Raw genomic sequence first — 121,896 nt, 5'->3', positions numbered from 1 at the left:
GCTCAGATGTCAACTATTAACAGGATATGAGAGAAAGCTTTTAAAACCCAGGCTCATTTGAAACGATCACAACGCTGGATGACTGTCTGCTTGCAGGACCAGTTTTCTATGGCAGTGAGAGAAGTTCGGTTTGTTCTGAGGTATATTCTGCTTGTAGGTGTAGTGGCAGCTTTCCTACCACCTCCTACCCAACGTAGCCAAGTTCCCAGCATGCAATTCATCTGTTTATTATAAAGTGCTTTATTTCAAATGAAGGTTAAAAAAAACAGCATTTTGGGCAATAATAGTCCGGCCGATAACTACTGTTTGTTGTATTCTAAAAAGCTAACGAAACGCTAGCCACTAAAAACATGAATAAAATAAAAAAGAATCCAAGCACCTGTTGTGCTCTTTTAAGTTTGTGTAACTTGGATTGACATGACTGTGTTTCTTCAGAGGGCTTGTTCAGAGTCCAAACCTCTAGAGGACCTATGCTACCACGCACCTTGCAACAGAGTCCACCCCCCTCTTCCACAAGCTTGAATCCATCCTAGAAACCGCTACACCTCATCTGATACATTAGAATCAACACTGACTGGCAGTCCACTTAACAATCTGTCTCTTATCCCTTCTCCTCACCGCTCATCTCTTCATGAAGAAAATCACTTGCAAAAACACTTCATGCCACTTCCAATCAGCTGTCCCCCTGGCTACTGTGCGCCACCCAACTCGACCTCCTACCCCGGACTCGGAGTGCGTTGATCTGGATGAGATCAAACCACGTTGCGCTGGTCTACATGCTGGTGTGATGGAAGAGTCCCACAACCCCCTGGCTCAACTGACCAACGGAACCTCACAAAGCAATAGAGGTGTGTGGGGGGACAGCTAACAACTGCCAAATTCGACATTCTGTGTTCCACCTCTGCCACCCCGATGCAGTGTGTAAACTTTCATTGTGAGGGAGGAGGGTGGTGGAGGGGGGGGGGAGGTCCGTGTGCAGTTCAGGGGAGCAGCCTCAGATCTCTGCATTTACATGGGGTGGGGGAGGGGGGGGTGGGCGAGAGAGGGGGGGTGGGGGCGAGAGGGGGGGGGCGAGAGGGGGGAGAGAGGGGGGGGGGGTGAGAGAGGGGGGGGGTGGGGGCGAGAGGGGGGGGGGGCGAGAGAGGGGGGGGGTGGGGGCGAGAGAGGGGGGGTGGGTGGGGCGAGTAGTTAGTATGAGAAGGCGCGTGCGTCTACGTCTGTTGGTAGTTATGTCAGTTTTGGTGGTCATGGCATGTTCGTGTGTCGCTGTTTTGTGTGTTTTGTTTGTTCAGCTCATGCAGCTCATGTAACATCTGCATGTAACATCCTGCCTGTGTTACGTGTATAGGAGGTTTGCTGTGTGCTTGTGTGTGTCTGTGTAACAGGAATGTCCGTTGCAGTGTGCGTGTGTGTGTGTGTGTTATATCTCTGTGTTATACATCTGTGTGGTGCGTGTGCGCGGGCGGGCGTGCGAGCATGGCCAATCCCCGCTCACTCAGTCAATAGTTTGATCTCGTTGGCGAGGATGGTGTTGAAATTGTAGGCGGGGTCGGGGAGGTCGGGGAGGGCAGAGCCGGCGGCCTGGCGCGGGGAGGACTCGGCCAGCTCGGGGTCGCTCTCGGAGGAGGTGGAGCCCACGCTCATGTTGCACGCCGCCTCGGGCAGGACGCCCGCGCCGCTGGGCGCCGGGCACACGGCACACACCTCCGGCTCGCTGCTGGTCTCGCTGGTGCTGGACACCACCGACAGCAGGGACATCTTGCGCGTGAGGCGGCTGGGCAGCAGCGAGAGGGCGTAGTCGGCCACGATGCCGGCCACGTCCATGCCGCAGGCCTGGTCGAAGGCGATGAAGCCCACGTTGGCGTTGGCCTCGCACACCACGAAGGAGCCGTCGTTCAGCTGCAGCAGGTCGATGCCGCACACGTCCATGCCCAGGATGTTGGAGACCTGAACGGCCAGCTGTTTGCCCTGCTCGCTCAGAGGGCACATCATGCCAACGCCGCCTGGGGGGGCAGAGGGAGGCCGTCAACACACACACACACACACACACACACACACACGCTCAAACAGCCATTCCTCTTCATGCTTAAATGTTCTATAAAATGAAATCCTGATGTCACTGTTAGATGAGTGATACATCATTAATATATACCCTTTTATGATAATAAAACCGTTCAAATCGACCTCTGCACATGTGCCAAAGCCATTTCCTTCCAGTTGATTTTCTCCCAATTTAAAATCGCTCGAGTAACGTGATACAACTGTGGTGGTGGTAAGGCAGCCTCAGAGAGGCTAACGAGGATCTGCGCTCCTGCCAGCCCTCCACAGCATCATGCCAAACACCATGTGACACTTGTCACATCATGGCGGAACAAATCAAAAGCCAGTGTCCCCAAAATGTCACAGTGCATGATCGTGCCGGCGTGCCCTGACACGGCAGACGCTACGACAGTGGTCAGACAGCGGGAAAGCAGCGTCTGGAAATGTCCTGAAATGACACTGAGGTGGATGGAGGGACAGGCCGTTGCCAGACAGTGCCCCAACTCCTGACGCCCCAACTCCCACTGCCCCAGCGCCCCAACTCCCACTGCCCCAGCGCCCCAACTCCCACTGCCCCAGCGCCCCAACTCCCACTGCCCCAGCGCCCCAACTCCCACTGCCCCAGCGCCCCAACTCCTGACGCCCCAACTCCCACTGCCCCAACTCCTGACGCCCCAACTCCTGACGCCCCAACTCCCACTGCCCCAGTGCCCCAACTCCTGACGCCCCAACTCCCACTGCCCAAGCTCCCACTGCCCCAGCGCCTGTCTTACCCAGGGAGCAGTTGCTCTGCATGCGTCCGTCGGTGGAGCAGCGCAGCATGGAGCCAATGACCCGGCCCCCCACCAGCACCACCCGCACGTCACGGCCGTGGGACTCCTTGACGTACTCCTGGAACAGGTAGGGGGCGTCGTGGCGGATCAGGTGGCTCAGGTCCGACAGGTGGTGCTTGTCCCTGGCCAGGAACACCGCCTTACCTGGGGGGAGAAGGACGTCAGGACGGAATGAAAGAGGTAAGGAAAGAAGGAAGGAATAAAGGTATATCAAGAGGTGTAGGTGAAGAGGTATATCAAGGAAGCAACAAACAAATGGTCGGGTAAACAGGAAGAGGAGAAAAAAAAACAGGAGAGAACGAGTGACTCATTGGTTTCCACACCCCAGGATTGTGAAACGCAGCCAGGCGGTGAGACTGAATGAAACCTGGGCAGTTTGAGACTCCACATCTGCAGCACCAGCTGACTCACCCTTTCATCTCACCCCTTCATAGCCACCACAGAGATTCAGCACAGTCATCTCTCCTGCTCCTCCCCCTCCTCTTCCTGCTCCTCCCCCTCCTCCTCCTCCAGCTCCAACCCCCCCCTCTGCTGCCCCCTTCCTCCTCCCCCCCCCCCCCTCCTCCTCCTCCTGCCTAACAACGCTCTGGACACCGACTGCTTCTCGCACGGCTCGGAAAGAAATGCCTGTTTTAATTAGCACTGCGTCCTTGTGCTAAGAGGCACGTCCTGTGACCCTTCCACAGAACCAAGGAGGACCACGAGCACCTCACTGGTGTGTGTGTGTGTGTGTGTGTGTGTGGGGACTGGCTGCCTACTTCAGTATGTGGCGGAGGTTGTGCGTGCAACGGGACAGTAAATAATGACACAGCACTGCCAGTCTCACAGGACTACCGTGTATGTAACATCTCCACTGATTATCCCAGCTCTACCTGTCTCACAGCCCTCCCTCCCTGTGTCACAGGACTACAGCCTGTCTCACAACTCCACTGTGTGTCACAGCTCCCTGTCTCACAACCCTCCATGTCACCAGGCTACACAACACCTCAGGAAGCTCGATGTCACACAAATATAATATAAAATCGTTCAGACGCCAACTATCAAGGGTTCTGACTGAAAGTTTTTTTAGCTTTCGCACGACAAACGTTATGTGCCGGGAATGTATTAACATTTTCCGTAGAAAATAGTCATGTTTCTGCCATGTTAACGGTTGCTTGGTACCGGAAGAAAAAAATAGCTTGTCTACAGCCTTGATCAACGGCTGTTGATCCTCCAGCAAGTCTTTGTATTGCTGGTCTACCCTGCCCTCTGGCCTGCCTCCATTGTTTCCCACAGACACAATGAGATGGCCGGAGACGGCCAATCAGAAGGGTAGGACGAGCGGTCAGCTGACCTCAAGGAAGCACCAGAGCCTCGAAACACTTCTGTGACACAAGCGAATCAGAGCCCAGAGGAGCGAGAGCAGGTCTTGAACGGGCCTGGATGAGTCAGTAGCAGGGGACGGTGGAAGACGGGCCTGAACAGGGGACAGATGTGACGCAGCGCTGCAGGATGCGGGTCTGCTGTCTTCTGACCACACGACACTTCTAATCACTTGACACCACGCTGGGGAATGTGTGACCAGGGTGGGCCTGGCTGGCACTGGGGAAGCAGATTGCTGGGACGAGGGGGTGAGGGGGGGTTCTGAGGAGGAGAGGCATGTATTTGGGGATGAACTGCTAGGGGACGAGGGGTTGGGAGGCAGGGTGGGTTGGAGGCAGGGTGGGTTGGGAGGCAGGGTGGGTTGGGAGGCAGGGTGGGTTGGGGGGCAGGGTGGGTTGGGGGGCAGGGTGGGTTGGGGAATGACTGACCTCGGTGGCCGCGTGCGTTCTTCACCACCACGGGGTAGCCCAGCGGCTCCGCCTCATCGATCATCTTGCGGAAGTTCTCGTGGCCTCCTGTGAAGAGCAAACACAGACACACAGTGAGACGGAGGTGTGAGGCATGGGTGTGAGGCAGGGGTGTGAGGCATGGATGTGAGGCAGGGGTGTGAGGCAGCAGGGTGAGACAGCTATGAGACGTTCTTCACATAACGAAGACGCCGGCTCCCGCTACAGTTTGCTGTCGACTCAAAAATGACTTTACCAACCGCCGAACCCACTGTCTCCAGGAGGGGAGAGCCACTGTCTCCAGGAGGGGAGACCCACTGTCTCCAGGAGGGGAGAGCCACTGTCTCCAGGAGGGGAGAGCCCTCTGCACTCCTCCTGGGTCCAGCTTATTCTAACTCAGTCTTTTCTGCTTTGTGTTCCCCTCCTCATCTTCCCAGAGCCTTTAGGTTGGTTATCGGTGCCGATCGATCTATCCATCCATCCATCCATATCCATATCCATATCTATATCTATATCTATATCTATATCTATATATATATATATATATATATATATATATATATATATATATATATATATATATATATATATATATATATATATATATATATATATATATATATATATATATATATATATATATATAAATACATTTCTCGTATGAAAAAGGCCAAGCAAGTTGTATTGGAAGTGTGAAATGTGTGGGGGGAAATCCCATGAAGCCTTCTGACCCTTCATGACACAGTTGTTGATTAAAAACTGCTGTTTCTGATTTTTTTTTTTAAGCCTTATCCATATAACATCTAGCACACGTGATCCACATGACCACTGTGAACTTCCATACGTGGGAACAGGCTTCATGTTCCCCTCTGAGGGTGACAGCTTCAGAACGTGTGGCTAATGCTGACCTCTCCTCGCTCTGATCTTCCTCTCTTTGGCTTTCTCTCTTTCTCTTCTCCTTGTCTGTTCCGTGCATATCGACAAGACCAGATGTGAGCTGGCAAACCAGATGACTTTTCCAAAAAGCACACGGCCGCACCAGTGTGTGTGTGTGTGAGGGGCGAGGAGAGGAGCACAGCACATGTCAGCCAGTCACGTCACTGCTTTCTGCAAGGGGAGGAGAGGGAGGAGGAGGAGGAGAGGGAGGAGGAGGAGGAGGAGGGAGGAGAGCAATGGGGGACTCTTTTATTCCTAAAGTCATGGAGGGAGGGAGAGAGAGAGGGGGGAGAGAGAGAGAGGGGGGGGGGGAGAGAGAAAGAGAATGAGGAAGGGAGGGAGAGCGGGGGTGGGGGGTTATGCTGGTTACGTAAGCGCTTTAGCCTGTCTGTGCACCGCATGGTCCTCTGAGCTGGGAGGAGAGTGGAATTTGGGACAAACCTTCCCCCCTCTCTCCCCCTCTCTCTCTCTGTCTCTCTCTCTCTCTCTCTCTCTCTCTGTCTGGCTGTCTCTCTCCCTCTCCACTCCTTTCCGAAACAACACTGGATTTCGCTGTGGCGCACAAAAACAAAAATACGCCATGGTAGCTGTCGACTCTGGTCTCGTCTTAACGAAAAAACAAAAACAGTGTGTGGTGGGCTGGCTCCAGGCTCCGAAGGCCCTGCGACCAGCCCAGCCTGCTGGGGCCCCGGGACCAGCACAGCCTGCAGCCTGGTCGACCCCGAGACCTCCCCGACCCCCTCCCAAGACCTGACCCTCCACGGAACACACGACCAGCGGAAAATACACAAAAAAAAATGATTAGGATTAGTTCGAGAGAGGATATCAGAAAAGCTGCTACTGGGATCAGAAGAACACACGCTCGTGTTGATGCATGTACAGGATAAACTATTGAATAACCGCTGTCTGACCGGCATCAAACTGTTGTCAACAACGGTAAAAACACTGCGACGTTAAGACAACGCAAGGCCGGCAAACGAACCAACCAACTTGGTCCCTGACTACTTATGGCCTCTGTGATACATACATACATACGTTATAAAAAGCTGGGAATGGCAGTTTGTCATTAAAAGGGAAACTTATGGCAACTTAAAGGGCATTAAATGTCAACACATCCACACAGGCCCTTCATAAAGTATTCAAAAGCAAGCACCAATAAAAACTGTGGGTAGCTTGTGGCTGTTGATACAGGAGTTAATTAATTCCTATGTGGGTCTTTCAGGGACAGCTTATGACTGACTGCATTATTATCTAGGGCCCCTGATAAGTCCTGAATAAAAGCCCTTTCGCCACTTCAATACTGCCACAGTAAGACCGCAGAGAGAGAAAGCTTCCCTATGGACGACACGCAGAAAGCCCTTCCTCATCGAGCTGTTGTCACGAGAACCACAGTGAGAACCACGGTCTGTACAGCAACTGTCACCTTGAAGAGCACAGCAGCCATAGCAGCCAGCAACAAACCCCAAACCAGAACAGAATCACCCCCCAACGTTTTTACATTTAGTGATTTAGCAGACGTTCTTATCCAGAGTGACTTACAGTAAGTACAAGTAAGGCAAGGCAAGTAGGGTGACGTGCTTTTTCAAGGCCGGGAATCGAACTGGCAACCTTCTGATTAATGGCCCGATTCCCTAGCCACTCAGCCATATGACTCGCTTTTTAGGGGGGGGGGGCCTGGTCTCAGGGGGGGCCTCACCGTAGGAGAAGGTGTCAGGAAGAGGGACCCCGTGCCCGGCCAGCTCCTGGAAGGTCCAGAACTTGTTGACGCAGTTGAGGATGGCCTGGGGCCGGTTGACCAGACGGCAGCCCATCTTCTCCAGGTGCCTCAGGACGGTGATGTCGCTGTCCGACTGCACCCACGGCGTGGGCACGCGCACCACCGCCACCTGGGGGTAGGAGGTCACCACCTCCTGCTCCACCCGCAGACCTGCAGGAAGGGATGGAGAGAGATATTTGATACAGAGCATGTGGACAATGCAAATGACCAAAGCATTCACCGAGTGTCCTGTGGCGGAAATGTGTCTATAATAAAAGGCTCACGAGTTCAGGAGTTGTATTTCTTTAGTTTTATTAAGCTTGCTTGCTAACACACAGACTTTAGCGAAAAGGCATCCACTGGGTTTTTTCCTCAGACAGGCCGAGGCTCTTTCCCGCCAAAATCTGAACATGTGACGGTCAGCATATCAAAGCCTCTGGCCTTGGACTCTACGCTCCGGGTGGGAAGGTGTGCTTAAGAACAAACTGCACTGTAATAATTTTGATTTATTTTGTTGATGTTGACCCTCGACTGGGGTTTCATACGTCGTCCATTTACAGGACAGCTTCACAAGGCCTTTATGAAACACTGTCAACGGATGCTTGTTTCAAGAAATATCTGAATAAAATTGGAAATACCACACGCCAATTCCCCAAATGCCACATGATTGAGCAGGAAGGCCGACGAGGCGGATCACCTCTTCTGATAAGTATCAACCTATTCATTATATTTTACCTAGAACTAATTAATAGCTAGCATGTTTCCTTAGCATTCCTTTTCATTACACTACCCGTAGACGTATGTGATGCTATGGGTTATGTGTAGGGATGGGACTTAACAGGAGTTTCCATGTTCGATTATTAGTTACGTTATTGAACAATTAATCGATTATTTGCTAAGGCATGACGTCACTCTCGACGCTGGCGGAAGCCTAATTATTTGACAATTTAGTTTTAACCTTTAACTACGCTACTTAATGTAAAACTATGAGCGTAGTTGACTGGTCATCAGACTGAACACAAATACACAAGAATAATAACAAAACATGTCTTAATGCCATATTAAATCGTTGTTTTAAACTGACAGTCGTGGCAACTTATTAGCAAGATGTAGGCCACAGCTACCTTACAGGCTAGCCTACTTTCGTTAGCTCGCTTGTCATCACACGTCCTCCTAGCTAGTGTAGCCTAAATGGTTTGCTGCTGTAGACCTCCGCTGGCATTTATATTTGTTAATTATATATTAGCGAGACGTTGAACTATGGTAAGTAAATTCAGCGTCACAGTAACTGCAGTAGACTTTATTTTTCCTTGAGAAATGGTCCCACACTGCACTTCTCCTAGCCCGCTTCATCTTTGCTTGTCTGCTGTGGAAGTCGCGCTCGCGCAAAATACTGGAAGATGTTGTTTTCATAATGGGCGGCAATACGATAACGATTATTCATTAGGCTTGGATTTTTATTCTAATGAATTCTTAACTCTCCTTCAACATCCACCTCCAAGGAACGCAGGCTGTCGACTTTTTGTCTCTCCTGACTTCCTTCTACCTGACACTGCTGAGAACACCGGCAATCATCCCCTCCTACCACTGCTACGCTGACGACACGCAGCTGTACCTGTCGTTCCCCCCGACCAATCCGGGGATCTCAGCTAGGATTGAGGCCTGCCTTACAGACATCTCCGCCTGGATGACCGAGCACCACCTCCAGCTCAACCTTGCCAAAACAGAACTTCTCATTATCCCAGCTAAACCCTCCATCTCCCACGACCTCTCAATCACCCTGGGATCTGCGACGATGACCCCTTCATCCTCAGCCAGGAACCTTGGGGTTACCATGGATGATGAGCTCTGCCTCACGGCCCACATTGCTGCGGTCTCCCGGTCGTGTATATTCACCCTCTACAACATCCAGAAGATCAGGAGATACTTGTCTGAGCACTCCACCCAGCTGCTAGTCCAAGCACTTTCCTCTCCAAGTTGGACTACTGCAACTCGCTGCTCACCAGTCTCCCAGCATGCGCAACCCGCCCTCTTCAGAGGATTCAGAACGCAGCGGCATGCCTGGTCTACAATCTAACCAGACGCTCCCACGTTACCCCGCTCCTCATCTCCCTCCACTGGCTACCCATCACGGCCCGCATCAGATTCAAGACCCTGGTACTGACCTTCTGAGCAGTGAACGGGACTGCACCCGACTACATCAAGTCTCTCCTGCAGCCTTACACTCCCGACCGCCACCTACAATCTTCTTCAGACAACCGCTTGGTGGTCCCACCGCTCAAGACCGCCTGGTCCCAACACAAGCTCTTCTCCTACCTGGCCCCCCAGTGGTGGAATCAACTCCCCACCTCCATCTGAGACACAGACTGTCTCTCCACCTTCAAGAGAAGCCTCAAGACGCACTTGTTCCGGGAGTACAACGGTACTTAGGAATGGTTTGCTTATCCCAATGCTAGTTTATTCAAGGATCACAATGACTCTTGCTTAGATACTTGATGCTCTTGTTGGTTAGTGGTAACTGATTTAAACTTTTGTATTCGCTGCGAAATATTCTATTTTAGTTCATCTTGTCTTAATTTTTACTGTTTGTTTTTCTACAGGTACACTTGCACTTAGAGATTCATGTTGTTTAATTGTAACTTGCTTAACTACATGCTCTTATGGTTCTTCCCTTTGGCACTTATTTTTTGGTTGTTCATAATGTGTGCTTCTTGTTTTGGCTACCCGCAATGCTTTGGGGCTATCTTGTTGTTATTATCAGTGACCTATGAACTCTGTAAAGCTCTCTCTTGGAAGTCGCTTTGGATAAAAGCGTCTGCTAAATAAATAAATGTAAATTGCCTAAATACTCCTCCACCCCCACCACACCCCACCCTGGGGGGGGGGGGGCAGAGAGCAGGCATGGGGCCTTCCACAGTTACCCTGCTGACATCACTCCGTCATTTGGACCTGCTCCTGCCAGGCACGCTCCCTCACACCAGCACACACGCGGCCCTGCCGAGGGCTCCGCCCCCTTGTTAGAGGAGGGGGTCAAGGCCCCCGGGCAGGCTACTGCTAGGCAGACTGCTCACTAATAACAGGCTCACAGATCGCTAAGCAGGATGGTTTGAGAAATGTATGACACAGAACCTGCTCATTTTGAACCCAAAGGAGATGGGGGTTTAAATACATCTCCGGTATTCCTAAGAGGCCAGCACACGCACACGCACACACACACGCGCACACACACACACAAACACAAAAAAGCAAGAGGACGGCCACCAGAATCTAGCCAGACAGCTTATTTTCGTACATGACTTCTGAGGTTTCCCCTGGTTTTCGCTCCAGACTGTACCTTCCAAGTGTAGGCGGCAGATAACCTTAAAATATTCAGCACATTCTCGACATTTGCTATGCTGATGTAACTCTACAGCTAGCTGGCCCCTTAGCAATTTGGACCAGCTCCTACCAGCCTGTTGACCAGCCATTTTACGGCAGGGGAACACCCAAGTGTTAGCAGAGAGGCACATAATGGTGGCACCGAGAGACAACGCGCTAAAGAAAGAGAGGAGGGGTGCACACGACGAAGAAGGGATGGAGGGGAAGAAAGAGGAGGTGTGCTCAGTTAGGATCTGAGCCAGGGGGCTGTGGCCCAGCCGCTCTGCATGGAGAGACAGATGGGGTGATGATGGGATGAGGAGAGGGGGAGGAGGAGAGAGGGAGGGAGGGGGGGGGGGAGGAGGGAGGGAGGTAAGGGAGGGAGGGGAGGAGGGAGGGAGAGCTGTCACTGACGCAGCACTCTTTGCTCTGCCACTCCGTGACCCGTTGTTCAGCCATCTTAAGATCTGCTCGTGGAGACGACGGCTCCCGTGTCCGAGGCAGAGCGGGCCGGAGTGCGCTCAGCACACGCTCAGCACACGCAACGAGAGCAAGGTGCCGTTTCAGACTCGAGTGATGCTGTGGGAGGACAGACACGGAAAGGAAAGACAATAGGAGAGAGAGGAGGGGGGGAGGGAGGGGGTGCTGCTTGTTTTGAGTCACAGCGCCTGGAGACGCACGGCCTGCTGACAGCCACACAACCTCGCCCCCCCCCCTCTGTCTCCAAAAGAAACCAAACGCAGCCGGTGTCGTGGCCATGAATCCCCCCCCCCTCATCCCGTTCATGCCAGTGAGCGACCCTACTGTACGGCCTGACCTGCTTCTCTACAGACGCTCAACCCTTCAGGCCGCAGCAGAGGTCACCGGCACAAAACAGGAGGTCATGAACAGCCTGACGCGTTCTAGTTTCAGTTTGAGCCGGGAGCTATTTGAGATCCTGCTAAGATGCAGGTGCAGGTCCTGCTTAAACAGGAGGAAGGCTTGTGTGCTCATGGGCGGCTGAACTGTACACAAACGTGTGTGTGTGTGTGCGCGTGCGTGCGTGCTTGTGTGTGTGTTATTTTTGTTCTGGCTAACAGGGTCAGCAGGCCCCATAACTGCTGAGTGGGGGGACTCCCTCATTCTGTACATTCCTTTGTGACGTCACAATGCGGCTGGGCGGTGCCATGCGCCGGCCTGGCAGGGCCTGGGCCAGCGACACATCCTCTGGGCACAGAGGTGGGCGGGAAACACGACACAAAGGCTCCGGGGTTGTCCCGTCTGCGACGGGCGTGTAACGCACACAGTCACATGACTGAAAACGCACGTGACCTCGGCTGTGTAACGGTGCCTATCCAGGGATGGAGAGGGAGAGTGGGAAGGGGCTTTGGGAGGGGTGTGTGTGTGTGTGTGTTAACCTCCATGCACACAGTCACACACCATGTAAAAAGCACACAGGCAGACAGACAGACACCAGCTGCCATGTGCAGACGTGACGCGTCACACGGAGCAGAGCCACGCCCCTCGACCCCGGGCCAAGACATGGCAAGTCAAATCCAGAGCTCTCCTCCGGAGAGGACACGCAAGCGTCTCGGACGAGTGGGAGAAATGTCGGGAATTCATGCGTTCACTGAAATGCCTGGAATTCTCCTTCACCTCGGAGTGATCTAAGGAACCTTCTTTTCTCTGTGTGTGTGTGTGTGTGTGTATATATTCATCTCTGAAGTTACTGCGAACCCTCCTCGTCATCAGCTTTGTGGAGTAGTGCACATGTCAGCAAGCAGGAGTCTGGGCTGGAGAGGGCCAGCAGAGCCAGCTGAACCAGAGGAAGCCAGTCTTTGGCTGATGCAAGAACTAAAGAAATGTCCTTTTTTTTTTTTTAGGGGAGGAGGAGGAGAAAAAAAACAGGGATGGAGAAGGTGCATGATGTGAGGAGATGAGGGGGGGAAGAGAGAGGGCGAGAGAGAGAGAGTGCGAGGGCGAGAGAGAGAGGGAGAAAGAGAGAGAGAGAAAGAGAGGGGGTAGCTTGCGCATGCGAGACCAAACTAAACCAGATCTGTGCTTCAACACCTTGGGCTTTTCGAAACCTATGAAGTTCTAGTTTCGTCTAGTTCTGTCTGCAGGCATGTCAGGCCTTGTTGTTGCATCATCGTAACCTGTGAGGTCATGCGGTGTGTCACCTGGGAGCATTTAACAACACCTACAAATACAGAGCATCTTTTCCTCTGCTGGAGCCGACAACATAGAGGTCATAAAAAAAGATGACGCGCTTGCTACCCTTTTTCATAATCACCTTGGATGGCATTTTCAGTTGCGCTTCGGTGAAACCATGCAAATACTTTTTCCTCTCACTTGAGGACATACAAATGAGTTGTCATGACATGGCTGGCCTCTGTAAAGCACGAGGCTTTCACAAACAGCTGGCCCGCTGCTTCACACACACTCACAGGACTGGAGGAAGTCTGGAGTTGAAAGCATACCTCTAGGTGATTTCACCCATCAGCAGATTCACGGGGCATTGGTAGCTATGAAACAACAATCAGGTGACAATCCACTCGCTAGAACCTAGAATTGCTTGCGTTATTTAAGGATGTCTAATATGGCTAATATGGTTCCCCCCCCCCTTTATTTACTCAATAAAATGTCTACAATTCACTATTAAGTAACAGTGAAGCTTACACTCAGATATATTAAAAAAGGTTTTTTGCACGCTTATTCCAGTAATCTGTTTTGGGTCTTGCCAGTGATGAACAGAGATAAACAATAACCTGCTCAACGGGTCGGTGCTCAGATTAGGATTACGGGAATCTAGCCAAAACCAGATCACGCCTTCAGCTAATGTACCCCAATTGTTCCACGGTCACATGACCAAAACGTCACTCAGAGCTCCGCTTGGTGTTCCTGTGCTGGGTCTGGGTCACGCAGAATAACAGGCAGGTGTTGCATTCCACATCAGTGGATGAAGCGTGGGCCTGTAGCAGCAGACGACACGAGGAGAGCCAACAGAATTCGACATTGTGGCACTTCCTGTGATCTGAGTTTAGGCCTCGGCAACATGAAAAATCCCCCCCAGGCCGATCACTGGGCTGGGCCTCTGACATCTCAGTTCTCCCTCCCCCCCCCCCCCCCCAAAAGAAGAGTGCATCGCGTCCTGTCCTCGTACCGCCTATCTTCATACTGCCCTGCGTCTGAGCGTGCATTTTCAACGACGCTTCGTTTGAACTGGATCCGAACCTCCGCGGGCTCCAAGGGATGTGGCACAAACTAAAACGGACACTTGATGTGATTTTGTGGTCGTTTTGGGGACCGCGTCGACTGTGCCCCTTCGCAGTAGAAAGTAATATGTTCCCAGCATGTGTGTGTGTGTGTGCGCGTGTGTGTGTGTGTATCCGTGTCCATATTAGCTCCACTAAATCAGGAGAGTCTTAAGTCTGTGGTCAAGCTGTCCTGTAGCTGTTAATCCGTGATGGCTCTCTAGTCTGCATTGACGTCTAGATCCAGAGTCAGTCAAGCCTACAGCCAGCCCTGTTTTAGTTGAGGGCAACTCCTCTACAGGTCCAGACAAATGTCTACCTCGCTAGCTATCTAGGCCATACCCTCTCCTCCTCTTCCTCCACTGGGTACGTCTCAACTCTTTCTGGAGTACGGCGGCGCCTGTGGCCAGTTACTGTGTGGCTATTCGACTTGATACTTTAAAGTATAGGTCAAAGGAGACAGGTGCCAGCTCCTAAGATGTGCAATGAGTCATAGAGCAAAGAGCTCGAAAAAAAAGTCCACTGTGATGTGTAACAATTTACATTCTTAATTAGTCTGAAATATAAATAAATGTATATATATATATATTTTTTTTTTTTACGTAAATATCCTTTCAGAGTCTATCATTTGAACCAATGGGAGTACAATATGAGGGTTATGGTGCTGTAAGTGCTGCCAATTTCACTTCCAAGTGTTCATGAGACATCTTATTAATATCCTACAGACTGCGCTAATTGAGACCGTCCCTGTTACCTAGAACCCCCCACCTTCTACCACTCCCACAGCCTCGCTGAGTGAAACGGCCCCTGCTCGCATCTCACGATGAAATTCCATGATCCCTGCCCTCTGTGACTCTAGTCTTGTCACTGGGTTATATTTATACATGTCTAACCTGTTTGAATAAAAGTTGAAGGAAAAAACATCACACCAAAAGCCAACATGGTACTAGTGGCTTAATAATAATCATCATGATAACAGAACAGAAGGCAGTGGTCCACACGTACTCAAACTGATAATGACGCGATGAGGAAATAAATAAATAATTAACAGCTAAAACAAGAGGACCAATTCGTCGATGTAATAGCGGGCGTTGGATATGTAGCTAAGATATGTAGACTACGATGTTCGATATCTTTTCGTCACGATAAGTCGTGTCACTTAGCTAACTTCCTTCAACATGAAGCCACAACAATTCCATGGCGCTGTCTCTCATCATGTAATCTAGCCTGTTTAGGCTAACTTGCTAGCCATCCATGCCTCATTTAGGCTCAAGTAGACATGAACATTAGCTAGATAACGTTTTGAGATAACCTAACCTCATTTAAATTACATTTCCATATCGAACATTTCACAACAAAGCCAGCGCAATAACTCACAATTTGCAAGTGTTGGTTTTAGCCAGTAACTGACTTAGACCGGAGACAACCTGGAAACTGGGTTAGGCGGTCACCGTTAGAGCTAAGCTATTAGCTAGCTACCTAGCCAAATACGCTAAGCTACCTCCTGCAATGGTGCCAAACAATACCCGCGTTCGTAGGCAACCGTGACTACCCGTGTTCGTGGTGAATTACACTGTATGAATTTCAAATGAAGTCAACTATTTTAGTCCAATTCCCCACAGTACAATGTCTTGTTAATTACAGAAAACAACTTTAAATGCCGGTATGTAGTTATACTTGCCTAATTGTCCATCGCTGATGGTGAGCACAATTTGGTCCATGAGAAGAGAGCGGAATTCAACATCATCTTCGGCGCAGCGCTGTTTCAGTGCACGAAGGATTTGGACTTGAGGATACTCCTGGTGGATGCGCCGGTCGGTCACAAACCAAACCCGAGAACACATTTTATCGAATTTGGTGGTGTTGATTTAGAATTGGAGTGAATACACAGGCTGTGGGTGAGGGGGCGGCGGGCGTGCGAGAGCGCGGGATCGGGCGACGGGAATAACCGAATGGCACAAAGATGCACACACAATGGAGTGCAGCTACACGAACAACTATAATGTGGCTGAGGGTAGCAAGACCACGTAGATCGGTTGTTCGCAGCTATAGTGAAACCGAATCGATTAATTCGTCGTCCCTCTTGTTTCCCCTCATTGGCAGGCAGTTAGTACCGGTCTCATCCGATTCAAGATCCCACTGAATGACTACTGTCTAAATTGATCTGAAATGGCTTCACTGCCAATAACTTGGGAGCAGAGAGGCTAAGATTTGCTAGCTAGCTCCTTACTTTTGCCCGTTTGGGGCAAACAAAGCTCCTGCGATTGCGTCTCAAATCCTCCACTCGATGAATCCCTGTTTCAATTAAGTTATCCGAGGAACACGGCAGTCAGTACGACTGTATAAAACCACAAAAATGTGGTATCTAGTTATAGCCGAGGTAAATAGCTGGTCAACGTCTGTCCGGTCTATTCTGTTGGCTGCTATCCACAGTGTCGGTGCTGAAAGGTGCACGCTTATTCCCAGTTCTGCGTCTTTCTCCTAGCACGCGCTCCGTTTACAACTCTTCTTCTCCGCGTTCTCAGACAATAGATGGCCAATCGTATTCAAGGTTTTGCTACCTTATCGACCAATGGCAGTTTGTAACCCAACGAACACAGACACGTCTACCGTACCTTATTGACCAATCAGGATGACGAAGGTGTGGAGGCTCGCAGGGCGCTGTGAGCCAATCAGGATGCTTAAATAGGCGTAGGGTTGTGTCCAACGAGAGCGCGCGGATGCTGTGATTCAGTGCATGACAAAGATGCAGCAGAGAAAGGGGTGCGCGAGTCCGCGCATCACACGAACCGGTTCAGACCGGGTACAGGGAGGTTTGTTGAATACCAACGCCTGTCTCCATGATGAAATGGCAGTCAGGATCTAACATTGCCTCTACAATCGGATGTTATGGTCATATGCCAGCCATTGTGATCTCGCTTTTCATTTTCTGTATATCACTCCCGGATGTCGTTGCCAAAACAACTAGTTTGTTTTGCGATCTCAATAAGAGGGCCCTGTGTCTTGCCATGCCGGTTTATGCTAGGCTACCCCCCCCCCCCCCCCCCCCACCCTTCCACCCCACACTCGCGCTACAATTTTTTTCTCTCTTTTAATAAACGGAAATAAATGTACAATATACGGTTATTTATTAATCTGACAGGAAGCCTTATTCTGTATCAGGCTGTTGAACGGCTGTGCATCACATATGTGATCGTCATGGGCGAAATTATGCCATCTCAATGACCCACTTCTGAGGAGGGGGGGAGACGGTTGGTCTGTTAGTAGAATATTTACTATGGATACAAGCATAACTGCTCCGTAGGTCTGTATTTAATTTACAGGATCAACACAAATAGCCCAAGGACTCTTTATGTGCTCTACGTCCAACATACCGTGTTATGCTGATTCACTTTTTAACTGATATATTTTTCTCATCACTTGTTACTATAACCTTGAAAATAAATAACGTTTGACTTTGGGGTTTACATGAGCGAGAAGGCTATGTGGTTGAAAATGTGTATGTTGTGTGTTTCTAGGACCTCGCATTTATACAACCCCCGTGATCCCCTCCCTGCCACTACCCTACCCATGTTCATGCACAACCACATCAATCATGGACAAAACAGCCGCGCGCCAGCCACTGGCCAATCGTAGGGGCCGTAGAAGGAGGGCCTCGGGAGCATAGTGGTCAATTATGTGTACCCAGTAGGACCCTGCTGAATGGAATGCGCTCTATACAGAACTCTCAGAAACGCCTTTCTTCCAATTCAGAAGAATTAAAAGCCGCTCCTCATTGTAATGTTCTTAAGGCTTTCAGTGTATGCTGTCTCGTTATTTCAACAGTAGGGCATTAGACAGAAGAAAATAAAGGCTCTTTATGTTTTCACGTTAAGTGTCATAAAAATGAAACTTACATTTGGGTACAGTAGCCTACAAACAGAATTTTTTTTAAATACTGAGTTAGCAAATCATTAAAACATTCCCATAATATTTTCAGGTTTGCATTGCATTATCAAAAGTAAGACCAGGTCAGTAACTTTGAGGTAAAGAACATAGCACAATGTTTTATTTAATCAAAAGTATGCAAAAATATATGCACAGCAAAAATCTAGAAATCTAGAAAAAAGTAAAACGTGATCAAATGCATATGTAAATAAATGCAATTATATGTATACAAATAATGAAATGTCATCCTTAAGATTATTAATCACAAACTTGACACATCCTGTCCTCAAAAGGTATTTATGAGGCGTTGTCCAACACATTATTTAGTCTATAACGCCCTCTAGTGGTGTTTTGACAGACTACAGAACTGACAATCTCTTCTTATTTATTTGTGTAACCTACTGCAGATATATTTGTGAATAAGAATGTCTAGTTTTCGACCAATAATTCCTATTTTTCTTGTTGGCTATTTATTTTTTCTCTTATTTTATTCTCTCGCATCAGTTTTTCATTGTATTTTCAGTTGTATTAGGTCATTTTAGTTCTTGAGTATTGACATCTCTAAAGCCCTCTGACTATACAAAAGACGATACAAACTTCGTTTGGTTTGAATATGCTTTTGCATTCCAATGCATTGGCACACACGATCCAGGTGGATGCAGCATTGAGTAATATTCACAATTATCCCTATACCAATGGTCTCAATCAGCTCCAAAACACAAACACCAATATAAATGTATTGTTTTCTTAACAAAAGGATCCAATGGCATATTCAATGATGGTGAATTGGATTTTGTTAATTACTGTATAAACCAAATCACCGATCATCATAATGTTGTTATCGGTCTTGTTGTTAGTGCCAGATAGTATTGTTCCCCATGTTGAGTAAATGTAGGCCAGATCATGTTTAAAGTGACGAAATAGTCGATCAGCAACATAAAGCATACATTCATTCCACTTAACACAAAATGAAAAAATATTTGTGTAATACAAGAGTCATTTAAAGACAATTCTGTATGCAATACTTAAACAGCAAACGTAAGACATGTACTATGATAGATGGTAAAGTCGTCTGATGTTGATAATAATCGGGATGTTATTAGTGATAGGCATCACTACGTTAACTCTTTTATTATAAAATATAACGCCTATTTTTGGATCAATATATCAATAGACCGCCTTCTTGCAATTACTGATATTTATTAACAGCAATTTGCACTATATCTATGACATGCTTTCGATTATAATAATAATCTTATCTGTAAAAATGATCATCATGCAATTTGCAGTAATAACAATGTGAAGCTGTAAAAGTTAATTAAGGACAGGAACTAGTTTAAATGTGATTTCATTTGTCCTGATTGTGTGGTGCATGAATTCATCTTCAACGTGCTCCGGCTGGCATTGGAAGTAGTTCCGGTGGTTTGGCTCGAGAGGAGAGAGCGGAGTAGGGAGACCCGAGATCCTGTTGTTGAACGAGCAAATCAGAATAGCGGGTCAAGTCTCACAACCCAACGGACTCAACTGACCACAGCATTGATCTACCTGACGGTAGAACGAGTCATGCAACGAAAGTGACAGCTCTAGATTCAAGTTTAAAAGCCTCTTCCAAGAAGGAATTTTTCAAGTGCAGTTGTGGAACCGCTGAACCTCCGTACATTTTGAACCGGTTTGCAGCCATCCACGGGGTAAGTAGTCTCAGCAAAAGAATTTGGGAATGTCAGTAAGCAAGCCTCGGAGAAAAAAAATCATACTGACAGGCAAATACATGTTCATGAGTTCTGGGATTGTGTTGCAAACAGGTCTTGACAGGTTTCCTGTTAGTCATTGCCGTCTGTGCCCAGACGGCTTATGAACATAATGGTTGAACTTCTATAAGTTGGCATCAGACTATGGATGTTATTTTTTTTGTAAATCGGTAACCCAATGTAGTACATGCATAGTAGCCTACTGTATACAAAATTAGAAATGCGGCTATTGGTCTGTTCGTGTTCTCTAACGAATAACGCGCATTTGTCGGTACATCGAATATAATGGACCAGATTAAGACAGCATGGGCGGGATACAGCCTAACTTTTGAAGTGTGGTCACTGAAGCTCATTGCTGTCATTAGCGACCCAACACATTCCTTCATTTGTCTGTGCCCCAATCAAATCTCAACAGTAAGTTGTCAAAAGTAGCATTTTAATTTCTTCGACGACATTGATTTAGAGCGATTTAGGGTAACTAGATAGTCTGTTACAAAGTTTTCAAGAATAAACCCATCTCCAACTGGAGGTGGTCTTTTATGGTTGGTGACATCCGCTGGGTCAGTGTAAAAAAAACAAACAAAAGATGACATTAACTGACAACGTTTAATTACTATACCCGGTTTGGATAACCAAGTATGGTACAGAGTCCACAATGAAGTGTTGAAGTTTCTCGTTATTAGGCAAAAACCTATCGCAAGTGTATGCCCATGCCAGCATATTCTCATCTAAAACTGCAAGGGTAAGCTTGAGCTCGTAAAAGACTGGGGCTGGTAGAATGAATGCAAACTCCTCCACCCATGAATTGGACAAGAGTCAAGACTGTCCCAGGGTAAGGTTCATCACCTGTTTCCTTTCCTGTCAGAGTTTTTCCCTAACATCCTACATCAATTTGAGGTTTTGTTTACAACTCAATTGACAGCATTTTGGGAATAAACAGGGACTTGGTGAACAAACCCCCTCATTAGTAGGGATTATATTCTGTCACAAAGCTTCTTCTGGTCAAAATGACCCCATCACTGGTCTGCCTATGCAAAGATCTCAAGATATTGAACAGCTGTATTGACGACACCCAGTACTTGTAACAGCACCTCAAAGGCTGTCAGGCAACTTCCAAATACCAATATTCCTTTCTGAAGAGAGTCCTAGTTCCCAATTTGATACGAATATCTTCTTCCCATCAAGATGAGATCAGCCTGAGCAGCCTTTTCTCATCATTATTTGTGCTGAGATTTACGTGCGCTCTTAAATGGTGTTGATTGAGGGTAATTTGGCTTTTTAATTGCAGAACAGCTGCCACACTCTCTACTGATTGCCATTGTAGACATTCTCAATAGATCACTCATAGACCCCTTAATGCCTCATTAAAATATGTTATGCAGAATCACATTAAAATGTGCAGAGAAGGAACCCTCATAATGTTTTCTGATTTGTATTTTAATATCAGAAAGGTCGTTGTAATTACTGTCAATGTCAGCAAATGCACCACTGCTATAAAATTAGTGATTGAGCATGAGGGAACTTCAAGTGAGTGGAATTAGAACTGATTCCTGGTCTTTGCAGATATACAGTATGAATTCAAATGTTTTTTTTTGTACATAAGCACTATGTAGTCACAATATGAATCAATCATGTTTGCGTGGTCTTTGTTACGTCTTATATTGGAACTAATGGTTTGCTCCTTTGACAAAACAAGATGTCACTCACTGCCTTCAGTCCAATAAGAGCTTCTATTTCAGTCAGCTGTACACCAGACAGAAACGGTCACTTGTATTCTCCAGGGAATTACAGTTATCTCTCACCTAGCATGTTCATGAATATTACAGACCTAGCATGATACCAATTTCATCGTTTATAATTTCAGCTCTTTTTCTGCCTGAAAGCATGACTAAACAAGACCCTTGTTAAAGTGATTATTTAAATGACCCACCATTAGATGGGGTAACCAGACCCCTGCAGGTGGATGGACAGCAGACCGAGTGTGAGTGCTTTTAACTTCTTTATTCAGCTTGGCCTACTCCCAACATGGCTCTAACCAACAGCGGAAGTTCTTGGAGTTGAATTCTTTAAAAAAATAAAATATATATTCTTGATTCAGTTTGAATATCATTTATGGGGTTTTGATGTTATAACAAAATGTGATTCAACCAATTTTTGCACAAACTACTACTACTACAGTAGAGTAGTTTCAGATTTATAATTGTGGCAAGCTTGCTCATTAATCCAAATCATTCATTCAATCAATCTGACAGTTGGAGTGCAAGCTGCAGTGCAAATTCCGCAAGTGATAGAGAATTTGTGAGAGATGAGGGATCTAGGATAAACATTTCTGTAGAACGATTCAGACATATTATGCTGCTGCCATTCATAGTTTAAGCTCTCTTGTGTGATTTTCATGTAAAGCCTTAGTCTTAATGACTTAGTGCTTTATTACACTCAAGTATTTATGTTATAATGAGTAGCAATTGTTAGACAATTTGTATGTAAAACAATGTAATTATAAACAACCACCAAAAAGCTGGAATAAGTGAATAAAAAAATGTAAATTACTTCCTATTATAAAGTGCAACACAACCTAAGCCGTTCCTTCAAGCCTTATGTCTCTAGGTTTTGGGGGCTTGTTACATTATTAATGCTTTTCACAAGCCAAACTTTTTCAGTTGGCGCAGTTGGGCGCTTTAATCTATTTTTGCTGTAAATTAATGAATTTTTAAAGAGGAATACTCCTTGCAGAATACAGCTGGATCTGGGAATGCGGTTTCAGTCTTGGTGACGCAGAGCTATAGCTTCTGTACTGTGCTAAGTTCACAAACAGCATCCTTCCCTCCCCAGAGACACTTCGCAGGGGGAGTGTCGGAATGCTGCACTACCATATTTTATTTATGACAAAATACGCCTTTTTAACTTTGCCGTTCGCGAGATCTCAGTTTTGAGGATTGCTGTTCCTGGTTGTTAGTTGTAGCCTACACGTCTGTGAGTGGTTGGCCTGGGCCTCTTTGTCTTGTTTCAAGGTGTCACGTTCAGAGTCGACCACGCACGGTGTTTCCCTCAGGTTGTCTTGGGATAGGCTAAAAGCTTTCCATTATGACCTCAGTCAGTTCCTATTGCGGTTCTGAGAACGGGTGCAGCTTCATCTCAGCTCAGTCGTTCCCCAGTGGGTCTGTTGGGTCCTAGCTGCTGTTGGGCATGGAAGGGCCTCGCACCGTGTATACCCTGCTGCCCTGAGAGCGCAGCAGTGCGTTCACATCAATGCGCGATCCAGGTGAAAATGTGGGTCACGACGTGGTTGCGTGCGTCTTGGATCCAGCCCTCAGAGAGTAAACAGGATAACATCAAAGACACACTATGGTAATGTCTATTTAAGAGGGCTTGACTCAACTTCATTGAGAGATGAGCAGAAGAAGCAGCCGCCCAAATATGAGCAGCTGCATTTGCTTCAATATGGTAGAAACTAGGCTTTTTGCAGCCATAAGTTGTGTCGCATTGAAGTGGAAAGTAATTACAACTCTTGCTTTGGCTTTTTGGACCCTTTTCTCTCTTTTTAATGCCCGGTTCTCCTAGACATGACAGCTTTCGGTATGCCGCCAGGCTTCTTTTGACACATTAGCCTTCCCACATGACACAGGCCCTACCCAGAATCCTCCTCAGCCCCCAAGCTCGACACCCTCTGGGAGGCGTGTATTTTGTCATTATTTTGTCTTCCTCTGAAAATATTTTGATACCATCCTTTCTTGCTCTCTTCCACACACACACTCTTTCTTGCCCTCTCTCGCTCGCTCTCTCTCTCTCTCGCTCTTTCTTTCGCTCTCCCTCTTGCTCCCTTTCCACTCCATTCAGAGTTCTCTATTAAAATGCAGAACTGCAAAGCCCCTCTCAGTCTAAAAGCCTGCGAGCAGCGGGGGGCTGTGAGCTGTTAGTGATGCATTCAGCTGAGTGAGTGCATCACAGCTACAAAGTCTAATGGGTGAATACATTCAATCACACACAGGCCTCACAGAAACTCTTTTAAAGGGACAATATGCCCAGATATGAAAGCCTCATGCCCTGTGTAGAGAGTGCTGTGCCTGTAGACTGACGAGGCTTTGAATAATGCGTTCATACTGTATGTTTTCAGCCGGTTCAAGTCCAAGTCGCCACTCTCTGTGTTAGGCTAATGCGTATAATCTTTTCCTTGAAGTGTGAACTAATCAGTGCTCGTATAGAACTTCTGAAAGTTTTATCGCTGTTTAAGTCCGGCGGCGCTTGACCCACAGTGACAGTGGCAAGAGGTGAAACAGGATTCTAGAGATCCTCAAACCTCGCATCAAAGATATTCTGTTTTCTGAGCAAATGCGTTTAATTATGACGAGAGCGGGCCTTTATTCACTAAACAAATTGTATTTGTGTAGCCCTTTTTACAAGCAATGTCACTACAAATATTTAGTCTATCTGTCCAGGAAATACTGACCTAAGGATCCCCACTTTCCTCCCATCCCGCCTCAGGACCGGGGCCTACTGCTCTCCTCTCAGTGAATCAGAATCAGAACAGGAGTTAATGACTCTGCAGTGTGACTTACATTCACATTTAGTCATTGAGCAGACACTCTTATCCAGAGCGACTTACAGTAGCGAGGCAAGTAGGGTGAAGTGCCTTGCCCAAGGACACAACGGCATTCGGCACGGCTGGGAATCGAACCGGCAACCTTCTGATTAAGAGCCCGATTCCCTAACCGCTCAGCCATCTGACTTGCGATTGTAGCTAGTTGGAAAACACCCTAACAATGCATTCAAATGGTGTCTCGTAGTCCTTCTCGTAGGAGACAGATTCACCGAGCAGTAGTGTGGCGTACTGGGCTCAACGTCATGTGACGAGGAACCAGGAAGGGGTAGTCAGAAGGACGCATGGTCAAGGTGGCACCTGTAATACTCATGACTGGAAGAAACTTTAATAAATAAGTTATAAGTTGTTTTATCTTTGTCATCGAGAGTTTCCTGAGCAACAAGAAACACCACAAGTAGCATTTTAACAACAAAAATATTTGGAATCTTAAAAAAACTAAACATCAATCTATCTGAAGCTCTCAGTTTTCTCTTGGGCTGTATCTTGAAGGCTCACAGCACATAAGCTCTGTGTTTCTTTCATCAATTCATTTGGAAGCTTTTTTGAATTACTGTAGTTGATTAGCATTTGTTAATGAATGCATTGGTGGTCCTTGCGTGAAGTCATCTCTTTGAGTCCCTGTCCATAGGCAGAGATCCCGGGGGGGACACAACCCCCCCCCCCCCATCCTGGGAAAAATAGGATTTCTCCCCCCCAGTAAATCACTATAAACATTTAAATAATATTAACAATATACATTTAACTTATTACAATGTAGGCGATGTGTTATAGCAGTAATTTTGGTGTCCCCCTCAGGAATTGATCTTGAGAAAATGCCATATAATTGTCCCCCCCAAAATTTATAGCAGAGTTTCGCCACTGTCCTCGACTCCTTGTGTCTCACCTAGTCACGTTTCCAATCGGACCTTTGGTTGTCACACTGACACAGACTGTGGTTGTGGCCAAGCTTTGTTTTTTGTTTCATATCTGTGGTTAACAAATGTCTGCGTTTAGGCATTAACACACATCCACAAGTCAGAGGCTTCAAAATGGTGGAAGGCCACAACACAAAGCTTCTCATTAACTGTAATATTTAAGTCCTCCAGAAGACACAGGCTTGGGTTTTTCTTCTGCGGACGCGAACATGGCAAAGAAGAGCAGCAACTATACAAACACTTAACAGCAACAATAGGCGCAGAGCTCGCAGGTATGCTGGGATTGTAGCAGTCACTGAGGGACCAGTTGACTGGGTAAGCTCCGTCTGCCGGTACCACGTCCTTCCCCAGAAGCAGAGTCGTGCCCTGTCTTACTGCTTGCTTCTATTAGTCATGCCAGCCCTGCATTAGGCTAACGCCGGCGCTACTGCTACCTACCGCAACTGTGCGGCCCACGCTGCAGAGCTCCCGAGAACAACAACAATAACAACCATAGAAGAAGCAGGACTGCAGGTCGGGGCTTGTGGCAGGCTGATTTGCAGCTCAAGCCTCCCCTTAATGAGGGGAAAATAAGAACTTGTTGTGTGTTGTTTTTTTTTCTTCTTCTTTTTCTTCTCTCCCTCCCCCTCTCCCTCCACCACCTTCCCCTCAGCTAAAAGGTGGACTAATTAAGATGGCTGCCTGGGATGGGGGGGGGGGGGGGGGGGGGCTGGCTCCGGCTTCTCCCAGAGTGCCAGGGCCTTGAGGAAGAGAAGGGGGTGGCGGCACGAAAGCTATACCAGGCATTTTGCCCCCTCCTTCCTCTCCTCTCCGCCCCCCCGTCCTTCTCCAGCTTGTTTGGCTTTATGAGTGTGTGCTAAACATTTGTTTTTTCAACTTGTAATTAAGCCGGTTTGCTGGTTTGCAGAAGTATTTCCCAGTTTTATTTTTTGCATTTTCTTTCTCTCAAGGGAGATTGGTAGAGAGCAGACAGAGTTTGTATTCCTGGTGGACAGTCTCATTGAAGTTGCGCTAGACGCTACGGTGCATGTGAATGTGTGGGATGGTGAATTCTTCTCAGTTAAAGGATGCTTGAAGGTTATCTTGTGGGATTGTAGATGCAGGTAATACTTTTGTGGTGTTTGTAGACTCATTGTCGGTTGAAAAAATAAGGATGTCTGGTCCAGATTATATGCCTTTGACTCTGACAAAGCGAAGCCTTTGAATTAAATTTCCCTCAGGATCAATAAAGTGAATTGAATTAAGTGCCGTAAATATTCCATATGTTCGTATACGATGTATACATTGCTTGGGTTTCCTCATAAAACCACAGTTGCGTCAGTGTACATGTACAAGGGTTCAACACCTCTCCAGATTGGAACGACAGCCGAGAATCCCTATCTCCTGACTCATGTCACCATGCCCCCCCGTCCCAAGGCATCCCAAACAGCATGCCACATTTGTGACTTGACAGCATATTTCAGGTCTCGTTGCAGGTATTCGCCCGAAGCCCTACCAAAACCCTCTCAGCTCACACAAGTTTGGAGCGGGACCCCTCTAAAAATAGCCTGCAAATTAGGAGGGGGCTGCAAGGCTGCCTCTCAAGCGCTGTCATTGTATGTGTCCGAGGCTGTGTGTTCAGATCATGGCCTGAAAGGCAGGGCTTGGACTTGACAGCAGAGCGAGGCACATTGTTCAAAGGGGGAGGTGGGAGGTGGGGGTGGGGGTGGTGGTGGGGGAGTTGGTACTGGGGGGCTTTTTGGGTTCCTCTGGAGAGTTGGAATTCCTCCAGAGCAGTTCCCCCCATTTGGCAGGCACTTGTGAAAACAATTCCCCAGCTTTTAGTCACTCTGCAGGCCCAGTTGCCTTTTCGCCTCCGGAGCAGGAAGAAATGACAGAGCGTCAAGACACGGTTAGAAAAATTGTGTTTTTGTTGCTTGGCGTGTATGGTGGGATATCTACACAGAACCATATCTACAGGCTTTAGATATCTGAATGTGAGTTCACTCTGTACAGGCCGTAGATATGCTGCCGTTTACTGTGCTTCTCCTGGTTGAGTGTGGTGTGGCTTTGACTGGTGGTGTCTTTGTGATGTTGACAGTTCTGGGTGTTGTTGCAGGCTAGGCCCAAGCAGCAGCTACATGAGGACAACGTGAACATGGGCCAGAGAACGCCTCCTTCAGACGCCGCAGGTTCCACGCATGCTCAGAGCCGTGGAGGGATGGAACGACATGGAGACAGTAAGAACCGCGCGTGCCCGAGTCTATATCCGTATCCACCATTCACCAAAATGTTATTCGGTTATAAAAAATTATGGATTTGACTCAAGCCGAGTGGCTCAGAAATAGCAAATGGATCACCTCTGTTCCAGCGAAGGCAACAGTGTGTGGGCTGTCATAAAATTAGAAAGTTAATACTTGGCTACTGCTGAACCCAATTACCCAATCCGTTCCACAATCCCCAGTTTCAGATATAGCTCTAACAGTCCTGAAACAAACCTTCTGTTTTCCTCTCCCTCAGACTTCAGCATTGGTCGCCGTGCAAACGCCATCCAGTGAACTACCTGAGAGTCTCCTGCCCCCCCGCCCCTGAACCCCCCCCACCCCCCACCCCCTCCCCCATCGCCGACCTCTGACCCTCCAACCTCTCCCACCATGACCTCTGAACTGGAGAGCAGCCTAACCTCCATGGACTGGCTCCCCCAGCTCAGCATGCTGGCAGCCATCCAGAAGTCAGACGGCGGGCATCATCGCGGCGGGAACCACGGCCACCACCACCACCACCACCACCACCTCCCCCACGGCCACGGCCCTGGGCCGGGGAAGAAGGCCGGGCAGCTGGACCCGGGCACCACCCTGGACCAGGAGGAGGCGTCCCAGCACCGGGACGGCAAGCCGCCCTACAGCTACGCCAGCCTCATCACCTTCGCCATCAACGGCTCCCCACGCAAGAGGATGACCCTGAGCGAGATCTACCAGTGGATCTGCGACAACTTCCCCTACTACAGAGAAGCTGGCAGCGGCTGGAAGGTAGGACCCCGGAGAGTGTGTGTGTGTGTGTGTGTGTGTGTGAAAGGGAGACGCTTTAAAGGATCATTATCACCTTTTGGTACCTTACTTAAAAAAAATATATATTCCTCTTATAATTTGCCATAGAAATCCCTTTAAATATAACCTTTTCCTCAAGTAACGGTCGAAGCCACGGTCCAGCCACAAGTTCCGGGCTTTGCAGCAAGCCGAAGGGTTAGAGGTCACAGCTGTGAGTGACGGAATTAGCTTCCATTCAAGTGCCGTTATTAAAGTCTGCACTGAATGTCAATTCTGCTATGTAAATCCAAGGCAATATGAGGAGGAGAGGTGACGGTTTTGTGGGAGACAGATTAGTAGGCCCGCTGCCTGAGTCTGGGGAATCCTTCTCCTTATTAACCGAGAGATGGATAGATGCAGCCCTTTCTCTCCCGCATTCAGGACTCTGCCAACGTTCCTCAAGTACCCTCATCTAATCTCTCCGAGATTTCCTCAGCGAGTCTTTCTCCCCCCTCCACTCTCCTTTTGACAAACCTGTGTTTATTTTCAGGTTTTAATCTCCCACACACTGTTCCTGAGCTAAATTGCGTGCCAGCCAGACGTTGACAAACAGTCAGCTTGTGTAGCTATAGGGCTCTGTATAGAACTGTGGGAACCCGGTCAACTCACAATCCATAGATCCAAGAGCACACCTTTCCGTCATTACGAGCAATCACCCTCCAGAAAGAAAGTAGCCAAGTGCGTTCTCGCCGACGCCGCACTCAGATTTCACTCCCTCCGAAAGTCTCTGGACCCTCTCACGCCATCGCCCCACTCAGCGCCATCACTCCTGAATCCCATTTCGAAACGCTCGTAAACACGGAGGCCGTCCTGTGCGCGCAAACGCCAGCCCGTCCCTGTGGGGTGAGGATGGGGGACCTGCTAACGTTTATCCCCGGATGCTGTCTGGCCCTGTGGCGGGGAGGCTGGGGTTGCACACCAGCGATCAGCATCAAAGGGCAACGCAGGCGTGCTCATTACAACCCAGGTGATGAGGATCAGCTGCGCACAGCAGGGGGCCGGCAGCGCGTCTGTCTGGCTGCCTCGGAGATGAGAACACACCGGGAACACACAGGAGCAGACACTTGTACACACGCGTGTGTGTGTGCGTGCGTGCGTGTGCATGGGAAACGTGTACGCACAGAAATACAGACGTGAATATAAGCACTAATCCGTACAGACACACAGATATACACGCACACAAAGGCACACACCTGCACGCACACACACGCACACACACACACATCAAGTAGACGACACATGCTCTAGTTCTCTCCACACTTAGGTAGGCCTCTGTATGTGTGTACAGGTGTGTGTATGTGTGTACAGGTGTGTGTGTGTGTACAGGTATGTGTGTGTGTGTGTACAGGTATGTGTGTGTGTGTGCCATCTGTAGTCGGCCTTTGTGCGTGTCTCCATACGTGTGCCGTGTACAGATGACGCCAGTGCAGCTCGGCAGGAGAGAGGAGGAGGAGACGGGGGGGGGGGCGGGGGGTAGCGGAGCGAGAGTTTGCTACCCAACACACGCACTCCGTCTGCTCACTATGATAATGTGGATGTGCTGGAGAGGCAGAGTTGAAACCAGGACAACACACTCTCTCTCTCTCCCACACACACACACACACACACACACTCTCCCACACACACACGCACACACACACACTCTCCTACACACACACACAGTTGATGCTTTGAACACACTGGCACATTAGCCACAGGATACATCCAGTTATTATAATCAGATAACTCGTCAAGGTCGCAAGATGTCTGCATCCTCTCAGAGAGAGTGGAAAGTGTGGAGGGTTCTTAACTTGTTGAGCCAAGGTGACTGGGGTGTTATGCCACGGTTGCTCTAGAATGTTCCATATCCTGTGAAAGTTGCCGCTAAAGTCTGTTAATAGATTGTTGTTCCATAAAACTGGGCTGATGAGGGTCGGTGTCCAAGTGAACTGTTGTTGTTGTGGGCCTATTGTCTTGGTAAAACTCTCATGGATCGCGTGATGTCATTTCCTTGTGGTTCTTTTTTTTAAATGTTGCTCCTTGATGTTATGCATGTTGTGCTTTAATAAGGGTGGGTCCTTTTCTTTTGTTTCACTGCTGTGCTCTTTGAATCCTTGTTTTATCTTCCAGATCTTGTCCTATTGCCCCTCAAGTGACTTTTACTACATGCCAGGCTGCCATTTTAATTGAACATTTCTTAAGTTTTGCCTGGTTAAAATAAAGGTTAAACTAAAATCCATAAAGAGTGGTTGCAGTGTTGTCTCTTGCATCACAGCCTCCTCTGATCAGCTGCGCCTCCACGCGTCTCCACCAGGGCGGCGCTGTCCCCGGAGAAGGCTCTGTCTACATCCCCAAACCTCTCTTTCAGAGCGCTCTGCTGCTCCGCTCTACTTTCTCACGCCCTCTGCTCTGGCCCCAGCAGCCCTTTTACACCCACGTATCCCTGCACCCTGGCCAACTAGGTCCCACTGGTTAGTGTGCAGCTTCAGAGACGGACCATCTTTTCACTCTGATTGGTCGATGGATTAAAGAGTTTCCCCGCCTGTCTGAAAGCTCTTGCCAACCATTGGCCCTCCCGGACAACTTGGACCCACATGGAGCCAGCCTGGCTGTTAGACTGTTTACTTGACCCTTTTCATCTTTGCGTTGTTTAACCTTTCCTCAAATCAGATTAGCCTAATCTATCGAATCGTTTTTACACTTAAATCTTTTTTCCACCGCTTTAAAATGCACTGCGTGCTCGGTCGCTTGCACTAACCATTAGCCTTGCGCTATGCTGCTTGACCTGACCCCATATCCAGAGGCTATCTCTCCCAGCCAGCTAATTGCCGATGAATTAGCGGCCTTAATGTGACGGTGGAAAAGGCGCTCAAGCTTAGGTGACCTTTGACCTTTTGACGGCAGCCGAGTGTCACAACAGTGACCTCAAACGAGCAGTGGGGCCTGACATTGCGGTGGCTTCCTCCCATCTTTCTAGCTGTTGGTCTGGCTGGGCCTTCAGCAGACTCCCACTGCAGCGAAGGCCAAGGCTTGTGTGAGGAGGGTGTGGTAACACCGTGTGTCTTCAGGGGAATGTTTTTGTGTGTGTGGGCGTGATTGGTGTGTGCGTGTGTGTGTGTGTGTGTGTTCAAAACAAGTTGAACTGTTGAGTAAAGTGCATCAGTTTGTCGGTGACAAACACCTTTTTTGTTGAGCTGCGCTCACCACTCTGTGTTTACTCTCTGCTGCCTGGCAACCCAGACATTGCTGTTACATGCATCCCAGCATTCCCTGTTAACATGTCACGCCTGTCCTGTCTGCCGGCCAGATGTGTGTGTGTGTGTGTGTGTGTGTGTGTGTGTGTGTGTGTGTCCAGATGCAAACTCCTCAGGCACCTGGGTCAATAATCCTAATACTGCCCTTTCCTTTTTAGCAGATTGAAATGATGACCATGGCTCGCATTTTCATGCAATTATTTTTATGATTCCGGGATTTGTAATCATACTCGAAGCTGTGAGGCTGGTGTTAGTTACAGTAGCACTGCTACCAGTCAGCAAACCGAACAGCTAAGCAGCACTAATGAAAAGAGATTTTCAATATATACGACTAATTAACTACCAGCTTCAGGATTCCATTCTTCATTAACACTAAGGGATTCCCCTTGAGTATACCCCCCCCCCCCCCCCCATCCACTGTGCCAACTGGCCTGGGGAGAGGGTGGGGGGGTGCGGGGGGAGGGGTGGGGTGTCTGGTGGAATATTGTATTATCTTGTCAAATGTCTAATGATGGGTGTGGAGACTGTGTTGGAGAAGACGTCTCTGCAGCAGCAGCAGCATGTCTCTGCAGTATCTGCCTGCAGGCACAGTTGGCACCTTCTCCCACATTCCTCCCGTTCCTACATAAGCATGCTGCCAGGGGCGGGGCCTTCACCCAGGGGCGTGGCCAGCATCGAGGGGCGGGGCCTTCACCCAGGGGCGTGGCCAGCATCAAGGGGCGGGGCCTTCACCCAGGGGCGTGGCCAGCATCAAGGGGCGGGTCCTTCACCCAGGGGCGCGGCCAGGATCGAGGGGCGGGGCCTTCACCCAGGGGCGTGGCCAGGTTCAAGGGGCGGGGCCTTCACCCAGGGGCGTGGCCAGGATCGAGGGGCGGGGCCTTCACCCAGGGGCGTGGCCAGGATCAAGGGGCGGGGCCTTCACCGAGGGGCAGGCCAGGTTCAAGGGGCTGGGAGTTCAAGAATCAGAGGCGTGGCCAGGATCACGGGGGAGTGATCATGGCGTGGCAAGAGGGGCATCCCAAAACCATCCTTCCTTTGAACCCGTTTAAGATTCCCCTGCTTCTTCTCTGCTCAGACAGCATATCACTGATCGAGAGAGCCTCGCTCGGTCCAGACACAGCCCTCTCAGACTTCCACGTGCACTCTCGTTGTGCACACTCCAGAGAGCAGGTTCGGGGAAGTGGGAGGCGGCAAAAGACCCGGGGGAACAGGGAAGGGAGGGGGGGGGCGCAGGAAAGGAAGCTATTTCTCTCTTAACTCTTGGGACGGTGCCCGTGGTGTGTATTTGAAGTCCCTTCCCCTCCCCCGTCTCCTCGGAGACAGCTCTCCCTGACAGGGCTGTCACTTCAGCGCCCAGCTGTGACGCCAGCACTGACCTGGCTTTGCCCCCTGACTCCGCAATGTCCACCATCTTGAAAACGCCACGCTCCAAGCTGGGCGCCAGCCCATCACGGTCGGAAGGCGGGCGATGCAGACAGAAAAAGCAGTTGATTATAGGAACAGGACTTTGTCATAGCTGGGGGGGTAATGTGCGTTGGCACATGCTTAGCTGTGTTAGTGTTAGTGATGTGCAGAGTGCTTAGCTACAGTGGGTCTCTGGAGGGAAGCAGCTCCAGTTTCTATCTTGTCACACACACATACACACACATACCGACACACAAACACACACACAGCTCTCGTGGATGGCATCTATGAAGTGACTGTGCAGTGCAGGGGGATGGGGGCATCAAATGAAATGAATATGTATTTGACTGTGTTGGATGCAGCCAGACACCCTCAACATGCAACGTGTGTGTGTGTGTGTCAAGGCCTGCTACTGGAGGATACCTCTCTTATTATGGGCTGTATGGAGCCCAGACGCCTCTAAACTCTTAACCAAGCCTTCGATCAAACGTCTTCTTTCTCCTGCTCCAACTTTAATCATCCACATACTGCCGCCCCCTCACTCTTGCCCCCCTCTCTCTTTTGCCCCCCCCTCTCTCTCTCTCTCTCTCTCTCTCTTTCTCTCTCTCTCCCCTCCGTCCCCTCTCTGTAACAGTCTGGCAGTGTGCCCTGGTCCTCCAGAACTCTGACACTACTCCAGCAGAAAGGGACCGGAGGAGACACCCACACACAGACACAGACACACACACACACACACACAGACACACACACACACACACACAGACACACACACACACACACACAGACACACACACACCCACACACAGACACCCACAGACACAGACACACACACACAGACACACACAGACACACACAGACACACACACACAGACACACACACACACACACACAGACACACACACACACAGACACACACACACACACAGACACACACACACACACACACAGACACACACACAGACACAGACACACACACACACACACACAGACACACACACACAGACAAGTCCTGAATCCTGCTGACTCGGGCTGACTGCCTGTCTGTGGAAGCCCTGCGCACAGCACACCCCCTCTCCTTCAGTAGTGTTAACCTCACTGCTACCTCCCCGCTCGTCTCGCACTGCCTGGCTTCATCCTCCTCCTCCTCATCTCACTAGGAATGTTCTCTCAAAGTGAGATAACTAGCTGTGGTATTCAAAAAGTATGGAATCTACATGCACTGTTGTCTCTGTCTGTCATAGCCGTTTTTCCCCCATTTTTCCATCCAACACGATTGACACATATTTTGACCTACATCCTGTGATTAGAAAACTATCCATTTGTCCATTCTCCCCCTCCCCCCTCCCCCCTCCCCCCTCCCCCCTCCCCCCTCCCCCCTCCCCCCTCCCCCCACCTGACCCATTTCTGAGTTTGGGAGCGTTTGTGGTCCTCCCAGCCCTCCTCACCTCGGCCTGACCTATATGTGGCCACGCTGAGCTGATGCTGCCCCTGGCCTTGCCCGCCCAGCACCCCCGTTCCATCTGCATATATATATATATATATATATATAGACACACACACACATGTGACCTCTCTCTCTGTTTCACTCCCTCTCTCTTTCACTCTCTCTGTTTCACTCCCTCTCTCTCTCTTGCTCTCCCCACCCCTCCCCTTCATCTCTCTCTGCCAATCTCTCCCTTCCTTTCCCTTCCCATCTCTCCCTCCACATCCACCCCCCCCTCCCTCCATCTCTCCCCTCCGTATCTGCCACTGCTAGTGCAGTCCCAAAAACCTACATTTTAAAAGTCACTCATGCTTATGAAGTGCATCTTATGCAACAGACTGCGTCACATTCCGAATCATCATCATCATCAGAAGGTCTTACCAACGCAGCCTCCACTAATAATTACCACGATGCTATCGAAATACCTTCATCCGTATAGCAAGCTGCTAATCTCCAAATCCATAATCCTCAAATATATCCAGAAAATAGGAAGTAATATGTTTACCCCTCCCTCCCTCACACACACACATTCGCACACACTCTCCTGCCACACACACCACACACACACACCCTCCTGCCACACACACCACACACACACACCCTCCTGCCACACACACCACACACACACACCCTCCTGCCACACACACCACACACACACACCCTCCTGCCACACGCACCACACACACACACCCTCCTGCCACACACACCACACACACACACCCTCCTGCCACACACACTCACATATACACCTCCAGCTCCCCTGCAGGATGCTTTTCTCTGAGATCCATTTAGCGCTGGGCAGCCGAACCCCAGCTGGGCCCAATAAGCTCATTAATCACTGAATGCCATCAAATGAGTGGGCGGACTCGGCTGCGGAGCGACGAATTGCATTATCTCAGTTTGTGTCGCAACCACTCAGTGTATTACTGCCATCTCCTAGCGTCATGACAACATGGGTGCTTTCAGGGAGGGGAAAAGGGGGTCTGGGGAACAGGTCTCCATTGACGGCCGTAAACCCCACAGCTGGGCTTTACTGTACGTGGTGAAGAGGCCTCATTGTGAAGAGATGAGGTCCATCTGCAGACAGACAGCTGTCCTCTGGAGGCCTATGATGTCATCCCCTCTGCAGACAAAGAGGCGTGTGTGTGGTTGAGTAGGAGAGATTGCTGGTGTGTGGCTGTGTGTTTGTGTGGAAGAGGTTGGTGCTGTGGTGATGTGTGTGTGACAGGGTAGGAGAAGGTGTAGGTGTGTTTGTATACATTTTCTCTAGAACTATTCAGGATATACAGCTACACGTGTTTATTGTATTCCTCCTCCCAGGTAATACATTTGCTTCCACTTAATTTTCTGAATTATTGTAGTGGAGTCTGAGGTGACAAGCTAGGTTCTCTCTGCTCTGCACTGTTCCATGCCCCCCCCCCCACCACCACCACCCCCGCTCTCTCAACCTCCTCAGCCCTCTCGTGGAGAAAGGAACAACAGCTACTCAGCGAGGAAAGAAAAACAAGACGAAAGAAGAAGAAAAATTTGGGGGGAAAGAAGAAACTGAGGGAATTGGGGAGAGAGAGGGAGAGAAGGAGGGATAATGAGTGAGGAATGGAGAGGAAAAAAAGAGGAATGGACAGAGGGAGGGATGGACATATGGTAGGGGGAGGAACTGTATGGAAGGGTGATGAAGTAAACATGGAGGAAAGGGTTGTGGAGGGATTGAAAGGTATAGCAGGAGATGAAGAAGCCGTGGAGAATATAGGTTCCCTCCCCTCCCCTGTAGTATTAATTAGCAGCTCCAGATGAGTGCATGGAGCCTGGAGGGGAACAGGTTCATGTCAGGCCAGCCTTCACTGGGCCTCTCTCTCTGTAACACACACACACATACACACACTCATGCACGCGTACACACGCATGTGAATGGACGCACGCTTTCACACACCCATACATGAATGCACACACACACACACACACTTTGACAGAGAACGCATGAACCCTTGGGGTTTCTCACAGTACTGCAGCACAGGCCGAGAGAGCTGACGACTAGATTGAATATTCACATCGGAGAAAGGAGCTATGTGGGACTCTGGTGGCTGAGCGGTTTGGGAATCGGGCTAGTAATCTGAAGGTCGCCAGTTCGATTCCCGGCCGTGCCAAATTACGTTGTGTCCTTGGGCAAGGCACTTCACCCTTCTTACCTCAGGGGAATGTCCCCGTACTTATGCTCGGACGTACGTCCCTGTACTGACGTGACGTAAGTCGCTCTGGATAAGAGCGTCTGCTAAATGTAAATGTATTAGGGTCTGGACTTGGTAGCCACTACAAATCGTATCCATGCTGAGGAGATGCCTAGTTGTCACTTCATCTATTAAAAAAGAAAGTTCTAATTAAACATATCTAAAACTCAAATCCTCATGTTTAACTGCTCTCCAAATAAAGAACTTAAAGAATTGAAATTAAATTGGAAAGCCAAATCAATTCAATATTTAGGCATAAGTATAACCAAAAACTTGTCAAAACTTTTCCGAAACAACTATGATCATATTGATGGCAACATACGGAAAGATATTGAAAGGTGGTCAACTTATCCAATGAGCCTCACTGACAGGATAAATGCAGTGAAAATGAATATTTTGCCACGTTTACTATACTTGTTTCTATCCTTGCCTGTTTGTATACCACAGATCCAGTTTCAGAGTTGGGATAGACTAATATCTAGATTTATCTGGGGGGGAAAGAAACCGAGAATTCGATATACCACTCTCCAGTTGCCAAAAGACAAGGGGGGACTGGCACTTCCTAACTTCAGGGAATACTTTAATGCAGCACAATTGCGTCCACTTATATACTGGTGCAATGTTGATTATATAGCTCGTTGGAAAGACATTGAAATACCTACATCTGGGCCCCTGATACAACCACTCATAGGGCAAAGAGAAATTCCTGCCCATACTAAAGAGGAGGAAGAATTAGACCCAATAACAACTTTTACCTTAAATACATGGTATTCCATTATTAAACAACTAAAAGTGGGAAGGGAACTTGGTCTGTTAAAATGGATAGCCTTTGATAAAGAATTCACACCGGGAATTTCTGATGCCAGATTTAAACAGTGGACCGAGATGGGTATAACAGCGATATGCAAAGTTATACAAAAGGGTGAAATGAGAAACTTTCAAGATTTAAAAAATACATATGGCTTAGAGAACCAGGACTTATTCAGATTCTTACAAATGAGGGATTTCTATATAAAAAGAATTAAGAAAAATACTGATGAGATACATCCTATAGTAAAAATGCTCGTGCAATCTTACAATGATGTCATACCCAAAGCTGTGTCAATTCTGTATTCTTGTTTGATGGAAGCTAAGAATGACTCAACATTATATGTCAAAGCTAAATGGGAAAAAGAACTGAGTGAAGACATCCCGGACGACATGTGGTTTCATATGTGGAAAATACACCAGACAACTACACAGTCTCATGGATGGAGAGAATTCACTTGGAAAAACCAAATCCGATTCTTTATAACGCCCAAGATTTCTAGCAGACAAATGAACACTCAACAACCCTGCTGGAGACTGTGCAACAGTGTGGATCCAAACCATACACATGTGTTTTGGAGCTGCAGTAAAATTCAACCTTACTGGGATCATATCCATGCTGTGCTATGTGAGGTACTGGGATACAAAATCCCCCGAACTTGTCTTGTCCTATACCTTGGACATATAGAAGGATCGGTGCACAAAGGAGACCAATATTTGACTAAGATTCTTCTTGCTGCAGCAAAAAAGGCAATCACAAAGAACTGGCTCCAGCCTGTTGCACCCGTTTACATACAATGGCTCAGCATTATCTGTGATATTCAAACAATGGAGAGACTAACATATAGATTAAAAACTAAGGAAGACTCATTTTCTAAAGGCTGGGATAAATGGTTGCTTTACATATCAAAAAATGAAGAAATGTAAAATATTGTTTGTATGTAATGTGAATTGCCCCCCAACAGGCACTGTTCCTCTTTAATTTCCCCACTTTATATCTTTCTCTCTAACTTTCTCTCTCTTTGACCATACTCTACATAAAACCAATAAAAGAAAGTTAAAAAAAAAAAAAAAAAAAGAAAGTTCTGCTTAAGTTTGCATTGATTCATGGTTTGCTTTCCCCCCCCCCCTCTTTCTCCCCCTCCCCCCCCCCCCCCCCCCCTCCATCTATCTCTCTCCTCTCGTATTTTCTACTCACAGAACTCAATACGGCATAATCTGTCCTTGAACAAGTGTTTCCTTAAAGTGCCTCGCTCTAAAGACGACCCTGGAAAAGTAAGTATTTATTTTACACATTAACGCCCATGACTTTACATCTCACATCAAATTACTGCATATTTTATTCAAAGAAACAAAAACCAAACCAGAATGTTATTTGTAAAATCTTAGTAGTAAGGTTTAACCACACACAGACTCACGGACACACACATGCTGACTCTCGATCTCTCTCACACACACGCAGACACACACACACACACACGCAGACACACACACACGCTGACACACACACACACACACGCTGACACACACACACACACACACGCGCTGACACACACACACACGCAGACACACACACACACACGCAGACACACACACATGCTGACACACACACACACACGCTGACACACACACACACGCTGACACACACACACGCTGACACACACACACACACGCAGACACACACACACGCTGACACACACATGCACTTAAAAGCAATTTCTAGATACAGAGACTGCTGTGCTGAATACCAAATGCTGGTTTCACTGCTGTTTGATGCTCCCCAGATATTGACTGTGCACAGTAATAATGTGATACTGGAGTAATGAATAATATGGAGGAACATGTCTATAGACGCCAGGCTCATTCAACCATCGCTTTTGCACTTCTGCACCACTCCCCCCATCCCCCTCCCCCCCCTATCACCCCCGGTCCCCCACGTCCTCCTGACCTTTGAACCCCAAGGAAGCATTCTGAAAAGCCAGAGGAAGCAGGGGGCACTAGGATGAGTTGCATCAGTTCTAGCTTCCAGAGATTCGCTGCGATATGAAATATTAAACCCGACGATGTAAATGGGAGAGCGTGGTGCTTGCCAGGTCAGGTTGGAGTGGCACACTCTGGTCCTCACTGGCACTGCACAAGCCAGACTACGTCGCATAACGTCTTGAGTAAAGCCCCCATTTCCAAAGTTACAAACTAATCTTACGCATTTACAAGTTAACTAAACTCACAGTTACTAAACGAAGTATAGCTGTTGAGTGTTTGGTCCGGTTATAAAGGTTCCCGTATTGAGTTTATGTAAAAGTGATGTCGTTTGCTCTTTAGGCTGAACGTCAGTCTCTCTAAGTTTCCAACAAGAGCCAAGTTCTGCTCACCAATTTGGGGGGAAAGTTTCTGCAGGCTGTAGGGATCCGGGGAACCATTGCAAAATGAATTAAGAGGAAAGAAAGACTAAATAATTCAGGCGGAGTCCTCGGCTGAGGCCTGTAGTTGAACAAAAAAGAGGGAGAGATGCTATCCTGATTAGCCTTTCTTGAACCAGGCCAGAACCTTACCCAACATCAATGTTCGTACCAATCAATAGGATCGGGAGGGGGGGGTCTGGGAGGGTCGGGTTTGGGGTTGTGGGGAGCAGCCACAGTGCAGGAGGAGGGTAGACTTCTTCTGTGTTGTGGGTTGAGAGGGGTACCGTAGGGATGAACGCAGATAAATCATGTATGTACTCGTATTACGAGCTTGCTGTGTGTGCCAAGTGTTGTTGGGTCTGAGAAAGAGAGAGGGGAAGAGTACAGGAGCCAGTGAGAGAGAGAACAGAAAGAGAGAGAGGTGGTATATGGGTTTCTATCAGAGATTGATTTACTGGATGGCTTGTAGAACCCTGTTTCTGTTGGAAGATTCTATGTTGTTTCAGCCTTGTCAAGTAGCTGCAGCTCAGCAGAGGATTCTATGCAACGGGAGACAAAGTAAAAATAAAAGTTGTGAATACCTTGGAAATAACTCTAAATTATAAACAAAAATACTTCTGTGTTTTGTCTGTTTAAAAAAATCACCTATTTCTGTGAACAGCGGGGGTGGTCAGGTTTAATTGGAGGAACCTTGGGGATGGCAATTTCTTCCACAACATTTACATTATCGTTAGATACAAACGGTCTAGGAATTAATTCAGTATAAACACCAAGACTTCTACATCAACCATACCGTACGGTATGGCCTGGGTTTAGTGTTATGTCATGAGGTGTCTAATGTTGTCGTGTTCTGCTGTGATGTTGATGAAGCCCAACCATGGGCGATCTCAAAATATGTCTGGAAAAAAATCTGCCACGATAATGAAATTTTGAAACTGTATTGTTATTTTCAAATCCGCTTCTCTTTACCTACCAAAATAAAAAAAACAGCTAATTTCTCATGTGGTTGACGCATGTTTCCGGTGTTGTACCGAAATCAGTAACCTATTAAAAACTGGGGCCAGGGGTCGCTGTTCAGCCAACGTTAGGGTTAAGGTTGAAATTGTCAGGCTTGTTGTATTAGATAGGCCGTCTACGTTACTTATCAAATGCTACTTTTGTTTTACACAAATGTGCTACTGCTCTTTGTAACCGCCATCCACACTTAATGTTACAGTAATTCATCCACTGCCAATTCTGCCTATACACTTGCAAGGCAATTTCATTTTCTGACCTTGCCATTTCTCTATGGAAGCGCCATCTCGCGATCATTACGTAACAACGTCCTTGTCTGAAGACTCGTCATCGAGGACGTGTGACCGTCTATTCGCGCTATAAGTAGCCTAGGTAAAACCGCCTCGTGCTTCTAGTGTCATCCACTCCAATCGTTCGGATTTTGAATGGCATCGATTGTTCTACTACAGGACTTGCGATAATCATTTGATACCCCTCTCGTGGTTTCTTGCTTTAATAATCTATCAGTCCCACCTCAATATTAGCTCAACAGCGCAAATACAGGAGAAAAAAAAGCTAACGAAGTATTGGCTAACTGGTTGGTAGCTAGCTAGCTGGCTACCAGTACATCCAGTGCTTTGAAAAACTGGAGCTTACATTACATTATTATCCTGGCCTGTCCCTGTGACGTTTCTGCAGCGGTCTTCGAGCCGTTTTAGCTAGCTAGCTATCTTCCTAAAGCTAACAAGATACTGAACTGATGTTTTACTGTAGGTAGATAATCGCACGTAGGTTTGTGAAGATGTGACACTAGTGCCATTAATAGTGGCGTTGTCTGTGGCTAGCTAGTTAGCTACTGTTAGCTGTCAAAGCTGGAGATGAAATAATTATAGACATGCAGCCCATTCACCAGGAATCCATTTTTGACAACGACAATTTCGAACATCTCCCTTCGAATCATCCAAAAGTTTTCGAAAGGTTAAAAAAATAATTTCGATTAGATACATAAAATAAAAAATAAGAGGGAATATGACCGGTCCGGGTGATATGGCCCCAAAGTCAATGCTGTCGTGTTTGTTTTGTTGTGGTGTTGATGTGTGTTCTGCTGTGTTATCCAGGGCTCCTACTGGGCCATAGACACCAACCCTAAAGAGGACACACTACCCACCAGGCCAAAGAAAAGGCCTCGCTCTGGAGAGAGGGTGAGTGCCCCACACACACACACACAAACCCCCCACACATTAGTGCCCCCACACACACACATACATACACCCTCACGCACAAGCAAACTGACGTTGAGCAGATGAGCGCGGTAAGAACATAAAGTACTAGCTGGTAGATCGCTACACTAGACTCTGCTTGCTCCTAGCCTGTTGAGTCGGTGCCGTGCGCTGCAGCAACATCGACGGTGATGTTGTGAGATAAACTGCTCGGCGCTGACCCCTGAAGAACGAGCTCCGTACTGCCTCTGTTCACTGACCTGACCACCTGACTGAACACTGATGCAGCTGGATGAACACTGTACAGTACGCCCCCTATTCACCCATCCTTCCTCTGCATTTACTTCTTCTTCTTTCTCTCTCTCACTTTTTCCCTCTCTCTTACCCCCTCTTTCAGTCCACCCCCTCTGACTCCACCCCCCCCCCCTCTCTCTTTCTCTCTCTGTGTCTGCCATAGCCATCACCAGGGAAACCAACCAGAGCGGCAAAGTGCACAATCACTGCTGTTCAATGGGGAGAGGGGGAATTAAGAGAGGTAGAGGCAGGGAGGCAGGGAGGGAGGAAGAAACAGGAAGAGAGGTTGGATGAGAGGGAGGGGAGAGAAGGAGGGCTGAGATTGGAGGGTAAGAATAAGACAAACAGGGAAGTAGAGGATAAAAAGCGGACGGAGATTCAGTGAGTAGAAAAGGAAGGAATGAGGGATAAAGGAAACAGCCATGAGAGAGTGGGAGGAAAGGAGGGAGGGAAGAGAAAGGGAAAAAAGGAGGGAGGGAGAGAGTATTCTAGGCTTCTGTTCCAGTTAATTACCACTCAAGGCCCCAGGCTGCCATTAGACATATTTTCTTCTGCAATGATTTTTTATTACAAACATTAATTAATTCAGAGCCTTGTCATTTCTTCTTACATGGAAGCCCTTCGACCCGCTTATTACGCTTCGCTTACATAGCTGGCAGTCTTGCCAGAGTTGTCATATTCACTCACCGACCAAACTGTGTTTAAAGCGCATCTAAAACACAACAGTCTGTCTCACAAGAGGTAGTCCATTCTGTATTAGTGGTAAGAAGCCTTTTTCCATTCAAGCCTGCATTCCATGTCCGTAGGTATGTACCTAGGTACTTTATGCTTAGTGTCGAGGTGTAGGTGTTTAGTTAGGTGCTATATGTTTGCATGGTGTAGACCAGGGGTGTCAAACTCCGGTCCTCGAGGGCCACTGTCCTGCATGTTTTAGATGTTTCCCTTATCCAGCTCACCTGATTCTAATGAATGGTCGTTATAACAACCCATTTAATTGAATCAGGTGTGTTCGAGCAGGGAAACATCTAAAACATGCAGGACAGTGGCCCTCGAGGACCGGAGTTTGACACATGTGGTGTAGACGGTACTGCTAACGACACAATGTGCATGACGCTCTACAGTCATTCTTATTACCTCCTCGGGTATGAATCACATAAAGAAAGTTGCTGTGTCACCATCTATTTTCAGTGTGTAGTAGCTAAGAGACTCATTCTGCCTGTCTGTTTCTTTCTTCTCCTTTCTTTCTTTTTTCATCCTCCTTCCTTTTTGCTCTCGCTCTCTCTGCCCTCCCTCTGTTCCTCTCTCTCTTGCTCTCCCTGTCTCTCTCTCTCTGCCCTCCCTATGTTCCTCTCTCTCTTGCTCTCCCCGTCTCTCTCTCTCTGCCCTCCCTATGTTCCTCTCCCTCTTGCTCTCCCCGTCTCTCTCTCTCTGCCCTCCCTATGTTCCTCTCCCTCTCTCTCTGCATTCCCTCTGTTCCTCTCTTTCCCTCTCTCTCTGCCCTCTCTCTCCCTGCCCTCTCTCTCTTTCTGCCCTCTCTCTCCCCGCCCTCTCTCTCTCTCTGCCCTCTTTCTCTCTCTGCCCTCTCTCTCCCTCTCTGTCCTCTCTCTCTGCCCTCCCTCTGTTCCTCTCCCTCTCTCTGCCCTCCCTCTCTGCCCTCTCTCTCCCTCTCTCTCTGCCCTCCCTCTGTTCCTCTCTCTCCCTCTCTACCCCCCTCTCTCCCCCCCTCTCTCTCTCCCTCCCTCTTCCTCTCTGCCCTCCCTCTCTCTCTGCCCCCTCTCTCTCTCCCCATCTCTCTCTCTCCCTCTCTACCCCCCTCTCTTCCTCTCTGCCCTCCCTCTCTCTCTGCCCCCTCTCTCTCTCCCCCTCTCTCTCTTTCCCTCTCTACCCCCCCCCCTCTCTCTCTCTCCCCTCTCTCTCCCCCTCTCTCTCTCTCTCCCTCTCTACACCCCCTCTCTCTCTCTCTCCCCTCTCTCCCCCTCTCTCTCTCTCTCCCTCTCTACCCCCCCCCTCTCTCTCTCTCTCCCCTCTCTCTCTCTCTCTCTCTCTGCCCTCCCTCTGTTCCTCTCTCTCCATTTCCTGCCCTACACTCACGCAGCTCTCTTCAATCAAGCCGTTCCTCCTTCTTCCTATAAGTGCCACAGTCGTGAAACCTGCAATTCTCCTTCCTTCCCTGGAGTTTATCATAAATTAAATATTGCATTGCATTGTTGTCAACCAATCCTCTTACAGTAAGCAGTTTGAGAAAGCAGGGTAGCCATAAACACTGAAAGCCAGGAAAGAAAGTCTGTGTCTTATTCTCTGTGTGTCACACAGCCTCAACCTTCGAATCATTTTGCACAGACCCCCCTCTGAAAAATACATTTGCCTCTGTGAACACAGGAAAAAATGTTGTGCGTTAGAAACGTCTGGCTCAGGTTTCCTGAGGTTGTACTTGCTGTAGATGGGATGCCATCCTGTGTGTCCATGTGTATTTGACAACGGGTAAACTTCAGTGGTTACGGCAATTGCCTACAGCTCGAGAGGTCACAGGTTCAAATCCCCCCTGTGAGTCGCTTTGAAATAAAAGTATCTACTGAATAAATACATTCTTCTTAATAATAATTTATATGATTATCGCTCTCGCATTCATATAATAATGTGTGAAAGGGGATTCTCCAGTGTATATGACTGTGTCTGACCACTTTCTGCCTCACTCTGACTCCTCTGTGACTCCTTTCCGACTCCTCTCTGACTCCTTTCTGACTCCTCTGTGACTCGTCTCTGACTCCTCTCTGACTCCTTTCTGACTCCTCTGTGACTCGTCTCTGACTTCTCTCTGACTCCTCTGTGTGACTCCTCAGGCATCCACACCCTACAGTCTGGAGTCTGAGTCTTTGAGGATGGACTGCATCATGTCAGGGGGGGCGTCGCCCACCCTGGCCATCAACACTGTGACCAACAAGGTAGGACTCCCTACGGGCATGGGTAGGGTTAGTTTAACTGCACTACAGACCAGGTTTAGGGTTGGTTAACAACACTACAGACAGGGTTCAGAGGATTTATAGGGTGTGGCTTGGGATTACAATGGGATTACAAAGAATTTGTCCAAAGAATTTGCTAGTCCAGGTGATCTGAAAACGCCCTTGATCTGAAAATCAAGCTCTAGAAAATCCAGTCTGACGTAGCGATGTAGACCCCAGGATTCAACTCTCCTCTCCTTCATATTGATTTGCACTTTTACAACAGATGTACTTCTGTTCCCTTAACAACCAGAAGTAGCAGACTGCTCCACTTAAGGTTTAGTTTGTGAGTGAGTACTTGTATGTGTGTGTGTTTGTGAATGAGAGTTGGTGAATGAGTGTATGTGAATGAGGGAGTAAATGCCTGTGTTATGGAACAACTGTGAATGAATGTGTGAGTGAGCGTGTGTATGTGTGTGGCACTGCACTGTCCAACAGCAGCAGCCCTGATAGTTTGGACAGCAGCCACCCGGGCCGGGCCTTGTCTGTTTGTGTGAGGGTCAGGGATCAAGTAGCCTTAAGGACCTGGGCTGTCTGTCTGATCCCTCTCCGCCTCGCCCCGCCCGTGACCCCGCACGCTGACGGTCACCATGGAGACCGCTTGTCTCCGACCGTCTCCGTTTAGACGTCACCTAGGTGACGGCTACCAGACCTAATTCACGGCCATGGAATCGCTATAGGAAGAAGATTGTTTTTGTTTTGACTAGGCAGGGATCGTTCTGCTCCCAGCTTTGCAGGCATGCTAGACCAGGGATGCCAAACTCACTGTTAGGATGTTGACTCTATTCAAGTTCCAGAGCTCTTTCAGTCTGTATCAGAGACTGGAGTTGTGTAAACTGGTTGGACCAGGGGGCGCCCTGGTAGCTCACAGGATAAGTGCGCTTACCGTTTAAGCTAAGGCCATACTGCAGTGGCATTGTTTTTGTTTTCTGCATGTCTACACCTATATCTCTCTCTCTCTCTCTCTCTCTCTCTCTCTCTCTCCCCCTGTCTTTCCTGTCACACTTTGTCTAAAAACTGTCCAATAAAGCAACGAAAATGCCCCCAACCCCAAAAAAAAAAAAATGTTGGACTTTCACTTTGCGATTCCACTGTTTGTTCACGGCCGCGGTCGGCCATCTTTGTTTCAGGTGGCGTTGTACAACACGGAACAGGAGGGCAGCGACAGCCCCCGGAGCAGCCTGAACAACAGCCTGTCAGACCAGAGTCTGGCCTCTGTCAACCTCAACAGCGTGGGCAGCAGCAGCGTGCACAGCTACGCACCGGTGAGACGTCACCACAAACACACACACACACACTCCTTCACTCTCTCTCCTCTCTTAGAGCCCTGCTTCACCACAGCCTCAGAGTTCATGTGTCCCAGTGGCTGTTGGGTTGGTACAGCATCTCGGGGTGCTGTATGAACAGACCTTGTGTCCTCTGAGCTTGATGAGGACAGGTTTGGTTCTCTCCAGTGACTGGTGGAGAGGGTGCAGGGTTGGGTACAACACTCTGGTCTGACTCAGTGACAGTGGAGAGGGTGCAGGGTTGGGTACAACACTCTGGTCTGACTCAGTGACAGTGGAGAGGGTGCAGGGTTGGGTACAACACTCTGGTCTGACTCAGTGACAGTGGAGAGGGTGCAGGGTTGGGTACAACACTCTGGTCTGACTCAGTGACAGTGGAGAGGGTGCAGGGTTGGGTACAACACTCTGGTCTGACTCAGTGACAGTGGAGAGGGTGCAGGGTTGGGTACAACACTCTGGTCTGACTCAGTGACAGTGGAGAGGGTGCAGGGTTGGGTACAACACTCTGGTCTGACTCAGTGACAGTGGAGAGGGTGCAGGGTTGGGTACAACACTCTGGTCTGACTCAGTGACAGTGGAGAGGGTGCAGGGTTGGGTACAACACTCTGGTCTGACTCAGTGACAGTGGAGAGGGTGCAGGGTTGGGTACAACACTCTGGTCTGACTCAGTGACAGTGGAGAGGGTGCAGGGTTGGGTACAACACTCTGGTCTGACTCAGTGACAGTGGAGAGGGTGCAGGGTTGGGTACAACACTCTGGTCTGACTCAGTGACAGTGGAGAGGGTGCAGGGTTGGGTACAACACTCTGGTCTGACTCAGTGACAGTGGAGAGGGTGCAGGGTTGGGTACAACACTCTGGTCTGACTCAGTGACAGTGGAGAGGGTGCAGGGTTGGGTACAACACTCTGGTCTGACTCAGTGACAGTGGAGAGGGTGCAGGGTTGGGTACAACACTCTGGTCTGACTCAGTGACAGTGGAGAGGGTGCAGGGTTGGGTACAACACTCTGGTCTGACTCAGTGACAGTGGAGAGGGTGCAGGGTTGGGTACAACACTCTGGTCTGACTCAGTGACAGTGGAGAGGGTGCAGGGTTGGGTACAACACTCTGGTCTGACTCAGTGACAGTGGAGAGGGTGCAGGGTTGGGTACAACACTCTGGTCTGACTCAGTGACAGTGGAGAGGGTGCAGGGTTGGGTACAACACTCTGGTCTGACTCAGTGACAGTGGAGAGGGTGCAGGGTTGGGTACAACACTCTGGTCTGACTCAGTGACAGTGGAGAGGGTGCAGGGTTGGGTACAACACTCTGGTCTGACTCAGTGACAGTGGAGAGGGTGCAGGGTTGGGTACAACACTCTGGTCTGACTCAGTGACAGTGGAGAGGGTGCAGGGTTGGGTACAACACTCTGGTCTGACTCAGTGACAGTGGAGAGGGTGCAGGGTTGGGTACAACACTCTGGTCTGACTCAGTGACAGTGGAGAGGGTGCAGGGTTGGGTACAACACTCTGGTCTGACTCAGTGACAGTGGAGAGGGTGCAGGGTTGGGTACAACACTCTGGTCTGTCGTGGGTAGTGCCCCTCGCTGAAGTGTCTTTCTCCAGGGGGCTCAGGATTACATCAAACTATTTGAATAATCTTATCTCTTGAGTACAAAATAAAATACAAATTATAGTTTACTTTATTTACTTCATGAAATCTGCTTGGAGTACTTGAATAGTTTGATGCAATCAGATTCCACAAAACGGTAGGTTATTTTCTGAGCTTCGGGGTTTTGCAGTGTGTGAGAGTGGCCATCTCAGCCAGCATCCAGACCAGAGTCCTAGCTGGATGTGGTCCTTGCTGGATGTGGTCCTAGCTGGATGTGGTCCTTGCTGGATGTGGTCCTAGCTGGATGTGGTCCTAGCTGGATGTGGTCCTAGCTGGATGTGGTCCTAGCTGGATGTGGTCCTAGCTGGATGTGGTCCTTGCTGGATGTGGTCCTTGCTGGATGTGGTCCTGCTGGGTGTGGTCCTTGCTGGATGTGGTCCTTGCTGGATGTGGTCCTGCTGGGTGTGGTCCTAGCTGGATGTGGTCCTTGCTGGATGTGGTCCTTGCTGGATGTGGTCCTAGCTGGATGTGGTCCTAGCTGGATGTGGTCCTAGCTGGGTGTGGTCCTTGTGGGGATGCTGTTTGTGTGAGCTGCTGTTATTGTTTGTGTCTGAAGCCTGGGTAGTCGACATGACCCTGACACACACACACAGCAGACACACACACGCTGACGTCAGATACACACACGCTGATGTCAGATACACACATGTTGACGTCAGATACACACATGCACGCAACCACACTTATATAAGACACACATCAGGCACACTCACTCAGGCACACACACACATCCACATAATACACACACACATCCACGCCACAGTTTATTCAAGCCAAGGCCCACCTGTGGTGTTTTTGTGTCTACTGTCTGAAGCACAGACCACCTCAGTTTCAGTGTACACCAAGGTTCGGTTTTGGCTTGATGACATTAGCTGTTGAAAGGATCTGTTATTCTTAAAAGTCCTTGGCCCATTTGAATCAATTTGCTTTTAAAGCAGCGAGTAGCTTTTAAAAATATCTCTCCGTGGATTGAGCCAGTTTAAAATTCATTCCTTTATATTATAAGACAGAAAATCCCAGAGTCTACTTTGACAGGGGTTGATCCATGGTTATCAATCATTTCTACCCTGCTCCCCCCACCCACATTAACCGAGGTCAACCCAATTTCATCAACATTAACCACTGGTTTCTAGAAGCCACCTTTTGTGTTTTCCTTTCTCCATCTCTCCCTTCCCTCCCTCCCTCCTCCCTGCCTCCTGTTTCCCAGACCTCATTTGCTGAGCAGTCATGTGGGATCAGGGTCAGTTCCGCTTTGTTAGCAAACGCAGGTGACACTCTCCTGTTTGAGGGAGATTACTGATGGCGTCCTGTCTCTCCCCCCCTCCCCCCCCCCCCCCTTGACATGGGAGAGGGTCCACTCTGACCCAGCCTCACTGAGGGGCCATGGGGAGGGGGGTGGTGGGGGAGGGGGTCATCTTGAAAGATGGATGGATCATGGCACAGTGGCCATCGTTGCGTTTCCCTTGTAGTTTGGTCCAGGTGTATTCAGGCCTACAGTGAGTACTAAGAGAGACGTTGTGAATGTCGTTTGAAGACGTTTGACACCCCAGGGCCCTCCATGGTTTGGTCTTTGGCTTACCGTTTGTCGTATTTAATATGATCTGTCTCTTTTTCTGTATCTCTCATTCTCTCTCGACCTGCCTCTCTCCTGATGTCTCTCTCTCCCTGTCTCTTTGTGGCTGTAGGTCAGCAGTCACTCTGAGCCCTCGTCCCAGCCCCTGGTCCTCCAGGCTCCTCCCCCTCCTCCTCCCTCCCAGTACGCGCTCCCCGACAGGGACAAGCAGCTCTGCTTCTCAGACTTCGAAGACCTCAGCGCCTCCTTTCGCAGTCTCTACAAATCCGTCTTCGAGCAGGCCTTCAGTCAGACAGGTGAGCAGTGAGCCAAGTGAGCAGTGAGACAGGTGAGCAGTGAGACTGGTGAGCAGTGAGACTGGTGAGCAGTGAGACTGGTAAGCAGTGAGACTGGTGAGCAGTGAGACAGGTGAGCAGTGAGACAGGTGAGCAGTGAGCCTGGTGAGCAGTGAGCCTGGTGAGCAGTGAGACAGGTGAGCAGTGAGACAGGTGAGCAGTGAGACAGGTGAGCAGTGAGACTGGTGAGCAGTGAGACAGGTGAGCAGTGAGCCAGGTGAGCAGTGAGCCAGGTGAGCCAGGTGAGCAGTGAGCCAGGTGAGCAGTGAGCCAGGTGAGCAGTGAGACAGGTGAGCAGTGAGACAGGTGAGCAGTGAGACAGGTGAGCAGTGAGACAGGTGAGCAGTGAGACAGGTGAGCAGTGAGACAGGTGAGCAGTGAGACAGGTGAGCAGTGAGACAGGTGAGCAGTGAGACTGGTGAGCAGTGAGACTGGTGAGCAGTGAGACAGGTGAGCTGTGAGACAGGTGAGCTGTGAGACAGGTGAGCTGTGAGACAGGTGAGACTGGTGAGCAGTGAGACTGGTGAGCAGTGAGACTGGTGAGCAGTGAGACAGGTCAGCAGTGAGACTGGTGAGCTGTTCTTCAGTCGTACCTGTCCACTCAAATCCACTTATTATTGAATAGGTAAAACAGGAACAGCTATGTGTGTGTCTGTTTCTGTGTATGTTTGTCTTGTGATGTGCCAGCACTTTGTTTCAAAAGAAAGAAAAAGCTCAAATCTATGTCACAACACTTGGACTTGTCACCACTTTGTTGATGGCAATAAAAAGGAAACTTCGCCCTATATTGCATGTGCACAAACAAGTATTCCATTGTTCCACAAATCAACAATTGACAGCTTGCTCAGTCAAATGAGTAAAGTTAATTAAGAAGGGTTCAGTAGGGGGGAAGAAAACACACAATTTTAAATAAATAAATAAATAAAAATGCATCCACAGTTGAGTGGAGCAAAGTGGAGCCAGTCTGAATCTTTGATACTAGCTAATGAGATTGGCTCTCACGTTCTGAAGCTTTTCTCTAATTGCTTCCTGAAGCCTCCTCAAGGCAGGTCAGATGGCCTCTTCCTTTCTGTATCTTCACCTTCTCCTCTCTTCCTCTCCCCGTCTTCATCGTCCTTCACTCTCTCTCTTCCTCTCCTTACCTTCCCCCTCTGTTCCTCTCCTTACCTTCCCCCTCTCTTCCTCTCCTTACCTTTGCCCTCTCTTCCTCTCCTTACCTTCCCCCTCTCCCTCTCCTTACCTACCCCTGCTGGCTGAGGGCTGCACCGACGACCAGAGAAATGACTAAACGAAATGCATTCTGGGAAAAGGTTCTGTTTGGAAAAGAAGACAATGTCCCAGATATATCTGTCATGGGCCTAGTGCCTAGGCAGTATTACTCTCCTTTTCACTCTCAATTTGTATGTTGTGTGTATACCACGAAGAAGGGACTATATAATGCCTATATTGTGATGTATATATTGTAAGTAAGGCATGTATGAAAGTCCGTCATGTAGTAGTGAGTAAGCGTTCTGACTCTCCAGGACTGATGGGCCATCCCAGGGAGTCCAGCCAGCCTCCTCGGACCTCCTGCTCCTACCAGACCTCCTCTGGCAACGGCATCTCCCTCCCCCACCAGCACAACCACGCCCACAACCACCACGCCCACCACCTGTCCCCCCACTCGCACGGCCACGGGCAGCACGCCGCCCATCATCCCCAGCATGCCCAGCAGCACCACTCCAGCCATGGGCAGCAGCGGCAGGGTCTGGCCCTGCAGAGTCACGCCGGACAGCCTCAGCAGATGCCTTGCTCCAGTGCGGGTAAGAAGCTCTGCCCCTTGCTGACCCCTCCTGGGCCTGGCTCTCCTGATGTTTTCTGGGTATAGCTCAGGGGGGGTGGTGGGGATGGGTGGGGGGGGGTAGTGGGGATGGGTGTGGGGGGGTAGTGGGGATGGGTGTGGGGGGGTAGGGGGTGGTGGGGATGGGTGTGGGGATGAGGGTAGTGGGGATGGGTGTGGTGGGGATGGGGTTAGTGGGGATGGGTGTAGGGGGGTAGGGTGTGGTGGGGATGGGGGTAGGGGGGTGGTGGGGATGGGGGTAGGGGGGTGGTGGGGATGGGTGTAGGGGGGTAGGGGGTGGTGGGGATGGGTGTAGGGGGGTAGTGGGGATGGGTGTGGGGGGGTAGTGGGGATGGGTGTGGGGGGGTAGGGGGTGGTGGGGATGGGGGTAGGGGGGTGGTGGGGATGGGGGTAGGGGGGTGGTGGGGATGGGTGTAGGGGGGTGGTGGGGATGGGGGTAGGGGGGTGGTGGGGATGGGTGTAGGGGGGTGGTGGGGATGGGGGTAGGGGGGTGGTGGGGATGGGTGTAGGGGGGTAGGGGGTGGTGGGGATGGGTGTAGGGGGGTAGTGGGGATGGGTGTGGGGGGGTAGTGGGGATGGGTGTGGGGGGGTAGGGGGTGGTGGGGATGGGGGTAGGGGGGTGGTGGGGATGGGTGTAGGGGGGTAGGGGGTGGTGGGGATGGGGGTAGGGGGGTGGTGGGGATGGGGGTAGGGGGGTGGTGGGGATGGGTGTGGGGGGGTAGGGGGTGGTGGGGATGGGTGTAGGGGGGTGGTGGGGATGGGTGTAGGGGGGTGGTGGGGATGGGGGTAGGGGGGTGGTGGGGATGGGTGTGGGGGGGTAGGGGGTGGTGGGGATGGGTGTAGGGGGGTAGTGGGGATGGGTGTGGGGGGGTAGTGGGGATGGGTGTGGGGGGGTAGGGGGGTGGTGGGGATGGGTGTAGGGGGGTGGTGGGGATGGGGGTAGGGGGGTGGTGGGGATGGGTGTAGGGGGGTAGGGGGTGGTGGGGATGGGTGTGGGGGGGTAGGGGGGTGGTGGGGATGGGTGTAGGGGGGTGGTGGGGATGGGGGTAGGGGGGTGGTGGGGATGGGGGTAGGGGGGTGGTGGGGATGGGGGTAGGGGGGTGGTGGGGATGGGTGTGGGGGGGTAGGGGGTGGTGGGGATGGGTGTAGGGGGGTAGTGGGGATGGGTGTGGGGGGGTAGTGGGGATGGGTGTGGGGGGGTAGGGGGGTGGTGGGGATGGGTGTAGGGGGGTGGTGGGGATGGGGGTAGGGGGGTGGTGGGGATGGGTGTAGGGGGGTAGGGGGTGGTGGGGATGGGTGTAGGGGGGTGGTGGGGATGGGGGTAGGGGGGTGGTGGGGATGGGTGTAGGGGGGTAGGGGGTGGTGGGGATGGGTGTAGGGGGGTGGTGGGGATGGGGGTAGGGGGGTGGTGGGGATGGGTGTAGGGGGGTAGGGGGTGGTGGGGATGGGTGTAGGGGGGTAGTGGGGATGGGTGTGGGGGGGTAGTGGGGATGGGTGTGGGGGGGTAGGGGGTGGTGGGGATGGGGGTAGGGGGGTGGTGGGGATGGGGGTAGGGGGGTGGTGGGGATGGGGGTAGGGGGGTGGTGGGGATGGGTGTGGGGGGGTAGGAGGTGGTGGGGATGGGTGTAGGGGGGTGGTGGGGATGGGGGTAGGGGGGTGGTGGGGATGGGTGTAGGGGGGTGGTGGGGATGGGGGTAGGGGGGTGGTGGGGATGGGTGTGGGGGGGTAGGGGGTGGTGGGGATGGGTGTAGGGGGGTAGTGGGGATGGGTGTGGGGGGGTAGTGGGGATGGGTGTGGGGGGGTAGGGGGTGGTGGGGATGGGTGTAGGGGGGTGGTGGGGATGGGTGTAGGGGGGTGGTGGGGATGGGGGTAGGGGGGTGGTGGGGATGGGTGTAGGGGGGTAGGGGGTGGTGGGGATGGGTGTAGGGGGGTAGTGGGGATGGGTGTGGGGGGGTAGTGGGGATGGGTGTGGGGGGGTAGGGGGTGGTGGGGATGGGTGTAGGGGGGTGGTGGGGATGGGGGTAGGGGGGTGGTGGGGATGGGTGTAGGGGGGTGGTGGGGATGGGTGTAGGGGGGTGGTGGGGATGGGGGTAGGGGGGTGGTGGGGATGGGTGTAGGGGGGTAGGGGGTGGTGGGGATGGGTGTAGGGGGGTAGTGGGGATGGGTGTGGGGGGGTAGTGGGGATGGGTGTGGGGGGGTAGGGGGTGGTGGGGATGGGTGTAGGGGGGTGGTGGGGATGGGGGTAGGGGGGTGGTGGGGATGGGTGTAGGGGGGTAGGGGGTGGTGGGGATGGGTGTAGGGGGGTGGTGGGGATGGGGGTAGGGGGGTGGTGGGGATGGGTGTAGGGGGGTAGTGGGGATGGGTGTGGGGGGGTAGGGGGTGGTGGGGATGGGGGTAGGGGGGTGGTGGGGATGGGTGTAGGGGGGTAGGGTGTGGTGGGGATGGGTGTAGGGGGGTAGTGGGGATGGGTGTGGGGGGGTAGGGGGTGGTGGGGATGGGTGTAGGGGGGTGGTGGGGATGGGGGTAGGGGGGTGGTGGGGATGGGTGTAGGGGGGTAGGGGGTGGTGGGGATGGGTGTAGGGGGGTAGTGGGGATGGGTGTGGGGGGGTAGTGGGGATGGGTGTGGGGGGGTAGGGGGTGGTGGGGATGGGGGTAGGGGGGTGGTGGGGATGGGTGTAGGGGGGTAGGGGGTGGTGGGGATGGGGGTAGGGGGGTGGTGGGGATGGGGGTAGGGGGGTGGTGGGGATGGGGGTAGGGGGGTGGTGGGGATGGGTGTAGGGGGGTAGTGGGGATGGGTGTAGGGGGGTAGTGGGGATGGGTGTAGGGGGGTAGGGGGTGGTGGGGATGGGGGTAGGGTGTGGTGGGGATGGGGGTAGGGGGGTGGTGGGGATGGGGGTAGGGGGGTGGTGGGGATGGGGGTAGGGGGGTGGTGGGGATGGGGGTAGGGGGGTGGTGGGGATGGGTGTAGGGGGGATGGGTGTAGCTCAGTGGTAGAGCATTCGACTGCAGGTTCAAATCCCCATTGTTTGTCTACTAAATGAAAACATTATTGCTATTATTGCTAATCTTGAACACAAGCTAGACCTGAGGAAAACGTCCCAGGAGATCAATAATCCACAGTGCTTCACAATTCCTTAAGAACAACTACAATCACACCAGAATCTTGACCCTTAGGCTACTTATCAACATGACTAGCAATGCTACAGTAAGTTACACAATGAGATGTGAGAGCCATCAAGTTGAGACTCCATCCAGTAACTCCATATTTTACCATATGAGAGGTGGGGGCAGGTTGATAGCCTTACAAGATCAGCCTTTATTCTTCTGCCCTAAGTACACCATCTCATTCAGGTGATGCATGGTCACCTGTTCCAGTAAATATTTTTCCAGTAAATATTTTTCGAGATTAGCCTTTATTCTTCTACCTTAAGTAGGCCTACACCATCTCTTGGTCAGTTTGTTTTTATATGTAATATAACATTGGACATGCTATTTTATTAAGTCCACCATTTTTTGTCCTGTAATATTAACGGACAGTGGGGTTAAATGTTCAATGTACGGACTGGCTATTGCATTCAAATAGTAAATGCATTGACTCGGCAGCAATTGTCTCCCATGCCAATTGTAGCTATAGGCTACGCTGCTACAGCCGTGTTGCTCTTTTCCACAATATGTGCTCAGTTTGACCATGAACACGAGATAAAATTTATATCTAAAGTGTGGTGAAGTATGACAACGTTTTTTTGTCGTCGGTTGCCATGGTGAATCCTAGTATCAGAGCTCCATAGATGTTGACTTTTGGTAGTATTCATGCACGCGCTAAACTCAGAGTTGACGTACTCCGAGTTGAGTTAACAAATTCACATCAGCTTTTCTGGAACCGAATTTTCGGAGTTTCCCATGTTAGAGTAACTCAACTCAGAGTTCAGGGTAAATCTCAGAGTTGGTTAAACCCGCTACCTGGACTACCCCCCCCAAAGCTGCAGGCTGGAGCAGAGCCGTGTGTCTGGGCTCATGTGCAGGTTCCTCTCATTAGAGCAGGCTTTGTTTCCTGTGTGTGTCTAGGCAGGGGTGCTCAGCACAGAGAACCTCTCCTGAAGCAAACAGCCGTGTTTATTATCAGAGCTCCACACTGCCTGGGATGAATGAAAGCAATCCCCTCGTCTTTGATTCACGACTTCAAATGCAGAGTGATTTGGTTTGTGGTGGAGGCAGCAAATGCTTTTCACTTGCTAACAAACAGGACTGGGATTTATTTATTTTATTTATTTATTTAGGGGTGTTTTTCTTTTTTCATTTTTTATTTGTTTTCACTGTGCGCCCAAGCGCCACCATGTGGCTAAAGGCTGCAACCACGTGTAGATCTCTGCACAAGTTGTGCTGCTGTTGTTGATGTGAAAGCATCAAAGAGGCATCCTGAGGTGTGCTCTTCACAGCTCTCCTGTCTCCTCTATGCAGCTCTGCTGCCCCCACCCCACTGTGGGTCTGTACCGCTCTGAGGATCCTGAGAGGAGTAATAAAGATGTGTGTGTGTGTGTGTGTATCTACAGACTGGTATCCCAACCTGGACTGGCTAAAGGAGAGTTGTCGGATTGCTAGCAGCTACAACTGGGCTGATGTAGACCTATCCCCGTTCCAAGGTAACACACACGCTTACACCTTCACACAAATACACACCCTCAGTCACTCACATAAACACATGTGCTCACAAATATACACACACTCGCTCACACAAATACACATGCACACAAAGACGCACGCATGCATCCAGAAATACATACCGATACATAGACACAGCTAACCGCACACACAAGTACTGTACACACACACACACACACACACACGTACATTTATACAAACACTTCAAACCGTGTTTGAACACAGACATGGCTGTGTCAAAGGAAAAATGGAGGGAAGAAACCCGGAAAATGACTGTCACCGTGTAAACAACGTCCACGCGCATCTCCAACATCATCCTGCTCTCTCGACACTTCAAGCAGCAAACACGTAGCAGCATTCCTAACAAAAATATATTATTATTGTTATGCAGAGTCTCCTATTCTCTCGATGGTGATGAGTCATCGCCGCCGCCCCCCCCCCCCCCCCCCCCATGTGTGAATAATCCAATTAGGCTTGGCACTGTAGCAGCTCTTATCAAGGTCAGCACACAAAGGGCCACATCGAGCCGTGATGGTTGACGGCGTCGGGGTGTGTTTGGACCCCCCTCCCCCCCCCCCCTCACGGTACTTGACCACAGTCACATGGGTCCCACACTGGTGTGAGGACGCCACTCCCCACCATCCTGTCAGCGATCGCTGCTTCTGTCAGCTGCCTCAGGGACGCCCAGAAGGGCTGGAGACTGGAGCTCAGTGCAGCCAGGCCTCTCTCTCTTTAGCCCTGATCTGGAGACTGGAGCTCAGTGCAGCCAGGCCTCTCTCTCTTTAGCCCTGATCTGGAGACTGGAGCTCAGTGCAGCCAGGCCTCTCTCTCTTCAGCCCTGATCTGGAGACTGGAGCTCAGTGCAGCCAGGCCTCTCTCTCTTCAGCCCTGATCTGGAGACTGGAGCTCAGTGCAGCCAGGCCTCTCTCTCTCTTCAGCCCTGATCTGGAGACTGGAGCTCAGTGCAGCCAGGCCTCTCTCTCTTCAGCCCTGATCTGGAGACTGGAGCTCAGTGCAGCCAGGCCTCTCTCTCTTCAGCCCTGATCTGGAGACTGGAGTTCAGTGCAGCCAGGCCTCTCTCTCTCACTTCAGCCCTGATCTGGAGCTCAGTGCAGCCAGGCCTCTCTCTCTTCAGCCCTGATCTGGAGACTGGAGCTCAGTGCAGCCAGGCCTCTCTCTCTCTTCAGCCCTGATCTGGAGACTGGAGCTCAGTGCAGCCAGGCCTCTCTCTCTCTTCAGCCCTGATCTGGAGACTGGAGCTCAGTGCAGCCAGGCCTCTCTCTCTCTTCAGCCCTGATCTGGAGCTCAGTGCAGCCAGGCCTCTCTCTCTCTTCAGCCCTGATCTGGAGCTCAGTGCAGCCAGGCCTCTCTCTCTCTTCAGCCCTGATCTGAACCATTTCCCCATCAGCTGCATTTAGTCAGGTTGGGGTTTTTTTTTTTCGTATTATTTTTCCAATCCCGTTGGCCTGAGGACCAGGAACCTATGGGCTGGCAGCTTGGTTGCAGGGGAACAAGGCTGTGGTAGCCGTGGTTCCTGGCAGGGCCTCGGTGCGTGTTCTCTAACTCCCAGACACCCCGAGGAGAACACATCGCTCCAGCACCATCCAGCTCCATGACCCCAGGCTGATCTAAAGAGCAGCTTTTGGAGGTTGGTGAAGAAGCGGACCTGGATGCACGGCTCCCACTGTCATGGAAGACCTGGTGGGAGATCCACAAGTGAACGATTTTGTATTTATTTTGTCTTCAGGCCTGGACGTTGATTAAATCAAAAGTCTTGGAAAAGTCCAAATATCGAACACGCTACTGACAAAAACTAAGGTGAACTGTTCACTGACTCAAGACAAGGGTAGTTGTTTGTCGCTTTGGATAACAGGCTGGAAAAATCTAATGTGTGTGTGTGTGTGTGTGACAGGTCTGAAGGAGAACATGAGACAGGCAGAGCTGAATAACTGGTCCCTGGACCCGGGCCAGATGGCTGACCTGTGTTCCTCCATCAACCACTTCTTCAGCGCTACAGGGGTCATCCCTCCACAAGGGGCAACACAGCCCCCTCACCAGGCCCCTCACCAGGCCCCTCACCAGGCCCCTCCCGCCCCACACCCCCGCCAGCACATCTCCACAGGTCAGTCCAGACCTGTCTGCTCTCCTGCTTGTGCTTGTTACAGAGAATCCCTGTAGGGGTTTACAAAGACACAGTATGTAGTAATGCAGCCTGTGATTGGACCAGTATACAGGACTCTCTCCCCAATGCAGCCTGTGATTGGACCAGTATACAGGACTCTCTCCCCAATGCAGCCTGTGATTGGACCAGTATACAGGACTCTCTCCCCAATGCAGCCTGTGATTGGACCAGTATACAGGACTCTCTCCCCAATGCAGCCTGTGATTGGACCAGTATACAGGACTCTCTCTCCAATGCAGCCTGTGATTGAACCAGTATACAGGACTCTCTCCCCAATGCAGCCTGTGATTGGACCAGTATACAGGACTCTCTCCCCAATGCAGCCTGTGATTGGACCAGTATACAGGACTCTCTCCCCAATGCAGCCTGTGATTGGACCAGTATACAGGACTCTCTCCCCAATGCAGCCTGTGATTGAACCAGTGTAATGTTGTGTGTGTGTGTTCCTCATAGGGAATCTGTACATAGACTCCAGACCCAACATGACTTCTCTGATGGGACCCCCAGGGTACCCCCACATACCCCCCCTGAGCGCCACAGGCCCCCCCATGACAGGTACGACTAGATGGATGTGTGTGTGTGTGTATTCATGTATGCATGTGTACACTAACCCATACACACAGTCAGATGGCTGAGCAGTGATGGAGTCGGGCTAGTAATCTGAAGGTTGCTAGTTTGATTCCCAGCCGTGCCAAATGACATTGTGTCCTTGGGCGAGGCACTTCATCCTACTTGCTTAGGGGGGAATGTCCCTGTACTTACTGTAAGTCGCTCTGGATAAGAGCGTCTGCTAAATGACAAAATGTAAATGTGTGTGTACCAATATGTGTGTTCTGACCCCGCCCCCCCCCCCTCTCTCTCTAGGCCACGCCCACATGCAGATGCGCCAGCAGCACCTGATGTCACGGGGCCACTTCCAGATGCGTCTACCTACCGACGACATCCAGGACGACTTTGACTGGGACTCCATCGTCTAGCTCCGCCCCCTCCGCCTGGGAGGGAGGGAGGGAGGCAGAGAGAGGGAGAGAGAGAGAGGGAGGGAGGGAAGAGGTGTGGAAAACCAGTCCAGTCTCCTTTTTTGGCACAGGGGGAAACCAGCTGACAATCCAGCAGAGAAAGAGAAGCGAGAGAGAGAGGACCTTCTTCTGATGGGGCCCTCACCCTGCTGTTCTACAGTAGCCCGCCGTCCAGCTGAGGACAATCACTACAGACTAGTCCGTACTTACCTTGACTCGCCATGAGATGGCGCTGTCCGTATGGTCAACCACACCAGAGGACGAGAGAAACTTTTGGAACCATGTCGTCTCATTGTCCGAGAGCCAACGGGTTTACAAGTTGCCAAATGTCGTCTAAACAATGTTGTTGCTGTTTTAAATTTGTATCGTTTCCCTTTTTTTACCCCCTGCGCTGTCCCTTGTTTACCCACTGGCGAATCAAGTCTGAAGCTACCAGATTGAGCGCAGTGGCAGTCGCTCCAGAGGAAGGGCAGTATGAAGTTACAGGACAGAAATAATCTTTGAGAAAAATGACTTTTCCCCCTCTTCACGCAAAACTGAGTGTACACATGCGAGTGTTATTCCAGTGTTCTGACAGGACCCATTGAGCACCTGTATTTCTAGAATTTACATTTACCTGCGTCCGGGGAATGTTGTTGGCTGGAGTTGAACACAGAAGAATGGTTAAATGGCGAAAATGTTTACAACAGGAAAGCGATGCTACAATACTACTATCAGCTGTTAACCAGTGCACCCTGTGACCCCTGCAGAATGACACCAGCATGGGATGGGGACCATCTTGTGGCGCTTTGAACGTTAACAAAGATATTCCCCTTCAACAAAGTACCATTCTGTCGAGATTGTTTTCAGAATTCATGGATGTCAAAAATAACAAAAAATGTGAATGTGGGTCTGTATTCCTCACAGCTGAACCTAACACTTTCATAAGCAAGTGGTACTCCGGATAGGTTTGCTACATTCAGAGTTGATTTCTTTTTCCGGAGAAATGACCGTCACAGGGAATAGGCCTTTTGTATGTACGATCAAACTCCCTTTACCGATACGACCATGTTGTTTTGTTGTCGCTAGCTCTACCTTTTGTGTGTGTACTCAGGCGTGTGTGTGTGTGTTTCTGGATTCTATAACAAAAGTGTTATGTCACAACTGTTTGTAACTCTATGGTGCCCTCAGGGTTTTAGTCCCTCCCTCTAGGAATGCGACTCATGCTTCTGTCGGTCCCCAATGAAACTTAGGGAGGGGGAGAGGCGAGGCGGGCGGGCGGGCAGGAGGAGGAGGGGGGGGGCGGGTGGTTGCAGGTGGGACAGAGGGCACGCCAAAATGTACCACTTTATAAGCTACTCAAACATAAAATACTGTGGATTTCAGTATCAACAAGAAAAAAAACGCCTTCCTGCCTGGTGTCTATTCACTCAATGCTAATAGGGCCCTGTGAGGCTGAGGAATAGGTTACTGTTGAATACAACTGTTTAGCTGTGGAGATGCTCGCTACTCGGGGCTCATACAAAACATCCAGCTTTCAGGCTGTACAATAGGACACGTGTCATAGGTATAGAGGCTGACTTCTAAGAAGCCTCAGTTGCAGAGAGAAGAGGGCATTGTTTTGCACAGAGCAGGGGCCGGTAGCAAGCCGAGAGGAGGGTGGAGGGGACTTCTCAAGACAAGTTCAGTGGGGCGAGGAAACGAGAGGGAGCTGGTGCGGAGCTGGTCTGACTTTTAACTGTGATCTCTCTGTTTTCTGTGTGCGTACAGGCTCTTGTCTCTTTTTACCAAACGGTTCCGTCACTCACAATTTGTCCTCTCAGGACAAGTACATTGTTAATCAATATCTAAAGTATATATTATGACGATATATAATGAATTGAATATGAAAGCGGTACCCTAAAGTGCTCTTTTTCTTTTAAGAACAAAAAAAAAAGATGTTGTTAAGACAGATTTTCATTTTGAGAAAAAATAAAAGATTAATGCTTTCTATCATTGCCATAAAGGGCTGGTTATGAATGACCAGCGGTTACAGTGTATTGTATGTCTGTGTCGTGCTCATTGTAAATACCTCTTCATGTCTCCCTTTGCCCTTCAAAAACAGGACTATAAATTGAAAAAAGAACAGAGGGCGGGAAAGAATTTTGTTATTGGTCCCTCAAGAGAGACACAATGTAAATATTCTCAGTTTATTGTAAATAAGTGATGAATATGCATCTGCTTTTTGTGTGTCACTATCTTCTGTGTACTGCAGTTCCACAGTCCAAAATGTTTCAATGTTTATTAAAATGTTATTGACCATTTTTAATTCACCTCATATCTATACGTTATTTGTAGTTATTCAACTTCAATTCAACATTATTAACCCAGAAGGATCTCCAAGCGGAATTCAAGACATATTTGGAGCACAACTTTCCTCCCTGTACCTCATTCCGTTCCAACTTTTTTGCTGTTTCGAGGAACCAGCAACCCCCTTCAGCTTGTCCTCCTCTCACTTAGCTCTCCGGTGACCAGTGATTTGATAAATCCACTGAACACTTGAGACAAGTGTTTTAAGAATCCCCCTTTTGACACCAGAGCACTGACAGTTTTTCCTCCCTCTAACATGTTTTAACCACCAGGTGGCGCTGTTGCGTAAAGCAGCTGCTTGCTGGCTCTTCCTTGAGTGTGTGTGTGAAACCTATAGACCACCATGCTTGCTTGTGTGAAAGTCACACAATGTTCTAGCTCCTTTTACCAGTCTTTTTCATTGTCCAAACGGCTTCAAATCTGATGGTGACTACAGTCTGACGACAACACAGGCACTTAATCCCCTGTTGTGTGGGGAAACCATGAGGTTCTGTGGTAAAACAGCTCGTGAATCCTGGAGTCTTCTGAGCATGAATCAATGAACACTCCTTTTAGTAGGATGGCAGTATGAAACTGTAGAGGAAAACACTATCTGTTGGCTCTAACGTCTAAGGAATGATGGAGTGTATTGAGCCATTCTCATCTAGGATTCATCTGAATTCAACTTGGTCGATGTCATCCATTAAGAAATAACTAAAAGAATCCATAGCTTATGTTCATAAGGTAGATCATACATTTGCTATTCATTTAACGGCCTTTATTCTACCGACGCGCGAGAGTGTTTGCTTGTAACTTCCTGTTGCTGTTGTGCCCATGTTTCCTCCTGTGGATAAATATACCAGCCCGTTTATTGATGTTTTCTAACACTGCGTGTGCTGATATCGCAGTGTAGCAACAGGCTGAGGCAGGAGGGAGGAGGGCTGGCCCTGCATTGAGAGTGTGTGTCTGGCTCAGGACTGGCCCGCTAGGCAACGGAGGCAGGACCTAGGGGCTGAGACCACCTTACCACTGCCCAGCCCCCCCCTCCTCGCCCTCGCCCCCCCCCCCCCCCCCCAGTATCAGCACCCCTCCTCCACCCCTGACACTCTCTTTCTCTCTCCCTCGCTCTGTGTGTGCATGTCCCTCTCTCTCGTTCCCCCTCTCACTCCATTCTCCAAGAGACAGACCTCCTCTCTCTGCGCTCTCTCTCTCTCTCCACATCCTCGCCGCGCTCCTCGCTCTTTCTCCTCTCAGCCTCCATCTTCCAGGCCGGCTCTCCCCTCTCGTCTGCCAACTCTGTCCCAGAAGGAGGAAACTTCTCTTGACTTAAACTTCTCTGAAGAAAGTTTTTTTTTTTAAATTCTTTTCACGCTTCAGATTTTTCGGTCACCCCTGGAGTGGCCAGTGAGGGCGGCTAGTGGGAGAGTTTGACCGGGGGTCTACAGTGTTGCTCTCTGCTCAGTGGGGTTCCTCTACGTCGTGACCTAAGGAAAAAAAAAAAGAAACCTACTGTCACCATGATCAAAGTCCAGCTGCTGCTTCTCCTGGCCCTTGTCGGCCCCTTCTGTGCCGTCGCACGCGCAAGTAAGTCAACTCTTAGCTACCCCAGCTAACTTAGCACACCATGTCCTATGTGTGTGTGTGTGTGTGTGTGTGTGCTGCTCTCACACTTTCACATACACACCACACCTCGCTCCTCTCACTCACTCTTTGTCTGGCTGGCCTGGGTAGAAAAGTCCTACGCGTTGGTTATTGTAAACTTCAGGGAAAGAAGAAGGAAAAATAACAATTCATTGAGCAAAAAAAAATATATACAAAAAACCTCTCATTTTCAAGTCTATTTTCATTCATTTTTGATTTGTTCAGCTCTGGCATCTGTTCCGTGCACTTTGCCTTGTGGCCCCAACAGCCTGCTCAGCGCTAAATTGCTTTGGCTCATCTTGGAAGGAAGGGACAAGCTTTGGCAGAGGGTGTTAATTTAATAAAGAGGGGGTCCGACTAGGGTGGATAGTCTGTGTCGATTTTAACAGTTAGCCTCTCTCCCTCCCACCCACCCTCCCTCCCTCCCTCCCTCCCTGTGCCCTAGGGAGGAGGAAAAGTTTGATTTGGAGACGAGGGGGAATGTGATGTAATGGTGCTAGGTTTTGTTCCTCGTGCACATGAGCTCTTGGCTCTGGCCGAAGGGAAGGAAGGAATATCCTCTGGAAGGCTCCCAAAACAACTTTCATGGAGAAGTGTGTTTGTGGGGGGGGCGAGGGGGAGTGAATACGCGGGGGTGCCTACGCTGAAGATGGTGGTGGGGAAGGGGGGATGTAGTGGGGGTTCATAAGTATCCCATTCTTATCCTCCATATCTTACTATGTTTTCTACCCAACTCCACGTTAGTCTGTCTTGCATCCCGTTACATCTGCCCCTCCTCCTCCCATTCTTTATCTCTCCTGTTTTCCCTCCTTCTTCTTGGGAAGGAGACTAACCGAGAGCCGGGTGGACAGGACCGGAGGGCGGGGTGGAGAGGGCGGTGAGGAGCGGGGTAGCTGAGCTCAGAGCAGGGTTGGGCAGTGCTGCTTCGCTCAGGGGTATTAATAGAGGGCAGCTTTATATTTTAAGAGGGTCAGTGGGATGGGAGGGAGAAGGGAGGGGGGAGGGAGAGAGAGTGGGGGGGGGGGGAGGAGGGAGAGAGAGGGGGGAGAGAGAGGAGGGGGAGAGGGGGGGGAGAGAGAGGGGGGGGAGAGAGAGAGAGAACACCCGGTACGTGAGGGTTTTACTGAGCGTGCCCCACCCCTACCCACATGTTGTTACGTCTACCCCAACTCAGGCTCCACCACCTCTCCACATGTACCCATCTTTGGCTTTACTACCCCCCAGCCCTTCGACACCCTGGTCCCCCACCCCCCATTACACACAGCCCAGGGGGACAGTGCTGGGATGGAGGGGGGTGGGGTGGTCAACACAGGGGGGGCTGAGTTTATTTTTAAATCCCTTACCGAGTTTCGAAACAGGCCCCCCTCTCCGAGACTCCTTAACTCTCAACTCCAACGCCTCGGTGAAATGAGAAAGAAAAGTTAAATAGAACTCCCACGCATATGTGCTCAGAACAGAGCTTGTTTGATTCACGCCTCTCTCTCTCTCTGTCTTACTCTTACTATACTTCCCTCTCTCTCTCTCTCTCTCTCTCTCTCTCTCTCTCTCTCTCTCTCTCTCTCTCTCTCTCTCCCCCTCACACACATAATGAGCTTTGTCTGAGTTGCCACTCTTGTTAAAGGCTCCTCCACATCTGGCTGTGTCCAGGGGTCATTGCCCTCTGTCTGTGTCTACTTGTAAAATGACTCAAATATTGGCCTCATAGTCCAAATATGAGCCACATGGCGGAAAGAAGAAAAAAACTCTATTCTGTTCTCTTTCTATTTTTTCTTTATTTGGAATGCCCAAAAAGCAAAGTCATACCTTTAGAGAACCGTAGTATTTATCTTGTGAGGTGAAAGTCGACATCTGCTTGCTGGAGAATGGGGAGGGGCCATTTTAAATGTAGCGTGGGCAAGCCAGAGCACTGAGCTGACTGAGTATGGATAGTGTGGCCCTCGTTGACAAGAGGTTCATACAAACTCGCCATTTGCTGGAGTGGCAACTCCCACAACATGGCGGCCAGCCCATATGTGTGTGGGTGGGAGTGTGTGTGTGTGTGTGTGTGTGTGTGTGTGTGGGAGTGTGTGTGTGTGTGTGTGTGTGTGGGAGTGTGTGTGTGTGTGTGTGTGTGTGGGTGTGTGTGTGTGTGTGTGTGTGTGTGGGTGTGTGTGTGTGTGTGTGTGTGTGTGTGTGTGTGTGTGTGTGTGTGTGTGTGGGAGTGTCTCTACTGTCAGTTGCGACATGAATGTCTCACGTCTTCAGCACCTACGTACGTTGCAGAAGGAGACCTGGAGCGAGGGTAGGAAACACACAGGCAGGGTTTCAAGGTCCGCTTGACACCTCTGAGGACAATCTACTTGTCTCCATTTCATTTAATGAACCCCTCAATCAATCTCATCACCCAACAGTTTAACAGGTACAAAAAAAAACTGCAATTGCACTGTTCTGACAGCACAGACCTGATCTTCACTTTGTTTATAGTCTGGTTACTTCTTCACAGTATGTTGAGTCGCTATGGTAATGGCCAGTTGAAAGCACAGCATTAGGGTTAGCTGGTATGGTACAGCTTCTGCTTCTACGATACCTGACATGTTACATGAATACATTCAAGGATGTAGGTCTATCTGGCTGCCACGGTGACGTAGCCCAGTTGAGGAATGTTGGACGTCGTTTATCTGGATGCCAGCGGAAAGTCACAGCCTTCATGTGGACATGAGTTGTGTTCTGTCCGCGATAAGGCCGTGAGGGAATATTCCACTCGTGTTATCTCACCTCTCCCACTCGGCTGCAGGGTGTTGTGGTACGTAGAGGCGAGGTCCTGGGTCAGGCCTACGGGAGGAGAGGGTGGGGGAGGAGGAGGAGGAGGAGGTGGGGGAGGAGAGGGTGGGGGAGGAGGAGGAGGAGGAGGTGGGGGAGGAGGAGGAGGTGGGGGGGAGTAGGAGGAGGTGGGGGAGGAGGAGGAGGTGGGGGGGAGTAGGAGGAGGTGGGGGAGGAGAGGGGGGGGAGGAAGAGGAGGAGGAGATGGGGGAGGAGGAGGTGGGGGGGGAGGAGGAGGTGGTGGTGGAGGAGGAGCAGGAGGTGTTGGGAGGGAGGTGTTCTGTGCAACACCATGCCGTAACAGGACGAGATGGAATGGGCAGATAACTCCCTCCCTGAGTGCGGAGAAAAACATTCTTGGACTACACACTCCCTGACACATCAACATCTTCTGCTTCCTGTCCAGCTTAGCGCGAGCTTTTTACGCACTCACACACACACACACACACAGACGCAGGGAATCCCCAGTGGCAGCTGATTGTGATGGTGATGGATGTGTCCTGCTCCCTGCTTTTCTCTCTCAGGCTGTATATCTTTCCCTCCCCCTCTCTCTCTCTCCCCTCTCTCTCTCCCCCTCTGTCTCTCTGTCTCTCTCTCTCCCCTCTCTCTTTCTCTCTGTCTCTCTCTGTGTCTCTCTCTCACCATGCCTTACTGTCCTCTAGACGTCGACCCCATACGGGCCCCATACGGGCCCCATACTCTCTCCTGGCTGATTCTCTCACTCTCACTCTCTCTCTCTTACTCCTTTGCCTGCTGGCATGCCTTTTATGGCCCTCCTCCTCCTTCTCCCCAGGGTGCTTGTTTGAGGGGAATTTTGAGCAAGGGTCATCGAGGAAGTCTTTCAGATCTTACAGTGGTTTAGAAATATGACATGGCACACGCACAAACACACTGTACATGCAGAAACACTCACCCTCCACATGTGTGCTGTGGTCTGGATATCATGGGACATTAAATCAGAGACAGGCTGGGGGACAGGAAAGAGGAAGGCTTCTCCCTTTAAGTTGAAAAAACCAGAACATTCTCTATCCCCCCCCCCCCCCCCCGGCCTCTCTGTTCTGCAGGGAAAAGGCATTCTATGAACCTTTATCAGCTACCTCCAATAGCAGCAGGGAGTGGTGAGAGAGGAGGGAAGGAGGGAAAGAGAGGAAAGGGTCCTGTTCCCTTACTCTTGCAGCCAAGAGCCAGCACAGTGGGAAGGAAGTCATACTTAGAGCTAATTGTGGGAGCTGCAGACATAATGAAGCAATTGTTATCAGATCCGTGAAGATAGGCAGGGGGACTTGAATGCTCATAGTGCCTGGTCGTTCAACCGTGAGTCTCCTTCACAGACATTCCAAACAAACAGCAAAAGTCAGAGCTGCAGTTAAAAGTACTTTGGTCCATCGTCTAAGAGCAAAAGTTTGGTTCTACTTACACTGGTTGTTGCCCAATGACTGGATAAAAACATAAGACAATAGAGAATTGCAGGGAGTTTATCAAAAGCTTAGCTGAGGCCATTCACAGTTATTTATATCCTTGTAAAGCATTCTCCATTTGAACAATTTAGAACAATAAAGGAAAAAACTGAAGAAATTACGTCAGATGCTATGCTTAGGCCAATTGCCCGGCTCATGTTGATATTGGAAACCAAGGAGTGTTTGAGAGGGACTTGGATTTGGGAGCAAGAACATTTTGAGGGAAAGGGGACATCGCAGCAGCAAAAGAGACTGTTGCCAGCGGCGAGTTTAACCATCCACCATAATTTCAGTCCTCTCAAGACGTACCACCTCATCTGAATCTGGAGGGAAAGCTTTTAGTTGTGGTTTGGAGGGGCACCATTTTGTCCATGAGGAGATAGAGGCTTTGGGATGTTACTTGAGTTTAGGAGCAGCAACACAGCTCTACCCTTGACTATAGAAGCTAGCCTAAATAAAGTGGGTTTTCACAATTACTGGATAGAAAATGGCTACCTAGATATATTTTTTCCTTCATTTTTATTTGAGTGTATTTTAGCTTCTACCAGAGCCAAAAAATACAACCCTACAAGTTTCCAGACTCCCCCAGTGATGTCTTGTGGATGTACGACGTGTGAAATCTTGATCAACCGCGTCGTTTGAACGCTATTCTCCAAAGGATTCTCGAAACAACCACCACAGTAACGTCTTAACTCTCAGCCATGTTGTTTTTCTACACAGAATCAGTCAGAGTTGTTTTTCCTCCATCTGTGCCGTTCGTCTTAATGGACGTGGCATCATTTTCTGACTTCCTGCCTTCCCAGCCTCTCCAGTCCAGCCCCTGTTATGGCAGCAGCTCGCTGTGCAGGAAATGAGGCAGAGGATGTGGCATGCAAGTGTGCAAACACGTCCCTTAAGACAGGATGGAGGGAGGGTGAATGGGTATAGACGGAGGAAGGGAGAGAGGGAGGGACAACGTTTGTTCAGTCACGGGGTGTGGCGGACATGTTCTCTCTGCCGGGATGGAAGGATGAGAGGTTGGGAGGGAATCGGTTGAGTCAGAATTGGGAGTGACGGACAGAAAGAAAGAAAGAGAGATTTAGGGAAAAGGTCTGGGAACATGATGTCTGGGAAGAATGTTAATATTTACGCTGTCGTTTTAGAGTCTTTTCTCACTTGGGGGACTTTCCAGCTCTCTGTTTAGCTGCTCTGAGTAAAAACCAAACGGCCCTCATGACTCAACTCCTCGTCAGACAGATCCATCTGGATGTCACCTTGTCACAGTTTTTGTGCGTCAGAAGTTGGTTGTACATCAGCCTCAAAGTTTACAGTCTAGAGTGTACACAGCCTGATATTCTACAACGCCAGTGTCTGACCCCCTCTCTTCCCTTCCCTCCTCCCCCTCCCCCCTCTCCTCTCTCCTCCTCCCTCTCCTCCCTCCAGGAAACATCAGATCGGTGACCGACGCCCCAGAAGGCCCTGCGGCCACAGAAGACTCCGTGGCAGAGCCGGTCCCCATCACCGATGCCCCCCCCGCTGAACCCGAGGCCGCCGCTGAAGAAGCCGTGGTAACGGACGCCCCAGTTGTAGAAGCCCCAGCAGCCACGGAAGCAGCCGCCGCAGAGCCCGCCCCAGAGGTCACCGAGGGCCCTGAGGTAGTCGCCGCGCCGGAGGAACCGGAAGAGGTGGTATCTGCCGCTCCGGAGGTTGTTGCCACGGAGGCGGCAGCGGCGGAGGCTGAACCGGAGGTTCCGGCAGAGGTTCCGGAAGAAGTTCCGGCGGAGCCCGAAGTTCCGGCGGAGCCCGAGGTTCCGGCGGAGCCCGAGGTTCCGGCGGAGCCCGAAGTTCCAGAGGTGGCCGAGGCAGAGGTGGCTGGTGATGTGCTTGTGGAGGATCCTGAGGGTGAGTACCTAAACGGAGCTGCACTAACCAGCAAGTTTATATAAAAGATTGGTGGTACATTTTGATCAGTTGAAATCCCCCTCCCCCCCAAAAAAAAAATATATATAATTGTTATAGTTTTTCTGTGTTCTCTCTACACCTCTCTTTCTCCCCATTTTTCTCTTGTTTGCTCGACCTGTCTGTTTCATTTTCTCACTCTCTTTTTCTCGTGAACAGCTGAGGGCATGGCCTCTGGCCAGGTGGCAGGCATCGTGATTGGTGCTTTGGTGGCGATCATCATTGTCATCGCTATCATCGTTGCCGTGGTGAAGAGGATGGGAAAATACTCGTAAGTGTCTCCCTGGGTTACACAGCCAAACTCTTGCACATTTTCTGCGTGTCTACCATGAACCACATTTGAACGAACACACATTTTCTTAACTGCACTTTACTGTGATGGAGTATTTGGACTAACATTGCCTGGAGTGTTAAGAATGTGGTTTGCAAGATAAGGTGTACCCTCATAGCCATCAAACACACACACACACACACACACCTCACTGTGTTTTCAACTGTAGTTGTTCTTCTGAAGTGAACCCCATACGTATTTCAGCTTCCTCCTGAGGGAGCCCTATAGGGCTGCTGTATTGTAGACAGCTGTACAGTACCACGCCTACTCTTCAGAGGATACTGTGCTGGAGTTGTTCCTGCTTTCTAACGTGGGAAACATTTTCTATGTCGCAGGTCTGCAAAGAAAAAGCCTGCGAAAAAAGAGAGCATCTTGGTTTCTGTAATTTTCACTTTTGATCTCCTCCCCCCTCCCCCCACCTCGAAGTTAATCATTTTAACACCCTCTTGACTCCGCCCTCGCGGCCCTCAGTCACAGACATAACTCCCGTCTGTCTCAGATAGACAAGCGGTTGGTTGCTACTTCTCTTACACTTCAGCCCGCAGGCCCTGAGGCCAATCCATTGTTTATTCATTGAGACAAGTGGCTCTATTTAGCCTTGGAATTAGCTTTAATTTGGCCAAAAGCCTTGTGTATTGACTCAGTTTGACCCTATGACTAATGTTTACAAGCCAGAAACTTGGCCTTACATCATCCATAGAAATTGATCAGAAACCAATCGTGTCGCTGATCTCAATGACTGGGGAATTCCCATTGTTCCGTGGTGAAGTAGCAATCCAACACCGTGTCCTGGTGGGTTTCATCCCAGATAACTAATTCTTAAAGATTTATGTTATTGTTGTTGTCGGTCTGTTTTGAAAAGGTTTATCACTCATCATACCAACTTCACTTGTGAGCTGACTTAGGCTACGCTTAAACTGGGTAAAAATGGTCTCCTTCTGTCAATTCCCGATCAACCTGATTTTCAACCCCCGCCCCCCTTTTTAAGATTAAATTATTTACTTTTTGTTTGCAATTCTTATCCAAGCCTAATGGCCCTGCGTCCAAAACTAAGATAACTTTGTTGTATATTACCTAAATGTGTGACTTTTAATAATCAAATATGTATTTAATGATTCTTTAATGATGCTAAAGTTTTTTTATTGTCTGGTCAATGTGACTAAAAAGAGTTAATAGATAGAAAGTTGAAAAGACTAAAAGTCATGTATCCAATGGATTGTGTTATCTTAGTAAGTAAGAAACCCCTCATTACGATTAAAGTTGTTTTTTTTTCTTTGGTCCACTGACATTTTATCGATCACGACCAGATAGAGATAAGGCTACTGAAAGTATGTGTTTGTGTATAAATATGTCTCCTAAAATATATTTCTCTCTATACTTCTCTCTTCACCCTCCAGCCCCTGAGGAGAAAGGCTGCAAAACAGGAAGAGCGCCCCAAGTTCTGGAAATTCTGAACTACTGAACTATGTCACATCCTGTCAGTAAACAAGCATGCTACCAGCACTCTAACCTAACCAGGATTTTGGACTGTCGCCAAAAGGACGAGGGAGAAAAGTGGGGAACCATCCCCCCTCTGTCCTCCCCCAACCCCCCCCCCTCCCCTCTCTGGAGTCAGTGACATCAATGCCTCTCTCCCACCCCTCATCAACCCCCCACACCATCAACTCACCGACAGAGAAAATAAAAGGTAGCCACAGGATGTCACAATGAATTTCAGAGTATTTCACATGCGTAAAAACTAAAAGGAAGTAAGGATTATCTGACTTGGCGTGGTAGAAAAGCTCTCTCTTAAGTAGTGATGTGTACATTAACTCAGATTTACATTTGAGTTGGTGAAGAGGATCTAAACACAAAAACAAAACAAACAAAAAAGGACGAATCGAAAGGTAAAGACACAAATAAAACACAAAAAAAAATGAGGATGAGGAATGAAGAGGTTTGTTGTTGTGAATTCCATAGGGTGTATATACCATGTAAAGGGACTACATACAGTAAATGACTGTCTCATAACTTTACCGTTGCTTTCAAAAGCACTTACAGTAGAATAAGACATGAGCATACACATTGTCGCTGTCTATTGTAGCCAATGGACCCTCTGAAAAACTCCCTGTACATTTATAGTATTCTCTCACCTTAACACCTAGCCAACGAGTCCCTCACCAGCAGAGAAAAAAAAATGTTCAACAACTATATGAAGCACGAGGTGCAGATGTTGTTTAAACATTCTGCTCATGTTGGGAAGGTTAGTGAGGGCCTTATGAACAAGGTGCCCTGATTTGCAAGAGTAACGTGACATTCTGCCCGTTTTAACACTGACATATAAAAACCTAATACATATCTGTGAAATTTAGCAGAAGGGTTTGTGCCACTGTCTCTGGTATTCCCTGGATAGTGTGGAGTATTTTGACCTTAGAGGTGCATTCATGTGAATTGACTGTATTTTGACTGGCACCCATTCCAACAGGACAGCTCTGATGACCTGATAGGTTGTCGATCAAAAAGCGTGTTCCACAGACAGGTAGTGATAATCCTACAGCCAGCATTGTCCACGGCAATGCCTCCCTTCCCCGCTCTCTCTCTCTCTCGTTAGGGCAGAATGCCTCTACACTCACCATAAAGGTTCCCCTCCAGAATGCATGCACAGGATGACCTGTCACTGATGCACTCTGTGTCAGTGCACAGAATTAGGTAGAGGTACCCGCGTTTCTATTGTCTGCGTGTTTGCAAGTGTCCATTAACGGGTGAACAAATAATTCAGTCCCAGCTTAGACTCGCTTGCTTTAAAAACTCAGTTTAATAAGTGCACTGAATGAGTGATGTTAATGTTTAATGAATCCGCTTTAGACACCGCAAACATTTGCGACGACGTTGGCTCCTCCCCCTTCGCCCCTTCTCCCCTCCCACTCCCTGCTTTGCTCCACATTATCAACTCTAGGTCTTTAATTTTTGCTGTCTAAATTTGTTTGAGTCATTTTATTTAATTGCAGTGTTTTTGTTCATACTGTTTCAAATAAAAAAAATGAAAACACTCCACAAATATTTAACGTCTCTCGTTGTTCATTGTTTGTGTGTGTTTTTGGGAGGTTTTCCTGTGTGGGGATTTTTCAGCAATAAGTCATCATTTTAGTCACAGTTTACACTTTCTTGGACAACACCTATTTGAATCATGGACTCTCACGGCTCAACAACTGGTGACAGCTGGTAAAAACTCATGACATTTACTTTCAGACTTGGTGTGAAAGTAGCCAGGTTACCCAGGCATCACAGTGGCAGAAGTCAACAGGACAAGCTGATTGGCTCATTCAGTTAATGCAGGAAAATAAAGAAAAAAAACATATTAAGACCAAATGTGGTGGAACATATGGCAGAGACGGTTAAAGCCGTTAGCTCTGTAACAGTTATGTGATTATATATTTTTTTTTAATGTTGTGTTGTTGAGTTTTTCATAAGACGCTGTTAACCCCGGGGCAGGGCTGCAGCAGCAGACTGTGAGGCGTACAGAGCTGCTCTGTCTAACTCTCCCCTCTCTGTGGTTTTAGGCAGAGGCCCAACACCCACTGCCCATCGCCCCAGCCCTCGCCTCAACCCCAGCCCTATTCCCAGACCCCATCAGCCTTAGTCCTATTCCTAGTCCTATTCTTGGACCCAGCCTCAACCTAAATCCTAGTCCTAGTCCTAGCCCCAACCGTCACCTCAACCTCAGCCCTATTCCCAGCGCCCATCAGTCCTAGTCCCAGTCCTAGACCAGCCCTAGCTCCAGCCTGACCCTTAGTCCTAGACCTAGCCCCAATCAGAACCTCAGCCTCAGACCTCAACATCCACCCTAGTCCTAGCCCCAGCCTGAACCCCAACCCTAGGCCTACTCTGAGCCCTAGCCCCAGACATGGCCTAACGGTTTCACAGCGCACCTTCGCTGTGCTCTCTCTCTCTCTTTTCCCTCTTCTCTCACTTTTCTTCCACCCTGGGAACAATGGAGTCTTTTAAGGGGACAAGATGGAGCGTCTGTGGGCTTGACGGGCTGCTCTCGCTCCCCCAGGGCTGCTGCTGTACCCTGGGCTTCCCCCTCCGTGCCGCACACAAGGTGCCACGGTGAATTGGACACATTTCCATGGGTGGAGTCACTTCCTGAACAGGCCTCCATGTACCTCATCCTCAAGCAGCACAGACGCACACACGGACACTTGTGATCGCTCTCAAACAGGCTCACAAACGCTTCACGGACGCACAAGCGCAAACACAGACATGCACACACATGCTTGCACACAATAAGTGCTTTAGACGAGATCATACGTTACAAATAAGTAACAGTTAAATAAATGAGCGAGAAGCCTGACCCCTTCCTGCAGGTGAAACAGACTGGGACGTAAACACTACCCAACAACATGCACAGTGAAATACAGGAAACCTTGTCACACTCCCAGATGTAATCAGTGTAAGGTAGGATAAGATGTCTCCCAATACACATACACAAACACACGCACGCACGCACGCACGCACGCACACCCTCCCTCCCTCCCTCCCTCCCTCCCTCCCTCCCTCCCTCCCTCCCTCCCTCCCTCCCTCCCTCCCTCCCTCCCTCCCTCCCTCCCTCCCTCCCTCCCTCCCTCCCTCCCTCCCTCCCTCCCTCCCTCCCTGCGTCCCTCCCTGTGTCCCTCCCTCCCTCCCTCCGTCCCTCCCTGTGTCCCTCCCTCCTTCCCTCCCTGCCTCACGTGGACAATATTTCTCTCACAAGCCCCCACTTGTGCAGTGTGCAGGCGTACACAGGAGCTCTGAGTGTGTGTGTCTGTGTTCATGCACGTATGCCTGTGTATGTGTGTGTGTATGTGTTAATACTTATATTTTGTGCCTGTCTCTGTGTGTGTGTGTGTGTGTGTGTAAACGTGTAGGCTGTGTGTGTGCGTGGGGGCATTCACATGTTTGTGTGAAATAAATCTCAATTTCAGAGTTGTCTTAACTCTTGCGTGTTTTTTTTTGGAGTATCTCGCTATTCCCCCCCCCCCACTCCTCCAGCCCTCCAGCCCACCACCTCCCCTCCCCCAGCCTCCTTTCACCCAGCCCCCAACCACAACTTCCCGACAGCCCTCCTATACCTCCTATAGAGGTGACAGAGTGTTTAGGAGGAAGACAGAGCTAGGGGAAACAAGCAGCGCTAACATACGGAAACAGGCCCAGATAAATTCTCCATGGACAACACAAAGAGCCTGCAGGAGAACAATACCCTTTCAGCCCATAGAGCCACATTCACACACAGAGGGATTTCATTGGCGTCAGAAACAATGTTCTCCTCATGTCTTCGTCTTGTTTTGCGGTGATATATCATGTTTTATAAAATATAATATAGATCTAGTATTCGCTGCTTCTTTGTTCGTAATGGTTGTGAGCTGTGCAGATGTTAATTTCTTTGTTGAAAGTGTTCAACAGGTAGCTGGTAGAGCGTGAACATGTTTTTCATGAAACATATAAGATACGTGTCCTGTGATGCTTCAGCAGTAGTATTAATTAATTAGTATTAGTAATTAGTTCATAAACACACACACAAAGGATTTCGCATAGTGACTGATTTATGTCCACTCTGCATACAGGGCACAGTGGGATACACATTTCCTGATGTCAGCAGGGCATTCACCATAAGAATGTGCTTTTTTTTTCTTCTTCATGTATGTAGTAAATGTGTATGTGTGCCCAGTGGCATTCTCTACAATGAGTTTCCCCCGGCCCCTGCCTCGGCCCCTGCCCCAGCCCCTGCTCCAGCCCCTGCCCCGGCCCCTGCCTCGACCCCTGCCCCGGCCCCTGCCTCGACCCCTGCCCCGGCCCCTGCCTCGGCCCCTGCCCCTGCCCCGGCCCCTGCCTCGGCCCCTGCCCCAGCCCCTGCTCCTGCCTCGGCCCCTGCCCCAGCCCCTGCTCCTGCCTCGGCCCCGGCCCCGGCCCCGTCTCTCCTTGCTGGTCGTGGGCTGTACAGGCTAACGTGTGCACATGAGAGGGTGTGACACATGCCTGCCTGTGAAAGTGCATGAGATCCTGATGTCATGGAGAGAATGTCAACCCATGGTGACTCTTGAGTGTAGCAGACAGCTGGGCCTGGGGGAGGGGGTAAGAGGGAGCTGGAGTGGGCTGGGGTGGGGAGGGGGGGTGGGGGGGTCGGGGGGTGGGGGGGTGGGGAGGGGGTGGGGGGGTCGGGGGGACAAGTGTGGGTGACAGGGATAGCACCATGCAGACTGGACTCATGTACAGTACATGTGTGGATTGTTTTTTGTCTGTTCTGTGAAGTGTTTTTCTTCTTCTTCTTTTGTGCATGTGTGTGTGTGTGTGCGTGTGTGTGTGTGTGTGTGCGTGTGCTGCACGGTCTGTGTGTGCCTATGTTTGTCGGAGAGTGTCGCGAAAAAAAGGGCCCCGAGCATTCAAGTGTGTGAGAGGAAGAAGTGAGTGAAGAGTTATTCTGTACAGTGTGTGCCCATAGGGTGTGTTACTTTAAGGAGGTCAGAGGTCGTCCCTAAGCATGCGTGTGTATGGGGACTTGGTGGGGGGTGCCGTTTAGGGTGCGTTCATGAGCATGTGTGTTTACGAGACATTAAGGCTTAGGGTTCCAAGAATGGTATGTGCGTGTGTGTCTGTGCATGTGTGTGTGTGTGTGCGGGGGGGGGGGGCAGGGGGGTTGGTAAGCATGTATGCATATGAGCAGGGGGTGTGTGCGTTGGTGCACATACACATCTACATGTACTGTGTGTGTGTGTGTGTGTGCACGAAGGCTGCACATCTGGCGTCCTGGGGCATATCTGCGTTTTTTTTTTGTGGTCCCACTGACATGACTGTTGGCTTATCAGAGGCCCGGCATTGTGCCCGGCAGCTGAGAACATGCATCGCGGTCGTGTGACACTCAGCCTCCCTGAGAGACCACCATTGTTCCGCTTCTGACACTGTACATTGACTGCGGCTCCGGCACACAGTGGTATTGTGGGTGTTCTAGAACCCTCTGGACACTTCCGTGGCTGTACACATGTCGTTAGGGCAAGCCGGTGTCAGCTCCCACAGGATGTTCTCCCCTGCATTTCAATCAGGAGCACGCGTGTTTTCGCCCTGCATCGCTGATTTAGCGACTTGTTCCCCTGATGGCGACATCAGTTCCTTCGATACACCTTCTGACGTGGGAGGAAGTGAACGTGTGCAAAGTCGAGAAAGTAAACCGCAAGGTTTCTTTTGTGAAAATCCGGTGAACTTGTGCAGGGCTAATCATAGATCTCTGGCTCGAGCCATTATCTTGGCAGAGGGCCACTGAGAGATATTATGGCTGACTTGTTTCTAAGAAGTCACAAAAATGGCATGCATGTTCTTGACGTGGTGGCAACACTTGACACACATGATCCTCGTAACTCAACTTTGCAAGTTAGGAGTTGGCCCTACACAGTGAAATGTTCATTCACTATCCGCCTTAAGCCTTGCCAATTATCTAGCCAGACATCTCAGCTGCAAGATTAGTGGTTCAGATGCATGCGGCTGTGATAAAAGGGAACCTATAGTCACTTCATTGTTGCCCCCAGCATGAAATCAGACCAACATTAATGAAGGAAAAAACCATGAGCAAACCCAGCACAGCTTAATCCAATGCTGATCCTTGGAAATGTGCTGACTGCCCTGTCATCAAAGAGTATAGCGTACAGTTTAGTGTAGGTAGTACAGTTAACTATAGTACAGTTAGCCAAACACTAAACTGGACTACAGGGGAGTTGGCTCAGTTTACACAGGTCACACCCACTTCTTGAAAATGGCAAATCTCTCCCATAATCCCGCCCACCCCCCACACACACACTTTTTATTATGAAAAAAATACTTAAAGAGTGCATCCCCCCTAAATATTAAAAAAAGAAACTGTCCCGCCCACATATGAAAACTAATCTTTGCCCATGCTTTATGCTACTTGTTCCACAATGCAGTAGAGTCAGTTCTAGTGTATACTGTACGCCTATTAGATTCACGTTTCACTTCCGCACCCCTCCATGTCTCCCTTAGTCATGGCTGTTCCCTGTATACTCCTCCTCGCGGTGCGAAGGTGAGGAGGTCAGCTTGTTTAGTCTAGTGTTGAGTCAAGCAGGAGAAAATCCCCCAAACAGGCTTTCCTCCAACATCCCCGATCGACACAACCACAGCGCTCTAATCACCGTCTAACTTTTTTTTATATAAAAATGTTTATGATTTGATTTGTCCAGCCCTTTTTACAAGCAGCGTCACAGAGGGCTTCACGGAAGCCCGTAGAACTGCACCTAAACCAGCTGAAACTCTCAAGGAACAACTGACGGGACGACTCTGAGAGGAAAAGACGGATGAACTGTTGGGAGGAGCAACTCAGCGAGGGATCCCCTCCTCCAGAGACAGTCCTGACGCCGCCAGGTGCAGACCACAGCCTGAACACGGTCATCCAGACCACAGGCTGAACACGGTCATGCAGACCACAGCCTGAACACGGTCATGCATCGTGATGTTTGCGAAACACAGATATCCAGAGTTCCAAATCAGTGCTCTGAGGAGACACGTGATCTTAAACAGAGGCAGCTAGAGCCAGAAGGCTGGGAAGAGTACAACTAACACAGAGTTTACTATAAAAAGACCACCTTTATCTATATAGATAAAAAAATAGATAAATGAAAAGATAGATAACACCTCCCCATCAGTAAGAGGCGTGGAGCCACAGGACTTGTCACACGAGACCACCGCCCATACGATGGCATGACCGCCTCACACATGTAGGCCCTGTGCATTCCGCCTGGAAGAATGTTCTCTATGTTGACATGGATCTGAAGGCGGAGATATGCCATGAGAACAGGGAGGGATGCCCGTGTGTGTGTAGGTGCTGGATTAATGCAAGCAAGCTCCTTGTGACTCAATTGACGATTGTTTAGAACACAAGAGGATTGGTGAGAGTTGGGAGCAATAAAGGCATTCTTCAAATAGTCATTGTGGGTTAAAAGTGTCTGCTGTGTTTGTCTTCTTCCCTTTTTTCATACATTCAATAACCCTATTATGGTACATAGCCCGATTGTGCCGAACATCACAGTTCTCGGTAAACTGACCACAATTTCTGCTTTCAGAATAAAACTTTTAAACAAAAACAACTTCTTTTTTTTTTCAAAGACACTGATCTGATCGATTTCGAAGGGTTCTGTGGAATCTATAAATGCAAATCTTGTGTGTGGCTAAATGTTTTAAAAGGTTAAAAAATAAAATGCAAGTCTGATGTTTTAAGTATTGACAATGCTGTTTGGACTTTTGATTAAAAAATGAATAACAGTCTTCTATACTTTAAAACATAACAAGGAAATGGCTTTCCTCGAGGTACCTCATGATAAACGAGATGTAAAGAAATTATAGAAAGAAATTGACTATTTATTTATATTGGGCCACGGTGTCCTCTAGTGGACAATCAAAGTAACTGCATTCAGATGACATAACGAGACTTCGTAAAGAATCAATTTGCTGATAAACATTTTGCCAGCTTTTTTACGTTAGTTCTTTCATATATTAATTGATCTGTATTTTTACATGTCATTCCATTAAATTCGTTCAAGTCATTGAACAAGCTAACCGCAGTAGGCTATCTAAATTATATGGTAAGGTAAAGATCACATAGTAGTCAAATCACATTGCACTCTTCTTTATATCTTACTTTATTTTTATTTTATATACATATATTTTACATTGTATAGTAGTGGTTGGAATAATTTAGATACTGTTGTCAATTTGTCTACATTTTATATTTAAACCTCTTATATGTTTATCGTATGCACCTTCCTGCCATAGTCCATTCCTGCTTCAATGCAGGACTCATATTGATAACGTTGCGAAATTTAGAAACGCTATGGCACATACGGTAACTTGAATGTAGCCTTAACAAAACAACTGCGCGTTCTTCCCCGTTGGCCGCAACAACCTCGTTGCTGACTGGCCCGAAATCTCTTTTATACTTATTCCAGCCAATCGAAATCCTGGAAAAAACTGCTGTTGCGGTACAATGGGGGAGACAGCTCAACTGCAGCCTGCACCAAAGGAATAATAAACAAGCCTACGTGCAAGAAGCTCCTGCTAAGAAAAGTATGTTGTGAAATTGTAAATATTAAAAGCAGAACTACAACATAGCACAGATTGCTGTCAGAAATGGCCGTAATGTCACAGACGCAAACATGGCTCTTGCATTTTAGCAGTGCATGCGTACCTAGCATAGTGTTGCTGGCTAACTAGCTTCTTTAGCTAAACACAGCTATGTTGTTAACGATCGAAGTAGGTTTACTCAGTCTTTAAAATCGCTTTAGAAATAATATTGCAAGGTGTGTCATAGCAGTTTAATTTGCGTGCTTTGTCGCAAGTAGTACGTGGGTGGGAAGTGTGTAGGTTGGAATGCCAACATGCAACAGCAGGTAAACAGGTGACCTTTCAGTTTCAGTGCAGTGTGACAGATCTGACAGTAGTTGCTAGTTAGCTATCTTATAGATGTTTACAAAATGCGCACTGTTCATCAGCGACTGTTGCTTGATAGATTAGAGATTGAGCACGTTTGAAATAACATAATTGGCAAAAATGATTGTAGACTGGACTTGCGCATTAAAATAACGGACGACCTGATTATATTGACGACCAAACCAGTCGCGTGGCCTAACGTTACCTAATGTCGAAATTCTTTATCGTTGTTCTTATTTGTGCAAGGAATGTACGGTAATATTATTGATTTTCGCCAACTCGAGACGTACCTAATGAATTGTATCTTTCCAAGAATATATTCCGTGCAGTCTTAGAGGCTAATTGGTAGGGCCTTAAAGGCCGTTGATTATTATTAGCTGCGTTCTACAAGGCCCTCTGCGTGGTATAAATATGTTCAGCATCACATGAATGTTTTGTGACATTTAATTTGCTTTATGTTGGACAAGTCTAACCCATTGAACATAAGGAATAATATTATTGTTCAGAGCGTAATGCTTTAATTGAGCAGGTGAAAATGACAGTTTCGAGTATCACTGCTGGTTTTCTCAGTTGTCATTGTGAGTAAGGAACCAGGTTCAATACGTCTTATCAGGTTGTGTAGGTGTTTTTTAAAATAATATTACTCAGGGCAATACTCATTCTCCTTCATGTTTAATTGTTGTCTTTTTATTCCACAGCCATCCATTATCAAACAACAGAGAGAGAAATAGAGAATGGATTAAACATGGATTCAGTCCAGAATATGGTAAGCTATGAGCTATGCTTCACGTAGGCTACTCCTATAACCGCTTTGCACGTTTGCAAATAAACGTTTGAATAGATAACGAGTAATGAATGTATTTTTTTATTAATATATTTAGTACAAAGTTATTAATCTATTATCATCATCTGCAAATCATTCCTAAGCTATAACAAATATTTTTGCTGCAATGTGTGCAAGCTGCTTTTTTGTTTGTTGCCTAATTGTTGTATTTGTTTAATTATAGGTTTGAAATTTGAGAAGGTCTTCTATCACCTTTTCACTCGTAGCGGTTGCTGTGTCGCAAGACCCCACTGGACACAGCCTGCTGAGTCAATGGAGGACTCTCCCAAGTTACACATTTCAGAGTTTGGGGAGGATGAAAATGTAGAGGCGCAGCAGGAAGAGGAAGAGGAGGACGAGGAAGAGGATGATGATGACGACTACGAGGAAGAGGATATTGAGGATAAGGACACAGATTCAAATGCGTCCTGCCAAAGACCTGAGGCCAAACTGTCTGGAAACCTGAATGAGGGTATAGAACCAGTCCCTGAAGGGATGCAAGAGGATTCCGACCATGACGCTGACGTCGAATTCCGTGACTCATTCCCCTGCCGGCACTGCGAGAGACATTTCACCAGTAGGCAAGGCTTGGAACGTCACTTACACATCCACGCTTTGGCCAACCACCAGACGCATACATTTAAATGTAAATACTGCAGCAAGTCTTTTGGCTCAAAGGTTGGTCGGAGGAGACATGAAAGGAGGCATGAAAATGCAAGGTCGAGGCCTGGCTCGTTGATAAAGCCAGTGGGCTCCGTGTGTTCTCCGTTACAGACTGACGCTGCCTCTGCGGCAGCTGGCTCCTGTGCCTCAGGTTTGGCAGAGGGAGATCCTAAATCTGTCAGTGACGAGCGTGGAGAATCACAGGGCGGTCATGCCTGCAAGTACTGCAAAAAGGTTTTCAGCACGCACACAAACATGCGACGACATCAGCGCAGAATTCACGAGCGACACCTCAGGCTCAAAGGAAAGACCTTGCTGCCGTCGCAGGCAACACCGCTGAAACTGTCGGCCACTTTGTCTCAGAAGGACCCCAAGCTCGTCTGTGAGACAAAGCCAGCTGCAGTGGCAGTGAACGAGGGAGAGCAAGAGCAGCAGTACATGCTCGACATCTCCAGTAACATCTCGGAGAACCTCAGCTTTTATATCGACGGGAAGATAGTGTCGACCAGCACTGTCAGCACTTGTGAAGTACTGGAAGTCAACGCTGGAACTGCCCTGGTTAGCCTGGATGCGGTGATTCTTAATCCCGCCCAGATTGGCCAGGCTCTGAATGTGGAGGCTGCCACAGGGAAAGAAATCCCCGGTCAGCCATTGACGAAAAGGAGAACTGCAACACCGCCTCTGCTACCACAAATAAAAACCGAACTGGAATCAGAGTCAGGACTTACATCCTCTTCCTCATCTATTATGTCCTCACTGATAGAGAGTCTTCTTCCTCATAATACAGAGTCTACTGTTCTCCAGAAGGAGAAAACTGTGTTCCTGTCGCCTAAACTAAAACAGCTCTTACAGAGTCAAGATGGCCTCAGGCCTACTCTTGCCCTAATTACAGATGGCCAGAATCTATGTTCGCCACTCTCCCTCACCGTCTTACCAGCAGGATCCGGGAGGTTTAAAAGGAGAACTGGATCTCCTCCAAACACACCACAACAAAGCCCGACGCTAAACGTTGAAAACAAAGTACCCGACCAAGGAGATTCAGCGGCACTCATTGAACCGCAGTCCAAAAGTCCCTGTAGTTCACCCGCACTCGACATGTCGAGTAATGATGACAACGCTTCCTGTCAGCCTGTGGAGGAGCCAATGACGACTTCCGTCCTGCACGATGGCTGGCCTTTGATGAGCGGCGGTAATTCCTGCAACCAGCAACCTCTGGATCTCTCTGCTGCCGTCAGAAAAAGCAAAGACGAGGCGTCCGGGGAAGCGGTGTTAGATTTAAGTTTGCAAAGAAAGAACCCTGACAATTTAGAAACAGAGGGAGATGTTATACTTCAGCCCCCCACCAAAAAGAGGAAGCCTGATGCCAGCATGTTGGCAAAGGTCCTGAGAAATGAGTATGCAAACCTAGATATTAGCGGCGTAAAGCAAGGAGTGGATTTGTGTGACAATTCCGAGGCACCTTTAGTCACAGACATTGCTATAGTAACCACCTCTGACATATCAGCTGCTACTGAAGGACTTGTGTTTGGATTGGCCCTTCCCGCTGCTACACTCAATCCAACACCTTCCTCTAATCCGGTCTCCATCCAGCCTTCATCATGTACTTTTGCACTTACTGCTTCTTCTACACATACAGTACTCCCAACTGCTCCCTCACTGTTTACAGTTTTAGCACCACCCACTTGTACTTCAACCTCTGGTGTTGTGACCCCGAAAATATCCTCAGAACCTTTTGTCATCTGCACTGACAAACCGTTTAACTCAGATGTGCAGTGTAATTTGAGCACAGGCTTGCCAGATTGGGCTTCTGCCAATGCTGCAAGCCTGGTTACCATCTCACAGCCTATTGACCCAGCACTTAGTCTACACAGGCAGATGTTTCTCACCGATCCCAACATTAATCAAATGGCACTCTCCGCACCGATCCTTCACTCAGCTATCGGGTCTGAAGTTCCTTGTCCACCAGCTTTGACTCTGAACGATTCTCTTGTCAACTCCTTTAACATTACAAGCAACACTGTTTTAATCGAATGTACCATAGCCCTAGATGCCCCAGAGAACATGGTCCCCACTGCCATAACAGTACAGGAAAGCCTTGGGGAACCCCCAGCACCGGTTGAGATGGTCATAAATCATGTTGAGCAGCAACAGATTGTTTCCATGCCTCATCAAGACACTGCTGAACCTGCTTATCTAGTATCTTCCATAGCGGAATCTGTCACTCTTTCAACCACAGCTACGGTCATACCTGATTTTCCTACTGATGGAGAAACAAACAAAACCCCTGTCTCAGACGTAAAAGAGGAAATAACCCAAAAAGAGGAAAAAACTGAAGAATCGATAGATGAATCTAAGAACGCCATTGAAACGACAACCGAACCGACCTCCAATGAAACGGCAGAAGAAGCAAATGACACCAAGCCAGTGGAGACTTTCACAAAGAACTTTGTGTGCAACGTTTGCGACAAGCTTTTTCATTCTATGAAGGAGCTGGGTCATCACGTAAGTGAGCATTCTGATACGTGGCCGTACAAATGCGAGTTCTGTGTGCAGCTGTTCGACAACCCCTCTGCTTTGCTCGAGCACCGCTCATCCTTCCACGGCGTCGGCAAGATCTACATTTGCAGTTTGTGTACCAAGGAATTCGCCTACCTTTGCAACCTGAAACACCACCAGGAAGAGCTGCACCAGGGTCAGCAGTGCACCCACACAGAGGAAGAGAAGGGCAAGCTACGACCCCAGAATTACAACAGTTCAGCGAAGGTCAACCCAGAGACTATACCGCTCAAACCCCCAACGGAATCCGATCGAATTGTAACAAAAGACGAGGAAGAACTGGACCAGGCCACCGAGGAATTATTCACAACTATCAAGATAATGGCTTCTGACGGACTAAAGGTCAAAGGTCCAGATGTGCGCCTTGGTATCAACCAGCATTACCCCAGCTATAAACCTCCGCCTTTTCCCTACCACAATCGCTCACCGGCAGGCTCCGTGGCTTCAGCCACCAACTTCACCACCCACAATATCCCTCAGACCTTCAGCACTGCAATCCGATGCACCAAGTGTGGCAAAAGCTTTGATAACATGCCAGAGCTCCACAAACACATCCTTTCCTGCGCCAACGCCAGTGACAAAAGACGTTACACGCCCAAGAAGAATCCTATCCCACTCCGACACTTTGCAAAAGCCCAAAATGGAGTGTTGTCCTCTACCAACGCTACAAACGGACAGAATGCCCCTCAGATAGCGAGTCAAACCAACAGGCCCAAATCAAATCAAGAAGCCCCTCCCAAACAGAAGCTAAGTGCACTCAACAAAAGGAAAAAACAGTTGGTTCAAAGAGCCATTACACGGAGGAGTAAGTCAGACGCTTCGTCTAATAAAGTTTCCTCCGTTCAAGTGGAGGAGGAGCAGGAGATCTTTGCCTGTCCGCACTGCAGTAGGGAGTTTACGTACCGCCGGAGCCGAACTAAGCACATGGCAGTTTGCCCCATGAAACCCAAAGAGGCAAAGAAAAGAAGGGACGGAGGCGTCTCTTTCACAAAAGAAAACAACGGGCACCTTCGACGAGGAGCAGCTCAGGACGAAGAGAAAAGGCAAGCGCCCCAACAGAACACCAGAGCCCACAGTTCCAACCTGGCCAAGAGGGCAGCTATCGCACCAGAACACGCGGTTCTAGCAAACAAAAAAAGTAGAACCATCGCAAAGGGAAGCGTCCAACCACAGCAAGAGGCCCCCAAGCTCACGGCTTTGTCCGTAGTGCGGCCGGTCAACTCTCAACGCCAAGACAGTAGGGGACAGCATGGTGTCAAAGACGTCCCTAACAGCGTTACCGTAAATGCCAAACAGGCTCCCGCACAGACTAGGCAGGAGGTATCCCCACAGGCAGACACACCAGGGAGTGAGGGAGTGTCTGCCCAGGAGAAGGTTGGCGGTGAATGAAGAAGAATTCAGCCAACAGGTAAGATGCATGTGTTGGTACAGGGAAAATGTTTTTTTGTTGTAATGTTTAGAAACTGAATATTGATAAGAGTGTCATTTATCTACTAATGTTTTTTTATATTTTTGTATATATATATATATTTTAAATATCCCTTTACTTATACAAGTTATTCTTATTGAGATATATTTATTTTTCAAAAGAGACCTGTTCAACTGCAGCAGGGCAACAATGTTTCAGACAATATGTATTTACATGAACACAAACTTGAACAAGAGAAGATGCACATATTTACACAATGCTAAAAACTACTGAGTATATGTCCCAGATTGATTAATTACTCTTAGACTAATTGCTGTTCATGGGTTTTATGTAATTAAATTAAACTTTTGTCCTGTGCATGTTCTCTTTACAGGTTTCTACTGTATTAAAGTGATTTGATGTGGCGCTGCAGTAATTGGGCTGAGCAATTACCAACAGACTGCTGGAGGAGGGGAGCACAGAGAGGCGGGATGTAATGCAGAGGACTAATGGACCTTTTCCCACAACTTAATGAAGAAAATGGTGTTAAAGAAGTGAAGAAGAATGCCTAGAAAAAGGATTTGGACAATATTTGGGGCGCTTTTGTAGTTCAGTTTTATATATTTCTTGTCTATTTCAGAGACTGTTTGGAAAAGACTGCTGTGCACTTTTGTGAGGAGAGCTTCACAGGCAATTATTGTGAAAATCACAAGGTGGTTTGATTGAATACAAAATCTAGAAAACAAGGCCATTTTTTCCTGGTTATCTAAAATGTTTCATTTTGATTTTGCAGGTGGCAATCAAATGGGCATGCAATCATACTGCTTTGATCTCTGTATACTGTCTGTGCCCTTTTGTGTTTGTACAGTTATTGCATGCTAACAGCTTGTTGTACAATGTCCTGATCCAAGTATATGGAGATTTACAACCACATGTTTGAATTTGAATGATGCTTCAAGGTAAAGTCTACCATGTTAAACAAGGGAGTCCTGTATTTAATGATGCATTGGATTGAATCCATGACAGGAAAGGTGTCCATCCTGGTGCTGGTTTATAACCTGACGGGGTTAGGGTTAATTTAACTGATTGAATAAATTGCATTTAAGCACTGATTGTTAGATTAAGGGATACACATTATGATTTAAGGACAATGAGAATGTAACATTTAACAAAACCATAAATGAGAGATTATCTATAATCCAAAGATTTTGCTGTGCCATAGAAATATGATACAAAACATTTTACTGTTCTTTTTGAATTTGAATTCAGATTTAACGAACGAGAGTTAAGACTAAAGTTCGTCACAAGGTTTCAGAAACTACTTGTGATATAATTTGCACAGTTTTACCCCACATTGACAAAAATGACAATATTTGGTATGGAATACAGCTCACATGTGAAAGAGTACTTCTGTTCTATTTACTACTTAGATATTGTCATATTGCCATGGGGATAGATTAACAATATGTCGCTTGCTGTCAAAGATGGACTGTAATTTAATTTTACTTTTTCTCTGACCAATGTAGAGAACATTGTTGTAGCACAATTACATTTTATGGTAAATGTTTATCTGATATATATGATTGGAATTTATTCAAAACTGGAAGATATATGTGAAATATTATATTTAATTTGGTAAGTTGGTTTTTAGTTACAGAGGCCCTTTTGTGAGAGTCTAGCTTTCATTAACAGTGTATTGTCTGTTTGTTGCTAATTTACATGTCTCTTTTGAAACTATTTGGCCGGAATCCTCATGTTTCAAAGCGTGAAATAGGAGAAATGTTTGTTCATTTAACTCCAGCATACTAATGTGATTTGAAATTCACGGGGAAGATAAGCAGGGTGATTTGTCTATGTAATTGGTGGTTAATCAATAGTATCACAGACAAATAATATTTAGTGTTTGTATAATCCCTGAAATTAGTTCTCGGGATTAGTGCAGTCTTTTCCCTCGGTTATGTCTTTCATTCAGACTGACCTTGGAGCAGTGCGTTTTGTGGAGGGCAGAGAGAAAATAATGTGAAAACTGCTTGTAGCATCTCAATGTAATAAGTCATGTATATTTATGAATAATTTAAATCATGTATCAATATGAATGGTTCTGTGTACGATTTGCACTAATGTTTTCTTTTCTCAAAGTGTGTTAAATAAACAGAGAATGTCCAATTGGATTTGTTTGAGGAACGATATAGTATAGCCTAATATTGTAGAAACAATCATTTTATTCCGCCACTGTATTTGCTTTATGGTCCCCTCATACTGTCAATCATAAGATATTGATCATATCTTGACATCATGCGTTGCCTTACCAATTTCATACAAAATATCTTGTGAAATAATTTTACTATTGTCCAGATGGTGGTGCACTTTCCATACAAGACCGATGCTGTCAACAACTGCATGCAATGGAGAGATATTATGACATCCCTAATACAATGACAGGATATTTGCCTACAGTTGTGCCTACATTAGATGATTTAGAGTTGTATTATTCCTTGTTATGTGTTGTTCCACAGTTGGCCTCCATGGTTTATGAAGAATGAATTTCCATGGTGTAGCAACCCAGGGGACTTGAAGGCCCAATACACAATAAAATAGGACTCAGACACTTGGCGTTGTTCCTTTACTAATAGATTTCAGGGTAAAGGTAGTGGGACAAACTTTAACTCAGGTTTCTTCCCGTCCGTGGTCTGTTGTCCTTCGTGGGGTGTGGTTCTGTGGAGGTAAAAGCAGAGTAAAAGGTCAGGTGTTTCCAGCCAGGCTCTTGTTTGGGCAACGCTCCTCCAGTTTTGTCTCTCTGGTCCTCTCTCTCCCCCTGCGGCCTTGGGCTGGCTCCCTTAATGCCCTCCCTTGATGGGGAGGATCCGATGGGCTCCAGGTGTGACCACTGCCATGTGCCAAGTGGCTGTTGCATTTCGACAGGCAGATAGACTCCTTCTATCACCTCCCCTAATTTCAGTCTATGTACCCGCCTTCGATGGCGGATTGGCTGGTCTGACTCCCCTTGGTTTGCTACAATGGTTCTAAAATGATCTTTAAATTCAAGAGTTAAAAGTAGCACGTTATATTCTTCCTCACTACTTACGTTTCAATCTCTTGACGTCCTCACGTCACTGATTCTACAAGATATTGTTTCTTTTTGATTGCATCAGTTTCCCTCTCAGCGTATATTTCCCCATTTTTTCAGTTACCTGTTTTTATCGGAGTAGTCTGCAGGATGTCAGTCATTTATTAATGAAAGGGACACAATGTTTTCTTTTTCATGTCTGTGACACTGCCATGAATAACTTGAGTTCTAATCGCGGGCCGTATATTCTAAAACCCCTGCCACTTTGCTGCACGTGTCCTCCGAGATTAGTTTTTTTCTAACACATCTGTCATCCTGTTGATGGTGTTAGCTCGAGATGAGGCACGCTTGGTTGCAACGGGAGGCAACTTTGGGGAAAGCTGGAATAGGCTATGTAAACACACACAAAAACAAACATTAATCAACCCATAATCATTAGTTCGATGTAGGTTATCAACTACAAATAAGTTAGTGACGCTTTAGGACAATAAGGAGCTTCTTCACGCAGGGGTCAATCTTGGTTCCCACCTTTGGGGGGGATAAGCCCCTAGATAAAACCTATTATTTTTCCTGTGACCCAGCAAAACTAGGGGGGTCTGAGGGCATGTTCCCCCCCAGAAGAAATGTTTGAAAATATTATTTTTAGCACTGTCCTCTAGTGGGTTTTAGGAAGAGAAATTAACAAATGTAGATTTAAAATATGAAGATTTGTTTAATTTTATATAATAGTAATTTTTTGGGGGGGCTAAAATAACTTTTGGGGGGGCTCCATTGGGCTAGACACGCCCACACCATGGGTAATGCCATACTAGTATGTCCGTATGTCATTGCACATTGCACCTTATAGAAATATGTCAGATGAAGTATTGGGAACACGGTCCTACAGTATGGAGGGTGTTTGATTTGGAGGAGGTAATCACAGGAAGCGCCAGTGAAAGCGCAGGTTGTTTATGTTTTCCCCAGCAGCGCTGATTACGTGTTTCCCAAGCCGCTCGTGCTTTCGTCTGTCACAGTGACATATCGCCGCAATTCCCTGCCTCCCTACCCTGCGTCACAAACTGCAAATGTCCTATTGTAGCACTCCTGTCACTGTGCAGCCGTAGACTGATAGACAACCCTCCTATGTGGAAAGAATACACTTCATGGTTATGCTTAGGAGAGACTGCTACAGGGCCTCATCCTATTCACTGACTTTCAAATAATATCCATGGTTGATCTGTGATTTATCACAGATGCTGCTGTTCAGGTGCTGTTGGTGTGAAAGAAGTTATACGTGCATTCGATCGATTTTTTTTCCAATCAGCTGTGCTATCTGTATCCTTGTCATTTCCAGACAGGAGGGAGCAGAACAGGTTTACCTCTGGCTTTAGATCTCCTACGCGATGGCAGGAGCCTGTCTAGCGGAGGGGTCAAATGGTTGAGTGGTTAGGGAGTCGGGCTATTAATCAGAAGGTTGTCGGTTCGATTCCTGGCAGTGAAAATTGACGTTGTGTCCTTGGGCAAGACACTTTACCCTACTTGCCTCAGGGGGAATGTCCCTGTACTTACTGTAAGTCGCTCTGGATAAGAGCATCTGCTAAATGACTAAATGTAAATGCAGGAGACCACTGTCTGACACCCCACTGTCAATTCCACACATTAGTTACCATGACAGCAATTGAAAACGGTTAAAGTGCGTTTGACCACCATCTAACTGGGCACTTACAGGAGCGATCTATTGGTGGAATGAGACAAATCAATGGTGGTTGGGACATCAACTTCACCCAAGCATTTGACTGTAGTTTATGTTACGTAATTCACCCATGTATCTTATTCAACCAGCTTGTGTGGACGCCCTCCTCAATTTCGGTCTGAATCTGAAAAATTGTTTTTCCTTCAGATCCCTGTCTCTGAGAATATGAGATTATCTCTCGGTGGTTGCCAGCAAAGTACCCAGAGATTATGGCTGGCACATGACATCTGGAGTGCCAATGTGCCATTTCACAGCCTGCAGACATTTCAGAGTTCACATACTTCCCGCGTTCACAAAACGGAACACTATGTTATCTGATTAGTGTCCTACCCCAAAGCTAAACTGAAGCCTCCACAGAAGAAGATAAAATTAGAAGGGGGGGACCTGGTGGTATGGACCGGAGGCTATGTCCCTGACTCCTGAATCTAAATGATGTCTGCGGTGTGGACGTATCTCTGTCTCACTGCTTCTCTGTCACCACTGATTATTCATTCAACATCCTGACTGGCCCGAAATGCTATGAAACAGACAAATCCTTAAATTACACACTTCTGACTCATATACAGTCAATTCCCAAAGATTCAATGTGTGATTTCTCTTTACTTATCTACAGAAATGTTGTTGTAGTTTTCAGTAGAAATCTTCAGTTGGATCTATTTGGATACAGAAAATTCATGACTTACTGGAACACAACATGAATGTTAACATTGGCAGGCTGTACGGTCTTTGAACATCAATAGAATCTGAACAAACAATTCTAGGGTTTCCCTTTCTCTCTGGCCTGTGGCTTTAGCATTGCATGAGAAGCTGCTCTCTCTCCTTTCAGACGCTAAGACGGCTTCTCCTGCTTCTCCAAGCAGGATTTTTCTGCTCCCGAAGATAAAGAGGACTCTATACATCAAAGACGGCCCCAACACTTGTGAATATCTGAGAGCGTCAGTGTATGAGAGAAAGAGAGAGAAAGGGGAGGGGGGTGGTATCACTTTGTTAATCTATAGGGCAAAACTCTGGGAGGGAGGGAGGGAGGGAGGGAGGGAGGGAGGGAGGGAGGGAGGGAGGGAGGGAGGGAGGGAGGGAGGGAGGGAGGGAGGGAGGGAGGGAGGGAGGGAGGGAGGGAGGGAGGGAGGGAGGGAGGGAGGGAGGGAGGAAGGGGGAACAAAGTGAAAGAGAAATAAATGGTTTATCAGCTGTGCATCTAACCTGTATATCTATGATGTACAGGCTCAGCAGAGGATGGAGAGAGAGAGATAGAGAGAGAGAGAGAGAGAGAGAGAGAGAGAGGGAGAGAAACAGCAGAGAGAAAAATAGAGAAACACAGCAGCCATCAACTGTCATCAACAGGATCACACTGAGCCAGTCACTTATACACACACACACACACACACAGTAGCACACACACACACACACACACACAGTAGCACACACAGACTCACACAAGCCTGCACTAACACACCGCACACACTCACTCTCGACACACACACACCCTGTGTGTGTGTGTCGAGAGTGAGTGTGTGCGGTGTGTTAGGGTGTGTGTGCGAACATCAGTGGAGGGGAGGGCGTGTGTGTGTGTGTGCTCACCGCAGCGTGTGCTGCGCTCTCTTCTTCTTGTACTGTGTTGGCTGTTCTCTCTGTTCTCTCTGTACTGACTCTCTGCTCCGCGGCAGCAGCTCACAGAAGGCGCACAGATCTCAGAGGAACAGCCACAACACAGCCAGGACTGGGGCAACTTCAAAGGGACAGGGAAGGTAACACTGATCTCCAACCAGCTTGAGATCACACGACAGGTTGGACCCAGGGTTGCCTGTACGCAAGACTCCAGCGTGTTACAGGGCTGTGGGTCTGGATCGTTTCAGCGAGGAAGGGGAGCTCCAGACAACTGTTCCAGACGCCCACCCTCGTCCAGCTTCTCGGCTGACCTTTGGGACCCCCTCCCTGGGCACAGAGGAAGGACGCTGTCCACTGAGAACCGGAGACATGGAGGATACGCTCACCTGCAGCAAGGCCACCTTCTCTCAGGTGTTTGGTCGCCAGGGTCAACTCATGCAATCCAGTGAGTATCCACAACCACATTTGCAAGCACCAAACCTGCACAAACCCAGATTCTTCATCTGGAAGAAAGTTTTTACTAAATATTAATGTCAGATTTACAAGGTGTTTTCAGTGGGGATCCTGCCTGGAGTCTGCCGTTGCAGTTATATGTTGTCCAAATCTGCAAAATGCCACAATAAACGTTCTAGAAACGTTCAATTTTCCTGTTTCTTCTATACTGAGTTTTGCTGGCTAATGTGTATTTTGTTGCCTCGGGTCCTTTAATGTGCTAGGGTTAATTAAACTGCTTCTTCATCCCACAATGTGTTGCTTTTAGTGTTAAAACCATTAGTCGTGTCTGAAAAGCCAAGGAAAACTAAATGTGTGACTCTCTTCTTGTTGAACATATCCATTTATTTATTTTATTGTTTTAATATAAAAACGTATTATTATTTTACATCATATATGTTGTCAAACTAAAGAGGTAGAATACACAGTGCCATTACTGGCTGTACTCAGCAGTCCTATTCTTCCCCTCTCAAACTAGTATTTCACGGATGGCATCTTTGACCACAGATCCATTAGAAAGCTGTTTCTAACAGCCTGTTTGTGTTGTGTTGATTTTTTGTGTTGATTGGTGCAGATTTTCCAGCTGAAAAGCTAAGTCTGTTTGTGTGTGTATGCGTGTTTGTTCGTAATTGTGTATTTCTTAGTGTGCTTTCCATCAGCAAGGCATACAATTGTTATCTCACATAAATTATTATAGATATCATTATTATAGATCCTTTTCCTAACTCCTCCTCAGTCTTTGCACTTCGTAGACATGGAAGGTGTCAAATTATGCGGTCGTTCCGAAAGCATTTCTCTCTGAAAGGTTCTGTTGAACGGTTTAGGAAATTAAGTTTTTGTGGCCAAACCATTAGCTAAGGCTAGCCAGTCTCAATGTCACTCAAAGACCTGCGTACGTTTACGTTAGCAACTACAACACAAGTCTGGTTCAGTTCATTAGCTAGTTAGCTTTTGGGAGATAGCTAGCTAAAACTGTCGTAAGAGAGACGAGCTGCTGAACAGAACTACGCAAGCAGGACGTAGCCTATAGGTTTTGTGTGAAATCTATACGCAGCCGTAGGCCTACAGGTAAGTTGACAAACCCGTTTGGCCCTTTTTTCTGAAACAGTTTTAAAGGTTGTTTATGGTGGTAATTATGGGATTACATAACATCTATTAACTACACATGTAGTCTAAAAATATCTGCTGATTTCTGCGGGTTTTTTTTGGTTTTTAATTTTACCCCGACGATATGATAGCTAGCGTCAATAGGCTATGCCTAATTAGTTAGCCTAGGAATCATTTATTTGTGTATAACCAGATTCTTGATATTGGGTAGGCTACATGCTTTACTTTTGGCGCATCGAATCTTCAGGCATCTACCTATTCTATCCGATTCTATCAGGTGTGGCCAGTGTTCCTGGGGCCCTTTGTAAGCGTTCCTACAGCACAGGCAATCTGGCGCCACTAGTTCATAAGATAGTTCATTATTTTAATCAGTTTACTATTTTATTTATATAGTGTCCTCCTTCATTCTTTGCCAAGTTGTTGATAGTTTTTTTTATTTATGATCAATTGGTATTTAAATATGAAAGGTCTTCTCTGAGTAAAAAAATTATCTTGGCTGGGATTACCAACCAATTAGTCCAGTAGCATTATCATGCTGTAAATGCAATCTCTCAAAAAAAATGTTGGTCTAAATAGGACATTCTCCTGTAAAAAGAAAGCAAGTTGTGGGGGAAAAAACTCCACCAGGGAACAATCATCTCAGCTTCTCTAAATGATTTTCTCTCTCCTCTGTGACCTCATTTATTCCAGACTCAATGAAACCCACTGAAGCTTATTTCTACATTTGTATAATTCCATCTGCCAAGCATTGATAGGTCTCCTAATTGAACCAGTTGTGCAGTCGTTTGCTTCTGAGCCCTGTTTAAGGGGAGTGCACAGCATGCAGAAGTACTGGCAGTCAAGGTGAAAACGAACAAACAGATGCTTAGACAGAGAACCTGGATGATGCCTGACTTCTTGTCTTTATCCTCTATAAGCCAGATAAATCATCATAACCACATTGTCAACATACACTTGGCTGTGGCTGCCTTAAGGACACTTGTGTGAGTAAAGATGGCTTATTGTGGAAGTGTTTGTTTGTGTGTGTTCTGTTTTCTTAAGAATAGACCTTTCACTTTTCTTGTCATATTGTGTCATTGTGGATTATCCCTTCCTGTTGTTGGCCTTCAAAGAGTTTGACTTCAAGTCAAACGGGAGTCAAACTGATTTGCATCCTCTCAGTGACTCTTGCCTGTTGTGGCTTGATGAGAGTGTTTGGTACAATAGACCTCACCGTCACTCTCAGAAAGTGATGGTGACATTATCATTCTCTGTGTAGTTGCAAATTATGGTCTGTCAGTCTCTGTCTCTTTCTCTCACTCTCTCTCCCTCCCTCACTCTGCATTGTCTATGCTCTTTGAAGCCTTGGTCGTGATCTAGTGTGTGTGTCTGTTAGTGTGTGAGAAACAGAGCAAGAGAAAAGTAACGTGTTTGAATAAGAAATTGCTCTTTTTTTTTCTTCTTCTTTCTGTTCTCGGTGTCACCGTCGCTTGGGAATCAGCCAGAGCAGCACCCCCTTCTAACATCTCAACAGTAATTACAGAGCTTGTATAGTTGGCTGTCAAATGCCACTGTATCCTGCTCTGAGCAGCAACCCTTCTTCCTCAGCGCAGAGGAGAATATGTATGATGTGGGAGTTGCATGTAATGACTGGAATATTAACAACCCCAGATAATTAACTTGACGGTGATGCGATCGCCAAAAAATTAAAAATAAAAACGTGTTTTTACACAGACATGGCCTGCCATGAAGAACCTTCATGCTCAACGCTGCCCATCTTCTTCCCAGCTCTGTTCTCTGATTGGCTCAGAGTCTTTTATCCTTCCCCGGGGTCGTGATGTCTGTGGGGAAATGTGTAATGCTCCGCAAGTCTGCTTTTCAAGGTCTGAAATCGGGTAAAGCAGTCCTCTTAGCCCTGAGAGCAGACAGTGTGTAGACCATGCTCTGATCTCTCTCCTTTCCACCTAGTTCTTGCTTTTCGAAGGTCAACTCAGAGAAGCCTTTGAGTAGCTCCAAATCATCTTGAGGGTTTTTTAAATTTTTAAATTCAGAGTTAATATTGCAGTGAATGTTCTTTGGTGTAGTGAACAGGATCCCTGCTTTCGTAACTGTGACGCCATAGCGTCATCACATGATCTGAGCCCTGTACATGTAGTCTTAGATGTCTCTGACGAATAGGGATGAAAACTTTATTTGGTCAATTCTGTTAAATAATCATTTTTATTATCAAGAAAATATGAGTGACACAGGAGTAAAATTCCAAATGTACAGCAAAAATGTTTTGATGATTAGTAGGGGTTTAAAAATACACTCAGTTCACGATACAATATGTATCATGATACTGGGTGTACGATAAAATACGTATCACAATATTTTGAACACAATTTTAAATGAAACTGAAATTCAATTAACAGATTTATTTCCAAAACATTTAACATTTTCTAAAATGTTCTTTGTTGTACATACAATTGAGTTAACTCAGTTCAAGCTATTTCTGTGAATGCAGTGAATGCACGCATGACGCAGGTGCAGAGTAGGTCGTGTGCTGGTAGCTAAACCAATAGGATCAAACGGACGTCATAATGTAAAAATATTGCCATAACTCTACGATACATATTGTAACATGTTTGTATTGCATATATTGTTACACCCCTAACAATTAGTAATAATTAACTAAAAATGGTTCTTTGTTGGGCTCAAGCAACATCCCAAAATGTGGGTAGTTTGGAAACATTCCCTCAGGCGACATCTCATAGAATTGGAGTCTGTAGTACTCTTCATGTTTATCTTCAACTCCTCCTAAACTCTTTAATCACTGTTTACTGCACACAGTTAAAATGGAGGTCTCTGCAGGTATAAATCATGTTTTTGTCTTCACGCATCTTTCTTGATGGGTTTACATCCCCCCTGCCTTTGAATACCTCATGTTTGGTATTAGCACACACACACTCACAACAGTTCCTTCACTCTCTCCCCCACCAGGCTTTCCTGAGGTAGACGATTAGCTTCATGCTCTCGGTTTTGATAAGCATGTAAAAGGACTCCTGCTGTTTCTAACTTAGCAGTCAGGTATGTGTGAGAGAGAGGGAGAGAGAAAGAGAGAATGTGTAGGCTACTTCATTTAGTGTACAAAACACCTTATTTACATGGGGTGAGTCATCGTCTCTGGTGAGCGGTTGTGTATTCATTATTTCTGAAATGAAACTGTTGACGGCATGCAAATGAAAAACATTATTAACAGTTTGTCACATGATTTAGGATGTCTTGTACGCCATGTTGCCTTATTGGAAAGTTGTCAGAGAAATGTATTGATAAAACACTTGAAGATTATTCTTGGCCCATAAAAAGACCTAATAAGATTTTATATAAAAAAATCTTGGCAATGTTGGCCCTTGATTTACCACAAACAAAAACCAACAACACCAGGTTGGATAAAAAAAAACAAATAAAAAGCGGTATCAAATCTTCACAGATCACAGTACTTGGTCTGTGGATAAAACAGAGACAGCGACATCCGTTACTGAAACTGTTATTGACAGGGCCACCATAGATGAGTTCAGCTCATTGGTCTGCACTGACAGACTGACGATACGTTACTGCAGGAGACACTGTACAATGTTGTTTTCCTCCGCAACCTCGGAGGGCCAAAGGAACGGCGACGAAGTTATAGGAATCACGCAGAAGTGGACATCAGTGAATCCGCCTTCATGCCCACCTGTGGATCATCCATCGCCCACACAAGGCATGCACTCTGAGAGGTAATCAAGAATGAATCAGGCGCTTACTGTGATGAAAATAATGACCTCTACTGTAGGTGACTGATGATTGACACACCGGCATTTCAAGCCACATACAGCAATGTGTCTACGGTTTCCAGACACTCGCTGTTCACAGGGTGAATATGCTATCGATGCTGTAGCGGGGATTAAAGCTGCAGTCTAGCTGCCCTCTGATAAATTCACAACGGTGTCTCGTGGCTGCTCGCTAGCTGGCTAGTATTCAATACGAGACTGACATCTCCACCTTCCATTAACCTCTCCATGAGTGAGCACTCAGCCTGTGAATAGAAACGTGCAACCAAGGACGGGCTTAGACCCTCAGTAGGCTCCCTTCTTCCCTTCTCCCGGTTTATGTTTATGTTTATTAAGGATCCCCATTAGTCTACACCGTAGTGGAGACTATTCTTCCTGGGGTCCAGGCAAAAAAACATTACAATACAAATTGTAAAATTCAGTACAGCATGATCAATGTTGGTGAACAAAAATACAGACTTAGAAAACAACATCTACAGTAAAAGTAAAATAATAAGAAAACGAACAAAAACAAAGAATTAAAAACAAAACATTTTTGTCTGTCCGAAAATACCTAAAATAATAACCTAATCTACTCTAATTTCTTTTCTGATTATTGCTGCCTTAAGTTTGCATGCCAGTATTTCATCCGCCCTCATCCATGCCAGCCTGGCATGCATAGCACCCGCACTACTCCTGACAGAGCAGTGAAGTGCCAGTCTTGCTGCTCTGTTTGGTAGACTCCATTAGTCTGGAGAACCACAAACATCAATATCACATGAGCCCCATCCCCTCCCATGTTTCCGATGCAGGTGGCTTTGAAAATAAATGACATTTTACAAGAGAGAATATGCTGGGGTTGAGCCTAGTACAAATTGGTAGCCCTACAGTGAACGGGTAACATTGTAGGCTAAAGCAGGGTTAACGCACAATAGCTGAAATGAGACGCTACTTGTAGAATGCGTCTTTCCTCATAGGCCTACAGCTGTTAAAGAGCTTTCGATATTTAAAAGTTTAAAACCGTTCTTTCTATTGATGCTTCGATATTTGGCCCGCTCTTATTTGGAAGGCATGTTCAGTCACAAGATCACTGGAAAAAAAAACAACTCAATTTTGACTCTGCTGACGTAGCTCTTCTGGCCTGTCTAATCTCTGTGTGTTGGAATTTAATTGTAGCCTAATGGTACAGGAGCAATTTCCTTCCCGTCTGTTAGACACTTCCTCACGGCAGACCGATGACGCGCGCAGACCCCTGCGTTCCTCTTGTCTGTTCGCCATGCCTATATTCGGCCTCGATCTGTCTGCTCAATATGCGTGGCACTTCGTGTAAAACGCCTCAATAACATGATTTTAACCGCTCTCTTGCTCCGACCCCAGTACGAATGTTACTATTTACTCAGGGCGCCCAGCTCCTTCTGAATCATGAACAAATTGCAAATGGGCCGTATAGACAGTCCTTCATTAATGTAGCTTTTCTCCACCAGGATGAGATCGATAAGGAATGGTGACTAAAGACTCGTTATGTTTTACATCTGCTTGTGCGCCATTGGGACACAGACGGCCGTGAAATATCAACCGTTTATACTTTACACATTTGGAGACGAGACACAAAATAGATTAATGCAAACTTGGAGAACACAAACAGCTAACTTTTAATACTATAGTCTAGTTTAAGTCTGGGAGTCAGGTGGCTGAGTCAGGTGGTGAGCAGTTAGGCACCTCATCCTACTTGCCTCGGGGAATGTCCCGGTACTTACTGTAAGTAGCTCTGGATAAGAGCGTCTGCTAAATGTAAATGTAAGTCTAGTCCAGTTACTGTGTAGGCTACATATCACATACATTGGACAGTGCAAAATAATTGTATTTCTTTTGCTGCTCAAAATATTCAGTGGTTCAATCGAAAGACAGGAAAAATCCACTTGTGATCAAATATTCTCCTGATAAAATGTTGTAGTCGATTTGACAGCAAATGTAACAAACCCTGAGCTGGGGGCCTCATTCCTCACACAGCTTCTTTAAGTATCCGCTCGAGTTTTTGTTTTGATGCCGCGTGGCAGGACTCAGCCCGAGGCAGAGTCCAGGCATCTGAGAGGAAGAGGAAATAGTCCTGTCAGGTACGATTCATGTCCCCGCCGCTACCAGTGCTGATAAACAGACTTCACAAGTCTGGGGGCTCGGAGGCACGGAGGCTGGGCATGGGTGAGGCTTTGAGGCCGGGGGCTGAGAAGTGGGGGACTCAAAAGCCTGAGAGTGATTGGCTGAGGGGCTGGGAGGCTGAGGAGTTGAGAGGCTGGTATGCTGGGGGCTGAGAGGCTGGGTGCTAAAAGGCTGGGGGGCTGGGAGGCTAGGTTTTAAAAGGCTGGAGGCTATAGAAGGCTGGATGGCTCAGACTCAGATCCTGAGAATCTGAGGGGTGAGGTTCGGATTTATGCCTGCACACATTATGGATGAGCATGTTTTCTATTCAGCCCAACTCTTCAGCTGACCACCACCTAGTTCTGACAAGCACTTCCCTGAATGCAAGATTTTCAATTAGGCTCTGGGAGGTGAGGAGAAGAGGGTGTGTGTGTTGGAGGGGGCGGGGGCTTGACAGGGTGTGATTAGACTGAGAGATGAGATGCTTGTAGGTGTAGCTTCAATCAGGTTCAAGTTTTGAAGTTCTTTGTCACAAAATGCCACAAAACTTTGTAAAGCTGTTATGAATCGTTGGTAGATGTGAGGGATGTGCAGATGTACAATGTTTCAAACCACTCCCAAAGCAATGCATAAACATATCATTTGATTATAGTACTAAAATACTTCTTAATCTTCAGAAAAAACATTGGACCAGAGGTTCTTTCATACGTGGTTTTCTAAGATCTACGTCTGAGTCAGGAACAAAACCGTCGACTATTTTGACACCAAACAAAGTTTGAGTTGGGAGCTTTTCTCCAGTTCATGGACTATTTGTCTTCAGAGAATTAAAGATCACCCAGACTTGCCTCTAGAAACAGGATGTGGTTCCAGTTGGTTCCATTGTGACATTGGACCACCCAGAAGTGCTCCATCCAAGTCCGTCCCAGAGACAGGAACAGATGCTGAGTACACAGTGCTATCTCATCTCCACTTTGGCGGCAAAGTGTGCGTGCCAAACTCTGCCTGTCGATGAGTTGCTTTTTGTTGGCACTGATACCATCACCAGTGATTGAACAACAACACTACAAAGCGACTGACAGGAAACACAGTGACCCAATCGTCTTTACTGTTCCTACGGTCGATCAGTCTCGACTCGCTGTTTGTTTTGTTTTCTCTCTGGCAATCCTCATGGTGTTTACGTTTTACAGGGAAATAAATCACATCCAGACGACTGAACTCTTACTCTGTGCGTTGTAATGAGAGTGACTCGGCAAGATATCAAGAGGGAGATCCTCCTCTGGAGGAGGGGATCTCTAACTGAATTGCTCCTCCCAAGGTTTCTTCCAGTTTTTAGGTTTCAGGTTTAGGTTGGTTGAGGGGCAGATCTATGGCCGTATGTGAAGCCGTCTGTGACATTGCTTGTAAAAAAAAAAAAAAAAAAAGCGATACAAATAAATGTTTATTTGATCAAGACAGGCCAGCAAGTCTCACTTCTGAAACCCAACACACCCCCTGACTCCGCGAGAATTGATGTGCTCGCTAAGAGAGGGTGCCAGGAAATGAGAGACTGTCATGGCGGCAGTTGGAAAGGACTTCAATTATTGGTTAAAAGGAGATATTCCATCATGTACACTTCAGCAGGGAGAGAGAGTGAGGGGTGTGTGTGTGCTCTGCAGGACAAGGTGCCAGACTGAGAGCTGTTAGATTTCTCTACTGCCGCGCAAACTAGTTTCCTGTGTTTGGGGAGACTATTTCTGGGCGCACGTGTACACACACACTCTCAGTCCACACACACACACTCTCAGTCCACACGCTTTCTCTTTCTCTCTGTACACACACACACACTGTCTACACACTTTCTCTTTCTCTCTGTCTACACACTCCACCCGTACAAGTGCACACACACACTCTCTCAGTCCACACACACCAAGCAGAGAGAAGTATGCATCATCCGTGAAGCCTACCCCCGGGGGCTCTGTAGTCTACAGAGCAGAGAGAGGAGAAGAACTCTCATTCCTGCAAAGCTCATTAACCAACCCTAATCGTGTCTGCTCCTTCAGTAATGGGAGGAAAGAGGCTAGCTAGGAGAGGATGAAGGAGAGAGGGGAAAATGGTGCCTGTAAAGGAATCGTGTGCTGCAAGCATGGGAGTGGATGGGAGTGTGCTTGTGGGCATGTGTGCACACGCGTGACTCGTCATGGCTTCTTCTACAGACTTGGAAGTGGTGGAAAGCAGTGAGACAGGGGCGTAGGTTTGTGTTTAAATGTGGGTGCCAGAGGATGCGGCCCTTAAATATAATTTTCTTAATAAAAAGTGTATGTGCTTGTGTGTGTGTGTGTGTGGGACCAGAGGCATCTCATGGCATCTCTAGTTTCTGACAAGCCTGTTCCACAGCAGAGATGCTGTATTCCGGAGACAATGTACTCACCTGAATTATCTTCATCTCTCTGGCGGTAGTCTTCCTCACCACTCTGCTCTGAAAGGGAACAGCATGTGTCCTGAGCAAATCATCTGTGGCCTTTGCAGAACTGCCCTCTGCCAATTGGACACTGACGCTCGGTATTTACTCTCACTCACGTCTCCCTCTGGCCGAGCAAGAAGGGTTTCCGTGGTTCTCTTGAACGAGGCGTCTCGCTGTGACCCCATGACAATCACTCCCCCGCGCTCCCTGTTCTCTCACGGGGCTCTCTTTGCCGCCCACAGCCAGGCCGCTCTCTGAAGCAGGCGGTCTGACGGCTCAAACAGCAGGGACTGCTCTGCTCTCGCAACCCCTGCAGTCCCGGCTCTCATCTCCCGGTTTGCACGCTGCACGGTCAAGTCACACCTGCTTTCGCGGTGCTGAAAGTATGACAGGATACGAATGCGGCTGCACGAAGATAATGATGAGTAACGTAGGAGCTTATTTAACGCTAATACACCGTGCGAAAGGTCGCATTTCCAGATTCTGGCGTGATTCCGGCGCCAGGTTATAGATTGTCACGCGTCTCTGCGATCACATTGTGACATGGCGCTTAGTGCTGTTTCGCACCTCGTTGCTTTGATTGATTTTTTCCCGTCTGGTAGTGTGATGCAGATTAATGGGTGCGCTGGCAAACGATTTGCTCTGTGGCAGAAGTGAAAACAGACCAGCCTCTTTAATGTGCTCACATCAAGTCCTCCACTTCAACTACGTTTTCTTCAGTCAATACACTTCTTCTGTATCTGTAGTTAATCTAAACTATGATTCACCTTAATGTTTTCTAACATTGTTATTCTGCTACCAATATCACTCGTCTTGAGTAGGCTTATGCAGGTGACCAGAGGAGGGCAGTGTTGTATAGAGTGTGCCTTTCCTTGCTTGTGGAGTCACAACTTTGTACTCAATAAAACAAGACGATTTGCTTTTGAAGCTACTTTTTATTAATGACTTTTTCTTCAGTGAATACAAACGCAGAATTGCAATCACAAGTGTGTGTGTATAGATTTTGAAAGCTGTGGACAGCCACCAACACTTCCTGGTGTCAGCCTCTGTTTCCTGTCCACTTCCTCGGTCTACTTCCTCATCCATGCACTTACTGGTTACTTAGCTGTGGACAGCCACCAACACTTCCTGGTGTCAGCCTCTGTTTCCTGTCCACTTCCTCGGTCTACTTCCTCATCCATGCACTTACTGGTTACTTAGCTGTGGACAGCCACCAACACTTCCTGGTGTCAGCCTCTGTTTCCTGTCCACTTCCTCGGTCTACTCTTTCATCCATGCCCTTTCTGGCACTTAAAAGGTTCCTCCTGTATTGGTGGCAGGAAGTTTAGGTCAGAGGTCCATGTCCACTCTTAAGATCTGCCCTGTGAATTGGTTAGTTCTCACTAATAATAATAGAACGCAATAATGGACTTGAATGGTAAAACAATGTTTTTCTAACTCATACAAATAGGTTGTGATCATCTACATAAAAGGCTTTTTAATTTACCCTGCCATAATTTGCTTACTGCAGTTTAGTATTGTGATTCATTCTACAGTCGATTTTAATGTATGAACAAGGCCAATATTTTTTTTTTAACTCTCCTTAGAGACTGAAAACTGCATCAACCAACCCGCAAAATATAATATATTAAAATTAGCCGAGCTATCATCACAAATATGCCTGTGTTAAAGGATGGCGTCAATTACTGCAAACAGGCTTCATTGCTGCATTTCATTTTCATTTGTTTTTGTTTTGCTACACAACCCCTATACAGCTGTTCTCTCTGAACAAGCTCAAATGAACAGTTGTTAGACGAGCATCATTTTGTTCTCCCGGTTAATGGTGCGTTTAATAAAAGCTGGATGGGAGGGCTCCACAGAGGCCTAAGTGTGACTTGGTGTGCTATCTCCTTCCGATGCAGAGCAGGAAAGACTCACAACTGAGGATGAGTAGAGGGGGTTGAGAGGACGTGGAGAGGAAGTTGAGGATGATTGGAGGATGCGGATGAGAGGATTAGTAAACGATTAGGAGTAGTTGAACATGATTTGAGGAGGAAGTGATGATGAGTAATTGAGGATGAGTAGAGGAGACATAATACACATTCACAAATTATATTTTTACTATGCAAAAAAAAATATCATAAAATTCTACTGCCACCTAATATCATACGTATGTTTGTTTTTACACCACCATTTTCAGTGGAAATCGACCTGACAGACTTTCATGCGATGCAAAGATGCGTTCTTAATTTTTCCCCTCTTTCTCTGAGAGCCAAAGGATTGGCCTTGACTGAATGATGCAAGAGGACTGGGTAGCAGGTCATTTCTCCCAACATTCTCTGAACTGTCTGATTGAGCTTGAAGCTCTTGTTGTGCTGCATGGGAGGAGTTTGTCTACAGTCACATTTCACTTCCCATTGGATTTGGTGACTGCAGCATATCTTTTCATTCCGTCTCTGCGCCTGGTTCAGTTTCCCCTGACGGTCGTGTTCCCCTGCTGTACACACGAAGCTCCGTCTCTCCCTCCTGTCAGCTTACAGCACCCTCGGAAGAGAAATGAGGCTTTGTTCGATCTTCTTACGACTGCAAACTAGAAAGAGAGTTGGAGAAAGAGACTTAAATTGGGCAGGGAGAGAGAGTGAGGGGAATACGGAAGAGAAAGAGCAAAATAAATGGGCAAAGACAGAGGCGTTGTTAAGACATAAAACTCTACTGGGCCACAGGCCTCTATTCATATCCCTTTTTTTCTTTCTAGCTTGCTGCACAATGCACTACTAGGCTATAGAAACTCCCCTTGATTAACCCCCTATACAACAGTTCAGGGACACAAGTTTGATATCAGCTTTGGCAGGGACATCAATAGTTAATGCGAGCGTGCACTTTTTTATTTGTATTCATTTGAGCAAATAGTGTTTTTTTCAGCTTCATGTAATACTGTTGTGTTTTAGTCTAAATAAGATGATCGGTAGGCCTATCATTTAGAAACTGGAGAAATGGAGGAAGAGAAATGAAGGGGTAAAAGAAGCAAACACATTTTTTCTTACAATTTTTCACAGGTGCGCCTCGCAATGTTTTCCTCTGCCTCTCTGACGTGAGAGCCAATCCTCTGCCCCTCTGACGTGACAGCCAATCCTCTGCCTCTCTGACGTGACAGCCAATCCTCTGCCTCTCTGACGTGACAGCCAATCCTCTGCCTCTCTGACGTGAGAGCCAATCCTTCCCACTTCCATGAAGACCCATGGAAGTTGGAGAGAAGTTGTCTTAACAAAGAGCAGTGTTTTAGATTGGAAAAAATGGTGTCTCTCGTTGAACTTTTAAGTGGAGAGACAGGTGGTGCCTGATAACCATTTTGCAAACCAAGGCCTGATTATTATGGTGTCAGTAAAGCCTTTCAGACAATCGATACACTGGGTCAAAGTATGAAGAAATGGACAAGCAGAGTCAGCTACTACATCTATGGATTTTCCATTTGACATTAGAATGTGATGAGTTCAGTGACCTCTTATGGTTATACTGCGGCAGCTATTACCATAAAACAAACCCTAAACCATGTAGAAAGAATCTGACTGTACAACAGCATTTCTTATTGATTACAAGGCCTATTTGTGTGCTGTATTTTCTTTCATAGACGTTTGTGGTCAATTTTTGTGTTCCCATGCGGAAAGTTCAAAAGTTCAATCCCCACCTCACCCCGCTTTGTACAGAAAGCAAAGGACTGTTCAGATAATATTGTCTAATTATGATTTCAAACCAGTTTTGAAACTCATCACGTTGGTTTGCGATTACAAGACCACGACTGCACGGTCTTCTCACTGTAACTCCCTGACTGCCCAGCAGAGGGCAGTGTGGCAGCAAGGAACGTTCCAGCGTGGTTATCTTAACTTCAAAAAAATACAAAATCACTTTTTAAGAGCTGTCCTGTCATCTAATTCCCCCCCCCCCCCCCCTCCCCGTACACCGTTCCGGTCCAGCAGCAACCGACACGGGTGCAGACAATCGTGAGAGTGGAGCGATGACATCTGTCCGGGAATCACCCAATTACAGCTGTGGAAACGTGGAATCTAACCGACTTGGGTCAAGTGACCCTGCACCCTTCCTGTCCCTCTCCGACACCCAGCCTCTTTCGGTTCCTTCCGGAACATGGAGGGGCGTTTCCACAGTCTGAGGACCGACCCAGCCTGTACCGCAGTCCTCAGAGAAGACGGAAACCTTCTCGTTGAAAACACTCTCACCTTGAGGGGAGAAATCTTTTCCAAGTCACTTCTTATCACCAATGCCTTCGGTGCCCGGCAAACGCGTCAGTATTTCCAACTAAGCCTGTACGCCTGCAAATGTCAGCCGCAGAGAATTTTTGATTACATAACACATTAATCTATGCTCCGTTTATGCGTGGGCCTCCATATGAAAGAGGCTTTAGATTTGCATCCTGAAAAAAGCCCTCTATACAGATTCTTGGTCTGCAGTCACCCTGCTCACGCCGAGCAGAAGAGGGCGAATCTCTTTGTCTGGCTGCTAGAGCCTCGTCAGTGTGACCTTTGACCTCTGTGTCACGATGGTCTGCCCTCATCTCCCAAGTCCATCTCCAACACAATCTGCCCATTACCTGTAACGGGCGATCAGAGCCTCTTCTTACTTGTACATAAAGCATAATTATGTATAAGAGTTAAAAATGCTTTGAGGAGATAAGGACAGTTTTATACATATAGTAGAGGATTAAAATAATAATGTGTCAGTTGAAAGACCTTCTCCTTTTTTCCTATTTTTTTCTTAAACATTTCCACCCTGCAGGCTGCCTCCAAAATAGTTGTGGTGACCTTTTACAGACTAGGGAGGATTAATGGCAAATGGAAGTGGGCTGAGGAAGCAGCCGAGTGTGTGTGTAGGTGTGCGCGCGCTAAATGTACTTATGTGTGTGTGTTTGTACTGTATGTGTATGTGTTTGGTTCTGTGTGAGTGTGTACCGTGTTTGTGCGTGTGTGTACTATACGTGTGTGTGTGCGCGTGTGTGCTTCCCTGTGTGTGCACTAAAAGTGTGTGTAAGTTTATGTGGGTGTGTATTGTGTGGGTGTGTACTAAATGTCTATGTGCGTGTATGTGTATGAACAGTGTGCACACTGTGTGTGTGTGTGTGTGAAGTACATGTTGTGGGTGTGGGGTGTACTAACAACTAGAGCAGGGCAAGCTGGCTACAGACATGGGAGATTAGCCAGAGGAAACCTGAAGGCAGGGGGTTACCAGGGACACGAACAAGGAAACAAAAACAGGAAGTGCCTGAAACAGACAAGGAACATTCCGGACCAGAGAGGGGAGAAGCTGTTGACAGCGTGACAGGACTTTAGGAAACTGTTCTCTTACACCGAGGTGTCCGTGGTGTTCCTCTCCGGAAGGGGAACCACCTTCGTCTGAGGAGGAGAAGAGAGACATTTGGCCTGTCTCCGCTGTGTCTCATGTTCATGTTCACCAGGGCCAGACGATGGCTCTGGATCTGGCCTGTATGGTTCTGTTGTGCATCCTGCCGTTTTAGTAAATGGAAGTTTGCTGTAGATGGGTTAGGGCTGCAGTTGCGGTTTCTTTTGGAATCGCTGCAAAAGGAATTGTTGCGTTTGTGCATTCCGGTCCCACACGGCTTTGTGGAACACGTGTGCCACACAGCTACTGCACACATGACACACACTCTTTGTGCATTATTACGGATGTATCCAGCTGCTAAGAATTAGCCTCACCTTGGAACTGTTGTGTATTTGTAGCGTGTGATTCTTGTGAGAAAAAAAAAATCATTTTCAGAAACAACACAAGCTGTATCATCTTCAAGAGCAAAACACCTTTTCGCCTGTCAACAGAAATACAATTTGTTTTTCTCTCTCTCCTGTATTCAACAAAAAATTGCTCCCTGTCAGGTGTTACCAGATGCCTGGGTTTCATCTTGAGAAAAACATGATGATTATTTGCATGTGCAATTATGCAGTTTTCCCTTCCAACTTTCAGGCAGAATCTACACTCAGAAGCACTTTCAGTTGATATGGGGTACACACTAACCAAATGTGTCTTTGTGTGTGTGTGTGTTTATGTACGTGTCTATCGGTGTTTTCACGTGTGTGTGTCTGTGTGTATGTTGTGTGTGTGTTGTGTGTCTATCTGTGTGTGTGTCCTCCTCCAGCGGTGCAGTCCCTCAACCGTCTGAACGACCAGATCGCCCACTTCATGGTGACCGGCCCCCAGGCCTTAGAGCAGGAGGACCGGGCCTTCCTGCCCAGTGAGAAGAACACGCTCCACAAGTCCATGACCCTCATGAGGCACCTGCTGGCCGACACTCAGGTATGCCAGGAACAGGATATGACATCGCGCTCACTTCTGAGGTCGTTAGGTCAAAGTTTGTGACAGTACAGCTCTGGAAAAAAATTTGAGACCTCTGTACCGTAAAAAAATAAAATAAATAGATTTCGAGTGAGAAACCGAACTGTAAAATTTAAGAGGCCAGTGCAAACTTTACGCTTCCGTTCCTCACTCAAAACTGTCCTTCTCAACTTTTTAAAAAATTAAAGAAAAACTGTGTGGTGGTCTCAACTATTTCCAGAGGTGTACATCACAGAACTCCCAGATAATACGAAAGAGACACTTTTCTTGTTGGGAGGACCTTTAACAATCATTCTTCTCCAGTTTAGAACCACCAAATATACAACTCCAACATTTGACCTCAAGCAAAACATTTCAGGTTCACATCTTAAATGCTCAGTTTGAAATGAAATCTGTTCACTCATATGACAAGCAGATGTGTTGATTTGATTGTTCTTAATAGGCCCCCTTAATGGAGAACAAGGCAATCATTCCTTGCGATCAAGCCTTGATATGCACCCAAGCAAATTGTTTTCAAGGCATATATTGCCATTGTCAAATGACACTGTTCTAATGGGTGCTTCGGTTAAAACTGATGGTGTTCTGACATGGTATGCTGTATTTTCCCCCATCACTTTATTACCTGTCGTGACTAAGATGGATCTCTCTGGTTATTTGTGAGATGATAGAGAGCAAGAAGTCTTTATACCGACGGGGTAGATCAAAGTGTTGTATGCTCATAGCTTTGTCTCTCTTTCTCTTCCGTTCTCCTTTTCCTGTTTGTTTGTGAGTATCTTTTGCCAAATTATTGTTAACTGTAATGGTCCAGGGGCCCTTGATGTTTCCTGTGTCCCAGCGTTGCAGCTTGCACACCTTTACCTGAGCAGATTGGGTTTGTCCAGATAAAAATGACAGCAACATGCAAGTAAGAACCAGGATGTCTTCATCAACACCCTCTTCCTTCACTCTCTATCTATCTATCTATCTATCTATTTATCTAATTATTTCTATACATTTCCCTCCATTGGTCTCATGCCCATCATTTCAACTGACATTGGGGAAGCTGTAATTTAGATAAGAGGAGAAGAATGAGGTGGTGGTGGAGGAGGAGAGAGAGGAGGAGGAGGTGTAGGAAGAGGAAGAGGAGGAGGAGGAGGCAGTAGAGGTGGAGGAGGAGAAAGAAGGAAGAGGTAGCATAGGAGGAGGAGGTGGGAGAGTAGGAGTAGGGGGAGGAGCAGTGGTGGAGAGCAGGAGAAAGGAGAGAGAAGAGGAGGAGGAGAAGACGACAAAGGGATGTGATGAGCTGGCGGTATTCCTGGGGGTTTTGGGAGAAGCTCCAGAAGAAGCAGATGTAACCAGTGTGACTGAGGATCCTGCAACACTTGAACACTTGACAATAATAATCACATACTCTAATCCACCTGCTCCTCTCCTCCTGTCTATCTGGAATGAGAGGAATCTGAAGGGTGTTGACCTTCCTGCAGAACTTCTGGTTAATCTCTCCTACTTCATCTCACACAACACTGAAGGGTGAGATGTCTCGCGTCACCCTCAGTTCAGGTCTATTTACCTGGCAACTAGCAGTAGTCTGGCCCATTAACCCCCTCCTCTGATTGGGTGACAGTGATGACAGAGTGCCTGTCATTGGCTGGTTGGCCATGGCAAATGTCTACGAGCTGCTGGGGGCATGTGCAGGTCTGACTGTCATACAGTAACACAGGTCTGATGAGTGCCTGCTTGCTGGTCGTGACCCCCCCCCCTCCCTCCCCCCTGAGCAAATATGAGCCTGCTACTATAAGTACTAAAGAACTCCATGTGCAACAGGTCATAAAGGCTCTAAGAGAAAGAGCCAGAGCTTTCAACCTGTCTCAGTCTTTCTCTCTATTCTCTCTCGCTTTCCATCTCTCTCTGAGGCTAAAAAGCGTATTTAATGTTCAAAGCCTAGAGAAAATCCACTTACACGCCAGCCGAGATGTGGGGAGACTGTTGAGTGGCTGCCGTCTGACTCTCTCTCTCTCTCTCTCTCTCTCTCTCTCTCTCTCTCTCTCTCTCTCTCTTTCTCTCTCTCTCTCCCCTCTCTCTTTCTCTCTCTCTCTCTGTCTCTCTCTCTTTATCTCCGTCTCTCCCCCTCTGACTATTACTCTCTATCTCTCTCTCTCTGTGTGTGTCTCTCTCTCTCTCTCTCTCTCTCTCTCTCTATCTCTCTCTCCCTCTCTCTCTCTCTCTCTCTCTCTCTATCTCTCTCTCCCTCTCTCTCTCTCTCTGTCTCTCTCTCTCTCTCTCTCTCTCTCTCTATCTCTCTCTCCCTCTCTCTCTCTCTCTCTCTCTCTCTCTCTCTCTCTCTCTCTCTCTCTCTCTCCCTCTCTCTATCCCTCTGTTTGACTGATACCGGTGGTCATCTGGCTCTTCAGTAGGATCCAGTCTCTTTCAATCCCTCTCATCCATAAGTGGCCCCCTCTTCCTACGTATTCTCCTTTCTCTGCCTACGCTCTTCAAGATAGACTCAAACTGCTCAGTACATCTCTTCTTATACGTCTGATAAACCTTGACAAGAGTAATAAACATGCCGCTTTGTTGAGAATAAAGTGACTTAATTTAAACGACGAAACCAGAGTTGAACCACCCCCCCCCCCCCCCCCCCCTTCCGTTTCCAACCGTTCATTTGTACGTAGCTGATGGAATCAAAAAGCAGTGCTAACTTTAACCCTTGTGCTGCCAGGTTCACAACAAACCATCGTTGTGTTGCGTCAACTTTACCCAATACAAAAACAAAGCATAAAAGCATTTTCTTTTAACCTAAGCAATGTGGGTGGTCTGAGACAGTCCAAAAAAAAAAAAAAAAAGCTTCACTTTGTTTTTTCCATGCGGTAAAGTTGTCGCGATACGACGGTGGGTCACAATGACAATGAAGATAACACACCAGGGTTAAAAGGCTCTGGACCGTCAGAGAGGCTGGGACACACCAGAGGCCGAAGCCTTGCTCCTTCTCTTCCTGGTCTCATCTTCCCATCCTCCCATCTGCTCGCCTTCCTCCAGTCAAGCTGAGCGGAGACGCCCCCACCCCCTCGTCAGCCATGCGGCCACTCAGTGGGAGATGGAGGGGGGGGGAGAGGGGGATGGAGGGCCACAAGGGTGACTTTGACACAGTCACAGGAGGGAGACACTGATGAAGGAGGTCCGTCCGTCTCTGTGACCTCCACTCTGGTTTAATCATCCCAGTGTTGAGGCAGACATGCCTGTCACCAGGGAGGACACACACACACACACAAGACAGCCACTCACACGCAGAACTTACACCCACACACACCTACACAACTACACAAACAAAGACACACACTCAGGCATGCACATCGAGAATCTTCTTTCATATCATCTTTCACGTCTCACATCCCCCCCCCCCCGCTTCACAGAGGAGCAAGAATGTGTCATCTGTCGTCCGTCATCAAAGCCGTGAGTGCTGAGGAGACAGAAACACATGCAGCATCTACAGGCACCACGATACTCAAGCCCATCTTGCTGCTTGTTGAGCAGGAACTACATTATTATGAAGGGTCAAACTGGTCAAATGGTCTATCGGTAATGAGATAATGATGTCTCTGCGAGATGATGTTATGAAACGTTCATGCATATGACAAATATTGATAGTCCATTAAAACTTACCAAAAATCATTCAATTACATTTCCTGGAAGTAAAAATGCTAATTCAGTAAGAATAAATAATTCCCATTAAATAGTCTAATACTGCTATATTACACGCTATCCAGTAAAAGGCAGCAGGGAAAGGGGTAAGCTAAGTATAAAAACAAAGTCATCCGTGTCAAACCAAATGTCAATCCGGAAAAAGAACCCCAATGAATTTTTCAACACAATAGACCCATTTCCACATATATTAGGCTGGTAGTGTTGGAAACGAGCCCAGGGTCACGGAACAGCGGAGCCCCTCTCGGGCCCCAGAGGGCTGGGGGGCAGAGCTGGAGAGGGTTGGGGTACCTCTGGGTCTTACTGGGTCAGTCTGTCGTCCTCCGACACTGGTCTCAGCTGGCCTTCCTGAGGAAACGAGTCAGCCATGCATAATGCATCAGTCTGCTCCCATCTGCCCCCTCCGCCCCTCACCAGACCCCCGCAGGGGCCCACGGACCAATCACGACCTTCCCTGACATGTGCTACCATGACGATGCCCCATCGCGGCCCCGACTCGAACCCAGTGCGTGACAAATGAGGATGGGGGTCTTTAGGGAAGGCGTTTGAAGACCGGGGTTGGGTTCGTCTGGTCCTGGATGTATGAAGTGGTTTACCGGTCCCTGGTCACGGTCACCTGATCAAATGATGAGGACTGTGGCCAAAACTGTTCAGCTGCTTCACAGCAGCATCATCAGCTTTGAAGGAGTGTTTACTCTGGCGAGTGTTTCCCTCCAATCAGAGACGAAGGACGTGACCCACCGTCCAATCATCTGATTGTATGACTCTGCCAGGGCATACCTTCATGTTTAATGGATTCTTCTGAACTCGATGACTTTGAGAGGTGCGATAATAGCCAGTTTTTACGTAAAAAAAAATCTCTGACTGTCCCTCGAGTACTCACAAGTGGGTTCTGTTCCTAGTCAATAGTGTTCCTTCTCAATTCAGCACCTTCACTTCTAACTCCTGGTTCCTCAGGTCAGAAGCTGTCAGTCTTTGTGCTGCTAAGGTCAAAAGTCTTGCGCTTTTTAATAAAAAGCCCCAGGATGGTGGATTAATCAAGTGTGTGAGTGTCCGGACAGAATTTTAAATCACTCCTTCTGCTCTTTATCTCGTGGTCGCAATCAATAATTTTTTTGTCACACAAATTGAATTGTCGGCAGGGCTGCATTGTAATATTTCTGAAGCCGTTGGACTTGTCTGTCGAGGCGACTGAAGATGGTGGCCTATCTTGTTAAGATATAAATTGAAAACTGTTTCATTAAAGGGATAGTGTGCTGTAGGTTTCTTGCTGAGGGGAAAAAAAAGGATTTTCCAAAACGTAGTTCTCCATTCCACGGTCAATTGTGACACAATAATGATATGGAAATTGTTCTGTGCCAGAGGGAAATGGATTGTTGAGGCGAACGAGTAGCTACCATATACTTTAGTTGTTGTCCGTTTTAGAGCTTCGCTACCACATTGGGGATTTGAATTGAACTGAATATTAATTTGAATTAAGGCTGTAAGGTTAAGTTATTGGCTTTTTTTTCAGAACTGTGCATTCAGACTGTTCACAACGGTTTAGAACGGTTCAGAATACGGTACAAGGAGACACAAGATCAGATGGCATCCTCGCGACAAATTCACTTGAATGCTCGTTAAGTTTCCTATTTATTCTGTTCAGAATTAGCTCTTATCTCTTCCTTCGCAGCTTGTTCGTTTTCTTTATGCATCCTGGTTTAGTGAACATCCAGTCTAATCAGGGGCTGGAACACCATGCTATCTTCACCACGTGTCTCTGCAGCAGCATTGATTGACCTATTTGTCATTAGTACTGTTATAAATCAACCTGCCATTGTGGAGGAATTACTAGCACAAACTAGAGTGTATTCTCACTGCTGCGAATGAAGGCAGCTGCTATAAGAGTGTGCTTTATGTCGGTACGGTGTGTATGTGAGCGTTTGTGTGTGTTGAAGAAGTCCATCTACAGCCTCTAGGCACCAGCAAAGATCTCTGAAGGTATCGAATCAATAAGCACTTTCTCACAGCGGAAGTCCATAGGACCTGAAACCGCCATCAGGCAGAATAACTAATGACACCTCTAGCTAGCTCTTTACTGGGAAAACTGAAAATGATCGGGATATCGACCTGTGAGTAGGGGGAGGGGAGAGGGAGGAGGGAATTTTTAGTAGGGAGGGAGCAGGTGATTGTGCAAGCCATGCACATCATATAACACACACACACATACTCTATAAACCCACAGTCGCACCCCTTCTATTGCTGCCCTCCAAACCCTAACCCGTCGGCAGGTCAAGTTCTGACTGAAGACCCAGACATGGCAGCAGTCAAGCCAGGCCCCAAACATCGCCGGTTAATAGTTTCACCATTGATCCACAGCTCCAGAGAGGGATGGAGACCCAGGGACACAATGACACCTGCTCCCCCTCCTCTCTGCTCCCTCAACACGGCCAGAGTAATGGCTTGACGCCCCCCTCTCCCATCCCCTGGGGCTGGATGAGATAAATGCCCGCCCTTCAAGGTGAGAGTCAGGCCCAGGGTCAGAGCAGAGCCCACCAGAGGAGCCAAACGAGGCGCTGGTTTTAGATCAGAAGGCTCCGGTAAAAAATAAAAAAGCATGACGCTCGTTCGTTCCTCCAGGGCACTGGTTTGATGGGCTCGGTCGGCAGATCGGTTGTGTCAGAGTGGGAGATTAAGTGAGTGGGCCGAGTGAACTGGATCAGAATGCTTCCAATGAGAGGCCCCCCCAGGGAGACTGGGAGGACCAGGGTCTGAGAGGAGCTGGGATGGAGGACAGAGATTAGATTCACTAAGCCTGTTAACACTTACTGTTCGGCCTCTCTGAGAACTGGATCTCTACTGACAATATTCACTTCTGGACATCGACTCCTATTGGTATTGACACCCGCTCAAATCACAGATCAATAGGGCCTTAATGATGACCTTTTTGCCTAAAGTGCAGAAATGGAACAGGGTATTCGGACATTTATGGTCCTGCCTAATCTGACAGTATAAGTGTGCATAAAAAAAGCCTGTCGAGATGTGATTAGGTCCATTGTAAACGTTGAATAAAGCAGCGCTGAAGTACTGGAAAGCTATCACCATAGGAGCAGCCTCTTGGGACTGACTGAGTAGGCTTGGTATTGTCTCCCAGGCCTCTCAGACCGTCTCACTAGGTAATAGTCTCTCGGACTGGGACGCTTAACAGAGGGAGAATGTGACGTGAGAAGTGAGGCTGTCGGGAAAACAAAGAGAGCATTTGCATAAGAGGACTATCGGAAGAGACGTTGCTAAGCAACCGCGGGCGAAGCGAAAACACCTGAGCTGGGGGGGCCTGGGTCTGCGTTTTCGTCCACGGTGTTCTGTTTTGGACCTCCGTCTGTGAAGAAGCTGGACAGGAGAGCACAGGAAGGAAACCGCCCAACACTTCATGACCGTCTCCATAACTACGGTCGGAATGTTGTTAAATGTTCGCCTTTTTTGGGGAACTTCGATCACCTATAAACACGGTAATGAGTAATCAGACTATATCAGAGAATGTCATTTTCCATCATCAAAACAAATGTATTTCCAACGTTCCATGAATTACTGTCCGACCCCCGTATCTGAAATTTTGTTTCTGTGTACTCCCTCTCTTCTGCCACTAGCTCACAGCAAATATGTGCTGATAGGTGTCTTTCCTGTCGGTTCTCCGTGTGATCTGTCGGTTCTCAGTGGGATCTGTCGGTTCTCCGTGGGATCTGTCTCCGGATGTTCAGTCGGACATGATCAGTGTTGGAGAACCCCTTCCCTGCAGCAGGGCTGGTACACGTCTGACAAACTGGCGTCCTAATCTCACCTGCTCATCTATCGATGCTCTCCGCCTGCAGACGTCAGTCCAACAAACAGACGCCTCAGGTGTGTGTGTATCTGTGTGTTCCTGGGTGTGTATGCACCAGTTTGTCTGTGTTGCACAATGAAACGAGAGTTGAATGCATCAGTAGATGATTCAGATAACGCCCAAACCGGAAAGTAAGAAAGTGAAACTTCTCTGTTTGAAAAACTGACTGACCGGGTGACCACTCCGTCCTACACAAGAATATATTTCTCTCTTTTCTCTCCTTTAATTACTCCTGATATCCTGTGATTTCCTTTTGTATAGCCAGGCTAGCTATCCTCAAATCAAATGCTCTGCCCTCAATTTTGAAAAGGTTTTCGGGAGATATGAGGGAGAGTCTGTGAGTCAGGGCTCTACTATGACAGTGGCAGCATAGTTTAGTCAGGATGGATCTCATGGCCCCGAGGAGTGGAGCTTGGAAAAGACGTTCCCCAGTGGGATAAACAACAGTGTGTGTTCGTTTGTGCGGCCCGGCTATGTGTGCGTTTGTGTAAAAGAGTAAGTTTTAGTGTGTTTTTGCTTGTGTGTGCACAAGTGTGTGCGGGTACCTCTGTGTCTTTCTTCTTGTCGCGTCGTGCAGGGAGACCTGTCAGCGTTGTAAATATGGCACCATTACGAAGTGACTCAGAGACCAAACACATCTCGACACAGCGGCGCTAACGGTCCCTTCCATCGGTGAACGTGCAACTCCAGGAAGGAGAGGTATTAGAGAGGCGGAGCACATCCACTGTGGGCCTCTTTGGCCTCTGGCTGAGGTCTTTAAGTATATCTCCAGTGGAGGGAGGGACCCGTACCATGTGTCAGTAGCTTCCTCCTGCTCCAGTCAGCAAGGCGGCCATGAGTACCACGTGGTGGGAGACTCGGATGGTAAAAGAGGCGGAAAATTGTGACATTTCTGTTGTTCTGTTTATTTTCTCACAGTTGGGTTTGTTTGTTTGTTTATTAAGGATCCCCATTAGTCTACACCACGGTGGAGACTATTCTTCCTTCGTCCAGGCAAAACATATAACAATACAATATAAATACATAAAATGCAGTACAGCATGATCAATTATCACAAAAACACAGACTTTGAAAACAACGTTTACATTAAAAGTAAAATAATACCTAAAATCCCTTAAATACTTAAAATAATAATCTAATCTACTATAATTTCCTTTCTAATTATAGCTGCTTTAAGTATCCTTTTGAAATCACATTTATATCGTGTTAGAGTCACATATGAGGGGAGCACATTCCAGTATGCAATGGCTCTTTACATTACTGTTTTCTTAAGTGCATTGGTTCTGGGTAGAGGAAAAGTAAAGTGACCACTTATTGCCTGTCTAGTATTATAACCATGTCTCTCATTTGCTAGTGATAGCTCTAAATTCAAACTGACAGGTTTCTGTGAGGAAAGCACATTATTTAAAAACAGAATAAGGCTACATGCCAGTCTTTCATCCACCCTCATCCCTGACAGCCTGGCATGCATAACATCCACACTTATCCTAACAGAGCAGTGAAGTGCCAGTCTTGCCGCTCTGTTCTGAGCAAGCTGAAGTTTACTGAGTTCTTGCTTTGATGCACTAGACCAAATCACAGGACAGTAGTACAGATTTGACAGAACTAGAGATTGTATGACTAGTCTAATTGTTGTGTTAGTTAGCAGATGAGCACTCCTTCTAATGGCATAGATACCATTAATCATTCTCACCACTGTATTGTTAATCTGAGTGGACCATGACAGTGTTTCGTCAATAGTGACACCCAACAGTTTAACTTCTTTAACCTGTTCCATAGCAGCACCCTTTAAAGAGAGGCTTGATTTCTTATCTGTCCTGAGAGCATATTTAAAGCCTATTACCATGCGTTTAGTTTTTTGGACATACAACTTCAGCTTATTTTTCATGATCTATTCAGAAACCAGCGTCAACTCTAAGAAGGAGGGTACCACTTGGACACAGCAGAGATGCTGAGCAGAAGAATTAACATACATTCTCCCCTAGTTTATTTTTGATAGAAGGCTACAAGGCTAATCGAGATTCTTCTGTATTTAAAATGTTCTCTCCTGGATCAAGGTTACGAAAGATCAATAAAGCCAAGAGAGAAGTTTACAATCCTTAGCTCAGCAACATTCTCTTTTAAGGATAATCACAGTGCCTCCACTTTTTAATGAAAAAATAATTAGGCCCTGAGTTAGCATTAGTATATCTTTCGCATTTTCGCTGAGGCAAGAATTGGAGCCAGACATTCCAGTCGAAGTGTTTGGAATTTAGAGTTAATCTATTCGCTTTGAATATGAAAAAATCTAATTACTTATGTAAAATGCTTTAGATAAGAAAATTGGTTGAAGTTGGTTGAGGAAAGATTCAGTACAGTACATTATGAATAACAATAGGGAATTTTGATTATTAACATTTTCTGTATTTAAAATAGAGTAGTTTATGGTTTAACCACTGTACAGTATTGCTAAACTTGTAGGATGCCCAAAGGATAGATGGTGTGTGCACCAAGTGAAGATGCCTACAAGTCATAAATAACATTCACTGAATACTTGCTTGCCTACATATTGTCTGTTATATAATCTCATGAAGTGCCAGCAAGGGTTCTGCACACCCAGGGTTTTTTCAAATTTAAGAAGTCTCACAGAATAAACTCAATTACCAGTTCCAGTCCTGTCATACCCTCTGTACACAAACACACCAAGTATATTTTTTATAGCAGATGGATGAAGGTAATAGAATAATGTGTGCAATTTTCCTTAGCTCATCAAATCATTCTGTGGGAAAGCTAGGTCACACAGCAAGGTCCATCCCTTTCATGGGATCTTTCTCTGCTCGGGGTAATCCCAGGGGCCATGAGAGACGTTTAATCTTCAATCCTTTGCGTTACCAGGACACTAACAATACAGCACTCAGCCCCTCAACAAGAAGCAGAATGCTGAGTTGAGAAATGACTTCATCTTTGTGGTTAGTGTTATGGTTTACTACAGAACACCACTTCTTCCCAAACACATGTGCCAGTAACCGGTACTACTGCATGCGGCTGTGATCCACTCTGACTTCCGAACTACTGTTATTATGCACTTCTGATCCTTGATCTTCTGCTGTACTTTTGTATAGGCGCCATTTGTACGTCGCTTTTGGATAAAAGCACCTGCAAAATAAATGAAATGTCAAACGACTGCATGCTGGCAGGACTTGAGTTACTGACATGGCTGCAATATGGATGTAGTGATGTTTCTTCAACGGAAGCATGAAGGCTGGATCCTAGAGGAAGAGGAAACTATGTCCTATATTTGTATGCCCAAGGCCCCTGTCGCTAGATCCTGCAAAATCACCCCCACAGTTACAATGCAAAGCAGAGGGAACTGAACCAATCTTATAAGCTTAAAATAGATAGATAAACACTGTTACAAACACCTAATCCTGTTTAAAAAAGAGAGATCTCTTTTTTCATCTATCTAAGTTCTCTCTTCCCTCTCTCACACTTTCTTTTTTTTGTTGTAGAGGATTCTGACAGTGTAATGCCTAATGTAGTGTGATATTAGTCTGGTCTTTGATCTCAGGCGTCGATTGCTGATGGTTGAAGTAGACAGGGAAGATCTTGCCCCTGGTTAAATAGCAGAGTAAAAGGGATTAGGGGAGGTCCTGAACGAGGTCTCGGGAACATGCTGTGAAGAGCAAGTGGCAAACGCAGAGATGGATAACGCTCACTTCAGAAACATCCACTTTGAATGATCGAGCTGGGACTCTCCGTGACTTAGTTCTGTTCATTCTGCGGAACCGTATAAAAACGGTCTGCCTAAGTGGAAAGCTTTATTGTAGCCTTCCGCACTTAATAAAAGAGATTGGGAAATAGCTGAAATACATTTCCTGAACCACAGATTGAACTATTAAATTATTTCAAACTAAAAAAGTGTTATAAATCGTTCAAAATGCTCATTAGCATTAAATAAATGGCTTTAGCTTAACAACAGGAACAAAATATAATTAAATAGAAGTGTGTGGTTAGAAGTATGGCTTTTTGAATTAATTGGAATTAGGACATTTTGTGTAGCAGTAGTCAGCCAGTAATACTCAGTGTAAACTTACGGTGGGGCATTTGTTACAAATTCAATGGGTTTTCGAAATCAAATTGAAAATGTCAAGAATAGAGTAACAGTGGCCTGGCCAGGAATAAATTGGTTGGTGACCCTGCGGAAACCAGGGAGAGTGAACCAGGGAGGGTCAACCGCTTCTTGTTTTCATGTTTAAAGTGATGCTCTTTTCTCATTGTGACCCAATCCCCCCCCCCAGGCCCTCTAGTCCAATATGTGTCACACTGCACACTCCACTTCAGAGAAAGAGAACTAAAGATAACTGGATAAAAGCACATCAATCCAGCTGGTGTTTGAATAGTAGCACAAGCAATGATGAGTGAAGGTTAGGGTCTTGTGTAATAATGTCCTCTGGATCCAGCATCTCTGCAGCTATAAGAAAAACACCTGGATGACGCTAGCCGGCTTGTTAGCTACCCGGAGGAGAGGAAGGGGGGTAAAGGAGGGATTTTTGAATTCAAAACCAACAAATTCGGTGGTTATCTTTAGGTGACCCATCAGTCATTGTGACCCCCCCACGTCTTGCGACAACTTTACCTAATACAAAAACAAAAGTGAAGCATTTTCTTTGAATTTGCTGTCTCACACCCCCCACAGCGCGAATGTTAAAAGAAAATGCTTTTTACTTGTTTTTGAATTGGGTAAAGTCGTTGCTGCACAACGATGGGTCGTTGTAAACCTTTGGGTTATTGTGACCCGAAGGCAGCACAAGGGTTAAGATATGGTCATTTGTCTGGAGAGGGGAAACTGACTTTGAGTGTCTTCAAAGCCACAACGTTTTAGTAAAAAGCATGACGAATGGATGCACACATGGGCGTCTTTAGACCTGTACTTATAAATCTGTACTTTATTAGTCAGTGCATTAGATTGATAATCCCAGAAAAAATAAATGCAGTATCCCAATCAACGTGTGTTGTAAAATGTTAAAGTTTTAACCGAAAACACAAACCGATGCCCGCAGCATTCCATGTCAGCGCTCTTCTGAGCTTGCCAAATAGCCACTGCAGCACGCACACAGAAGTCCAGGTGTCGGACTAGGGCCTCACAAGACAGAATGGAGGTAGGCTAAGAAAACATTACAAAACTAAAGAACGTTTCTAAATGAGAGGCCGACCGATCCACATTTTTTGACTAAAACATAAAAACAATATTACATGAAGCTCAAAAAAACAGTATTTGCGCTCAAATGAATGCGGAAACAAATGTGCGCATTAACTATTGAAAAAGCTGATATCAAACTTGCGTCCCTGAACTGCAAGGGGAGTTTCTATAGCCTAGTAGTGCATTGTGCACAGCAAGTTTGAAAGGAAAACAAAGGGATATGAATAGAGGCCTGTGGCCCAGTAGAGTTTTATGTCTAACAACGCCTCTGGATGATAATAACATCCACCGGTGTTTTCTTTCTGTAAAACTTTGTT

At 47.7% G+C, this 121,896-nt stretch overlaps 4 protein-coding genes and 1 long non-coding RNA gene across 9 annotated transcripts; 4 read left to right on the top strand and 1 right to left on the bottom strand.

Annotated features, from left to right (window-relative positions):
* Positions 1 to 1,176: 1,176 nt before the first annotated feature.
* Positions 1,177 to 16,582, bottom strand: rimkla (ribosomal modification protein rimK like family member A). Its single transcript, XM_084680442.1, has 5 exons — positions 15,645 to 16,582; positions 7,314 to 7,544; positions 4,664 to 4,750; positions 2,814 to 3,017; positions 1,177 to 2,003 (listed from the first exon to the last, which is right to left on the bottom strand). Exons 1-5 carry the CDS (start codon positions 15,805 to 15,807, stop codon positions 1,492 to 1,494), a joined length of 1,197 nt encoding a protein of 398 aa, XP_084536568.1. The 5' UTR covers positions 15,808 to 16,582; the 3' UTR covers positions 1,177 to 1,491.
* A 2,742-nt stretch (positions 16,583 to 19,324) lies between these two features.
* LOC146252575 (uncharacterized) lies at positions 19,325 to 27,732 on the top strand. Its single transcript, XR_014732084.1, has 3 exons — positions 19,325 to 19,578; positions 27,251 to 27,371; positions 27,652 to 27,732. It is a non-coding gene; the product is annotated as an uncharacterized LOC146252575 (long non-coding RNA).
* A 34-nt stretch (positions 27,733 to 27,766) lies between these two features.
* Positions 27,767 to 62,102, top strand: LOC146252574 (forkhead box protein J3-like). 3 transcript variants are annotated; one of them, XM_084680443.1, is made up of 11 exons: positions 27,767 to 28,160; positions 38,570 to 38,644; positions 41,883 to 41,966; positions 45,119 to 45,220; positions 46,408 to 46,542; positions 49,896 to 50,079; positions 51,642 to 51,920; positions 56,509 to 56,598; positions 58,530 to 58,739; positions 59,253 to 59,354; positions 59,664 to 62,102. In XM_084680443.1, the coding sequence occupies exons 1-11, from the start codon at positions 27,786 to 27,788 to the stop codon at positions 59,774 to 59,776; spliced, it is 1,749 nt and encodes a 582-aa protein (XP_084536569.1). In that variant the 5' UTR covers positions 27,767 to 27,785; the 3' UTR covers positions 59,777 to 62,102. The 3 variants fall into 3 exon arrangements, 2 of the variants coding, with proteins under 2 accessions (XP_084536569.1, XP_084536570.1); XR_014732083.1 differs by lacking the exons at positions 58,530 to 58,739; positions 59,253 to 59,354; positions 59,664 to 62,102 and adding exons at positions 58,095 to 58,265; positions 58,365 to 58,437; XM_084680444.1 differs by lacking the exons at positions 58,530 to 58,739; positions 59,253 to 59,354; positions 59,664 to 62,102 and adding an exon at positions 58,095 to 58,435.
* A 1,129-nt stretch (positions 62,103 to 63,231) lies between these two features.
* pdpn (podoplanin) lies at positions 63,232 to 73,327 on the top strand. Of its 2 annotated transcripts, XM_084681156.1 has the most exons (5): positions 63,232 to 63,706; positions 69,442 to 69,900; positions 70,117 to 70,228; positions 70,624 to 70,669; positions 71,686 to 73,327. In XM_084681156.1, the coding sequence occupies exons 1-5, from the start codon at positions 63,640 to 63,642 to the stop codon at positions 71,740 to 71,742; spliced, it is 741 nt and encodes a 246-aa protein (XP_084537282.1). In that variant the 5' UTR covers positions 63,232 to 63,639; the 3' UTR covers positions 71,743 to 73,327. The 2 variants fall into 2 exon arrangements, with proteins under 2 accessions (XP_084537282.1, XP_084537283.1); XM_084681157.1 differs by lacking the exon at positions 70,624 to 70,669.
* A 6,905-nt stretch (positions 73,328 to 80,232) lies between these two features.
* On the top strand, positions 80,233 to 88,352 carry prdm2a (PR domain containing 2, with ZNF domain a). Of its 2 annotated transcripts, none has more exons than XM_084680885.1 (4): positions 80,233 to 80,368; positions 81,430 to 81,497; positions 81,739 to 86,181; positions 86,576 to 88,352. In XM_084680885.1, exon 3 carries the CDS (start codon positions 81,828 to 81,830, stop codon positions 86,160 to 86,162), a length of 4,335 nt encoding a protein of 1,444 aa, XP_084537011.1. In that variant the 5' UTR covers positions 80,233 to 80,368; positions 81,430 to 81,497; positions 81,739 to 81,827; the 3' UTR covers positions 86,163 to 86,181; positions 86,576 to 88,352. The 2 variants fall into 2 exon arrangements, with proteins under 2 accessions (XP_084537011.1, XP_084537012.1); XM_084680886.1 differs by lacking the exon at positions 80,233 to 80,368 and adding an exon at positions 81,286 to 81,309.
* The last annotated feature ends 33,544 nt before the right edge of the window (positions 88,353 to 121,896 follow it).

The sequence above is a fragment of the Hypomesus nipponensis genome, chromosome 18 (genome assembly GCF_054491055.1).
Source record: "Hypomesus nipponensis isolate SF chromosome 18, ASM5449105v1, whole genome shotgun sequence".
NCBI classification, from domain to species: Eukaryota; Metazoa; Chordata; class Actinopteri; order Osmeriformes; family Osmeridae; genus Hypomesus; species Hypomesus nipponensis.
Note: the sequence above shows the minus strand (reverse complement) of the source record. Positions and strands in the feature narration are given on the sequence as shown.

What these genes read in the sequence shown, in the direction of transcription:
- rimkla (XM_084680442.1), bottom strand. Translation starts at nt 15,807, where the DNA reads ATGTGTTCTCGGGTTTGGTTTGTGACCGACCGGCGCATCCACCAGGAG. An exon ending in GAACGCACGCGGCCACCGAG is followed by an intron (nt 3,018 to 4,663) that starts GTCAGTCATTCC and finishes TTCTCCCCCCAG; the next exon opens with GTAAGGCGGTGTTCCTGGCC. An exon ending in GCAGAGCAACTGCTCCCTGG is followed by an intron (nt 2,004 to 2,813) that starts GTAAGACAGGCG and finishes CTGCCCCCCCAG; the next exon opens with GCGGCGTTGGCATGATGTGC.
- LOC146252574 (XM_084680443.1), top strand. Translation starts at nt 27,786, where the DNA reads ATGACCTCTGAACTGGAGAGCAGCCTAACCTCCATGGACTGGCTCCCC. An exon ending in CTAAAGACGACCCTGGAAAA is followed by an intron (nt 38,645 to 41,882) that starts GTAAGTATTTAT and finishes TGTGTTATCCAG; the next exon opens with GGCTCCTACTGGGCCATAGA. An exon ending in AGACCTATCCCCGTTCCAAG is followed by an intron (nt 56,599 to 58,529) that starts GTAACACACACG and finishes TGTGTGTGACAG; the next exon opens with GTCTGAAGGAGAACATGAGA.
- pdpn (XM_084681156.1), top strand. Translation starts at nt 63,640, where the DNA reads ATGATCAAAGTCCAGCTGCTGCTTCTCCTGGCCCTTGTCGGCCCCTTC. An exon ending in CTGTGCCGTCGCACGCGCAA is followed by an intron (nt 63,707 to 69,441) that starts GTAAGTCAACTC and finishes TCCTCCCTCCAG; the next exon opens with GAAACATCAGATCGGTGACC. An exon ending in AAGAGAGCATCTTGGTTTCT is followed by an intron (nt 70,670 to 71,685) that starts GTAATTTTCACT and finishes TTCACCCTCCAG; the next exon opens with CCCCTGAGGAGAAAGGCTGC.
- prdm2a (XM_084680885.1), top strand. Translation starts at nt 81,828, where the DNA reads ATGGAGGACTCTCCCAAGTTACACATTTCAGAGTTTGGGGAGGATGAA.